Genomic DNA, 144,179 nt, shown 5'->3' on the forward strand with positions numbered 1-144,179 from the left:
TTATTATGCTGCCTTGTCAAAAGGATACAACATTATGCAAAAGGAATGATGTGGAACAAAAATTGCTTTCTTTTCCATGCACTCTCTCTCACTGGCATACAGATTTCAAACAATCTTCCTCTGCTTTGCCTGGTAGATTGGATTTCAGATAGCTGTGTCAATTAAATGGCAGGCACTTTGTGCACCTTGCTGTCTCAATCTTCGAGGAAGCAGCAATCAGTTTTCTGTTGCCCTCAAAATTTCCCAATTAATGATGCAGAAGGGTGGTGCTGTTTGTCTGTTTATAAATCTGTCTTAAATATGCATTTGATCTCTTCAGTGTTGGAGGAGTCTACGGTCTGGAATGAACAGTATTCCCTGGGAGTAAAGACTGGCACAGTGCTAAATCCATGGAGGGGCAAGTGCAGCACAGAGGCACTCAGTGATTTGCCTGAGGCCATGCCATGATTGCACTGAGATACAAAGTCCTGGGCTTCTGCTTTCCGTACCTTCAAACAATCAGACACAGAGGGAGTGTGTGATCTACCAAGAGAAAAGAGGACAGCCTGTTGCTTTTCTCTGCGGCTTCGCAGAACAGAACAGAGAGCACTGAGTTATGCCCCTCCTGAGTTGTGTTTCTAACAACATGTCCCTACCTCCCAGTTGCTTGCCTCACTGCAGCAGGATCATTTTATAGCCAATAAAGTGATTCTCCTCGTGTGTTTATCAGCTCTAAACGTGGAATCCCTCATGGCTGAGTGAGGCTTGCATGGAACGCTGTGGGAAACGCGTGGCAGGCTCCAGGAGAATTCCAATGTTGAATGTGATTAGTTTCCCTATACCTCTGAGGAATACCACCAGGAAATTGCTAACACTGTAAATTGTCTCAAATATGCACTTACTAAAGCCTTTAAAGAGCAATTACGGTATGTTAACTGAACACCAATCAACTGTAAAAACAGCAGTTATGTGGGTTTAATAGGTATATAAAGGAGAAAATCTCACCGCCCTGCAATTAATTCTAAATCACATAAAAAGTGTAACTTGTACACTTATTGCTTATTAATACATAAAACATGTACAGCATGTTAAAACATTTAATTAGCACTTACATAATAGGCTAAAAGTTAAGTATCAAATTATCACTAAAATACTGTTGAGCTCTTCATTAAACACATGAAACAACCCCCCAACACGCAGTGTTCAGGTCGTTCTAGCAATTAGGTTCTTTCAGCTACTGCTCAGTAATTTTATGTCAGCAAAGTGTCCCGTGCTGTGTCAGGAGTAGTGATATATTGTCTGGTTTCACTGTCCCCAGAAAGGACAGTGGGAAGAGATGCTCCTGAGCAAGATCTTCAGCTCTTGTCTCCTTGAAGCTGTGCTTAAAAATATGGCCAGTAGAAGATATATTAATGACAAATCCCAAGCTGGAGAACCTTGGAAAACCATGAGGAGAGAGGTCGGAGCCTATCAACAGTGGATGTCCCCACACAGCAGAGGAAGTGGTCAGTGGTGAAAGGCACAGACAGTGCAATCGGCAGGCGTGCTCATGGCAGAGGCCAGGGCAGAGGGGGCTGAAACCAGAGAGGCCTCCAGCATCACCAGGAGGGGGTGACTAGATACTGCAACAGGTGTTTGAAAATGTAGAAAAGAGGGGACACCTTAGACTTGACTTGGAATCTGGATGGGTGCTTGCTAGGGTTCTTGGAGAGAAGGAAAATAATAGCTGATATATGCCACTGGGAGCTCCAACCAACCACGCAGCCTGTTGACAGAAGGAAACCACAATGTAGGATTACCCTTTGTTTAGTCTAAATCAGCTGCCAGTATGCACATACACCACATGAAAGGAGAAACCTGAACACATTCCCAGAACGTCTTCCTGAAAAAGCCATCTGCTGCCCAAGCTAATGTTACCATCCTCCTCATCACAACGAGTTTTAAAAGGATAAATTCCATTTTCTGGGCAAGATAACATCCTCACCTCAACAACACAGCTCTGAGCTGCCAAGTGCAGTCAAGAGTCTGGTTTCTTCACAGAGGCTCTCAGTTATTGCATGCAAACTCACAAAAAAAGGCATGGGTGAGAAAGGGGTTTGCAAGCAACCAGCATGGTCCATCACTCCTGTGCAGAGGGCTGTGGGTTTACAACAGAGACTCAGAGAAGAGGAAGGATTGCTAAGAGTCAGCACCACTAGCACCAGATTAAGGCAAAGGAGGGGTTTACCACAAGGAGAGCTGTGCTGTCATGTTTCTGCACTTGCAGAAGAGGGTGGGAGAGAACAGACATCCAGTCAGTCCCCCTGACTTCTGCAGGGCTGGTGTGGAAGTGCCTTGTCAAGGTGAAGGTCCAACAAGCGAGGGCCTTCTCTCAGCCCCAGCCATATGGATGCATGGGGGCTTCTCACCAGAGGACAGTGTCCCTTTTTCCAGAAGCTCCATTAACAGACCCCATGCAGGTGGGTTTTCCCTCAGGAAAGAGGGAACTCGCTAATTTGGCCTAAGTTCTTTGACTATACTGTATTGCATTTTAACTCATCTTGAAAGTAAACCTGAACCCATGGCAGCACAGCAGCTTTGAAGATATGTTATACAAATAAAATAAAATCATGTCTTTCATGCACAAAATTTTAACTTAAAGCAAATATTTAACTTAGAGCTTTTTTTCCTCTTGATATAGCTGCATCCATACACTTACCAAGAGGACAGATTTAAATGTGAGCAGAGGTGGAACCAAGAGACAGATAGTTCATAACCCCTAGCATACCAACTCATGTCTCCAATAACCACCAGCAAAAGTACCAGCAGTCCTGATATCATCTAACCTGCAAAGTAACAAATGTGTGTCCTTATCAAGTGTTTGGACAACATGATGCCGCTCAAAGAAAACAAGTAGCTTGCCAAAGGAACATATTGTTCCTCTCCCCTGTAGCCGAATGTGTTTTGCAAGTCCTTGGAGTAAGCCGCTTCTTTTTACACTAAGAAATGGCATATTCGGGTCTATATTCTTTACCCAGGGGACTTATTCTTGATCTGGCATTTGTTGCCTAGCTCTGGGGTGGGTTTATTATCCTTCTGTGTACAGATGTGCACAGGAGCAGATGTTTAGTCTTTTTTTCAGGGCTGAACCAATTTTACGGTTAGTTCAGTTTGGCTGGACCCTTCTCCATGATGCAGACACTCCCTTCTGGGTTTACATGCTTGTTCTGGTTAAAAAGAGAAAAGAAGAAGAAGAAAAAATGGTAAGTGCTTCATCAAAAAGTGATGAACAAGGGCCCAACTCACAAGAGCTTATGTCCCAGTTATGATAGACTTCCCCAAGACAATATTATTTCCTATTCTTCCTGCACCAGTTCTCCATCTAGTAAACGGAGCTATTGAAACCTCTTTCTTCTCCAACACCAACACACAGCATATTTGTCCCTCTGGTTGTAAGATTTCTTTTAGATGAAGAGTTTGTGCTCTGTTCATACTACAGCAAGCACTACAAAAATACTTCTGTGGCATGACTTCTGTATGCTATTGTCATGTACAAAAAGAATAGTGTCTTGTTCCTTTTTTTATTCCATCCTCTAACTATAAATTACGGTGTCTGAGGGTGCACGAGTGGCAGAGGATACTAGCATGAAATACTAACTGGCTTTTGCTGAAATTATGACTACCATTGCTGAAAAGAAACATGAGAATTAAAATAATTGAAACATTTCATTAACAGCAGAAGCCTTCCCAGTGCTATGGATCCTTCATAAAGCAGACTTTGAAATGGTGATAGGAGACATTTATAAATAGGTTTAAGCCCTTGTCTGTCACTGGAGTATAAACAGGAATTAAGGTTTAGGAATTTTGAATGCAAGTTTGTACAACTCTTCCTGCTCAAATTCTTTGAGAGGACTCAAAGTCTAAATATTATATATTTCATGAATGTAATTCAGAACACATGAAAGCTAGTCAAGAGGGCAGTTTCACTACCTTTTAAAGACTGAAATCCCAGTATGAAATTGGACACAATATGGACTAACTAAAGCTGCACTGGAAACCTTCTGTTGGAGAAGCAAACAAGATTTATCACTCTTCACAGACAGCTAAAGATGTCTGGAAAGCTGTGAAGTCCAACAATGAAGCAGCTGCACAGAGAGATTATTTAGGAACCATCAATTTAGATGTTCAGATTAGAGATGGATTCAAAACACAGGACTTTGATCAGGATTCAGACATGCTGTAAGTTTTCAGTCTGACATGCCATAGGAACTGGGCAGTATTCAGCTCCTGATTTCTCCAAAGTTTATGCAGAATTTGGACCTGAGAGATAGATTGCACCCAACTGCAGCTCCTAGAGGTCAGGTGCCTCAGTGTTGAAAAGAAGTGCTTGCACCTTGAGTCACTTCATCAGTGGCTTTGAGGTCTGTAAGGAAAAGCACTGTGTCAGTATGGTTGACAGTCACAGGTAACAACAGCAATGGACTAAAATTGAGAAGCAAGCATGTGGCATGGCTCTGTGTGTTTACATTTTCTCTTTTCCATCATTAGCTTTCAGATGACACTAGACATCTGGAAAATATAAGCATAATGGCCAGGTTTGAGATACATAATCTATCATAAAAAGGCAAGCGACCTACAAATGCATAAGATCCAACCACGAAATGAAGTCCTTGTTTTTTGAAGAAAGTGTGACTAAAACTCAGAATCTGTCAGTAAAACTTGCATAAAGCAGAAACTCACCTGAGTGCTGGAGAACAGCTCATTTGTATTACATGGATACTGCTTCCTTACAGCCTTTGCTTGTGTTCTTATCAGCATGCAGCTCTCTGAGTATGATCATTTTAATTGAGAAAACTTGAGGGTTCATACTATTCAAGGAAAATCAAAATGAACTCCTCTTTCATGAAAAGATTAGCCACCTGTGAACACAACACTTTCCACTGCTGACAGGTGGCTGTATCTTATCAGGCTCCTACGTGCATGTGGAGCAAGTAATGATGGAGTTTGGTCTCATCAGTATTACACCAAGGAGGAAGTCTCTTATTCTTTAAGAGGCTGAAAGGTCTGCTGTAAGTGACTGAAGTCTTCTGCTCCAGTTGAATGGAGACACATAAGAAAAGTAGACACTTCCCTTCCTACAGTCAGAGATGTACTAGGAGGCCCTCTCAGTCACCATCACACCTATAATACAAACTCCCTTATTAACTCCTGAGCTGACATCTCCTGCAGTGGAAAGTAGGATTTTTGGATGTTTTTGAAACTACTCAGGTGCAAAAGGATTCCAACAGGCCCCTGGAAATAGAAGTTTCAAACTTCTAAAAATCTCAAGCTGACATTTCAGCTGTTGAAAGGCAAGGAGGCTGCCAAGGAAGTAGTGCATTTGCTTACTTTTGCCACCATGTGTGTCATTAGCATATTGTTTGGAGAGCCTTATCCCTTATTCCTCTTCTCCATCTCACTCTCAGGCTATCCCAGCTTGCGCAGTGTTCCTGTGAGAAGCCCACCCACTCAGGGTCAACACCCATTTGATTTAAGTTAATGGGAAAACAGCATTTCCTTTTCAACTTTCCAATTCCATTACATTGAAAGAAATCTAAGCTACAGCATGCCTGAGGGGATGAATGAGGTCCTAATTGCTAAACATGTATGTTAAATGGATTAAATAACAACATACATTTAATCCGATTATAAGAATATAATTACTCTTTTATTGCTCCTGTTAATTAATTACATAGGATATGTACAGCTATATGTAGAGCAGACCGCCTGTTCCTCCTGCTTTTGGTGGATAGGACAGTTGACCAGCCTGCTCCTGAGAGATGGATCAGGCGCATTTACATTCTTTCACCCCTCAAAATCTTTTTTCTGTGTGTGAGCTGAAACAGCAGACATCCTGTTTGCACCTCTGCTCCAGAGCTGATCAGAAGGACTGCTGAAGGCACGGACAACTGCTCTTTTGATTGCCATGTGCGTTGTGTCTGGTCCCAACTAGACATAGCCCAGCAGATAGCTCTGCTCGCTTGCCTTGCTGCACGCTCCACCCTTCCAGGTAGGGACAGTGCCTGCACAGTCTGTCATGCCCATACACAAGCATGGAATCCCTGTAGCACCAGGAACCACTTTGACTTTCTCACTCTCCTAAGGATAATAGCTGAACTCCTACCAGTTCTAGTGTGGCCAGGGTTTGTCATCTGATTACTAGGAGCAACCCTGCAAAGGAAAGTGGAATAGGTAATTATAGGAGCAGCTGGGGTAAGGGGGAGGCAAACCTCATTTTCTGACCGTTTTCCAGTAGGAGACTCCTATAACAATAGCAAGAAATACCTGGTAGCTGCAGCAAGATGGCTCAAAGACCTTACTTTTTTTTTTTTTTTCCTGCAGACAACATCCTTTTTAATGACACATATTTATTTACCTATGGGAAACCAACGCCTTTGTACTTCTGAGTTATTATCATTACCTAAATTGTGTGGTTTCAACAATCACATACCTGAGGTTCTGAAGAGCCTAAGCAGAGGAAAACTGTCTCTGGAAATAACACATAAAATGCTCATTGCTTTACAGAGCCTGCTGTCTAATTATCCACTGTTTCATACAGACCAAAACTACCACTTCTCTTACTGCAGCATCGCTGATAGAAGTCTTTGGTGACTCCAGTCTAAATGACTCCACAGACCCAAAGCATCATTTGGCTCAGGAGCTTAATATGATTTCCTTCCGCTGCAGAGAAAAGTTGAAATTTCAGTCCAACATTTTCAACACAAGCTAAATTAATTTGCGGCATAGCTGGTAAATATATTCCTCTCTTTAAACACTACTGAGAGCACAGCAGAACAGCTGCAAAGAGACACATTTTGCTTAGATTTGGAAGTCATGCATGTACAGTTGGCTAGACTAAGCTAAGCTCTTCATTAATAGAAGAGTAAACTCAATAGAGAATTCAAGAATCAAGCTGAGCCATATTTGCTTTTACACTAAACTATTCAAAGAGGCAAATTATTTGAGAAGAACAGAAGCACATCTCTTCTCATTCCAGTGGATGATTTCATTTTTTCCTAAGCATCCTAGCTGAAATGAATCAACTGGAATTCTTGACAGATTATTTTATAGACATAAAAAAATGCTTTCTATGGACAACATAAGAATAACAAGAGTTCACACAACTAACTTTCAGGATAACTAAAATTATTAAATTAATTTCAACACACAAAAATATTTTACTTGTCAATTCTCATCACAGAAACCAAGAGTTCAGTAAAATTTACAATGGAATTAGTAGTGAAACTACAACATATTATGGAAAATGAATGTGAAAGAGGCAGGGCTCCTTATGTTTCTGAACATAAAACTGTCTTCAGAATGGATTATGATGACATTTTCATTAGGGACACACTATTCTCTTCCTGTTCAGCAGTCAATATTCTGCTTTTTCCTTCAGGAGTCAAGACCCTGACCTAGTCAGACACATGATCTGATCAACTCTCCCATTCCTCTGTGGGACTTGATGAAATGCATTCCCAAGTTCTAAGGAAACCGGTGGATGTAGTGGTTAAGCCGGAGTCCATAACAGTTAAGAAACCATTGCAGAGCAGTAAAGTTCCTACTGACTGGAGAAGAAGAAATATAATACCCATTTTTAACAAGAGAAGGAAGGAGGAAGTACAGGCCAGTCAGTCTCACCTGTGCTCTTGGCAAGATCATGGAGCAGATCCTACTGGAAACTAGGCTAAGGCACATGGAAAAAAAGGTGACTGTTGACAGCCAACATGACTTCACTAAGGGCCTTTTTACTATGGGGTTACAGCATTGGTGGATAGGGGAAGAGCAACTGACATCATCTACTTGGACTTGTGCAAAGCATGTGTCATTGTCCCCCATGATGTCCTTGTCTTTAAATTGGAGAGGTGTGGATTTGATGGATGGACCACTCGGTGGGTAAGGAATTGGCTGGATGATCACAAAGAGTTTTGGCCAACGGCTCAACGTCCAGGTGGAGACCAGAAACAAGTGGTGTTCCTCAGAGGTTGGTACTGGGACCAGCGTTGTTTAACATCTTTGTAGATGTCATGGACAGTGTGATCGAGTGCACCCTCAGCACATTTGCTGATGACACTGAGCTGTGTGGGAAGGGATGACACACTGGAGGGAAGGGATGCCATCCAGAGGGACCTGGGCAGGTTTGAGAGGTGGGCCTGTGTGAACATCATGGGGTTCCACAAGACCAAGTGCAAGGTCCTGCATCTAGGCCGGGGCATTGCCAAGGATAAAGAGAGGTTGGGCAGAGCATGGATTGCAAACAGCCCTAAGGAGAAGGACCTGGGGGTGTCGGCTGATGAGAAGCCAGCACTGACCATGAGGCAGCACTGTGCGCTTGCAGCCCAGAAAGCCAACCGTATCCTGGCTGCACCAAAAGCAGCATGGCCAGCAGGGCTGATTGTCCCCCTCTGCTCTGCTCTCATGAGACCCCACCTGGAGTGCTGTGTTCTGCTCTGGGGCCCCCAGCACAAGGAAAACATGGACGTAAAGAAGTTCAGAGTTGGGTCATGAGGATAATCAAAGTGCTGCAGCAGCTCTCCTGTGAAGACAGGCTGAGGGAGTTGGGGTTGTTCAGCTGGAGAAGAGAAGGCTTCATGCAGCCTTCCAGTGCCTAAAGGGGGCATACGGGAAAGCTGAGGAGGAACATTTTGTCAGGAGGTGTAGAGATAGGACAAGGAGCAATGACTTTAAATTAAAAGAGAGTAGATTTAGATATAAGGAAGAAATTCTTCACTCTGGGGGTGGTGAGACACTGGCACAGGTTGCCCAGAGAAGCTGTGGATGACTTGTCCCTGGAAGTGTTCAAGGCCAGGATGGATGGGGTTTGAACAACCTGGTGTGGTGAGACGTGTTCCTGCCCATGGCAGAGTGTTGGAACTGGGTGATCTTGAAGGTCCCTTCCAACCCAAACCATTCTGTGATTCTATGATTCTGCTAGCAGAAAATAGTTCTCAAATGTAGAAGAATAGCCAATAATGCTACCTGACTCTTAGCTGTGCAGTCTATCTGTTGGTACACAATGGAGTACGTTGCATGAGAAGTTATTTGTTTATGCTTTTTTTTTTTTTCTTGATGTTTTCATTCATTCTATTCTAAAACATCATTCTTGATTTTTTTTTTTTTTTAAGTTGACAGAACTTTGGATGGGATTCTTCCAGTTGTAACAAGTGAGAATGCTGGCTCAATCACAAAAGCAAAGCAAAAACAAAACTAGTTTTTTTTTGTTTTTTTTTTTTGTTTTTTTTTTTTTAAATTATTATTTTATTTCACTTGATTTGTAGCATATTGCAGGAGTGCTGGAGAAAAGGAATTGTGAGATTCAAGGCTGAACTAATTAAACAGTTTGGGCCAAGAAGAAACCCAGAAGCACAGAGAGATATCTTCTACTATTTGATAGCTGTTTTCTATATCTAAGCACTGTTCAGTGCCGTCCTTAGCTAATGATGAAAATAAACCCACACAGAAAGTCTGCTAAAAATTTTCTTTGATCCTGCCATGAGATCTTTACCGTAGGAGCATTACATCACTGAGCATATATTTGTATTGGTTAAGAATGAGTCGACATAGGATAGACAGAAATGCTGAGTTCAGAGAAGAACTCATGAGTCAATGAGCACATCCTTAAAGTATTTCATACCAAAAACATGGACTTGCAAAAAGTCAGGGGAAATTTATCTTCAAATAGGAAATGGGTCTGTGAGGGATTTTTGGAGGTCTCTGGTCTAACCTCTTGCTAAGAGCAGAATTATTGACAACGCTAGACTAGATCAGTCATGGCTTTTATGCGTTTGATAAAACAAAGGTGAAGATTCCATATCCTCCCTGGATGACCTGCTCCATTGCTGTCCCACTCGGTTGTTCAGGAAGTTGTTCTGTTACTCTATCCAAATTCCTTCTCCCTTTCTATCCACACTCACACAACCTGCATGACTGATGAATCAGACTTCCTTCTCTTCCTGCACCCTTGCAAAAGGTGTACTGCATTTTCACATACAGGTAAGTAACTGCAGACAGAGCAAGAGGAATGATGCCTTCAGCTAGGTTCTCCAAACCTCTGTTGATCAAAACAGGCATCATCCTTCTTTACCAAAAATTTAACCAGGATGCTTGCTCTTTTACTTATGCTCCCCAGCCCTACCTTTGACTCATAGGGTTGTTTGACACCACCCGTTTATCTGAGGGCAGTCTGATAAGTGACAGACAAGACAACATCAAAAGGTCTATTTATTGTGTCCTGGGAGGACTGTAGCGTTCATGCTGAAGGTTGCACTCTAGACTGCTCAAACTGAAATCCTTTTTTCCAGTGGCAGTTGGTGTGGGGGCAGTGCAATTAACCACTCTGAAAACAAAGAGAGTTTTCTGTAACATCTTAAGCCTATCTTGGATTACACATTCCCTTTTTCCAAAATCTTCTTACCCAGAATCATTTCCTATTCAGTAATCTGGTTGCTTTGGAGCCGGACTGTTGGCTCACATGGTGGAAAAGTGCTGTGTTATCAGAAGAAGTATTGAACAAAACACACTTGAGGGTAGGGAGGAGAGGAGAAGCTTGGGGCAGTTTTCATTGAAATGTACCAAACATCTGTAATTGAGATATTTTCTTGAAGCCAGGAGACTGACTTTCACTGTTTAAGTTCACATGAAGTCTTCCATAAGGCACCAGTTTCCAAGATAACGTAGGTACAAGTACAGGTAGGTCACTGGCCCTTTTCTGCCTGGAGGAGGCTGAGGGGTGACCTCATCACGGTCTACAACTTCCTTATGAGAGGGAGTGGAGATGCAGGTGACCTAATCTCTGTAAACACCGGTGATAGGACCCATGGGAATGGTGTTTAAGCTGAGGCAGGGGAAGTTTAGGCTGGACACCAGGAAGAGGTTCTTCACTGAGAGGGTGGTTGCACACTGGAACAGGCTCCCCAGGGAAGTAGTCACTGCACCGAGCCTGTCTGAATTTAAAAAGCATTTGGACTGTGCACTTAGTCATGTGGTCTAAACTTTTGGGTAGACCTGGGTGGTGCCAGGAGTTTGACGGGATGATCCTTATAGGTCCCTTCCAACTCGGGATATTCTATGATCCTAAGTATCACATAGGTCCCACTCATTTTGCAAACGGTAGACTTTCCACTGAAAGCCCTGCAGTACTGGACTTATAATCTTTACTGTGACATTGACAATTCTCAGTTTTGGTCCCTAAGTCACTGGGTAACCTGTGGCCTACGCTGCTCAACCCAACTCTAGGGAGGCTGTGTGTTTGCAAGAGAGGGAGACCATCCTTCCCATAGCAACTCCAGCAAAGCCTTTGCACCAGTGTGAGCACCTCAAGGCCAAAAGAAAATGCCAGGAGTCAGCTAGCAATAAGGTAGTAAACATTTACCCAGACTTCTTAAGAAAAGGAAGGACAATGAGCCTGGGAACACTGTGTGCAGAGCACCAGTTGTCCAACAGCATGAATGCTTGTTGTGAAGCCCATGGCTCCCAGTTACGAAAAAAAAAAAAAGAAAGAAAAAAAAAAGGAATTGGGGAATTTCAAGTAAAGACTCATGATAGCAACTACTTCCTTTGCCTCTTCTTCCCCCAAAACCTTAAGTTGTATTTTAATTCAGAACAGGAATTTCAAGACAGGTGAGCCAGTCCTGTAAAGCCAGAAACCTGTAACTGGGAAGACAGCGCTTTATTTCAATTTCACTTACACCTGTCCCTGAGGTGAATGGGATAACAGAACTGTAATACTCTAGAAGTCATTGCAAGGTCTTTCATTATGTCAGTGATGTAATTCTTGTTAGTGGCTGATCACTGAGCAACCCTTTCTCTTTTCAAAGTGCAAGTTAGTTCTGGGGTAGAACATAGTGTGCAAATTATTTGTAGGCCTCCCTCATGGACAAAGGTTTCCAGAAATCACTGAAAAAAAGACAATGTCTAAAAGCCTAAAATGCTTTTTTTTTTTTTTTTTTTTTTTTTTTTTTTTTTTTTTTTTTGGTATAGATAGGCTAAAGAATTAGTTATTTTAAGACACATGGAAAATAAGGAGGTGATTGAGTGGGGGAGGGGGACACTTCTGACATCTTTTCAATGTGCTTTTAAAAACCTATACTTTGGAAAGAAAGATTCCAAGACAACACCACAAGCATCATTTAAAGTTTTCAACAGAGGAAAGGGCAAAAAAGTAACCCCCCTTGCTCCAGCCGACTGGACGTATATTCAAGTCTGATTAAGCACAGTCTCAGGTTATCAGATACTGGAGCAAACAGTATCTCAAATCATGAAGAGACTGAGTTGATAATCCAAATAGTGGCCTGTCTCTATCTATTTTGATCCTTCAAGACAGACTGCAAAATTTCTTCATTTCTATGTTTGGGTTCAGGCAGAGTCACCAGACTTTGGCAATATGCCCTTGTCCTCTAATGGATCTCTGGCTGGTGGATATCCAAGGCATTCCTCGGGGATGTGGCAGACCCCTCATCCTGTGTGAACTAGGTAAGAGCCACCCCACCCCACCTGTAAATCCAAAGTTCTGCATCCGTGAAATAGGGGGAGAAAGAATGAAGAGAGGAAAGAGATGCTCTGATCCCTCCCAGAGATATTAAATGCAGAACCAGTCACATAGATATTTCCATAGTCCCACCACGAGAGAAGCCAATACAGAACAACACACAGACAGGCAAACACTCTTAAAAAGTTTTTATTAATTTTCATTGTTTTGTTTTTTTTAAAAAAAAACAAACCCGTCAGTGCAACAGTTCAGTATCCCCTTCCTATCCCCCATCAGTAAGCAGTAATTTTAAAATCAGGAAATACCGAGTGCTGAAGCCAATGGGTTAGCATTTTGCTATTTAATTCCTTCTGTCAAACTCTGAAAAAGTCCTCTGTATAAATTAAACAATGAAAAAAATGTTATTTTCAATTCTATGTCATTACAGTCAACAGAATCATAATAATGCATCTAAAATGTGTGTCCACAATATATCAGGTATACATTTTTGGGAAAAGAAAGAAAAGGAAAACAATATGACATTCTAAGCTTGTTAAAAGGATAATGGTCCCGTATGTTTTATTAACAGGTTAGCAAAACAAAATCCAATGGATTACAATATTTACATGTTATTTGAAAAATAAAGTAGTGATAAAAGCATGTCACAATCATTTATTTCTTTTTTTTTTTTTTTTTTTCTTTTTTGGTAACCATTACAAACACCCAATCCAGGTATGGAACTGTTGAAATACATTTGAAATGAGGCCAATTAAAAACAAATACAGACACAAAATGTGTATTTATATTTGTCCCTCCAATGTGTTTTTCACATGACGTTCCCTCCCTACTTCAAAAAAAGGCAAAAAAGTTGGAAAAAAAAAATCAAAGGAATCCCCCTACCCCACAACTGATGAATCCTCAAACGCAAAACACCATGCTTCTCAAGTAGCACTTATTCTACAAATGCAACATTTTTGCCATCAATTTTATGTGAAGCTCTCTGGGACACCACTTTCCCAGCAGCTTCCTCTTTTCCCCCCTCCCCCTCCCATAGATCCCCCCCAAAACAAATGAAAAGAAAAAAAAAAAAAAAACAAAGACACATGCATTTCTAAAACTAGGTTTCAGTCAAGTACTTTCTACTTTTTGGAAAGAAACTCTTTTTTGTTCACAATCAGAACATACCATGGGCACCAGATCCTGTATTCCCTGTTCAAAATCCCCTTAAGTTTGGTAGGCTTTCCATTCCAGGAAAAGTGCAGGATCAGCCACTTAGGTATGCAGGTTCCTATTCATTCTACGCTGCTCCCCTCATGCTAAAAGCTAAGGAGGAGGGGAAAAACTCAGCAACTCCACCTTGAATCGAGTAAAGTAGTTCTCCAGGCTCAATGTCATATGTAACTATTACATCTCCACTTGCAAAAAGATGTGTTAACAAACACCCCTCCCCTCCCACCACACCAAAACAAAAAAGAAAGCACGCACACCACGGACAGAAGAAAACAAGGCAGCCAGTCTTAACAAAAAGTTACTGGTGTGAGACTGATAGATGTTAATATGACAAGCAACAGAACGGTTATGAGGACCTATGTGTTTGGCCCGCAAGCTGCATAGCTGTGCTGTAAGTTTGGTTCTTTAGTCTTAAAAAAAAAAAGTTAAAACATCTTTGTTATTTACGTATGTTTAAAATTAACAGCAACAACGACAACAGCAACAAAAAGTTCTATTCACAAGATCTAGTCTCCTTTCCCTGTCCCCCCTTGAAAAGAAATAATTCATTTTACATGACAAACTTAATTGTGCTGTATTTGTAACACCTCAGGCTGATAGAAAATAAATGTGGCAAACAAAACCGCACAATCAGTCACATGAAATCTATCAAATCCTAAAATTATAACTGAATACTAACAAACAGCTTACCTGGAATAAAGGATGACAATTCACAAACAGTTATCTAGGAATTAAAGTCTCTCTCTTTTTTTTTGTTTTTTTTTACTAAAATAATTAAAAAAATCACAGTATTTTAAGAAATAAAACCCACACTGGGATTTTAAGCACAATTTGTTTCTTTCTTTAAAACTTTTTTCTTCTTCCATTCACCACCTTGCCCAGCAGTCTCTCTACATTTAACCACAATGACAACAGGTAGTACTGACAAATGCAGAGATCTCCCTTGGTTAATTTTGAGGTACTAGGAAACAGGTGACTGTTTTAAGCAAAGCAGTTTCTGTTTTGTTTTTGTTTTCTTTTTTTTTTTTTTTTTTCTTTTCATTTCTAAAGCAGTTGCATTCAGTCTGGAAAAGCATTATGTATTAAAACTAGAAAAACGCACCAAAATTTGTGCGTTGAAAAGTTATCCCCCTTACTTCTTCCACGCTCACGATGCTTCCATTCACAAACAATCCAAGTCTCCACTGCAAAGCACGTTGTGTAATGTAGGAATATGGGGAGTTTCTTCATTAGTCCAAGATGAATGTAACTTCCCATTGTCAAGATCCAGAAGAAAAGATGCAGTGATGTAATGGAGCCACTTATTCCACCACTTAAATAACTTTAATACACACACACTCACACAGGTACCAGTGCTTTGAAAATAGATCATTCAGTCCTAAAAGCAGCTTTATTTCTTCCGTCTGCCCGCCCCACCCGCCCTCCCCATGCCACTCATCACTGTTCAAGTACGTTGGTTAAAATCACACCAAATGCTTATTCGTTTTTGGCCTCCGGGTTTTCTTGGAGAGGTTTGTCAGCAGCTACCACACTGACTACTGTTTCACTGTTGTGGGAATAGTCCAGCACCATTTTCTCAATGCTTTCTTTTTCTTCTGGCAGTGTGCTAACAGTCTCCTCTACGTCCTCCTTCGTCTGGCTGTCCTCGCTGGTCCCATGCTTACTTTCATTCAGTGCCCTGAAAGCCAAGCAGCAGAATACAGAAACACTTGCAGTCAATACAGAGAACAGCAAAGCCAATCCATGCATATCACAGAAGGGGGAAAAACAGACCTCTTCCTAAAAAAGTTGACACAAGCAGCCACACCTTTGCTACCTCATGCTTAAGAGGAGAGGTGGTGGAATGAAGCTGCCAGTGGGACCCATGACATTACAGCTCAAAAAAAGGCACGGGAAAAGAGTATTTTTCCCAAAGAGTTAAAGATCTGATAAAACTTCTTCTAGCTTTCAACATTTCAAATACTCTTATCTAGGTGGACAAGATTAAAGGTATTAAGATTAAAGTATTTTTCATCCTGCCACATTTAAGTTACAATATTGTATTTAAATGTCTTCTGCAGGACAGCAACCTTGAACAAGATCTGTTCTTTGAAGAAACTCTTGTCAGCAAAGACATCTCTACTACAGAACTGATCTTCATCAAGAGAAGGAAAATTAAGCGTTCCAGAGACAGCTATCTTATCTGTGATGCGTATCATCCCACGGTGTGCAAACTGCAGTAGAAAGACAAAGATCTTTGCTATGAACTTCACTATGCTCATTTTAAGAGGAGTTCATTACAATTTTAACCTCCCTTTAAGGTCTTACCATAATTTCTCTGCACATAATCCTTCGCATTGTTCTACATGTTTAACTGCAAGCATGCAAAAGAAACATAGTAAGAAAGAAAGGAGAAAAAAAATAAATGGTGCTTCCTAGAACATTCCTCGTGATTTTTTTGCCATTTTTAAGTTGCTCTACTGGCAGTTGAAGTCAACAGCACACTCTGATGAAGTTAATCCTGGGGCAACTATGTGGTATTCACTTAGGGACAGCCCTATAGTCTACAGCCACTCCAGGCTGTGCAGTTAAAAAAGGCTGAACTGGAAATTCTCATACAGAGACATCCAATAATTGCAGCAACACTTAAGATAGAATTCTTCCTTCATGTAAACATGTTTGCCTTCCTCATGGGACTTGCTGGCAGGTGAGAATACAGTGGGGGAATACACTACTACTGTTACCTCTGGCTCTTTGGTGAAGGAGTGTAAACCAACTTACATGCCATGTCTCAGCACATGTCGCTCCCACTCAGAGCCTTCTGTAAACGATCGGCCACAGAACTCACAAGGGAAGCGTTTCTCCGGAGGACCAGTGTCAGAAAACATCATGGGATCTGGAAAAGGTCAGCACAGCCTGTGAATTTTTATGTCCCAGGGCAAAAAGGGACCACTGCGATCCTACTCTGATCCCTTCTGCTGCTCCAAGAGAGAAAAAGTATCTCTAAGAAGCAAAAGGACATACCCATCAACTATTGTGTTTGTGAAAATGCAATTCCCCCAAAGCAAAATGACACTGCCAAGTAACATATTCCATCCTAAATCTTAGAACATCCCTGCAAAGAAACGTAACAGAGTTACTTATTACACCCTGTCCTTGTATTTCAATAAATGAAGGGACTGTGGAGTTTTAATTCAAAACTAACACTGAGATGAGCTTATGGTTAAAATGGCTTGAAAGAAAAATGAAAAAAAGGCCATCTACATTTGAATTTTTTGAATTGGTTGTACACAAACTCTGAGAGCAGCCCTGAGGAGGACTTGGGGGTGTTGGCTGATGAGAAGCTCAACACAAGCCAGCACTGTGCACTTACAGCTGAGAAAAGCCAGCTGTATCTTGGCTGCACCAAAAAGCAGCACGGCCAGCAGGGCTGGGGAGCTGATTGTCCCCCTCTGCTCTGCTCTCGTGAGACCCCACCTGGAGCGCTGTGTTCTGCTCTGGGGCACCCTTCACAGGACCTCTTAACATGGACCTGTTAAGGGTGAGCCAAGAGGAGGCCACAGAGGTGATGAAGGGTCTGGAGCACCAACCCAAACCATTCTATGATTCTGTGGCTAACATGTGATCCTCAGAAGAAATAGACTGTTCATTGTGAAGTCTTACAAGCTAGAGTATCTCTAAAAGTCTTGCATCATAACTGCATAGGTGTTTCATCCCATCCTAGCCTTTTTATATGAAGGCCTTGGGGCCTCATTTGCAGAAGTGTCTAGCACCTTGTAATACAAGTTAACTCAGTGGCAGCTGAGGGAGCAGTATTTCTGAAAGCAAAAACCCACGTGAACACAGCCGGCTTTAACAAAAGATGAAACATTTTCTCACAAATTAAGAAGATCACCACACAAGCCATTAAAAATAATTGCATGGACTATCTCACTTGATTCTTTTGCTGGATATGAGACAGCACCATCTGCTCAGAGCATTAATTCCTTAGCAGGGATTATCTTAAGCAAGGAATCAACAGAATGTCTTTCTGACTCCTCCCAAACTACATAATAAAAGGGATTTTGCTTCTTTCTAGTTCTGATCTCTGCTCACTTGATTTCTTCACTCACAGATTTACTCTGTTCAAGATCAGCCTATGATCCTAAAACTGTCCATGCAAGCACTACTATCCATATGTAAAGTTCAGTAAAGGTATTTTTGTGACACATATCCCACTTTACTAAAGTTCTATATGAAATTATTCTTAACACCATTTGTTGCTTCTTCCCCCTCAAAGAAACATCCTCCCTTCCTATTTTTTACTGTTGGTGATTTATTTTGCAGATAAACATCATAAAGCAAGGTGCTGTGTCAATAGGAACACCAGAAATTAAATCAATACCATTAATTCAGTTTACACAGAATCACAGAATGGTTCCAACCCCCCTGCCATGGGCTGGGACACCTCCCACCAGACCAGGTTGCCTAAAACCCTATCCAATTTGTCTCTGAGCTCTTCCAGGGATGGGGAAATCCATCTGGATCTTAATACCATGTATGTGGTACAAATTTGTAAGTACACTGCAACACACAGACATGGTACAGGGACAAATATTTGTAGAGGGCAGATGTTCTGGAAGCAGAAGTTGCTCTACTGTACAAGAAATATGCCTGCCATATAGTACACAATAGGAACTTCATTCTGGGCCTCTACAAATAAGAGATATGTACTACAGAGGATATTTTGCTGAAACAAATAGGGAGGATTTATATTGGCAATTCCCATTAAGATTTGCAAGTGCTACTCTAGTAAATCCACCTTCAGAATACACTCTATTGTTCACCCTACTTCCTGATCATTTTCATTTCTAGGGCTGTGAATTTGGACTGCTTCCCTGGAGGAGTATCAGAAGCTGCTCTTCTCTGGCGCCTGAGAATGAGAGGGATGAGAGGTAACAAACCGCACAGACACCTGACACGTTTTCATTTTTGGTGGTGTTTTGTTTGGTTGGTTGGTTGGTTGGTTGGTTTTTGTTTTGTTGTTGTTGTTGTTTTTGGTTGATTGGTTTGGTTTAGTTTGCTTGTTTGTGTTGTTTGTTTTTGTTTTTGCATAATATTATGTACAAGAACTTCTGGATCCTTCCCTGCCCCCCACCCCCCCCCCACCCCACCCTTCTACCATGGAAGTAGATTCTGGTGAGACAGAGGTCATCTGGGATGCAGTCTCTAGCAGGGGCAGTGTTTCCTTTTGTGGTGTATGACAAACACCCTCTTTTTCCTCTCCAGCCCCTGCCATCTTCTTCATCCCAGGTCATTATGTTTTCTGCTGTCCTTCACCAGAAGCAAAACATTGTTTTCCTTTCCCATCAAAGACAGCTGTTCAGCTCTGCTGAGGGGACATACCTATCTCTGTCTGCTCGCATGGGCACTAGTTCTTCTTTGGTACACTGCCCCAGTTGTCCATCTGGAGAAGCAACTTGCTCCTCTCTGCACCTTCAGTACTGTGCATTCCAGTCTCAAGTCAAAGCAGTGAATCTAGGCTTATTGTTTGACTCACAGAAAGAAACCTTGGTTCTGCCAAAGTCACAGACTTCAGAGGGTTCAGGCAGCATTTGCTTCCAGATACTCAGAGCACAGAGACACTCTCAGCAAATCCCACTTCCTGCTAACACCACAAAGGCTAGAATCATCAAAAGCACCCCCCAAGAGGAATATGAGACTACATAGTTTGATGTGGTTTGAAAGCTGTGACACCATTAGCCACTGTGACAGTCAATATTTAAAAGCATGGGTCTGGTCCTCTGCTAACACAGCAAACCATTTCTACGTTAGAAGTATCTTCTAAAAATCCATTGGGAGACGATGTCAACATGCAACTCTGCATCCAATCACACTTTTAGCTCCTGTCTCACTGGGACATTTTTCTAAAGTGTACTTTGGATCTTGCACCTTAAGGTAGTAAACTACTTTAACTTGGCAAGAAAAATACAGTAAATATGACTTCTGCAGTAGGCATAAATGTTTTCCTATTCAACCCTGTTCAATCTATCATAGTATAAAATATTACAAGTTGTAATAGATTAAAAGGAGAAAAATTAATAATGGCGAAAAATCACCCGTATGGTCCAGTCAGGAAAGAATGCCTGCAAAACAAGTCAGAAAATACGCGTGCTTTTTTAAAATTGGTCATCTAAACAATCATGCACAAGTCCCTTTTTAGCCAGCTGCTGATGAGAAATACACAGGTGGCAAAAGTACAGAATAAAACTTAGAAGTGTTCACACACTATCCCTTGCTTAACTATAGATCACATAAAGCACAGAGATAACACTTATCTATTTTCCCTGTAAGTTTAAATCTCCAGCATAGAAGGCGACATTTTTACATTTGCACAATGAATGTAACAAAATTAAGTATCCTAAAGCTAATCTAACCAATGAACTTCACCTTGGGCTGTCCCCCTCCCTACAGCACATTTACAGGGATTTGTAAGGCCTGGCAGACTGCATCTTCTTCCTCTTCGACTGGGTATCACAGTTTCCATGGTCACTTCAGTACCACTGCTTCTATGTAATGCTAAGGTAATCCTCACAAGGTCAGCATGACTTTACTAGCTGTGGGTCTATACAAAACATTAATCACTATGCTGTATCTGCAACTGGGGGGGAGGGGTGGTCCTGTAGGCAAAGTGTTCCAGCCACGAGCCTCTGAGGGTTGAAGCTCTGCCTGAACTGACACCTGAGCAGGCTTTCAACACAACTTAATAACCCTGAACTTTGAAATGCATATGGAGCTAATATCCCTTTAGCGGGTCCTCTGATTTTTCTACTGCTACTACCTAAGATCTTGTGAAGGATACTTTTCATTAAAATGTAAATGGCTTCCTATCCAACTAGCTTCCTTTCTCATTTAAATAAAAACTATCATTAACTACACTTGAAGTGAAGTGCTACTGATAAGCACAGACTGAATTTATGCTGCAGGAACACTAAACAAAAGCCAAGACACTGAGGCCTGGCTATTAAGACGTGAGAGAAATGAGCTACACCTCTCTTGTTCTGAAAACAATTTGTGAATCCAGAAACCTTAATTTTTCAAGGTCTATAATGATTCGGGGAGACACTTTTTCTTTTGTGAACAACTCCTGTATGAGTTGGAAATCAGTCTTCCACTGAAAGTTGAAAATTCAGGAGGAAAAAGATAAACATCATGGCATATCTTTACTTAAGTACATACAAACTTAGCTAACTGCAGTCATTGGCACCTGGAGGGTGAATGACCCCCAAGATCCCAACATCGAGGCATCACAGAGCTTATTAAAGAGTCATGAACATACTGTATTTGACCAATGAACCAAACACCAGAGCAAACTAAACAACACACAATTTAGACCAGATACTTGCAATAGGTTGGTTTTCAGACTGGGAAAGGGCAAGAACAACATACAGTTTGATTTATAAGGGTATTACTTTTTCCCTATTGACATAACTTTGACCAAAACAAATGCATTAGAGAGTACATGCCCTACCCTTGCTGAAATAAGTGGGATTATTCATAGAAATGCACTTATGCACATAAATACACAATGGTATATATTGGACATGGACCTACCCTAGCTCTAGAGTTGCCAACCGCAACAACTACAACAGGACTAGCTCTCTAACAAGGAAGGAATGCTGGGCACAGAGTTAGGAACAGCCCATAAAAAAAAAGTTTGGCCATGACTCCTTCGTCCCTTGCTTGATCACTGCCAACTGAGAAGCTAAAAACTGATTACCAACACAGAAAATCTGTCAGACCACTAAAGTACTCCCCGCTTGCATAGTTTTCCAAGACCTTATAGATGTTATCTGCATGGGCAGATAAAGTCAAAGATCCTATCTGCATTTTCTCATAGTACGTATTTTCTTAACAGACTGAAAACTTGCAATAAGGATTAGAAACATGAGATTCCCCCAGGAATGGTGTCTTCACAAAAGCTCCATTCTGTTCCTCCTGGCATGCCTACATGACTTTACTGGAATGTGCTGTAGAGTCAACAGCTGACCTTCCTTGTTGGGACTGGTGGGGCACATTGCTGTGTCTTAAAAGAAAAAGAAAAAAAAGCACTGTACTGACCTCTCTCTTCAGTCTTGGGGCTTAACTCTTCTTCCTTTTCTTCCTCATCACTGCTGGAGCTCTCTGTTTTTCCCTTCATTTGTTCCAACTGGTCCAAGTTAACCCGTCCAACCAGCTCAAAGTTACGACTCACCTTTGACAAAAACACTTTTGTCAGCAATCAGCACAACCATCAGCTACTCAGAAAAAACACCACATATGCAAAATGAAATCCAGTACACCCCAAAGCCTACTCAGCCACAGGTGACATACAGATCTAGTCAAATTAACACATTTATTTTCACCAACAACAATTCATTTTTCACTGTTTCATCTGTGTTTCTCATTTTGTGGTTTTCAAAAAGTAATGCCATTCAATAAATTATCCTAATTTCTTCCTGTTTTTGAGGCATTAAAACAAAAGAAGTCCAAGAACTGTAAAGCACTAAGTTGTATCCTACTTTTACAGGATCATTCAACTATGATGATCAAACATTGCCATTGCACAATTATATTGAAGGAAAATTGTTTGTGGCTGGTTCATTCAGCCTCACACATGAAAGGATGAGTCCTTTACTAAGCACGTGGCTGCTGCACACCATGTACACTTTCACTCATTAATAACAGATTAATTCTCACGAACAGCTTCAAAGTGCTTTGCAAACTGATATATAGACTATAATGTGAACACTTCACCCAGCAGTTAAACTCAGCAAACCCTAGGGTAAAATGCACCAGCACTTAATAGCTCAAGGCAGCAATATGTAAGCAGCAGCTTAGGGCACAGAAGTCAGGAACTCTACCACATTCACTAGAAACAGCAGAGGAACAGTCCAGATCTACAGTAGAGGCAGACAGTGGAAGCATGACCAGGAAACTATGGCTAATACTTGTTTGATGACGAGAGCCCTCTGAGCTCATTGATCACTGCTGGTAAGGATTTTGGATTCATCTTTCACACAAAAAGATAGCCCTCCAGCAGCACAGGCACTGAGCTACAGAGGCAGAGAGGATGGAGACAGGAATGAGTGCAGTAAAACACCTCCTGCAAGACGCTGAATGAAATACCAACCCCCACTATCTTTTATGCCTCTGCAGAAAAGGGAATCTGAATGAACCTAAGGGTCATATGAATTAGACTCTAGTATATGTCCAAATAGCAATCTATCCTAAACGCAGTGGTGTACAAGTAATCAGGTCCCTAGAACTACTACCTACAGACACCTGGGATGAGGTTCTCTGACTTGACATGTTACCCACTGAGACTTAAACAGACAAGACGATGTGCAAGGCATTTAATTCAACCCAGTTCACGCACAGGAACTCTTTAAGGTGCAACATATCATTTGGGTAACTGAGCCCAGAACTTGGACACAAATTAGTAAGATATGAATGAGTGAAGAGAGACATAGAAAAGATACTGTAAACTATTGGGATCATTATTGCAGGTCCAAACTGGAAGAAAAAAGGTGAGGAATAATATTCCCATTCTGATCCACTGTGAAATGAATGAGGATTAATGTCTCCTGGATATGCCAGAGCTTTTGCTGTGGTGATTGGAAAAGGAGGAGCATCTCATGTACCATATGAATTGCAGAAGACTCTGGTGGAGTTATAAAGAAGAAGACAAACAAAAATAAGCACATCAGGCCAACATTAGGTTTACAGAGTTTGTTTTTACAAGACAGCCAAACGTTTATGTGTTTGCCTTTGTGTTTTTTTGTTGTTGTTGTTGTTTGTTGTTTTTTGTTTTTTTTGTGCAAAGTTTTGCTGGGACTTCTGATCTGCTAATACTGTCAACATAAACATGTTTAGAGGTAAGGGAAGTGTTGTTCAGTTAATGAAGTGAGAGTGAGTTTTAATGAGGACTTGGGCAGCTCAGCTCCAATAGACGGAAGCAAATAGCTGCCTCCCCTGGAAATGTAACAAGAAAATACTTTGATAAATACTCCAAAATACAACTAAATCCTAGAACTTCAGTGTCTCCCAGATACACAGTTCACAGCTACAGAAATTCAAAGTTAACAGGAGTTTGTGGGAAGTCTTGTAACAGCTTCTTAAAGACTGGATTAGGTCTGTACTCATTGACTCCACAAAAACTCCAAAGCAGTTTTAAACTAGGACCTAATTACAGTTGCTGTTTATCTTTCCTGTGTTAAATGTAAACGGAAGGTATTGCCCACTTTGTTATTAAAATATGCATGGCACTTCATGCTGCTGAAGTTGCCAGACCAATCTTATGTTTGGAATCTCTATCTAACATTTTTTGGAATCAATCTAACAGTTTTAGAAACTCTCAGTTCTGACTTTCTAAAGAAAAAACAACAACAACAACAAGTGAAATACAATATGGGGTTAGTTTCCAGATTGTCATGGGGTGGGAGGAAGAGAAGGCAGGTTGGCTTAATCAGAGTTAACATGCAAGTAAACTAAATGCTTCCTTTTCAAGAGTAGACTGTTACAAATTAAAACTATTTTGTAATTACCTTGTGCTCATCTCGAAGGTGAGCATCCAGCTCTTCTGTGTGTTTGGTCTCATAGTAGCAGAGTTGGCATTTGTAAGGTTTCAGTTCATTGTGCTTCTCTATGTGCTGCTGCAAGCTCTCATCACTGGAGCAGGTAAAGGTACACTTATCACAGCGGAAAACAACTCCCTGCAAGTACTTTGACAGTTTGGAACGGCAGACTTCAATGGGGACGACCCGCTCTTCTGTAGAAACAGGACAACATTCACTTAACAAATTTTATGAAATACCTGGCCACATGTCAACAGCTTGGGAACTACCTCCCACACAAACAACAGAATTTTGTATAAGGCTATGCAAATCCACCTACATAGGAGTGGGACCCAAACTGGAGTAACACACCAAAAAAAAAAAATTCTCTGCAACAACAGGGTTAATCCTCTAAGGCTACAGATGCACACAAATGTAACCACTCATTGGGTAAAGAGGATGGGAATGGAGCTTTTGGAGCAAATGATATTCAAAGCTACTCACTGGTGACTGTGAGGGCAAGTAAGGCAGCACCTTTTTCTGGAAGAGACTGTGCAGTTCAGCCAGCACCAGAAACTCCCAACACATCCATAACTGCTAGAAAGCTCAGATTCAAAATCTACACACACATCATGTCACACCTCCCACAGTTCAGATCAAGGATACAAGCATGTACAGCAAATGCTCTTGCTGAGTTTTTAAACTCTCAGCTTCTCAAACAAAATACAGATGTTTAACAGAGCAGCAATTAGTTTCAGTCTTTCGACAGAACCAGAATCTGATGTAACACACATCCACTGTGTTCCCCAAACTGTGTGCACAAGGGAAATCCCAAATTTGACCCTTCAGCTGAGGGTCACCAGAAGGTCCTCATTATGGGATTTTGTTACTCAACTGGCCTTTTTTAATTAGAACACTGAAATTTAGTACTGTTTTCCCTTATGGACTGCAGATTAAAGGAGGAGTTTGATCCTCCTCATGCAGGTCATCCTTAACATATTAAAACAAATTATTAAAAAAAAAAAAAAAAAAAAAGCCTGAATATCTCAGGTGGTTGACAAGAAGGGTACAGGAATGAGATGTGGTAATCCACATACAAATCTGAGCAAATGGGCCCTTCTCTTTAGTGAGGAGGGTAACATCACAACACAAGACAACCAAAGAAATACAAAGTCCCCTATGGCTTCTGGAAGGTGGTAAAAGCTCCACTATTCTCTTATCTTCACCCTTCACCTAATCCATGTGCCCATGAAAATATTCCATCCTCCTCAGCTTCTCCCAGAATACAGAAGTTTTCCTACCTCATAACTACCACTTCGGCCACTTCAAAAAACCAAAACCTCTAAAAAACCTGTAGGACTTTTCTACACCAGTAACAGCTTCTCTAGCTATAGAACCGCTAAGTTTTGGCCATTTGGTGTGGGAAGCAGGGAAGGGAAAATACTGTCTAAGAGACAACAGAATTTAAAGCTGTGATTCTGTGGTCAAAGATTTTTTAGAAGCTTGTTTCTACTGTGTACTTTTGGACTTGCTGAATAAGTGAAGCAGCTGATTTCAAAAGTGAAAAGGCTAAGTTAAGCATCCAAAAAGAGAAATACCAACTAAAATATCTGAAAATTCTCTTATCCTATAGTACATGGCACACATTTAAAATATAAAACAAAACACTAAAACATCAGATAGTACAAAATGTTTTATCTACTACTCTGGAACTCAGCATTTCCTTGCTCACATCAGGAAACCCTATTTTCTCGCAATTACACATACACTCTTCATATGGAAAGCAACACAGTAACATGAGAAAAGCAAAATAAACATAAATTCTAGAATGAAGGATTTTACTTTTAGGGGATGATTTAAAACTTTTACTTGATGAGCTCATAGTGTGATACCTCCAAGAAATTACTTTGGAACTCTCAGGATGATTTGGACCCAGAACCTCACATTTTGTAAGGTGATGTTCTTATATCTGGCTTGCCCCTATATAAAGATTTCTGTATTTAATTACTCATTTAGAACGCACTTATATGTGAGCAACTAGTGAAATTACAGCAAACCATAAAGCCTCTAACAAAATTGAAAGATTTAGCTTCTTAAGTGTAGACTTCTTCAGACTTTAGCTGTGTCTAAACTAATCTAATTTGGTGGTGGCGTCACCATTCCTGGGGGTGTTCAAGGAAAGGTTGGACCTGGCTCTTAGGGACATGGTTTAGTGGGTGACATTGGTAGAAGGGTGATAGTTGGACCAGATGATCTTGAAGGTCCAACTTAATGATTCTATGAAACAAAGACTTCTATATATGCTTCACGGAAAAGATGTCATGAATTGTGGAGTAGTAACAAGAGGTCTAAGAAAAAACAAGAACAACAAAATAAACACCTAAGCAGCATCAACTTGGTTTAAGAAATTCAAGCATAAATTAGACTCAAACATTCAGCTTAATTCCAGTGCAGATCAGAGAACACACTGAAAGGCCATTGACACGCTAGTTATTTGCTACTTAAAGCAGACATACATTTTTTGTCTAGAGTCATAAAAAAGACCATGACTCTATCAGTCCTTAGTTAACAAGGAAAATTATTTACTCACCAACAGACCATAGTACACACAACTCATTTCCTTCCCTTAAATGTAACGCAAGTGCAAATAAAATAGTTCTACTATCTGCTGAGCCTACAGAAAAGTTATTCGGTACTGTTGGGTGTTTGCACATACGCATTTTTTGCCTGTAATGAATGTAAATACGAACTACAGTCACAGAACACACAGCATTTTGTGTTTCATTAGCCAAAAGCAAGTAGACTACAAGGGTTCTGCATGTATGAATGAAGCTGTGTGTACAAGGGATAACAGCAGAAACAACCATGTGTAAGGAACATGGCAGCAATGAAGTCTTTTGTGGGGTAGATTAAGTTGGAAATTTGCATTTTTTATCTTGAACTTACTATTTGAGAGAAATCAGTGCAGTTTCTATTAAATGGAAGAACAAAATCATCATTTCAACCAGCAAGAGAGTAAAATGATCACTAAAAGAAGAAAATATAATTCCCCAAGGACTTTAAAGAAGACCTAACACTGATCTTGGTAAGTTGCATTCAGCCCTGGAAAAATATCAATGTGTTCCAAAATGCTACTGGACAGGATAATGTAACCTAATTACACTGTCCAGACTAAGTTAAAGGCCAGTAGTTCTGCTGGCCATGGAATGAGATTTCTGTCTCCTCTGTAGAAGGTTCCCGTGCTTGCCTGCCAGAAAAGCTAGAAAGAACTCAAGAACCACACTCTGTCTCTTCACCTGCCCACATAGCTGAGGATCAAATCCTCTAGATGTGTCAGTCCCCAGATATGGCCCACCAAAAGGCAACGAATCTGTGCTCCACCTGTGCCTGCAAAAGGGATGGTGAACAGCTTTTAAACTGATACAGAATTGATTGAACAGAATAGGTTACACGTGCAAGAAGGCTCTTGAAGGCATCCTGCTTGCCCGTGTCCTCAAGGTGAAGCAAATTTGTTTTCTAATTATTTCTCACAAGCCATTCAGCCTTAGAGCTTATAATGCTTTAGGCCTGTAAAAGTCAACTTCCGCAGACCCTAATTAAGAGGTAAATATACTCTCTATTTCAAGTGCATGCTGTTTCATGAAGGACTACAGGTGCAACAATTTGGAAGTAAGGTAAGAGTTATGCATCTGTAAATGTGCCTTTTTACACAGGCGGAACATGAAATGGATCAAATCCTTCACTCTTGATTTTACGCACTGCACCACACCATCTACCTAAAAAATGATCTTCTTTGACCACAGATCACAACTGTACTCTTATTTTATCAGTGCAATGACTATAAAAGAAGAAGGCTATTCCAGACTGTATTCACCATCTCTCATTCTCTCTCGGTGCATGTTACTTCTTGTCAAAAATTGTAGGAGTGCCTTTTTTTCTTTTTTCTTGTTGTTCTGTTTTGTTTATTAAAACTTTTACTGTTTTACCTCTTCCAGTGCTCTAGCGGGTTGTTTTTTTGTTTTGTTTTGTTTTGTTTTGTTTTGTTTTTCCAGCAGCACTATGGCTCAAGGCTAGTTTGTGCATTTGAAACAACAGGAAAACAAAAGAACAGGTCCAGAGTGTCCCCTACTCAGGAGGTAACCACCTCCTTGAAATGGGTCAGAAATACCTCTGTAAAGGCAGCACAGCTACATGAAGTGCTCTTTCGCTACTGCAACTAGATACTCCTAGTGTAAAGTCTATGTTTGATGGAAACTTCCCTAACTAAACCCATCATGTTCTTTCCTCCGTCTGTCTATCTGTATTTTAAATGTTTGGTAGCGTTCACTGGTGCGCTGGCACAGCCACAAACAAGAGCACACCTTGGCATCACTTGGAACCACACAGTCTACTGTACAGGGGTTAACTAAACCTTCCTCTCTTCTGAAGAGAGATAATTGTGGAATATGCCCTGAAGCTGGGCAAAATCTGACACTGCAACACCTTCAAAGACAGGAAGTAAAAGCATCTGCCAAACTTTTACAACCAAATAAGGCAGCTTTGTGATGTGCTTTTTGAATCACTGACAGGTCATTTTTTCCCAGATGTTTCATCAGAATAGCTGTGCTAGGAGATAGAAATATGTATCAAGTCTGCCAACCTCACTCCTTTGGTACAAGAAGGACTTTAACCAACAGTGGTAAGTGCTATGTTATAAGGAATTATGATAGCGCTTGTCACACCAGGATCTTCTCCAGGAAAAAGATGGCATGCAAAACTTGTGTTTGCACACCACCAGTATCCTACTGTGAAACTCTGCCCAACCTGCAAGCAGGCAGAGTGCCATCCCAACACATGGGTTTGGATTTCGGCAGCCAACAGACCATCTACAAGCATCAAATGTGATAGCTATGGGCAGGAATCCCAGCCCAGAGAGCCCAAACAGCTGTCTCTTCTGAGCTAGCAAGCCTGCAGTTAATACAATATAGAAATCCCTAATCCCATTTTTAGCTGGGTTAAAAAAAGAAGGGAGAAGAGCAGAAAGAAATGAAGTCTTAAAGAAAAAAAAAATATGATCATTCTTGTTTTGATCCTAAGAACAGTGACACATACTGAAGAGAAAGATTTCAAGGAAGTAATCAAGAGATATTCTGGGTCCGCTACAGTAAGTTGGTATACTGTACCCCAGAGTTTTTGATAGCAAGGACTTTACAACAACAAGGACAAAAGCAGGATACAACTTTGGCCTAGATCAAAGCTGTAAAATAGTGCTACTCTTGGTAAATAGGTGCTTGAAGACTATTAAAATTGTTTTTAAGCTTTACTTTAGAGAGGTTGAATTTGTCCTGTTTCAACAGATTTGAATTTTACAGGAAACTATTAAGATGTATCATTTAGAAAAGAACAAAAAATACCGAAGGCTTGATGTCCTATTGGTATCCTAATGGCCTATTCAACATACTTGTGCTCAAGCACAGAGAGGTGAAAATTTAATGACGCCAGTCTGGAATACACGGATGTTGTTCAACATTTCCCTCATCAGACAGACACATAAAGGGATATCATTACCTCTGTGCAGAACTATGTGGTCAATCATGTTGCGTTTGTATTTGGTGTGATATAGGCAAAGAGGACAGCGAAGGTCTTTGGGTCCTTCCTCAGGAACTGCCGAATGCCCAGCTTCCACGTGCATAGTAAAAGCAGATCTGTGAAACAGGAGGGAGAGATGGAAGCAGTCAAAAGAGGTGTGCAGTGAACGATGAAGTGTCATGGCTCTATAAGGAAAGTGTCTTGTAAAATGGTACAGATACCACTCAGTCTTGTCTTCACAGTGCCACATGGCATTGCAGTAGGGCGACTCACATGAGTAACACATGAGCAAAAGTATTTGCAGGCTTGTATCCTCAAGTAACTGGCACACATTCTGACAATATATTCTGCATGGATTGCTCTATAGTCACATTGCTATAGTTAAGATAGCAAAAGAATTGCCATCTTCTATGTTCATTATTTGTCCTCAGGCTGAAATATTCTGTGTATTTTTTCTAACAAAAAATATTTGTTAGCAACTAACTGTTCTGGACTGCAGGGGTGAATACAGACGTATTTTTGGAGGCAAATAATACTCTTAACCACCTCTGTCTTTGTAAGACAAGACTATTGTGATATTACATTACAGGCATACTTAGAAGTTGTAAGAGACGTGCAACTCTTCCTCCATACAGAGGAAAGTAACTATATATCTACCTAATCACAAGCTCAACTACTGAAATGAGAGTTCTCTGTAAACTTGGAGGACTTAGTTGTTTTGTTGTTGTTGTTGTTGTTGTTGTTGTTTTTTCCTAAGGTAGTCTGCAAAAACTAGTGAGATTGACACACTGAACTTGAGTTAAAAGTCCTCACTTAAATTCTGCAAGACTGCTAGCTTGAACAACTTACTAACACAAGTGGCTCTGGGCACAACCAAGTGATCATCGAATTTTACAGGTGTATTTCTATCAACTTCAGTGAGTGCTTTCATGCATTTAAGTTTCTACAGTGATTTTAAGAGGGGGTTTGTATGGGCTTTTTTACCCCTTTTCTTTAAAGGGAGAAAACATAGTGTACTTCCACAAGAAAACTTAGTTCTTGAAAGTTTGAGACACCACATGAAGAAATACAACTCTTTTATGCAAGTATGTGTATCTTTAATTGCCATTTGATTTAAGATGATTTCAATTAATCTCAGTAAAAGGCACTAGGAAGATGTGAGCAGATTTAATGGATCTAATGATAACTGGTAATCTTTAAGACAGATAGCAATAAGGGTATAAAGCATAATTGTACCATAAAGGCAGGGGGGGTCTGAAGGTATAAATAAATAATAAATTAAAAAAGGTTGTTCTTGTGGAAATTTATAAGGTTTGTGCTCAACATTTCCTTTAACACAACATCTTTCCTGTACCCAATCATACTATTTACTGTCACCAGTCTCCTAAGTACTTAACACATTTCAGAACTCAAATGGCAGCTAGGGAACTTAGGCTTGAGGGTCCAGCATATCAGAGTGAAATGATGCACAGGTGCATAAGCCTTTTATCCTTAGGGAACAACAGCTAAAATACACACACAATGACAGCTGAGATTTTACATTCTGCAACATCTAATTGGATTTGCTGAAATGTCTCTGTGTGCTATCAGTTACTCTGGAGAACACACTCCAGCTAGATAAACAATGGGAGAAATAAAATTACATGAGAGAGGTTTCTTCAGAAAGGGATATAACTTTTCATCTCTCCTTAAAACACTTGTGTGTGTTGTGTTTTTTCTCTCATGCTTCATGCCAGTCTCACCGGGAAATGACCTTTTTTTTTAAGAGAACATTTTCACACCTGAGGATAAGGAAAACCCTCTACTTGCGTATGTTAAGGAAAAAGCACTACCTGTACCATCTCCCTCAGCAAGTAAAAGCTACTGCAAGGACTCACTGTGCTTTCGTCTGCAGCAGATGGTACCGGCTGTTGTAAGAGAGAGGAAAATGGATTACATGGATGCTGCTGTGATCTGGCATGGCATTTCCTATGTTCCTCTCTCTGGTCAGCAGTGGCCATGTTTCTGTTAGCTACAGCCAGCTCTCAAAGATCTCAGAAGTCTTTTCAAGTGCTAAAAAATCCTTGTGAGTTCAGTTTATCTGTTTTCCACAGTACTTACTTAAAGCCTGTATAAAAGGAACAATCTTTGCACTTGAAGAGTTTTTTCCCTCCATGCTTGTCACGGTAATGACGCCGAATGCTCTGTATGTAACCCGAGGAGAATTCACAAAATTCACAGTTAAGGATGGCTTCCGTTTTTTCCATTCCTGCAGCACTCCCTGAAAGTGGGATTGGACTGACATTGTTGTTGTTCCTGGCTAAAGCTGCAGACTGGTAGTGGTTCAACTGCTGTTGAACATCAGGAGGCTCTGAGTATGAAGAGTCTGTAGAGAAACAGAGAGAAGCTATTATTCCGTGTGGATCAGCAAACCTAAAAAGGTTCAAGACATGCTCCAGCACCTATTGGCTTTTAGAGAGGGTTGACCAGGGGAAAGACATCAGTTATGAAATCCGCTGACAGCATTCTGAAGGGCTTAAGAAGAAGAGGTATATCAATTCTATACCTAACATGCAATCTACAATATAAAAGTTGATCAGTATAAATTATGCTTTTTAAAATCTGATTTGGGGAGGGAAAAAAGAAGTGACAGGTTTAAGTTAAAAGTAGTTTAAAAAGAAGTCTTAAGACATTTTTAATTTATGAAGGTAAACCATATTAATCATACTGCTGAGCACTTATGCATTTGGCAAATCAGTCAGACCAGGTTCTTTCAAATTTTTTATGCCAATTCACGCCAGATAAAAATCTGGCATAGGATACATGTGAGTTGCCTGTGTAATAGGCGAAAAAATGGTAAAGAAAAAAGAAATGGATACTCTTCCCTAATCATTCATGGAATTATTTGAGAAACCCACACAGAAAGTTAACTAGCGAAAAGATGAAATTTTACTTTGTCACAGTTGAAGAGGTCTTCACAAAACATATTCAAGTACTCTGAGTTGAGGATGTTTGAAATCAAGTCATCATGGAAAAAAGATATTTACTCATAAATTTCAGTAAAGCAAACTTCTAAACCACATTTCCTTAGAAGTTACTAAGCTTTGATATACTGAGAAAAAGATAAATCTGTATAGCCACCTCCATTCTACAAGCCAGCAAAACTCTGCCACACCATTTTAATGGCATGTGGAAAAACACAGTCCAGAGGTATCTCAGTACTGACACTAAAAGCTGTAATACTTCTACTTGGACCCTGCAAAAAAGGGAGGTGTGGGTGTTGAACGTTTTCCGGCACACTGCTTATATGTGGAGGTTAGGAATTCATCTCTTTGTCCTGTGTAACCCACAGCTGCCCATGAATGGCACAAGTGAAAGCAAATGAATAAAGCACAGATGAATTTCAGTGTAACTTTCATGAAAAGAAGACAAAAGACTCTTTTCTTAAGCTTTTTGGAAGAAGGAAAAAAAGAAGAGAGAAAAAGAAAAGAAGTCGGGATACAAACTGTACCAGCCAGCTCCTGCTTTGATGGGTACTTCATTTTCCAAAGCTTAATTCCCTGAGGCTAGATATGCAGGAATTCTCTAACAGACATACTTGCGGGAACTTAATACCATCCATTCTAACCAATTAGTAAGGAGAAACAAAAGGCAAACAGGCCTATACAGCACTCAGCATGGGGACTTCTCCACCTGTCTTCAAAAGAGTAAAATGCTCACCCCTCATTTCTCATAAATACAAAAGAGGGTTATACATGCCTGAGAAATAAAAAAACAAACCAACACGAGAAAAAAAAAAAATACAAGCTGGAGATAAATGTCTCCAGGCTCCCCTGGCTTCATCTCCAGGTGTACAGCAAAGACAAAAGCAGAGACATGAAAGATTCTGGTTAAATTAAATACTTTTTGTTTTTCCTATCCAAGTCTCATGAACAGAGGCTGGATTACAATACAGCATTTATCAAGTCTTGTTTTCACCAATTCTACAGCAGGTTCCCTCACCATGGAGGACTCACAGTGAGCTCTACCAATTCAAATGTCAAGTCTTTCTTTTCCCTTTTGTTTGAAGCAGGCTTCCATTAGATTAAAGTTAGTAATTAGCAATTTAGTTAGTAATTTACTGTTCTCTTCCTCCAAAAGAAGGCATCAAAATTTTACAACACATCATGAAGATTCCCAGCCAAGGCCTCAGTGATGTCCACCACTAAGAAATCTGTGGGTTTAAAAAAGATGTCTGGTGTCTATTATTCCAGTTTTGGAACTTTCAGTTGGGTATTTATATACTTTTGTGGAATCTGGCACATGAAAATTGCAGAAGTAGATAGCTACATGATTATTCCCGCAGGAAGAAAAGTGTACAAGGTAGCTTTCCTTGTCATCAGGAACAGCCAAAACCAAATCCTACCTTTAAATATTTACACTGGTCACCTTATAATTTTTAGTCGATCATTCTGTTACAACTAAGAGTTATGATACAGGGGAAAAAAAAATCTGAAGAGCTTATATGAAGAGTCTTAAACAATGGTAACATGCCTGTTCCTAGCTCTGTCTGAATATTCTTCCATTTTTGCCTTGCCAAAAGCTATCATTATTTTACTACCCTTCTGAAGTGCAAGATTTAGTACTTCCTTAAGAAAAATACCCATCATTAACACGTGTATTTGGCTTCTGTCAGTTTCTGAGGATCAGCTTGCCAGACAGCTATCCTAGCATGCAGGTGCAACGCAGCTCCACCAGGAACACTTTGGATAAAGTTCAAAGCCAAATAAAGGCATGTGAGGTTTTCCATGAACTTTCAGTGAGCACCGAACCACACACTGCTCATGCCCACTCCGAAATGAGTGAAGGTAGAGGAAGGATGGAAACTGCCTTGAGTTCCTTCCAACCATGCCATTTAGCACACAGCACAGATGGGAATGCGAGAAAGTAAGAAACAAGTGATGGGGGCTGGAAGTTGGGATTTAAAAACAACAACAATCAAACAAACAAACAACAACACAGCAACTGAGGAAAGGACTAGTGAGACAAATCAAAAATTAAAAAATCAAAAAGTCACGGACAATGAGCAATGGTACAGTGACTTTTAAGGAACAGCACTGCCTCAAACTGGCAAAGCACTTCCATGTGTGCACCTACTCTACACCTGCTGAAAGAGCAGGCTGATGTTCCAAACTACTCTGCGTATGCCAAACTGACTTAGATGATAACAAAGTACAAAAAAAAAGTACTTTGCATTTACTCAGGTTTTGAGCTGGTGTGCATCAAAATGATGGACACCTTTTGCTGGTGTTGCTGCAACAACAAAATGCCCGGATGTTAAGACTGAAGAAGGAAGTTAAGACTGAAGAAGGAAGTAAGAAGAGAGAAGAGTTTTATCCTCAAAACTGCCCAACAACTGAGTAATGGCTACACACAACGTAAGTTCCACTTCAGTCTTCCTGCTTGTATACATGGCTAAAAGGGTTGGGATTACACAAGGAGATCATTAACAATCTTGGTCAGAAGCAGGAAGATGGTCCAGCCACTCGTGTGAAAAAAATAAAGTCGCCATAGAAGACTATATCAAAGTCAGAAAACAGAAGAAAGACATTAAAATAAGCAAAGGGAAGAGTTAATGAAATTATATGAAGCAATGTAAAACAAGAAGTAAAAAAAAAAAAAACATACAGAGGGAGAAAATGAAGAAAAATTAAACACTAGGAAGTACTGATTACATGTTAACAAAAAAAAAAAGATGTTTTCTTTTTCATAAAACAGCCTCAAAGTACCACAAGAAAATAAATGACAGAATACTTAGCCCTGGTAACTTAATAAAACACACACAGGGGATCCATTTTTAAAAACTATTTTATCCAAAGTGAAATAAGGACCTTACTGTGCAACTCCAAAAGCAAGCTAATGTCATCGGATGTTCTGAGGTAAAAGAAGGACTCCTATAGTCATGCCAAGAGGCAAAAATTAAAGGTAATTGATGCAGTCGAACACAGAAGAACAGTGGCAATGTTGCAAATCTTATGACTAGAATTTTGAACTAACATCTCTACCTACAGATTACCTGCACAGGAAGAATAACAACGTTAGCAGGCAGTTTAATCCATGCCAGCACATGTGGATCTAAAAGACCACAGCATTCACCCTTGCTATACAACACTCTTATATCCAAATGAGAAAATGACTAGCTGAAAGGAAAGCAGAAGAAAAGACTGCCTGCATGGTGTCCCATCAACACAGCCATATCTGAATTACTGCCATGTGCTGGTAACAATGCATTAGAAAGTCTCATAGTGGCTCCGCAAGGGGGGAAGAAAAACAGCATTTCCAGAAGTGTCTAAAACACTTCAGTGCCAGATCAGTGATTTTGCCATTCTGAAAACTTTACCCAGAGTGCAAACACAAAGTGGCATGAAGTGCCTGTCCTATCTACTGAAAATCACTACCTTGTTCAAAAAGGCATTCACAGTCTCCCCTGCAATGCAATGGTGAAAATGCAACTTGATACACACCTGCGTACTTTGAGACTATACACAGGTAAAGAATATACAGCAAAAACACACCACAAAAGCAAAATGAAAATTCAATTTTCAGGGATCCTGTGCAGCATATTACATGCATATAGCAAGTGTTTCAGATACCTGAAGAAGGAAAACTTAGGTATTTTCAGAAGAAAAAAGTAAATAAAGATTCTGATCCAGTTACACAAATTTGCTTGGAAGTTAAATGATGTTTTAGCCATTTGTAGGTGTTTTCAAAACTATCAATAACCATGGACACAAAAACAAAACAGACAAGAACATGGCACCTAAAAGAAACAAGAAAAACAGATCAGAGCAACACCTGGAAATGTTTAAGTAATGAACACTGAGCATCAGGTGAGAGATAGAAGGAAAATTCAAACCATTGCTTCATCTTTTCGTGGTAAGCAGAACTTGATACATCTAATGTGGCTATTTACATTTGCATAATCAGAGATATGGATGGAGGGAGAAATATTGTTCAAGAGAGAAACTGTTCATCTACACTGGAAAGCATCTTTATTGCATGCACATCTACAAATAATCAAATAGCTGAATGACCAGAAGAAGACAGATAAAAATGAGGACATCATTCTTTCCTGGTAAATCCATACGGCAGCATCAACCAAAGTCAAAAAAGAGTAGCAACTGTGAGACAAATGAAACTGCAGAAGGCAATGTTTGGCTCCTGAGATAAGAACACTCAGACAGAATGTATAAATAACTAAAATAACTCTATGGGGAAAAATATTACATAATACCAATACAAGTCTAAGACATAAGAAAAAGTCCCAAAGAGACCAAAAGAAAAAAATTGGAATGCTATTTAATTTATTCTGAGTTCATTCATACAAATAGATTTCTATGAAGAAGGCCATAGAAATTCCAAGGAATTAAGAAAAGCACTAGACAAATGGAAACACATTTATGAAACCAAATCAAGATGCAATACTAGTTTTTAAAAAAAAAATTAAAAAAATGCATGTTTAAAAGCAAAGAGTATTGAACTACTAGTAACAATTATTTTTAAATGAGGAAGTTATGGCTACTAAGTTCAGAGTAGAGATGAGAAGAGTTCAGAGGAACCTTACAGTGTCTTTCCAATACCTAAACAGAGCCTACAGGAAATCTCTTTACCAGGGAGTGTAGTGATAGGATAAGGGGTAACAGTTTTAAACTAAAAGAGGGTAGATTTAGATTAGGAAGAAATTTTTTACTCTGAGGGTGGTGAGGCACTGGAACAGGTTGCCCAGAGAAGCTGTGGATGCCCAGTCTCTGAACTGTTCAGAGGCCAGACCGGATGGGGCTGTGGGCAACCTGAGCTTAGCTGGAAGTAATCTTTAAGGTCCCATCCAACCTAAACCATCCTATGGTACTATGAAGGCTAAGAGTGGAGCTTATGAGATTTAAGCACAAAATCCCTTCTGAAATTCAATGGAAATCAAAATTACTAGCTCAACAAATGGCAGGAAAGCATACAGTCATGAATGGCAACAGCTTGAAAAGTGGGAAGGTGGCAAAGCAGAGTGTCATACAAAGACTGTCAAGACTACACACATTTGTTCACTTTATGCCATGCAGCACTGACCTGGAAGGAAGAATATGTGGGAGGGTGAAATGTTCTGGCAGTAAATTAACTGAGGGAAGAGGATGATAGAACAGTATAAAATTCAGAGGGATGCAACAAAACATACATGAAAATGCTTAAGAAACCACACTATATATGTTTTATTCAATGAGAGTTTAAAAACAGATTATGAACCTACTCCTTTGCTTCATTCTGTTTTTTACCAAAGAACGTTTACATTGCTAGGATGTTATGAATGAATTGGAAAGGAAATAAACTTTGTATCCTTGTTCACACACTCCAAAGAGTAATCACATGGGAAAGAAAATAAACCCTTTTAATTAAATAACTATTTAAAGGATTTCAAATAAATGAATAGAGAAATAAAACAAAGAGCCTTCTTAGAGGAATTTATTTCACCACTATCTGTAAATCTACTTTTGGATAACTTTGGACTAGCTTGTACGTTTAAGAGAAAGATATTACATATCTGTCCAAGGTTCAGAAGAAGGAAACCAGAAGGATACATGGGCTGTGCAGTCTTACTCAGAAGAGGTGATGTCCAGGGATCAGTAACAAATGGTGTTCCTCAGGGGTCGGTATTGGGAACAGCACTTTGTAACATCTTTGTCAGTGATGTGGGCAATGAAATCAAGTGCATTCAGCTCTGGGGCCCCCAGCACAAGAAGGACATGGACCTGTTAGAATGAGTCCAGAGGAGGCCACAAAGATGATGAAAAGTCTGGAGCAGTTCTCCTATGAAGACAGGCTGAGGGAGTTGGGGTTGTTCAGTCTGGAGAAGAGAAGGCCCTGGGCAGACTTTACAGTGGCCTTCCAGTACCTAAAAGGGGCCTAAGGGAAAGCTGAGAATGGACTCTTTGTCAGGGAGTGCAGTGACAGGACAAGGAGCAATGGCTTTGAACTAGAAGAAGTTAGGTTTAGATTAGACAATAGAAAGAAATTCTTATACTCTGAGGGTGGTGAGGCACTGGCACAAGTTGCCAGAGAAGCTGTGGATGCCCCATCCCTGGAAGTGTTCAAGGCCAGGCTGGATGGGGCTTTGAGCAACCTGATCTGGTGGGAGGTGTCCTGCCCATGGCAGCCGGGTTGGAATTAGATGATCTTTAAGGTCCCTTCCAAACCAACCCATTCTATGATTCCTTATAACTTCGACTTCTCTTTTATGTGCATACCTGTCTGAGAATGGAACTGAGACAGGATATATTCTATGCAGATTCTTGTGCTAATATCAAAATTGCACAGAAGGGATATAAATTGAATCTACTATGAAGAAAATAAATAATTTTATCTTATGAATTCCTCTACACTGCCAGGCCCACACTGCTGTCTAGTAAAGCATCTTGGAGTTTCATAATGGAGATCAAGGATAAAGCGATTATAAGATAAGATGCAAAGAAAAGCAGTAGAAATTATAAAAGGCCTGGTGAGGATTAACACAATCAATGAAATACATTGGACCATGTTCCTTCCCTCAGAAGAGAAGGACCAGTTCAAAATCTTCACATGTCCTCTCATTTTTGAGTTTCTAAAACTACAAGGTCCTATTAACATTGTCTTTAAAGACTTCCATCCATCCTTAGGCAAAGCATAACATGATCACGAACACTGCCCAATTCCTTACCATACTCTACCAATGCTGTGATTTGGAAGGATCTGTTTAGGGTGTCCATGAAACACTCCATCATATAGCCACTTAATTTCTAGTTATCCCTCTCCCACAGCAGTTTCTTACTTGGCTTCAACTCAGTTTAATTTTCCTTCAGTTCTTCAGGTGATTTGGTCACTTATTAATTTTTACACTGTACACAATCCTCCCTTTAAAATCTGGGCTTTTTAAGTAGCTACTCTACTGGCTTGCAATTGTTGCAACATCAGTGGCAAAGTCAGTATACCATTTTAACCCCACCAGTTGCTTTGTCTATTGCCATTTCCCCTACAATAGAGAGATGCTCCATGCAGTTTGCATTGTGTTTCCCTGCTGCATTTATGTTCTTCCATGTCTGTTTACCCACTGCCTTCTTTTAAAGTAAGAACATTGCAGGCTGAGAATCTACTGCTACCCACCTATACTGAGTGAATAGTTCAACCTGTTGGTCATGTTTCAATCGTGTGTTCTTATAATTTGTTATTGATAAAATAAAAATACGTTTCTGAATATAATGTGTCAGATAAAAACAAGCCTTCTGTCTACATGTCAAACATTCAGATTCATGTGCTTATCAATTTCCATACCATGCATACACTACAAGTTGTCTAGCTGTTTCTTACTCTGTTGAATTAAATTCAATCTCCTAATGAAATCACACTTACAGAATATAGGAACACAAGTAGATTTAGCGAGATGCTTATTTACCCAATCTGCCCACAGGTAAACAGTTCTTTTCTGAAATGACCCTTTACTCAGGCAATAATCTATCAAGTTTTATTGTTGTTTTGTTTTGTTTCATTTTTGTTTGGGCACTGGTAACCAAACAAGCCTTGTGATTTCCTTCTCATTTTTAAGGGCAACTCATCAGATTTTTTTTCAGGATCATTTCAGGTTTCCCTCTCTATTTTCCTGCCCCTTTTATCACAGAACCAGAAAGTATCATCAACTGGAAGGGAATCATGAGGATCACCAAGTCCAACTCCCGACTCCTCACAGTGCAACCTAAGTTAAACAGCATCTAAGGACATTGTTGAAAACATTCTGAAACAGTGACAGATTTGGGCCATGACCACTGCCCTGGGGAGCATGTCCCAGTGCCCGACCATCCTCTGGGTGCAGACCCTTTTCCTAACCCCCAGCCTGACCCTCCCCACCGTGCCGTTCCCTCGGGTCCTGTCGCTGTCCCCAGAGAGCAGAGCTCAGCGCCTGCCCCTCCGCTCCCCTCGTCAGGAAGCTGCAGGCTGCCATGAGGCCTCCCTCCCCTCAGTTTCTTCTCTGGGCTGACAGACCCAGGGACCTCAGCTGCTCCTCAGCTGCTCCCTCTAGACCCATTGCTATCTTTATAACCTCCTTGGGACACTCTCTAATAGTTTTATGTCCTTCTTACACTGTGGCACCCAAAACTGTTCACAGTACATCAAGTTAGTCTGCACCAGAGCAGAGTAAAGCAAGACAATCACTTCTTTTGACTAGATATCTCTAGTAACACTAGATGTGCTCAGTGGACCCCAACTGAGCACACTAGATGTGCTCAATGCACCCCAAGATACCGTTGGTCCTTTTGGCCGTCACAGCACATTGTTGACTTATACTGAGCTTGCCACCAACAACCCACCCCAGATCCCTCTCAGCAGGGTTGCACTCCAACACTTGTCCTCCAACCTATGCATAAGCCAGGATTGCCCCATCCCAGGTGCAGAATATGGCACTTGCTTTTGTTAAATTTGATATGGTTGGTGATGGCCTAGCACTGCAATCTATCAGGATCTCTCTGCAACGCGTTTCTACCTCAAGAGAGTCAACACCTCCTCCTAACTTAGCATCATGTGCAAACTTACTTATTGTGCACTCAACTTCTGTGTCCAGGTGATTGATAAAAAAAAAAAAAAACTTGAAGAAAACAGGCCCTTAAAATTGAGCTCTAGGGAACAGCCCCGGTTACTGGCTGTTATCCCATTTACCCTAGCTCTTTGAGTCAGACCCTTCAGCCAATTGTTCACCCGTTATATTTGTTCATGTCTTGCTATATGCTGGACATTTTGTCCGGAAGGATACTGTGCAAGACAGTATCAAAAGCTTTACTAAAAAAAAAAAAAAAAAAAAACAACTTCTACTGCATTCCCTTTTCCAGTAGGCAGGCAACCTTGTCATAAAAGGATATTAGGTTTGTATGGCATGACTTTCCCTTCAACAACACATGTTGGGTTTAGTATAAATATTAATACAAATACACAGAAACACACATGCTGCTGTCATCTAAATGCTTCACTTGTCTCTAAACTTGAGATGTAGAGGGAAAAGAAATTCAGCTCTATGACGTGCTACATTTTTGCATTCTACTTTAAAACTGGCCCTATTAATGCAGTGAAAATACAGGGGTGCTGAGGATCCATTCTACGTTTTAATGTTTTAGTCCTATGACAAAGTACCACCAGGTTCATGCTTCAATTCTACATAAAGCAAACATCTTAATTAACACCACGTAGTTAGAATAGAACAGTTATAGCTGGAAGGGACCTATAAGGATCTGTGAGTCCAACAGTAATTCTAATAATATTCTACAGAAAATAATATTATAATCATAGAGCTCAGCAACTTGTAATTTGTTCAGGAGACCTGAAGCATACGCCTTGGCATTATTATTGCTGCCAATGGAAAGACCTCATCTCTATCCCTAGATCTGAGTCATCTCAGATCACTGCAGGCAGCATTTTCAAACATTGGAGCTGAAACATAGTAACATTTCTTAAAGAAAAAATAAACCCAGCTATTTAAATGTCAAACCTCCAGCCGCCAACTATGTTGATGCTAAAACGTATGCCCATTTCAAAACAGCTAAAATGAGCAAAGGCGTTTTACCTCTCTGTCAAACATCAAACCCCTCTAGCAGGTTTTAGATCAATGGAAAGCAACTGGTGTCTCAGGAAACAGGGAGAATATCAGTTAGCTTACACATGAAGACTACTAACATGCCTGCAGAAACACTACCTTGCACAGCGTTGGTCAAGTCATATCACATACTTCTTCTGAGCAACAGCATCCTATTTACTTTGTAGAGAGTTTTCACAAATTCCAGGGACGACAGTAGAAGTGTTACTACCATTTTGTCTCCTACCCTAGGTATAACAACCAGTACCAAGAATGAGCAAAAACCTCAAGAAATAAATAAAGGGATCTCCATATGCTTCTTTCTTTTTCTTGTAGGTGCAATGAGGTCTATTTCTGGCTAACAGGAAGGAATCCAACAGATGTTTCTTCCTTTATTACTCAATCCATCCTCACAACTTGTTCTATCTTTTCTCCACTCTGGGCAAGTCTTTCAGTATCACTTCAACCCTATCACAGCAGGCTGGCCAAATCCATACAAAGACTGGCAGCAACATCCTTCTCCCAGCTGCCCAAGTTCCTGTCTCCATCCTGTTCAATCTCAATTTTGCCTCTGCACATTCAGTTCAAGCACAAAAAAGCTCAGGACCAGAAAGGAGCACAATGAACAGCAAGTTGACACCCCCACAGAGCACAACCAGTGACGGAATAAACATCTTCCTCTGTTCCACTGGCCACAAAACTTTTCTTAAAATGCTGCAGGAAAAGGCCAAAAGCCAAAAATCCATACACCAGTGGAAGAGAGCTGCAGAGAACAAGGGCATCATTAGTGCCCTAGGGCCTTGAAACAGTGGGAAGTTTGTTCAGTAAACTTTGAGGTGAACAAGCCCTGCACTTGTTCTGGCAGTCCTTGCCAATCTGATGCAGGAGAAAAGTTCCCATCTGATCCCACATCTGATAATTAGCTAAATGCTGACCACAAGAAATAAGACACACCAACAAGTACCTGAGAGTTTTAACAAGTATTGGCAAGCAGTGTGGCCACTGACAGCACTTCTGGGAAGCCAAACTCTTGGGAAAGCAACAACTAGCTCTACGTTAGGGAAACAAAGAACACAGCTGGGTAAGGAATGTGGCTCGGGAAGGGCTGCAAGGAAGAAGCATTAATCTGATACTTGAGATTTAGGAGGTGGGCATGCAGTATTACTCCTACAGGGCACAAAGCCAGGGAAAAAGGCAGAACAGGGAGGCATCCCTGTGAACCCTGACTATAACTACAAAAGCAGAGGCATCTTCTGTTCAGCAGTATGCAGACCACAATCTTGCATCCTTAACATGGACGCTACTCTTCCAATTCACCTTGCAATTGAAGAGTTTATGCATTAAAGCATCACCTAAATTTGCCCTGTAGTCACTGCTGGCTGGCTGGCTGCCCAGTCAAACAACAGTCAAAGGAAAGGGTATCATATTCCAAAAGAGTGGGGTCCAAACTCCCTCACCTCAACAAACAAACAAACAACACAAACAAACAAACAAACAACACAAATCCCAACTTAAAACACAACAGAAAGGCTATTCTGCTCCAAGATGAGGCTTCCAGGATTCTGACATTCCCTGGTTTTCCCTAAAAATGGTAGCCATAAAACACTAAGACGCAATAGCAACGAGACAGAAACAGCAACAAAGGTGAAGATTGATACTCTTAGGGATTGTGCTTCTGCCATGGTTGGAAGGCTGGAAAAACATACTTTATGAATTGCTTTTTTTGCTATTCATACTTTTTACTTTGTTACAAACTAAGAAATGGATTTAAAAAAAAACAAACAAACAGGGGTAGCATGTCTAAGCATATGTAAAGCATGCCTCTTCCCTAAAGTAGAAGAGGGAGCCGAGTGTTTCTAGGGCTTACTGGATCACAGTAACAATCCTGTGTCACTGGCACCAGCTGAGAGAATTTTACTTAAAAGCCTCCTTGCTTCCACACAGGTCTCCTCTTATTCTGGCAGTATGTGAAATTGCTGCAGCAAACCTGCTAAAGATCCTCTGCACCCTTCAAGATTTCCTCTGACAAGCAGCATAGAAGAAACACACCCTGATTTTGTGTTACATATTTTGAAAAAGTGTACAGGAATAGGAAGGGATTTACAGTTCTTAAACAACAGTCCCAGAGACACTACTTAGTCAACCCCTTTTGTACCCTACTTAGCTCTGGCAAAGCATGCAGGTGTATTTAAATTCCAGTTTCTAGATGAGACAAAGTTCTTTTCCACTGGCAAAGGCTAAAGTTCAGAAAAAGCTGGAACAGGGTAATGGGTGTTTCACTTAGCAGTTCATGCAGTCAGTGCTCCATTTAATTAAATGTAATGAAGATGTTGACATAGCATGCACTGGGAAATTTTAAAAAATCTTCTAACTCTGACTCTGCATGTGTTTTGTGATGTGTGCTGTTATTAATGATAGATACTGTTTGGTTTGCATAATAGTGAAAACTGTGACTATTGAGCTTCAAGGGCAGACATGAACGGTGCTGCTTTCTACATTTCAAGAGCTGCTTACCACTAAAAAGGAATGATCTTGTGCAATGGCAGCATGACTGAGAAGACACTGGAAGCCACATCCAGATCTGTTTAGTTTATCACTTGCACTTAGTACTGTGTTATTCCTGCAATTCATTATCCTTAATCAGTAAAATTAAAAAACTATTATTTTTGAATTACTGCACACAGTTGTGATACAAATAAATTTATGAGGCTCCAAGTCTGCTAGCCATATGAATATAGAGTGGTACTCTGCTCTACAACACAGTTAGGCCAGAGGGTTTTGTTTTGTTGCTTTTTAAAGAGCTACTCAAAAAAGCAACAGTATTAGCCAGGGCAATTTAGAGCAAGTATTTTATAAATTCCCAACAAGCTTTTGCTTAAGGGTGAAGTAATAATGTGAAACCATTTATCCATCTTTTGAGTCGTATTGCTTTATGGCTTTAAGACAATTGGCTACATTCATGGATTTCTCCAGTTTATACAAGGAAGGCAGTCCACCACCTCCACAGCTCTTGAATACAAGCAAACATGCATAACCTCGGTGCTTATACAAGCAGTGCCTCTCCACGTATGCTTTCTCCTTAGCTGATGATCACATTGCAGGTAATACTTGTTCCTCTGTTTTCTTGTGTTCAGTCACACGATTTTTGTGCTTGACTTGCTTTCAACTCTTTCTTACTGAAAGTGACAGTGGTCTTTTAATATTATGACTTGAACATACAGACCCTGGGAATCCATTGCCCCACACCCAAGTCAACAGAGCTAACTCTTCACACTGCAGTACTGGAAACCCTTATCTTTGATACATATTGCCACAACATGATAGTACCATTAATAAAGCCATACAATCCTTCTGGACTGAGAGTAATACAAATTTAAGTTCTGCTTCTCAAAAGGACTGTGAAAGAACACACAAATCTTGGTAGGTAATTCATCCACTACTCCTACTAACAGTTTGAAGTCTTTCAATATACACTTTTAATTTTTACTGTGTAAGACAGCAAAACTGTTAAGCCACAGTGTAACTGCTAAGTCAGTGTAAAGAGTAAATAAGGAAGAAAAAAGAATAACCACACAACAGCAAATAGTCGCAACACCACTATCCCTATTTTTGCAAGAAGACAAATACTTGTAAATTATCAGGAGTGCAAAAGAACAATTTACCACAACAGCAATCTTATCATTTTAAGAAGAGTTGGACACCACAAACTACTCAATGCCCTTATGTTATGCAAAATAGAGAGAAGTTGCAGAGGTGATCAACACTTGTTGATCTTTTGTGTCTCTCATTTGAAAAAAAAAATGTTTTACATCTAGTTAGATTAGGATACAATAAAAACCGGTTCCTTACATATCTAAAAATCACACAACATGCAAGTAGGGTACAAAGAACAGCATTAAAAACAAAACAAAACCACCAATGACTATAAGAAAGCCTGCACTGCTGACTCTTTGCTGAGATGGACGCAAACACCTTCTTACACTACTGCCCTGAGAGAAGCATACAAGCATTAAAGTGGCTGTTATGCTTTCTAAGGACAATGTAGTTGCCAGTGATGACCTGCCTCAACCTTTCAGTATCTACCCTCCTTAAACTTCACTTCCGCAGAAAGTACATCAAGCACCCAAAACACATCCAGGATATACAGTTGAACACTTCGGATATGCTTGCTGCTACCCACATAGAACTGAGTCACACAAATTCAAATATATTTGCAACTTTTAATGAATGGATCAATCTAGCAGAACAAAAGAAATGTTCTAAGAAAGGCCCCTTAGGGAGCAATTTCTGCACAAAAAAAAAAAAAAAAGTATCAGCAGAAGATCCACTGTGCTCTTGTCCCAGAACAGTTCTATTCAGACATGCACTCTGCTATTACAATTTAGGTACCCTTTTTCCTTTTCTCCATTTTTATAATGCTCAGCAATGGACGAGAGGAATTCTGTTATACCCTCAAATCTCCACAAGCCATCCAGCTCCCTACCTTCTTCCAACTATGATATTAATCCAAAGACAAAAACAAAACTTTTCTGCAGCCATTTCAATTATACTGTATGCTGTATGCCTTCCAGCCTACAAAACAAGTCCATAACAATATGAGGCAGCATTTTGACAGTCACTCACCCCATCCCTAATTCAATTTTGTATCCCAAGTGAATTAACTTGATCAGAGCCCACGTGTAGATTATTTATACACAGAAAAACAATCAAAATCCAACTACGCCTTGTATGAGCCCCTCTTATTGGCTCCAACAGGACATAACAGAACCTCTGACATAGACATGCATTTCCAATTATTGGGACCAGTCTTTTATGTAGCTTTATGTATCACCTGCAATTTGCAGGCCTAGGTCACAGACAACTTGTTTTATTCCCTTTTAAAAACCAAAAATAAATGATGTCATAAGAGCCTTTGCCATTACCTTGATCTACAGCCAACTTCCTAATGAAAAAAAAAAAAAATAATTAAATCAGGTTATTCCTTCCTCAAACAATGCTGAAAATGTTAACACTATTATTATAACACCTGTACTCATATGACTAGCTCCCCAGTGGGTGGCTTCTATTATTGTCAAAGTGACTTAACCACTAACCCTGTTTAAAGATGATCAAGCTAATTGGGACAAATTCTGCCTTGGTCTCTGGCTGCAATACAAATCTAGGTAACTGAGTCAACCTCATAAGGTGTTTTTGTTAACAGATTCATCTTCTTTTATTTACTTTAGGAAGAATTTATATTAAAGATTATAAAATCATATTCTTTACTTGAATTTTTGACTTCTGCACTTGAAATTTTTAACTTCACTAATCATGACTTTGAGCTATGGGATAAGCAAAAAAGGTGTAAGTGTACCATTTTTCCCAAATTCAAATACTGTCCTTCTGTATGTCTCAACACCATTATTACTATTAAAAGATTGCTAATACACAGTGAAGAGTAGGACAGCCACTAAAAATTATTCCCTACTTCTTGAAAGTCAGCAGCTGATTTTTTTTTTTTTTTTTTAGCAATTAAAAAGCAGAATACAATCACAAGATGTACTCTGCTTGTTGGATTAGCTTAAGCTAGCATTAGCAAAAATAAAAGCTCAGTTAGTAAGTCTCCATCATACTGTTCCAGACAACCCTTTTACAAAAGGCAGTCTGAGAGCAGCTGGTCAAAATCGTTTGATAAAGATTCTGATTCTGACCCCAGAAGTGACTTGCTTAACCACAAAAATATTATTCACTTCTCTCTTTTTCTTCAACTAAGTGTTTCTATGCCAATTATTTTTTTTCTTTAAATTCCTTTCTGCCGTTTTCTGAACTTTCTTCTTATCTTTCGATTTATCATTTCACACTTTTTTTTTTTTCAGGAGAGAAATGAAAGAAAGGAAGATGGGAGACCAGAAATGCTACAAAATGACTACTGATAGTATTCAGAACATCCCCCCCCATTTTGCCAGTAATGAAGGAAAAAAGGAAAAAAAAAAAAAAAAGGTTTTTACCAAGAAACAAAACAAACACAAACAAATCCATCAAGAACCTGGCAAACTTCTGGATTTTTCCCTCCTTTTCTAATACCTCTCATGCCAGTTCCCTGAACATCTGCAGATCTCAAACTTTTCTTTATATTCACCTACATTCTCTACCCATTTAACGCAACTCATGTAGGAATCAACATTTTTTTTGCCCAAAGACCAATTCTCTTGATTGCAAGGAAGTGACACCCAAAACTTGCCTCTTAAGCTACCCATTAAAAAGTCTTAACACTTTCTATGATACCACACAACATTTTTTTTTCTAGAAGCCTCTTTTCTCTGTTCACAGCGCCCTTCCTCTCCTTCTTTCTAAATATCTTCTATGTACTTCCCTAGCACTAGGTGATCAACAGGTTTGAAGAAAAGTGTAGGAAAGAAACAGTTTCTCACTCTTGCAGATGCAGCCTAGTATCCGGAGGTACTGTTTGTGTCCTCTGTAGCAAGAGCAAGAATAATAGCTTTTATTATCGCTACAGGTCTGCATTTTAAGCTTAATCATATGGTTTCATTGAAGTTCTCCAACAGGACAAAGGGCTGTTTTTCAGGTGCATGGATGGAATTAGATGATTCCTTTCCCACTGGTTATCAATAGGAGTTCTACATTTGAAAATTTTCTGCAACTTAAATCTTTCCTAAGAAGTAAAGCCAGCACTGACATATTCCAAAGTCAACTGGTGACAGGACAAGTTAATGAGGTATGCACTGGTGAAGGTCATGACCCAAAACACCACGTTTATTCTTGGTTTTGATGCAACTTCAGATTTTTATTAATAATCAAATGAAGTTGCTTTTGGACAAGCTGCCTGCTGGTTTTCTTTCTTTTTTTTTCCTTTTTTTTTTTCTTTTTTGTAATCAATATATTAAGTGGCACCTTAGAAAATTAAATTCTTGCTCTGAGGCACCTCTTACCATTAGAGTCCTCCACTTCTTCAGCAGGAGTGTGGTTCTTGGAGGTGTGGTGGGCGTGTGAGGCTGCAAGGTTGACAATGCGGGGTCTTGGTAGTGTCAGTGCTTTCCCATGCACTTTCAAGGAGTGCTCTTTCAGCTGGCTGATTGTCATGGTGGAAAATGAGCAGGAGGAACATTTGTAGGCATGTTCACCTGGGTGAGCGAAATACAGGCAAGTCATCAGCTCACAAAAGAAACAAAATGGGGTCCCCATACTTCTCCTATTGAACTTGGAAGTAAAGTTCCCATGGATTCCTTCAGCACTAGATTGATCCCAAAGAGAACAAGCTACGTGCACCTCCTCGTTGGAACAGCCTGAAGTCTGTGGGTACAGACACCTGCTTTGGAACAAAGTATTGCTTTTGGACAACTGCAGATCCTTGTAAAGTGACTGATGTCAAAAAAACAGAGACCAGACTATTAGCATGCCTGTGTTGCATGGTATGAGAAGAAAACAGACTCTGAGATGAAAATGGAGTCACTTAACTATAGCTTTCCAAACTTCTTTGGGAGCACAGCAGCTATAGAGAGTGAAATCACTTGTTTCTGCATGCAGCACGTTCAGCATCATTATTAAAGAAGAAAGAAGGATACTACAAAATGATATCAAAGGTTCCTCAGAAAACCAAAGACAAACAAACAAATGAACAAAGCAAAACAAAAAAAAAAAAAATTACATTTTCTCCTTATCAAAAATTTCCCATTAGGCAGGAATAATCTCCACAGAACTGGTAACAAAGTCAAAGTTGTTTTACAACAAGAAGTGAACATGGCAATACCAAGAACAGCGCATATCTGTAGGGCTATGTGTGTTATGAGAAAGCACTAAAAGAAGTGAAAGAAAAGAAGTAATGAACAGTAGTGAACTTAATTTTGAATACATTCCAAGCTACAGAGACAGCAAACAAGGGGAAACAAATCTTGATATAAGATTTGTTTTGCATTAAGCATGGAGGCAATTGGAACACAAAGTGAAACTCTCCCAACACAAACAATGTGATAGTAACAGTGCCAAGTTGTTGTTTTGGAAGTACCACTTCCATGTACACTGGCCACATATGAGCTGTATATAAAGAGCCACAACTCATATTGGAGTAAAATATTCATGAACAGTACAGCAGACCAAGGGCTCTGGTAATGAACAAGGCAGAAAATGTTTTCCATCTCTCAAATTTAGCAAATAGGATTCTCAAATAGCATCATTTCCAACACCACAAATACATGAACCAAAACAGCATGTGTAAACATGCATATTACAACAAGTCAGAATAAGCACACCTGAAAAAATCAGCAACCATCTTACAAAAAAAAATAACTCCCAACCCTCTCCTTCTGAAAAACTATGCTAATCATGGGGACAAAACATAAACTTAAAAAGACTCTTTTGGTACATCTGAAAATAGATCACGGACTCTGAAGAAGTAAAACAAGAAATTGTCCCATTTCTTCAAATGGTATTTCTCACCTGCATATTACATCAGTTATGTATTACCTTTATACAAGCAGAAATAAAGCACTTTTTGGATAGCATGTACAACAAGCTGCTTAATGGAACACAAGAATGCAATGCCACAAGAAACTCCCAAAGTATAAGATACCAGCAAGATTCAGATATAAACCTTCACAGTTTAAGAAATTGCCGGACAATGGTAGGCACCAACCATGAATTTATAAGCATCACAAGACATTCAAGGAAAGACGACGATTACATATTAAGAAGGCTGGACACAACTAACAAATATATGCGCTATCCATCAATAAGAGTTCAGGTAGACTTCAACATGAAAGGATGTAGTAGCTTCTAGAGGCAAGACTACAGTTTGACTCAACATAAAACTTTGCATGTTTTCAACTGCCAGTTTTGCATTTCATAAAAAAGATTGTATAAATATACATACAAATACATACATCTAAAATTTTCAGGGGGCAGTAGGGGAGAGTACTCTCAGCACTTGATATATACTTGGAGCATTACGTTTCAGATTATGTAGAATGTAAACAGGGCCAATACTCTTCCACTTCAGGATCTGGGATTTTAGTGAATTTTAAAAGATCTCCAGGAGACTAGATAAATGAATAAAGGGGCACGAAATTTCTACTTCTAAACAAACTGATAATGAGAAGATTGACAACAGAGAAAAAATGTTAACAAAAGAGGTTCAGAGAACCACTGTGTCACTGAAAAACTGGGGGAGTCTGAGGAGAAGTCTTCATAGAATGTTTATTCACTATCATATATTTCTGAAGGACTGACTCAATACACAACAAAGCAAATCTCTGACTGAAAAACATCTGAGCAATTTTCTGTGATGTGAAAATTTGGTAGAAATGGACTGAGGCAGAAACAGATCATAAGCCTCTGAAAACCCTATTACACAAATCATTGTGCAAAACACTATCTAGGCAACCATGAAATTGTGTTCTTGTATGATGCAAAACATGGCCCTTCGAGGAGTGTCCACTAATCAAGTTCAATAGCATGAATTCATACTAAGTAAATCAATAACCTACATGAAGAGGAGTGTGAAGTAAATATCAGTTGCATGCAAACTTCAGATCTAAAAATCTGGCAGGTTTGAACACGGTAACACAAAGAAGCCCAGCTTTACAATAGCGTAGAGAAAACATTTTATGGTTGGGGAAGATGAAGAAATATGTCATCTCTGTACAGGATGTGGGATTCTATAAACTGAAACTGCTGCATGTAGTTGGACTGCCTTGGAAGCAGAGAATGCCATAGTCATATACAGCATGAGGTTGGCAACAGACAAGCTAATCCACAACACCCATCCAAGTACAGAGAAGGGTCCTGGCAGAAGCTCTGTGAGATCTGAAACCAGTGTAGGAAATGGAGTACAAGAAAGACCAACAATCCCTCCTACATTTTGTAGACAAAAAGTGTCTTGGATCAAGGGTGAAAATTACCTTTATTAAAAATTATCAGACAGTTATGAATTCCTCTTATCTCTTCTCCCCATTTTCACATCTTCCTCCTCCATACCATCTTGAATATAACATGATGTGAACAAATAATAAAGAAATGTACTTCTAGACCCTTGTTATCTGTGCCAGTAGCTTCTGCATGTGAGTTGGAAACAACTTATCTACTTTGCAGTCTTTTAGATCAGCCAATAGTATGTCATATGTATCAGAGTGGATGTCTGGACAGTGGTTTGGGGTTCATTTTTTTGTCTGTCATCCAGGAAGATGCAACAATTGCAGACAGAAACAGCGGTTCTTGCCTCCAGTTTTCTGATAACTTTTCAATGCATGATGCATGACACTGCCAAGAATCTAGGGCCATGGAGTGAAGACAAGACACCTACCAGGATATTTTGAGGATCAAGTTTTTTAAAAATCCCATGTGCAATACTCTGTGGTGACCTATCCTGTATGATATATCACCTTCCCAGTTCTTGTTTAATAGAAGCACGTTTGCATGCTCACTTGTACGGATTCTGTACTGCAATACAGAGAACTCCAAGATAAATTTCCATGTGCAATAATGGAATGATGATGTTCTCAATCTGCTGAACACAGACTTGAATCCCAAAACTTCCAGTGTTTGGCTTTACCATGAAAGCCAGCTTAAGAATCCACCAAAACCAAGATTCAGTTCACAACTGTTTTCCCACTTAAAACACAAACATAAATACAAACATAATAGAGCAAAGTTGAGACAGTGGTATAAGCTGACTAGATTTTCCTGGAAACAAGCAGGCATAATAAGAACAAATCATTTACTAAAATGAAACCAGAAGAAAAGGAAAAATTTCTAGAAGTACTCATCACAGTTTTATAATTTTTTTCTTTCTGAAAATGTTATCCAAATTTCTACTGATTCCAATAGGTGCACAGGTTGGCCAATCCTGACTTGCTGTTGAAATCTTACCCAAATCTGGTGACAAAACACGTGACTCGAACCAGCATTTCTCATCAGCAACAAGAATACATGGGCCATTTCTGCTGCTGCACTGCAAAACTGGGAGAGAAAACTTACCAGCATGAGCCTTGAGTATATGGGTTTTCAGGCGGCTATTATATGAGGACTTGAATGGGCACAACTTGCAACGGAACGGCTTATGATGTCCATGATGGGTCTGCATGTGACGATCCAGACTTGAAAAGAGAAAGGCAAAAAAGGGAAACACAAAAAGGTAAATAATTTCAACTATTCCTTCAGATGCAAGGCAAAACAGTTACAGCAATAATTAAATAAGAGCCAAACCAGGCTCAATTACAGTTTCTCATACAATCTCTTTAAATTCAACAGGTCTACCTACAGATAAAGTAGAATCTAATTTGAGGAAAAGGAGCAGAGCTGACACCAATTCTGTTATGCAGAAAGCAAGCCTCTTAAATAACTTCTAGTGCAAAATTAGTATAAATTAAATTATACCTGATTTAGACTTCAAGGACCAGTTGAAAGAAACAAGTAGCAGATTAAAACAGTAGAATTATCATTACAGAATATTTTTCCTTGGAAACATTTTTCTGGAAGTACGCCCCCCTTTGTCCTCTTGAAAAAAAAAAAAAAAAAAGAAAAAAAAAAGAAAAAAAAAAAGAGAGAGAAAAAAAAGAAAAAAAAAAGATATTTTTGACCAGCTTTAATGAGGAAGCCTTTTGGTTACAGCAGCAAAAGCAGATTAGAGATCCTGCTCTGGGGAGGGTGCCAGCAGGCTGCAGTTGATGAGTTCCAGGATTAAAAGGCAACAGAGTTTCAGGCAGAACAGAGTGGGATATGCTGCACAAAGCTCAACAAGAGAAGAAGGGGTGGCTAAGACCAGCCTCTACTTTCTTCAGGGAAACTGGAAGCTACTGACAGCTTGATAACCAGGGTGTGATCAGAACCTGCTCACCTGCTCTCTCTCCACAGCTTCTTTTAACAGTTCAGTAAAATTTAGATGGGGGGAAAAAAAAAAGAAAGAAAGAAAGAAAGAAAAAGGACATTTCCACAGTCTTTAACAAAAGATCAAATTCATTCTAAAGTCCTGCAGAGCTCTGCAGTTTCTATGCTGTGTCTCACAGTCAAGAGTTCACAGTCTCCAGGTGGTAGGCAAGTAGCTTCAGCTTGTGTTGTAAACATTTCTAGTACAGCCTCTTCCCTGGAAACATTAATGTTTTGTGATCTAGTTTTCGCTTGAGTCTCCTTACACATGGCAATGGAACAACAAGGTAGTTAGAGAGAGCTGTAGGAGTAGTAATTTGACAGAACTGTCCCCCACTTGCCACCTTATTCTAAACATATTTTAGGCTTATTTCTTTGTTTTACCTAAATCATCACGTTCTGCTTTACTGAACATCAACATGGAATCAAGCGCAGGCTGTTCCAGCCCTCTTTCACTACACAGATTGTCATGGGATCTTGAGTCCCACACTGACAGAGCTTAAACCAGAACATCCCTGTTTACAAGACCTAACACTAAAGTCTGTGTCTTCAAAAATCTGATGGTTGGAAAAAAAAAATTAGAAATAAACTTATGTCCCTCTCAGGGCCACTTCAAATAAAAAAAAATAAAACAAACCCAGGATGAAGTTTGCAGCATGACAAACTGTACAGCTTTTCCAGGGAAATAGGAAAAAATGTCTCAATATGCAGACTGGACCCACTTCTTAGGGACATCTGCTGCTTCATTGGGACCCCAATTAAAGATGTGAAGACAAAGCTTCCTACTCTGTCTGATGCAGCCCTCAGGTTATTATCCATTATTGATTTTTCAGGCTAGTAGCACTGAAGTTTCAAAGTCTAAGGGCAATCAAGAGAGACTTCAGAGCCTTGTGCCAACTGGTTAAGGGATCAGGAGCACAAGTAGCATTCTCCCCTACCCCTCCAGTTGCAGGGAATGATGAGGGGAGAAACAGGAAGAATCAGCAGGTCAATACCTGGCTATGAGCCTCGTATCACTGGCAGGACTTTGGATCATGGGTTGTTGTACAGGATACCAGGTCTGCTGGCAACAGATGGGGTACACCCATCTCAAAGGGGGAAAAGAATTTTTGCACAGGAGTTACCAAAGTTCACTGAGGGAGATTTAAAGTAGATTTGAAGGGGGAAATGGATAAAACCAGGCTCACTAGAGACAAGTCTGAGGTCAACATACCAGTGGTTGTGGGACAGTGTGCTAGCAAGGTCCTATGGTCTGCCATCCCAGCAATGTTAGGGGATGGAGAGCCATGTGACAGAAAAGGCACAAGAGATATTGTTGATGGGTGACATCACTGAAGTGCCTGAGAATGGTCATGTAGTAATTAAAACTTCTTCCCCCCAAAAGGTGACAGAATCAGTAGCCCAATTGAAGTGCATCTACACCAATGAACACAACATGAGCAACAAACAGGAAGAACTGGAAGCCACTGTGCAGCAGGAAAACGAATATAGTTGCCATCACAGAAATATGGTGGGATGACTGGAGTGCTGCAAAGAATGGCTATAAATTCTTCTGATGCTAAAAGGAGAGTCAGTGGTGAGCCCTGTATGTTAGGGAGTGGTTTGACTGTCTTGAGCTTCATGATGGTGAAAACAGAGTTGAGTGCTTATGGGTAAAAATCAGGGGGAAGGCCAACAAGGCAGATGTCATGGTGGATTTCTGTTAAAGACCATCCAACCAGGCTGACGAAGCTCCTGGAGTGCATGGAAGATAACTTCCTGACTCAGCTGATGAGTGAGCCAACAAGGGACGGCGCCCTACTGTACAATTTGCTTGTGCACAAAGAAGGACTTGAGGGTGATGTGAAGGCTGGAGGCTGTCTTGGGCATAGTGATCACAAAATGATAGTTTTCAATTCTTGGAAAAGTAAAGAAGGAGGTTAGTGGAACTGCCACCCTGGACTTCCAGAGTGCAGACTTTAGCCTGCTTAGAAGAGTGGTCGGTGAAGTCCCTTGGGAGGCAGTCCTGAAGGGCAAAGGTGTCCAGGAAGGCTGGACACTCTTGAAAATGTAAGTCTTAAGTGCAAAGGGGTTCCCATACCCCTGAGCTGGAAGATAGGGATAGGAAGCAGAATGAAGCCCCCGTAATCCAAGACAAAATGGTTAGTGACCTGCTACACATCTTAGACACATACAAGTCTATGGGGCCAAATGGCATCACCCGAGGGTAATGAGGGAGCTGGAAAAAGTGTTCACCCAGCCACTTTCCATCATTTATCAGCAGTCCTGGCTAGCCTGGGAGATGCCAGTTGGATGGAGGAAGCAAGTGTGATGCAAAACTCCAGGAAAGGCTCGAAGGAGAATCCAGTGAATGTACTGGTCTGTCAGTCTGACCTCAGTGCCAGCAAAGATTATGGAGTAGATCATCCTGACTGCCATCATATGGCACACACAGGATAACCAGGTGATCAGGCCCAGTCAGCAGTGGTTTATGAAACTGTGGCTAACCTGATCTCGTTCTGTCACAAGGTGACCTGCTTAGTAAATGAGAGAAATGCTGTGGATGTTGTCTACATAGACCTCAGGAAAGCTTTTGACCCTGTTTCCCACAGCATTCTCCCGGAGAAACTGGCTGCTCATGGCTTGGATAGGCATATGCTCTGCTGAGTGAAAAACTGGCTGGGTCCAAAGAGTTGTAAGTGGAGTTAAATCCAGTTGGCAGCTGGTCACAAGTGGTGTCCGCCAAGGCTCAGTACTGGGGCCAGTTCTTTTTAATATGTTTATCAATGATCTAGACAAATGGATCAAGTGCACCCTTTGTAATTTCACAGATGACACCAAGTTAGGAGGGAGTGTTAAACAGCTTGAGGGTAGGAAGGCTCTACAGAGGGATCTGGATAGGCTGGATCAATGGGCCAAGGCCAACTGTATGAAGTTCAACAAGGCCAAGTGCCAGGTCATGTATTTGGGGCACAACAACCCCATCCGACACCACAGGCTGGGTGAAGAGTGGCTGGAAAGCTGGCCAGTGGAAAAGGGTCTGGAGCTATCGGTTGATAGCCAGCTGAATACAAGCCAGCTCTGGTGGCCAAGGCCAGCAGCATCCTGGCTTGTGTCAGAAGTAGCATGGCCAGAAGGACTAGGTAAGTGATTGTTCCTCTGTACTTGGCTTTGGTGAGGCTGCAGCTTGAATAGTGCATTCAGTTTTGGGTCCCTCACTACAAGAAAGACATTGAGGTGCTGGAGCATGTCCAACGAAGGGCAACAAAGCTGATGAAGGGTCTAGAGAACATGCCTTATGAGAACTGGGGTTACTCAACCTAAAGAAAAGAAGGCTCAGGGGAGACCTTATCACTCTCTACAACTACCTTAAAGGAGGCTGTAGTGAGGTGGGGGTTGGTCTCTTCTCCCAAGCAACAAGCAGTAGGACAAGAAGAAATGGCCTCAGAGTTGTCAGGGAAGATTTGGGTTGGATATTAGGAAAAGTTTCTTCACTGAAAGGGTTGTGAAGCATTCAAACAGGCTGCCAGGGAAGTGGTTGAGTCACCATCCCTGGAGGCATTTAAAAGTCACGCAGATGTGGTGCTTAGGGACATGGTTTAATTGCAGACTTGACAGTGCTAGGTTAAAGGTTGGACTTGATCTTAGAGGTCTTTTCCAACCTAAATGATTCCATGAAATCTCTCAAATAGTAAGATACTGAATGCTTGCAGTAAATACTTGTAGCAAATATTAAAACATGTTTTAAACAGCTGATAGGCAATGAGCTTGCTGAACAATTAAAGCACACTGTCAAAGATGTGTATAACACATGTCTAAGCTATTCTAAAATACATACCTTAAGATGTTCAACATTATAATACTTAAAACTGTATTCATGACCACATATGTTGCCAGCACAATTCTTCCAAGGGCAGGTTTTTAAGTTTTGGTAAGATTCAGGAGAACAGTGTGTCAATTAAACACTGGTTGGGTTTCTTTCATAAACTTAATCTCTCAAGACAACAGTTGCATCAGGATCAAAAATAAAAGATAAAGCAGACCACCTCAACAATAGCAACAGCACCTATTATCAAACTAGGTGGTAACTGTAGTGTTCTTTGCTGCTATTCACTACTTTCTGACTTACCAATCCTTCTACTTGTAGGATAATACTTTATTCATTTCCTAGGTAGAAAACAGAGTAACCAGAGACAAAACTCAACACAAGTCTGATCTTGGAAGCAAACCAATTTACTAGGCAAACAGCAGGCTTGGCTTTGTGAGCCAAGAGAGGTCAGGACATCCCCATTGTCGGCCTTAACAAAGATGGGTGGTGTAGTATCCATGCTTCCACAGTAGTATCCATGCTTCCTCCACCCTATGGATCTTTCTAACATGGCACACCAAACTGTAGCATCAGTTTGTCATGACACTAGTAGAAAACTTGGTTTCCAATGTAAGGAGTATAAAAACATTTTGTATTGTGCTTGTCTCCCACATACATTTAAAGGCAAAACAGCAACACATTCAACAAATTTGAGAGTGCTATTGATAGTGCTACAAAATGTCTATGTTGAATGAGCATGTGAATCATCTCTTCTTTTGTTAAAATGGTAAAGGAGCAGCTCTTTACCAAGAAACTAGAAAAATGTGTGTCACATATGATACATGTCACACAGAAAACTGTGTGTGTCAGTCCAACATGCTCCATTTTTGGGGGAAGGTTTATATATACATATATTTGTTGTGTGTGTGTATATATATGTACGTGTGTATATGATGGTAAGAATTTTAAAAACTACCCATCTAATGGCGAACTCAACCTGTAGGAACAAAATCGTAAGAATTCCGACTATTTTTGATGACAAATTTTTCACATGCTGCATGAGACAAGAAAACAACTGATGGAATCATAAGTGTACCATGCTGGTGTGAAACTGAAATATTTTAGAGTGAAATTGCACACCATGATTAAGGAAAAAAAATCTATTTTTAAGGAATCTTATGATAGCTATTTAACATTAGATATGAAAACACAATGATCAAGGATTTGTAGTAGTTACAAACGTGTAATTGTGTGCAGCAGAAGTTCACGGCGTATTAACAATTAAAAAGAAAAATACTTCTCTCCTCTTCTTGACCTGTTAGGTCTCATACATTTGACATGGCTTCATAAGTGGTAAGCTTCAATGTTTACCTACTGAAAAGAGTCATATTATTTGGATTGCATGCTTTTTCCCCTACATGCAACAAAAAGGGGCTTAAATAAATTCAAGAAGATATAAAGATGTGACGTTTTAGAAGCAGTTACAAATAATGATGGCTAAAGGGTTTGCAGCACATAAGATACCTAAATGCTGAGAAAATGGTTGCTCAAAATCAAGTTAAGTGTACTCCTCTTCACTGTCAACCTATAGAACAGTAGTGCTAATCTGTGCTTCTTTTGAAAACAAAAATAAAAGCCAGAACTTACTTGTGCCTGAAAGCAGAGACAAAGGAGCAATACTGGCAGCTGTACTTGTCTTCCCGGGTAAACATGGCCAGAGCCAAGTGACTCCTCTCGTGAGATCGCAGACCCTGCATAGACATCAAAACCCGGTCACACTGGCTGCAGTGGTAGCCCCCAGGCCTGGTTTCATCTTCCAAGGATGCTCCAGATTCAGCTTCTGTAAATTCCACAATGCCAGGGTCTTTGGCTCCCTCACAACCCTCCAAAGTTGTGTTTGAAGAATCTTCAGCTTCCTGCTAAAAAACACATACCCCCCCAAAGCCATCAATTCTCTCTCCCTTCTGCCCTTCAGGCTTTCCCACGTGTTCATCTTAATTCCTAGGTTTCCCACTACGTTGTTTTTCTAAATATATCCCTACATAAGCTCCATATTAATGGCTTTCTGAAAAAAGAGCCTATTCTCGGGAGGGGAAGAGGTAATTGTATGTATACATACATGTTTAAAAAAATCTCTCTGCACAATAAAATAATGAATGCAAAGAGATAAGAAACTGAATCAACTCCCTCTCAATAGCATTTATATGAATCTTCTAGACTTTATCAGTGAAACCTTGGTATGGTATAGAGCAAGTTCATTTTAATTTATATTGCTCTAGCTTATAGTGTAGCTACTTTACAGACTGATAGAGTAGTCCGTCTTACCACATAGACTTTGCCCATCAGCGTCAAATTCATAAGAAGCAGGTGCTCTAATATCCCAGAATCCTTCTTAAAACCAAAAGGCAAACAGAAAAGGTCTTTTCTTATTCCCTTTCTTAACTGATCTGTCTTTTCTCTCTTCTAACCAAAGCATGTGTATTTGCAGCAACTTTAAAAACCTGTAAGAATATCTGCATCATGTTCTTTCAGCCTTGGATTTCAACTTTTGTTCCCTGCTGCATAACATCTATTTATTCAAAAGATGGCATTGACCCCACATTAATTTCATGTGAGAAGCTGGGAGGAGAGGAAATGGTCTGATAGGAGGGAAACATCACTGTCTTATTAGCAGTAAGGTAAGGTTAAAAAAAAGGCACATGGGAGGGCAATTAAATCTCTCTGAGGTTGCATGAGTTTCCTCAAAACACACAGCTAGTGTCACAAAAGAGGCACCCTAAGTCAGGCACTGAAACCTGCAGCAGGAGCACAAGGAAAAGGAATACAGACCTAGCTCCTGCAGCCTTATTGCACCTGCACTGCCCCTGACAATACCGTGGAAATCAGTCTGTGGAGCATGGTCTATCTATCCTTGGAGATGTCCTAGAAGATGTTCTCTTTCAAAGGGAGAAAGGAACAACATTTACAACTAATCATCTGAATGGTACCACCCTCTCAGCTGGCCATTTAAATGTTTTGTCTGGAGCCAGTAAGGAAATCAGAGAACCATATAACAGCTCGGGTTGGAAGGGACCTTAAAGGTCATCTAGTTCCTACCCCCCCCCCCCCCCAGGAGTAGGGACACCTCCCACTAGATCAGGTTGCCCAGGGCCTCATCCAACCTGGTCTTGAACACTTTGAGGGATGGGACAACCACAGTTTCTCTAAGCAACCGGGTCCACTGCCTCACCACTTACAGAGTGAAGAATTTCCTCCTAACATCTAATCTAAATCTACCATCTTTTAATTTAAAGCCATTCTCCCTCGTCCTGTCATTCTCTGCCCAAGCAAAGAGTTGTTCTCCATCTTTTTTATAAGCCCCCTTTAGCTATTGAAAAGCTGCAATGAGGTCTCCCCGGAGCCTTCTCTTCTTCAGGCTGAACATCCCCAGGTCTCTCAGCCTGTCTTCATAGGAGAGGTGCTCCAGCCCACTGATCATCTTCGTGGCCCTCCTCTGGACCCAAAATTTCATGTGCAAAGGTATACCATAAGCAAGTTCACAATTCACCCATTTGAATGCACACTTACTCTTCTTAAAAGAAGAAACAAAAACAAACAAAACAGGACAGCAGGTCTTTTATGTTTTAACTAAGCAGAAATGTATCCCAGAATAGCTGAGAGAAAGCCTCCTGCTCATAAACCAAGTCTTTCGGTCATCAACGACATCAATTCCTTTGTGGCTGAGAAGAAATGAGAATTAAATAGTCTTCGTGCCCCTAGATCAAGAGTGGAAAAAAGTTAAAACATCTTAAAATAAACCAAATACACTGCAGAAACTTAATGTTTAGATGACTGAAACATTACACTGAACTGGAACACCCAGATCAAAATCCATTCAACTTCACAAGAGCAGGTTTTCAATGAGTCCTTCATTTTAAACAATGTTAAAAGGTTTAATTACAGTTTTAAAATTCTCACCTTTACTGTAGCTGACACAGAAGAGACATTTCCATACTGGACATGCTTGCGGAGGTGATTACAGATGGCTCGAAGCGTTGGATGGACTTCCACACAGAATTTACATTTGTAGCCAACCACTTTCCGCTCCTTAAGTTTTGAAACATCTTCCAAGTGCCCAAAAGCCTATGAGTACACAAGCATAAATCAATTCGTATGCTAAATTGGGCTTTGATATCTCATTTTTAGAAATGCAGGCCAGATTTTGCAGCTGAAGGGAAATTATGTTTGATAGGCACATGTCCTGTTTTGCAGGACTGTAAGACCAATTTTTGTTGATGTCCATCACTGCCTCTAGAACAAGTGGGCAAGACATCTGTGCAGGAGAAACCTTCAAGTCTTGCATAACAGTGGTTCTCCAGAAGACTATTCAATCTGGCCTGAAACTGCTCTTTCACGACCCCACCACATCCCCAACAGCTGTCAGGGGCTTTTCTGCAGCAACTATATTCCAAATCAAAGCAGAATGAAGGGAGTGAGCGAGCAGGAAAAAGAACACAATTTGGTCTTCCAGTTATGGTGCACTAGTCCAAAGCTTCAGTCATCAGATAGATTCATGTCATGTTAATATTGAGCACTTTATCAGTGAACACACTGGAAGAGACGAGCTTGAGAAGCAAACTGATGCGTTACTCAGAGGTACTCTTAAAAAGGAGATTGGACATTTTGTGAAGAGTATGCAACAAAGTACATGGCAGCCTTGCAACACAAGAACTAGAAACTGTCAGATACAGATGGCCTTCCAGAAGGGTGGGAGGAAGGGAAGGAGATACAGAAAATAGCAGTAGGAAAGGATAGGGCTTCCTACGGAACCTAGGGAGGGGTGGAGGATGAAGGAAAGGATGAGGAAATTAAAGCAGAATGTATAATTTACTTATGGAGCTCACTGACACACTGAGTCATTCATTAGCCTGTGGTCATTTGGCTGTCAAAGAGAACATGCAAGTGGGCATTAGTAATAGGCAGCCTCTTGGGGTGCAGAAGGGTAGTGTTTTTGTTTCTTTCCCCTGGCAGGGCAGGGAGAAGAGGGAAAGAGACCAGACACACAGATCCTTACCCTCTCTTGTTTGAAATCTGCAAAAGCACCATCTGCATATTTCTGCTTGCTCAGAAGCTGCTTCCTCCTCTCCTGACGTTTGGCACGCTTCTGGAATTCCTCGTTGTGACCATTCAAGTGTGCAGTCAGCTCTGCCGTGCTATGCAATTTCATATCACAGTGCTTGCACTGGTAGACAGCATTCTGAGAGCGGGTGCCACTTCCCAGTATGGTAAAGTCTCTCTTCAAATCCTTGCTGTGGTGGTCAGTGTAATGCATGCACAGCAGCTCTGCTGTGCTGAAGGACAGCTTGAAACATTTTATGCACCTGAAGGGAAGCCACTCAATTTCCTGAGCCTCACTCTCCACCTCAGGCTTCTCAAATTCATTCTTCTCTTCAGTTGGAGTTGGCTTTTCATGCTCATCGGCATATACGGCAGTGAAGTAACCCCCTAGCTTGCTTGCATGCTGCTTCTTCGGGAAAACACCAGGGTGACGCTTCATGTAGTGGGACACAATACCCTTTTTGCTGAAGGACTGGAAGGAACAAAGCGAGCATTTCTTCTTCTCTACAGCCCTTCTCAGCTCCTCACTCAACTGAGGAGTGTCATCTTTGGGAGGAGATGGAATGATCACTTTATTGGGTTTGTCGCTTACTGTCCTGGAGGCTGCTAAGCAGTGAGTGTAGTAAGCATCAATGTCATGTCTTTTCTGGTAGTGTGCCGCAAGCCCTTTGCGGATAGGGTTGGTGTAAGAACATAAAGCACATTTGAAGAGGTTGTTCTTACCCTCTGGCTGTGCCCGTACATTGTTATGTTTGATGCGGTAGTGCCTCGCTATCCCCTTCCGGGTAGAGCAGAAATATTTGCAGAGCTGACACCGGAAAACTGTGTGAGACACTAAATGAGAACTGGAGAAATGAGGTGCTGCAACAGAGATTTCTCCAACATCCTCAGCAGCAATTTCTGGAGAGGCCTTGATTTCAGTCACCATGTCTGGCTCCAGTGAGGCAGACACCTTTGGTGGTGACTGGGCAAAAACATCAAATTCAGGTTGATTGTGGTATTTCTCATAGTGAATTTTGAGCTTCTCCAGTGTACCATGGGTATAAGGGCACAGCTTGCACCTGTAAGCACCATAGCCTTGCTTGAAAATCCTGCTTGTCTCTTCCACATCATTCTGAGCAATATCATTTGACTGCTCCACATCATGCACAAAGTCTTCAGCAGTGACCTTTATTGATGGGTGCCGCTTCTGGTAGTGTGTGAGAACGCCATGAATGCGTGTGTTAATGTATGGGCAATGTCTACACTTATACACAGCCCCTGGGTTAATGTCTATATCCTGAGCAAAATCTGCAGCTTTCACTTTCATGCCAGGATGCTTTTTGCCATAATGTGTCAGAAGGCCATGCAAGTTGTTGTATTCAGACTGGCAAACTGTACACTGATATGGAGTAGAGGAGATGGCAGGGTTTGCAGAAGACAGCTGCACCGTTTTCTCCTGGGAAAGGCTGGGATCCTCTGAACACTCTGTATCCTGGTCCATCTGTGACGTTGTTATCTGGTCTTCAGAATCCATCCTGATCCCAGATTCATCAGGCTGTGTGCCAGACTTCTCAGCAGCATCTTTCTCCTTAATGATATCTAACAGCACAGATTCATCCCCATTCATGGCCCAAGGGTGAAAAGCTTGGTAGTGATTAGTAATATCCCAAATGGAAGATGCTTCAAAAATGCAATCTCTGCATTTATAGGACTTTGCCTCTGTTGGCATCACAAGGGCAGGAGGGGAAGGATCAGGACCTGCCCAGAGTTTAGTTGCCATGTAAGTATAATCAACGTAATGCTCAGGATGCCTCCTTTGGTAATGCACAAGCAAACCACTTGGCTCTGTGTGTGAATAAATGCACCATTCACAGTGATAACCAGCCTCTATCAAGCCATCCAAAAATGCCCATCTGAGAATGGATGTGACTGTAGCTTTCAGGGTTGGGTGATCTTTCTTGATATGCTTCCTCAATGCATAGAAGTAAGGTGAAGTATAGCTACACTGCCTGCACTTGAGGGCTCTCAGCTTTGACTTGTCCCGTTCAGTGCTAGAGGTGTGAGCAGGCACGTTGCCAGTCGACTTCTTCTGGCTGCGATCACAAAGGCTTCTAATGGTGGCTGTATGCTGTCTAATCACATCTGCATTAGCTTTGAAGTCACGATGCTTCTTTTGATAATGAATGAGCACACCTTTCACGGTCCTGTTTCCATAATCACAGTGCTGGCAGAAAAACATTTCATTCTCAGGAGGATTCACAGAGGTCTCAGAACCACCTCGGCTCAACTGCTGCATTGACACTGGTGGCCTCTGAATACCAGGTGGCAGCTCACCAGCCCTCATCATTGCTGCAGTGGGAGGTGCCTGTCTGATATATTTGGCCGTGACCTTTATCTCTGGGTGCCTCTTCTGGTAGTGGACAAGCACTCCAACAACTGAGCGGTTGCTGTATGAACAGTGTTTGCAGTAGTAGAGTTCAGTAGCAAGGTCTGGGGGTGGTGGTGGGGGAGGTGGAGGCTGAGAAGCCAAGTTGGACAGTTTTGGGGAGACAGGTGTCCCCATCTCAAAAGACATCTGAGCCAGGGCAGAGCCCCTATCAACAGAGACGACACGCATGGTCTTCTGAATTCTGAAATATGATGCTTTTTCTTCGGGGTGCTTTTTCTGGTAATGAACCAAAACTGAATGCATGTTAGGGCTTGCAAATGAACACACGTCACAGTCATAAACAACCACAGTATTGACGGAAGGATCCTTCTGATTTTCACATTCAGGGCTAAAACTCTTGGCGGCACTTTTGTTAAAGCCAGCTGGCACACCAGCCCCGCGAGCCACGGGGGTGGAGGTTGCCATAGTTTTTGGAGCAGAATTCAAGATCTCTCTCAGTGTCTGAGACTCTGTGTTCAGCCCTTCTTGCTGCTCAACAACATAGCTTGAAAATATCATTGCATTGTTAATTTTCACGGTGGGATGCATTCTTTGGTAATGTGGCATTAGACTTCTAACATTCGGGCTTGTGTAAGAGCAGAAGCGACAGCGGTAGATCAGATCAGAATGATCAAAGTTCAGTACATTCATAGCTTCAGGATGATGCTCTCCATAATGCTGCTGCAGGTCTTCAAAGTTTGTATAGTCAATATAGCACTCAAGACACCGGTATACTGCACTGTGATCATTGGGATCCAGGATATATCTAAAGCTGAATTTAATATAGGGGTGCATTCGCTGGTAGTGGGTGCTAACGCTCCGGGCAGATTTGTTGCTGAAATCACAGTGTTTACAATAGTAAAGCCTGCCAGAGTCATTAAACTCTGCATTTTCATTGTTCTGATCAGTACCATACATGTTTGACTGGCCCCCCAGAACAGAGGCATTAGGGCTCTGATGTTCTTTCATGCTGACAGAAGAATAATAGTCTTCCTCATCTTCTGATAAAGTGAGCTCAATCTCTGCTCCATTGGCAGAATTGTAATCATGCTGCAAGCTTCTGAAGTTTGCCTCCTTCTGGGAATCATTAGCCTCTCTTCCCCACATTTGCTGTGGTGCATAAGAACTGGAAACATCTATCATTGGTTCTGTTTGCTCTTCTTCTCTGTCTAACTCAACTTCTATCTCCACCTCATTGTCTTCCTCCTCTTCCTCATCATCCTCTACATTAATCACAGCATCTTCTTGCTGTTTGTTTTGGTTGATTTTGCTCTGCAGGTTGCTCGCTATTTCGTCAATCCTAGTTCTCTTTTTCACTGGTGACAGATCTAAAGGGAAATCATTTGACACCTTCCGAGGGGCCTTTGCAACAAAGTTATTTTTAGATGACAGCCCAAGGATCGAGGTCTGGCTCTTCTTCACTGTGCTGGCAGAAGTGTGAGCATCTGCCTCGCTCTCTTGTGGTGTGTTGGATGGTGGTCCATCATATTTCGGCAGGTTGTCACAGAATGAGTGCTTGTGCTGCTGATGAACTCTGAGGCCTTTCAAAGTTGTGGTGGAATAGTTGCACATTGTGCACTTATATGGATGCTGTGAATGGGGCTGGGGTGATTGCTGCTGTTGTTGTTGTTGCTGCTGCTGCTGCTGCTGCTGCACTGGCTCCATCATCCCAGCTGACTTCCTGCCATTTATATTTCCACTCTCATAAGACACAGCACTGTCGTTCAAAGAAGAGGCGATGCTTTCAGTCTGAGAGTTCACAGTGTCCCAGTCTGATGTTGTACCTGTATGACATTGCTTGTGGGCGCCAAGCTTTAATGAACTCTTGCAAGTGAAAGGGCATTCGTCACACTTGTACACAGCCGTCTTTCCAGACAGGTGGATGTTCTCAATGTGACGGGAAATGCTTCGGCGGTGCATAGTCAGGAAAGGACAAAAAGGACACTGGAACCTGTTCATATATCTTCTAAAGGGGATCCCCTTTGTTTCCAGGAGCTTGTTGCCATCAGATCCCATCAGCTGCTCTGCAGACATTCCTGTGGTCTGGTGATCCATGGAGTTCAAGCCATTCTCGCTGTCCATTTCATTTAGCTCTTCATCTGAGCTGGAGTCATTTAGCATACTGTTTGTTTCCAGGTCAGCAGAAGAATTTGTCATATCAGCAATTCCATAGCGGGATCTGTCAGACAAATTAACCATGCCCGAGTTGTGAGGTGACTTAGGCTTCATTTGAGGATAAGACACGGAAGAAAACTTGGAAGATGTAGAAGAGTTGGGCCTGATAAGGGAATTGCCCATAGAGCTTCTAAAGTTTGAGACATTAGCGTTCGACATCTCACGTCCTGTTGTATTCATGGACATATAGTTAGAGTTTGGGGAGGCATTCTGGGCACTCTTGTTCTGTACATCAGTTGCACTGGTTCCTTCTTGTTGCTGCCTCAGGCTTGACAGTATTTTTACCATACTGCGGTGCTTTTTCATCATGTGGTCACACCAGCGCTCCCTTCGAGGTGTCTGGTAGCTGCACCATTCACAGCAAAAGTTGCCCCTCGACTTTGTCAGGGGCTTGACCATGGACTCCAAAATGCTCCGCTCCACCACCTCTGCAGGCAGCTCCTTGCAGGGTTCCTGCACTGGCACAGAAGCAGATGTTGATTCAGATATAGCAGTGGCAGCTGTAGGGGGAGTTGAACTCTCTTTCAGGTTGTTTTTGTGATACATTTTCTGGTGCTTAATAATCCTTGCACGCCTGGGTGACTTGTAGGTGCAGAACTGGCAACTGAAAACTTTGCCAAACCCTTCATGCATCATGATGTTGTAATTTAAGGAACTAGCGGTTGGTGGCCCCACTGAGCTCCCCCCAGCCTGTGTTCCATGAACTTTGCGTGTGTGCTCTATGAGGAGGTTTTTGGAACGGAAGTAGCGCACACAGAACTTGCACTGGAAAAATTTGTTGGTTGGTTTAGGATTTGGAGCCATATGCTGACCATAGAAAGTCTGGCTCTGGCTATAGTAACTTCCAGTCCCCATCTGACTTGTTGCATTTTGCCCTAAAATGAGAATTAAGGTGAATATATAAATAAATAAAATCAAATATTGAGGCTTTTTCTCCACCCACCCTATATGCATAAGAACACAACTGCATCTTGAACAACTATCAATCACAGCAGGGTTCTCTCACTTACTTATGACTTAAGTACACTCTCTGTAGAGAGTACACTCTCTACACGTATCTATATATCTGGCGACTTTCAGAAAAATGGCCATCGTCCATAACATAGACATATACATGCTATGGTGTAAACTTTCGGATGGACCATTTCCAAAATAATCTTCTTTGGGGAAAAAGAAAGCTAGTACACTAATAAGGTTGAACATATTGAGGTGGTTCACAGTGGTGAAGAACCATGAAAATCTGACAAACAAAAAGCATTATGAAGAAATACACTAAAAGCGGCTAATAAAACCACCCTCCACATTTCTATTTACAGGAAGAGCTGTGGTCAGAATCAATATGGCTGAAGCTAGATATCTGCTTTGGTGTCACAGCAGTAAGGATAATTGAGTTTTTACAATCACATTAAAAGTATTAACTAATATGTACTAAAATAAGCCACATGTGAAATTGGTGGTTAGAGCTGAGATTTACCTGCTATTTCATCTGCAATCGTAAATTCATCCTTTACAGAAGAAAACTCAACCTCAGTCTGGTTGCTAGCATTCATGGAACCAGATCTTGGCTGGCTAGGGCTTTCCTCTGAGACATCGGTTGGCTGCAGGAAAGCAGTGTGAACATCCTGAATATGAGCTTTAAGGTCTTCATACGATGGAGCTCGAAAATCGCAGCCATCACACTGCAACACCTCCATGGTTCAAGAACGATCTTTCACATGAGAAAATTCTGCAAGAAAAAGAGAGGGAGAAGAAGAGAGAGGTTTTAGAGCAATGCCATTTTAACAAATTCTGAAACAGGTAATATCACGCTTATAAAGACAGTCATTTCCAGATACTCCATTTACTGCAGTGTAAAACTCAACCTGTGCTTGCTATATGAAGATGCCTCAGTTTGGATTCACATGAATTCCTACCTAGGTAGCTCACAAGTTGCTGACTCAACTCTACAGTCAACGTTCTGACAGATGACTACTGACTCTGTGGACTTTGTCCTCTTGACTTTTCCATTATATAGGACAAGGCTGTTGTTCAGAAGTTTGTCTTGTTCAAAGACCACAAACAGTATTCTAGAGAAATAGCACATTACTCCCAAACAGCTGTGTACTCTAATTTACGATCAGAAGACAATGGCTTCTGCCTCTGTGAATCTCACTAACATTTCTTGGAAGTTGAAAAGTATTGCCTGTTTTATCCGCCACAGATTAAAAGCCTCTACAGGAAAAAAAAATCTGCCTTTCTTCTCAATATCCTCTCAGTTGTGAGGTTGATGAAAAACCTAGACAACACTGCAAGTTGAGATGCAGCCACATGCACTCAAAGTAGTATGGTTTGTTCTACCTTAATTCCACCATGCCTTGCAAGGGCATCTCCATCCTTTGTTAAAATGTTTACTGCTTAATTTGAGTCTGTTCTGGGGACACAGCCTTTGCAAGATAGCAGTCTTTTGGGAAGGCAAGAACTGGAGGATGGGAAAGACAGCAAAGGAAATAGGAATTTTGCAAAAGTACAACAGAAGTATGAGTAACAAAGACTTTCCTCAGAAACATCATGGCTTCTTTGATTTATCCAAATGCTCTACATATCTTGAAGTACCAAATAACACAAAATACGGCAATGTGAATTATGGAAGTTTGGTTTGTGACCAACTAACCCTGCTTCAGAGGTTGTATATTTATACATTGCCATGAAAGAGAGGAGACACAAAACACAAGCAAGACAAAAGCCTTAGACTGTCCTACTTCATGCAGTATTTAGACACAAGAGCAACTTTTCTATATTAATGACAGAATTACTTCTTTAAGTTTCCACATGCTGTGCTGGTACAGGGATAATCTGGGCAGTCCAGAGGTCCAGTATACAAGGGCTGCCTCGAAAACTGAAAATTCCATGTTTTTTGCACATAAAGTACAAAGCTCCTTCTGCAGTGAGGAGAATGCTCCAAAACATTAGTGCAATGAAATTAGAGAGGACACTACATCAGGATTTTACATAAAAGAATGCTTCTTCTGATAGCCTGCTAAAATTAACTTCTAGCAAGTCAAATTCTGGACTGTCTGAGCACACAGGCTCTCCACATATTTACCTACATTATTTTGCAGGCTGCACTGTGTCCTTTCTCTTCCAACCCCCCTCTCTCCCTCCCACCACCAATAAAGAAAATGAACGCTGTACCAGCTTCTTTTCGGCTAACAAAGTTACAATAATCGAGATACTCAAGCTTTTATGTGCAAGCACCAGACCAAATTGTGTGGAAGAGGTTGCTATCTGCTCTGGATCAAATTACAGCAGTGAGTGAAGCCCCACCCCACGTCTCCTTTAGCACAGTCCATTAGACCTGAAAACAAATTTTTCCATGGAGCAGACGACTCCTGCATTTAGAGCACTTCACAGAAAAGCAGATCATCCAGTTTTCACTACCCATCCCCCAAGCTTAGTCCTTTCATCTCAGCCAAACAAGCCACAGCTCTGCTGAATGTGTTTATCACACTTTCAAGAGATATGAGCCCCTGCGTCACTGAAGCTTTAAGACTCACTAAGCTGCCCTAGTCCTCTGAGCTTTGGGAGCAGCCATTTTAGCTCAGACAACTCCTGCACTGAGAGGCTCAGAGCTTCTCGCCCGTGCACAACATGGCCTCACTTATCTCAGCTTCATCTCCAGCACACCAGGGTTTTTCCTTTTTTTTTTTTTTTTTTTTTTTTTCCCTTTCTTTTTTCTTTCCTCCTCCTTCTTGGGTCACGCTTGAAAAATCAGCATCCCCAGAACACACCTCCCCTTCTCCTGCGTGACTTGCACCCCAAACCATGTCACTGGTGTCCCCCTGCACTGCCCAAGCAGCACCTTCTCTCCCTGAGCAGATCGCCGGCAAGCATCTCCTAGGGTTGGTTCCCCTGTCCCATGGATGACAAATGTGATGATTCAATCCAGAAACACAGCATTACAGCATCAAGACACTGGTCCAAGCTGTCCTACAGACAGAGGAGGCAACACAGAGCCGAGCCTCCCAGGAGGAGGCGGGGTTGGGGGGAGGCAGGCGGGGGGCCTCCAGCCTGCCCTGTCCCTGGGGAGCCCTCCTGCTCAGCGCAGAAGACACACCACCCCACTCCCCTGCCAGATTCCAAAGTCTAATGACCTTTGTTAATCACCAGCCAGCCTGTCTGCATCAGCAAACCCTGCCAGCAGACACACCCTTCAACACAAAGGCTGTAGCTATGCCTTTTAAGAGAGGTTCTCTGAAAGCTCCATTGTGTAGAAGAGAGGAAAAACAACACACACACCACACACACACATGCACAAATCCACCCCCTCTGCCCCCCAGCCCCCGAAATCTTCGGACCCTTTAGAAAAGGCCACCACGAAACGCTTTCAGCTGTCTCTTTCAGGAACTTCGGGACAGCTTACAAAGCAGAAAAAAACAGGGAGGGCAAACCTGAAGTTCTGAAAAAATTGTAATTCTGGCAGCTTCAAGAGGTTAAAAACACCACCACCCCCACCTCCAGCAGTCACAGTTCTTTCATGAGCTGACAACCAGAGAAGGCATCCTCAAGGATGCTTGCTGTTGTCTAGACGATCTTAGATCAACAACAGCATCTTTCTGCTACAAAGCAGAAGGATGAGTTGGAAGATCATGACCAACTGCTGATTACAAAACCTGATGGGGTCTTTCTCATGGGTTCTAGCTTTAATAACTGCAGGATCTCTATCATAAAGGTAGTACCAAGTGATAGAAGAGGTTAATGTTACTGCAGCTGAGAGGAACAAACATCAGGTACAGCTGCATGGACTTCAATTTTACGTTTTCACCAAGCATCAGGCTGAAAGCAGGATGAAGCATTTTATAAGGAATTCTGCCCTGCTATTTCCACGTTTTTCCTTAAAATTCAGGCATTTCACAAAGGCAAGTAAAACACAGTGCTAGTTTGAGATCATATATCAAAAGAAACTGAAACACAATGTGTGTCTTTCTCTCTTCTTTATTGTCTGCATGGAATACAGAAGAGAGATCCACCTAGCTACCAGTGAAGCGCATTTTAACCGTAACACTTTCCATGCATACAAACAATACTACTTTCTACATTTAACTTTCTTTTTTTTTAAAAAAAAAAAAAAAAAAAAAAAAAACTACAGTCCATAATCCCTAAATTTTTGAACAGCACAATAAAAAACTGTAAGGGGGAACAGAGGTGGATTGTGAAGGGAATTAGCAAATCCGTTAACTCAAAAGCAGAACAGGAAGCCTGGAAAGAAAACAAACAAACAAACCGACCAACAAAACAAACAAAAATAAGCAAACAACCACCATGAAATGAATCCATAAATCCCACAAGCCCTCTAACATATTCACAACCAATCTCTTGAGACCACATTGCCCACAGATAATGTGACTTCTAAAATACTCTTACTAATGTGATGCTAACCTCACCAGATTATTAAAATGCCATTGTCTGACTAATTTTCATTTACAACCTCTTCTTAAAATACATGGTTTTAATGCTGAATATGGAGAAGAGGTATTCTTATTTCCTTTTGTGAGTGAAAAGCTTCCAAAACATTGAGCTCAAGAGATTCTCAAAGTTTTCATAGTTTTAAAGACCCAAGCTAAGTTTTCAAATTGTCTTTGACATACTCTCTACGCTCCTGAACATGCAAGGAGAACATCAGAGAGACAGTTGCATTAGATTTCTAAGTTTTTAAAAATCCAAAACAAAAGATAATTGTGCTTGTTGAACAACAGTCATTACAGAATTTGGCAGCAGCCAAAGTAGTACAAATCATTATGTTTAAGTTTGGTTTTAAAGCTTCAAAATACAAAATTAATTGTGAAGCCCAAGGCACTGACCTCAAAATTGAGCTTCTGTGGTTGACTACCCATCCGTTATATTTTGAGATGGAGTCAGCGCTGCTTCTAGAAGTTAAGAATATGCACATGCACAACCACAGCTGAAAAGGTCACTCAGACCACACACACTATATCTGAACTTCCACCTCAATATTTTTAACATCGCAGTTAAAATAAAGAAATCTCCAGTTTTCCAAGCCTTGCCACACTCTGATGATCAGACGTGTCTTCATCCCTACCTCACACATGCAGGTTGCACTCAGCGGTTTTCACTTTACTCATTGCCAAAGGCGAAGCTGAAACGGAGCAATCCTGGCGTTACGCTCATGGCGCCAGAGGCAACAACACCGTCCAGGCCTGTTTCCACTTTACAAAGCTCCCCTGGAGGCACAGACTCTGTCAGGGCACCGAGGGCACCCACAAGCTTTGATGTCCCTGCCTGGTCCCCTGGGCCTCCCTCTAACGCCCACAGCCTAAGACCCCATCTCAGCCCCACTCAGGTCTTCACCACCTTGCCCATGGCCTAGGATCCCCCCACGGCCCTCATGCCTGCCCAGTGAGAGCAAGGCGGGTCCCCGGCTGCCCCCAAATCTGCCCTGAGATCAGCTCCGTCCCCAGGGAGGCGCCTGATGCCCAGGCACTGGGACAGGCCTGGCTGCCAGGCCCTACACTGCGGTTCCGGTTCCGGTGGGGGTGTCTCCGTGGCGCCTGCCCATATTAAAGTGTATCAGCGTAAACAAAACATTCTCACAGAGGCTGGAGTCATGCATCAGGGTGATCTTTTTCCTTTAAAACATTCAGGAAGCTTCAGCATTGGTCTACTGTTCCGTCACCACCATTTTTTTTGTTTGTTTGTTTCCTATTGGAGATTGGTCCACCAGAAATGAACTATCAGACACTAAAACAATGTGATTAGCACGTAACTAACCATAGACACATTTTTCAAGAATCCCATGGATAACACCACAAGCCAGGCAATTTTCCCTGCTGCACAAACTGGTATTTCATGAGAAGCTAGTGCCTACAGGCTTGGTGGGTTCTCAGAGGCACTGCTTGGGCTCCTGACAGTACTTGCTTCAGATGACCTCAGGTTTAGGGCTTTTTTCTTCTTTAAAAGCAACAAACAAAACCAACAAAAACACAACCTCTTTTTATAAGACAAGATCGCAATAGGGAAAATGGGCAAAACAAGTAAAATTACAGGAACGGTGAAAAATCTGAGGAACTGGAAACCTGAAGACTGTTGTAAGAGAAGGAAGACATCCTCGTTTTTCATTTATGAGAAAACATAATTAGTGAGGAACTCCATGAGTAAACTCAACTCTCAACTAAAGTCAGACAAGCCTACTCAACTCATGGGTCTTTTTTGATGACTATATTCCATTCAAACTATAGCAGTTCTTGGTCCTCCAAGGGTTGTCTTTGGAGCCACTCATCCATAATAAATGAATATAATAATATATAATAATTATAAATTATTATATAATTTAATAAATATATTTTTAATAATAAACTGAATTGAAACACTGGTTCTTTTCCACTTTTTTTTTCCTTGAGGGGATGAGGGGAGATAGGAGACTTGATAGAAATGGACATTGATAGGACTCTATGAGTTGAGTTGCAACTGTCCACTCACATAAGGTTAATTCATGGTTCCTATTGTCATGTAAAGCATTTATGGTAAAATATTATCAAGAGATATAGGCTTTACTGTCAAAATTTCCATTCTGATATCCAGTTTGGGACCATTTATGACATTTTGAAACTCAACAGTTATACCTTTGAGAGTAATATGTTGCCTGAGATATGTGATCCTTATTTATGTTGCCCATTTCTTCCAGTAAATATTTTACCATTTTATTCTGGTTTATTGACCAACAAGGAAATTTATAGCATATTACAATATAAGATGTTGTCAAAGTTTTTGGAAAGAAACTTCTATAAGAGATGCATTACAACTCAACAATAAAAATGATCTAAACTGAGAAGAGACAGACCCACCCACCTTTTTTTTTTTTTTTTTTTCCCCTCCTCTGAAATGTCCACCTGGAAGACTGCTTGAACTTCAGGTGAGTTCCAGGTTAGATTCCTTCTTTGCACAATATACATCAAACTTGTCAAAAGTCTCCCTGTCACAGAAAACAGGATGACCAACTTGTTCATCGCTATGAAGTCACCATTTGCTTCAGTTGCATCTCTGTACTTCAATGCAAGCATTCATTTAACATACAAGATACCATACTATGGGTCACTGTAAAGCTACAGCATAGCTTGCAAAATCTTCAACACTAGAGGAAATATAAACCACATTACTCTTAAAACTTGGGAAAGAGCAGCTACACAGGAGCAGCTACGCTGGTAGCTGCCCAGCAACATGGATGGCTTTTTTAGTTCTAGAGAACAATGATTCACAGAACTTCTGGTTATTTTTCCTGGAGAACTCAATAGGTAAACATATAAACGATCTGAAGCAGGTCCATCAGTATCAGTTCAACCAGTTCCCCAAGACTATGACTTTTCAAAAAAGGAACATGATGTCAGTTTTAGCAATGTATCAATAAAAAAGACTGCAGTCCCTAGCCTCAAGCAGACACAGCAACTGATAATTATCTCACTGCAGAAAAAAAAAACCCTCAAACTTCCCCAGCAGGGAAGACAAAATTCAAGGATCATAGAATCATACAATAATTAAGGTTGGAAAAGACCTCCAAGATCATCTGGTCCAACCATCACCCTACTACCAATGTCACCCACTAAACCATGTCTCTAAGCACCAAGTCCAATCATTACTTAAACATCCCCAATGACGGTGACTCCACCACTTCCTTGAACAACCCTTCTGAGAAGGAAACGTCTGAGAAGAAACGTCTCCTAATTTCTAACCTGAACTTCTCCTGGCACAACTCTAGTCCTATCACTAGTTACCTGCGAGAAGAGGCAGACCCCCAGCTCCCCACACCTTCCTTTCAGGTAGCTGTGGAGAGCAATAAAGTCTTCCCTGAGCCTCCTCTTCTCCAGACTAAACAACCCCAGTTCCCTCAGCCTCTCCTCATAGGACTTGTGTTCCAGGCCCTTCACCAGCTCCATAGCCCTTCTCTGGACATGCTCCAGGGCCTCGATGTCCTTGTAGTGAGGGGCCCCAAACTGCACACAGTACTCGAGGTGTGGCCTCACCAGAGCTGAAAACAGGGGGGCAGTCACCTCCCTGGTCCTGCTGGCTGCACTATTCCTGATACAAGTCAGGATGCTGTGGGCCTTCTTGGCCACCTGGGCACACTGCTGGCTCATGTTCAGGTGAGCATTGATCAGCACCCCCAGATCCTTTTCCTCTGCAAAGCTTTCCAGCCACTCTGCCCCAAGCCTGTAGCATTGCATGGGGTTGTTGTGGTCAAAGTGCAGGACCTGGCAGTTAGCCATGTTGAACCTCATCCCACTGGCCTCTGCCCATCCACCCATCCTGTCCAGGTCCCTCTGCAGGCCCTTCCTGCCCTCTGACATATCGACTCTTCCCCGCAACTTGGTGGATGGAACACTTCATCCTAAACCCAGGTGTTCCTTACAAGAAAATCAAAAATCAAATCAATGAAGACAATTTAGATATACGTAACTTAAAAGAGCCATGAGTTGGGGACTTTTTTTTTTAGCCATGAGGTTCATTCAAGTTACCTAAATGCTGATCAATCAATTTGAAGTTCTCACAAATAACTTCTTTAACTTTTTCTTTGGTATCCTATTTGGTATAAATATATGTTTGTTCTTTTTAAGAGAAAAAAAAAAAAAAAGTGCCTGAAAAGCAGATTGTAAATATGATGGCACTACTTAATTAAAATCAAGAAAGCATCTTCCAAATGTACATCCTCCCTGCCTGACAGTTAGCTGTCAAGCATTATGTGATACAGAGCATGGATAACTGAGATGTAGGATGAAAAACTTCAGGACTATGAGAATGCTCTCAAATATTAAATTATTTTGCTCCAAACAAGACTAAGATGTACTTTTCTCATTTTCTAAATTACCTTCTTGGAAAGTTATTAGTCTGTACAGAAATCATGGCTCTAAATATATGTTCAAGGCTTAACAACTAATGGTCAGAGTAGAACTTTTTCTTTATTACATATGTCAGTTACTCCATTTACTGTACAAAAGTAGTTGTGGAGGTTCAAGTATAGACACAGTTTTGTCAGCTTTTCCTTTGGTTCACAGATTCAATAAACAGTATACTGCCCTGGCTACATGTTTCCTGAAGATGCAACAACTATGCTAAGGAAGGAGGTCATTCTGATCATCTATGCTCCTTTTCCACAGAATGAATTTAGTTTCCTTTCTGACCAGGAAGAGAAGAAGAAAACAAAACACACACACAAAATGCAGTAAACCATTTTCTCAGTCAAAACCTTCAAAGAAAATATGTATTTCAAACCTGAAGTTAATCTAATACAAATTTAAAATAAATAAATAAATAAATAAATAAAGGAATATGGAAAAGCACAGAGCAATACTGTAGAGCACAAATGAGCTGTGCTACTTGGTTCCTATACTAAATGATCACAGGAAATGAGCTGCCACCCACCTCAGAAAAACTCACCTCATTGACACTACCAAAACTCTCAACACACTGTTCTGCAGAGACATGGTGAAAAGGCAAATGGGCTGCCCCCCTCTACCCCCCAGGAGAACAGGTAGCAGAGTAAATCAATTTTGCATTTGTACCCTGCTCCTTGTTGCTCACACAAGGCATAGTAGAAGTTGAAAGCAGTGAGTCTGGAGTTTCTTATTTTGAGCCAAGAGTATATTGTTAATTACTGCAAGAAATCCAGTTCCTGTGATGTGAGCAGTGGACTCTCCTGTGTACATGGACTTGGGAGAGAAAGATGTCAGTAGGTGGTGCTGAAGAACACGGCAGTGCTTTGCCTGGGTACTCCAGAGACAACCCAATTCCTTCTCATGCATTGCAAATAACATCTTCCAGCAGCTCTTTACACAAAGGGTGCATTACCAGCCTCACCCTCATAGGAGCAGGGGGAGGAGCAGACTCCTCAGCCTGGCATAACCCCAGCAAAGATCTCTTTCTTGCCAAGGAAAGTCAGACCTGTTATAAATGGTGTCCTGACAGTAGCAAATCAGATATGACAAATTCAACCACATACCCTGCTGCACCATGAACTGAAGAGGGAAAGAGCAGAGCTGTGGCTGAAGACAAAAAAGATTATCTCCTGATGGCCATCTGCCCTTAAATGAACCCTTAAACAGCCTTGCATAGTCTGTACTGCCTTTAAAAGCAATCTTGCCATTCACCCAAAGTACATACTCCACTGCATGGTCTGATCACTTACAGTGCTGTGGCTGATGAGTTGCAAGCATGCTATAAAGAGAACTGATCTTAGTTTGCAAAGAGCATGGTGTTTTTACAAAGGCTAAATACAGCTTAAAAACTGGTGACAGAGATAAACTATGGGAACACATGAACTGCTGGTTTATTTAGAGGCCACAGAATTTTAATCCTGGAGATCTGAGATTAGACTGGCCAACACAGTTGGCTTAAAACATGAGCAGGTACTCTCAGTGAAGTCACAGAGGTAGACACCAAGTCACTAGCACTCATAAAGTACCAACTACAAGAGTAAAGCAATGTTGAAACTGATACAGAAGTTGTCAAGAAGGCAAAATTAAGAGAGATCATCTTGTAAGGCATATTTGAAAAACTGCTTTTCTGGACACATGTTCCTCCTTGAAGTGCAGAGACCGGTCCTATGTCACAGCAGGGCTGACAGAAACTAAATTGGCCTTTTGGGAAGACTAAGCTTTCAGCCACAGGTTCAAACACCACATATCGTTTCCAAAATACAGTGTCCACTTTGGTAGAAATACGGGACTCCCTAAATAAGAGAAATTCACAGGACAGTTGGGAACTGATCCAAGAAAGCAAAAGGCCACTGCCTGCTTTCATCGCCAACATGGGTTCAGCTTAGTAAGGACCCTGGGGACGGCACAGTCCTCTCCCTCAGTCTGTCCTGAGATCCTACATGTTCCAGATGTAATGCATCTCATCAGTCCTCTTTCAAAGGGTACATGCAGACAGCATATGGACAGGATGAAAAAGGGCGTTCAGAATAACAGTTTTAACCCTGTAAAACCAAACATCAGAAGTCATGTTCTGTACCAACAAACAAAGTTGAGTAGAATAGCACCATCATCTCATGCAAACCCAAACCCATCTCATGCATGAATATGATCCTATAAAGCAGGATCTGTGGCTGAAATCCTACTGGAGAACAAGAACACACTGATTAGCAAAGTCTAAATATTGCTCTGTGTTCCCAGTACACTCCTCAGAAAATCTTATTTGTTTGAGGAGCTAGCTCCATTGACAACCTGGCTGCTTTACCACTCCCTGCATCTCCAGCTATCCATCCTCTTCCCCCAAGCTTCTTGCTATATCTGACATTTGCTGGGCAGCCAGCAGAAGCCTTTTTGTCAGCCAGTTCATTTCCTCAGGTAATACAAATCCATCACTGACCCATTTTTAATGCCAGACAGAATTCATGGTTTTATTTGCCCACTGACTCACTCACAGTATGGCAGCCAGCATCTTTGCCCCAGGTAGAAGAACATATATTTTTCCAGTATTTGACAGATCTCAGACTAGTGATTACCACTAGTCTGCCACCCTTCATTCACCCTGCCACCCCTCCAAGAAGATCTTTTCCACCTGTGCAAGTGAAGATCCTCTGTTTGGAACGGCAGCAGCAAGATGCTGGTACCATCATTGACTTTGCTGAAAATTGATACCACTATAAAAAAAAGGAACTGCAGCTAACATTTACATGTTGTTCAAAATATGTTGTCCCAAAAACTGTATATATACTTCACTGGATTACTCGCTGGGATGCAATATATAAACACTGAAATGCAATATCCTGCATCCAAATGAGAACCTTGTTTCTTTTACTCCCCCTTCAACCTCCATCTCCACCCACTTGGTTCTTCCAGGAAAAAACTTTTTGCAGTTGGTGTAATATATAAGGCCCAAGTACAAACCATTTTAAATAAGGGAAGAATGCTGACTAGATCATCATTTTTGTGATCTGCAGGTATCAGTATCTAAAAGGAACTACATGGAACATCTACAATGCACTTCAAGGACAAGAAGAAAAAAAAAAATAGAGAATTTGGAGTGCTCCCAGCATTTTGCTTCACAGTATCTATGAATTAACCAAGGTTAATGTAAGGTCTCCAGCTAGAAGGTGTCTAGATCAAAGAGATGTTAGAAAAAAACTGCATCAAAAATAGGGAAAAGCTGCTATTCCCTATGAAAGAAGTATACTTTGTAACTCAGATAATAATTAAGAATAATCTACCTCACAAAACAAAACAGAGCCAAAACAAACAAAGAAAACCACCTCATCTTTCCAATAATAAGCAGCCCTTTCCTCTAACTGTTCTGGACATATTCAAATTAAAGAGTATTATTAAAGCTGAATTATATCAAAGGTTGAAGCTTCTAATGAAGGTTTGTCCCAGCCTATTCCTTTTTCCCCTGAAATAACCTATCTGAGGGTCAACCACTAAAATCCAATTTCTTTTGCTTCCTCCTAAGGAATACCCAAACAGGAAATGAACTACAAAGAAAAATAACTAAGACTTTATTTGTAATATGGCCCACAGCTAAGGAGGGCTGAGATAATAACCAACTTCATCCTTCAAAAGCTACACTCCTTGAAAGCATGTAGACATTAAAGAACTATTGTGGCTTGTTTTCTCTTTGCACACTTTTTTTTTCTTCCCCTACTATGATAAATGATTCACATTTAGCAATAAAAAGCTGCAATTTTTTTCTAGAATTTTAAGTACTAAGGTTACAAAATGTAATTTTAGACTAAAAAATCAGTTCCTATTAACATTAGATTACCTTCATTTTGAAGAAAGTGGGACCATTCTGCCTTTATACTAAAGATACAGGGTGAAAGCTGACAAAAGAGAAACTAGTATCCAAAACTTTATTCCAGAATATGCATAACAACACCAAACTACATAAAAAGAAAATTATCTTTATTGTCATGAGTTCAGGTCAAGACTAGTTTATCAATAGAAAAAGTGTCCCTTTGAAAAGAAATTAAAGGGACACCATGAACACCTTGATGGTATATTTTCCAGACACCTACTCTTCCCATTTAATGTACTGAATTAAACTAACAGCTTCACATAATTTACAAATAGATCATTAAGGATTTTAGCTACCTCAGGCCATCAACAATTTGAAACGTGGCTGTCATGTTTTATTCAAACACTCTAAAAGAGGATAGTGTATCTTCATTATGCAAAAAGAAAAGCATAGGACAATCCACTTCAGAGAAAGGCTCCAGATAATTTAGATTCCATAACCTTTGGAAATCTGTATAACTTGTAATCTGAATCCAAATGCTTGATTATTTTTTTTAATTAATTAATTATTTTTTTTCAAGAGGCAGGATGTAGAAAACTCAGCACAGGTCCCTAGAGAGCACCGTCTAAGTTAAGGTGAAGCACAGAAAAAATCTTGCTTCCCTGGCTTAAGAAAAGAGACTTCTTGGGCAACTTTAAGGCATGATTTTTTTTTTTTTTTTTTTTTTTTGGAAAGCTCTCATAATTGTGCCTAGTGAATGAGGAAAAAATACCAATACAAAATAAATAGATAAAATTTAAAAATAAAAATAAACACAACCAAGATACTTGGACAAATTCAAGAAAAGGCAGAGATCGCAACAGCAGAAAAAACCTAGATTTCACCATGATTTTGGGTTTGCACAAAAATACTAAGCAAGAAAAAGCAGTCTGAAGAGAAACATTAGATAAACTGCCAAGAAATTTAATTAATCTGAAACCAGTTCACTAATGTTCTGAAAGTAAGGAAAGGGTAATCTGGCTCATAATGTTTTCAACAAAGAGAAAGAATATTCACATATGGTACTGACAAAAACATGATGCAGTGCACTGCAGTTCCAAAGCAAAGGGGCACATTATTGACAATGCTTTTATTGATGGTTATGCAGCCACCTAAAGGAAGGAGCTAAAGTCTGACTTAAGGGGAAGAAACTTACAAAATTCCCAACTTACTGATTTCCCAAGAGGTATACATAAATAGTTTAGGTAGACCAAAGGTCATTAAAAACTCCAGCTCAAGAGGAGGATACAAAATGAACTAGGTTTACTTCAAAGCAGAACCATATATAAAAATTCTCTTTTGTACTTGTCACTTCTCACTAAAGTAACTAAGGAAGAAACAAGCAAGCAATAATTAAAAAGAAAAAAAAAAAGTAATTAAGAAAAAGAAAAAAGAAAAAGAAAAAATACTCAACAAGAAAGACTGTAGATTGAACAGTTACAAAATTACATGTCCTCGGATCTATGCTGGTCAAAAGGGACAGATGCATCTTTTCAATTACACATGGAAAGGAGACGTGGACAATCACAAAGATAAATATGTCTCTTTCCAGTAAAAGTCCAGCTAAGTGAACAGTCCTTCAGGTGCTTCATTCAACCACACTACTTGCCAATCAGGTGAATCTCCTAGCTGCTTTTTCATCCCAAAAGAGACATATATAAACCATATGACACTAAAATATAATGAATTTTTGAAACTTCCTTTATGTTAGCCAGTATCCTTTAAGAAAAAAAAAAAAAAAAAGTTTTGTAGTCTATTCTGGACATTTTTTTCTTTAAAACTCATTTGATTAAAAGCCACTTGTAGTCTTTTATTTGTTTCTTGCAACAAGCATTCATTCAAGCGTGGGCTCTTGTTAGCAAGAATGTATGCAGAGTTTCACATTCATTTAGGACTTCATTGACAAAAGAGTCTATGCCAAAAGTATACAATCAGTCCTGCAGAAATTTCATTTTTCCTTCTGCTGTTCATGGAACACCAAAGTGACACAAGACAGTATCATATGTCTCTGGTTTCCATTCATTTGTCATAAACAAGTCATTTAAACCAGCAGAAGTGACTTGCTCTCAGAGACAGTAAGCCAGAAGTAGTCCTGTGGTTTTCAGACAGATACAGATTATTGAACATTAGCTGTGGACTTGCAACTTGTAAATAATACATAAAGAAAAAAAAATGTAGAATTAAATATATCAAGCAGCAATACTGATACTGATACACTGTTCCATACAGTTGCTACCTATTTGTTGGAACCATGTAACTTCAGGCCACACTGTGGTAGGTCTCACTGTGTGAAAAGCAAGAGGAGCAAGTCTTCACCATGAAGAGCCTTCTTCCTTTACCTGATGATAGGGAAGCACAAGGAGGTGAAGTGGCCTGGCTACAGGTTGCACAAGTAGCCTAAAAGAAAGTGGGCTTCCAAATTCCAACCCTTCCTCATTATGCCATGCTATCTTTCTATGCCATTGGCTGTAAAATCCCAGTGCTAACTTTCCACAACAACTATAAATGCAAAGTTCTCCAGCACAATGGAAGTAAAAATTTTGGTAGCAGGGGTAAATCATACACCACCCACAGGTATATAACCAATGTTCTTTATCAATCATCTTTGTGTTTACTTTTTAACTGGAGTTGCCGTTTCTAGCTTTCTGCACAGAATCCAAGTCTTTTGCTGAAGAATTTAGGTCAACTCAGCAAAATGCCTGCAGAGCTGAAGAAAAGAATACCAGGGGAGGCAGAGGTTAGGGATGGTGATCATGGTCTAACCCTCATATTACTTGAGATCACAGGAGTTCAAGAGGGAGAAAGGAGATGGAAAAAAGGGAGGCAGTTCAAAAAAGGACCTTTATAGTGGGGTGGGAAAGGAGATCTGTTTCCAAGGACTGACACTGGGTAAAATTCAAGTTACTGTGAGGTCTGAGGGGCACTTCTCTTGAGACAACTTTACCGAAACTGCTGAATCCTTATGCTCTTACCAAACTCTTCTAAATATTGGACAGTGTATTCATAATACCTTTGTTCTGGTAAATGTCCAGGAGAGGGAAAAAGAAATAATAACAATAATAATAATAGAAGAGGATATTATTTTCTTTATAGCACCTTTATAAAAATATCTGTATGAGGAACACTCTAGATCTTCCTCAATGTCTTCTGTAAGCAGGAGATATTCATGACCAAAGAAGAGGAAGTCTGATTTAATCAGACCTCTCTTTTACACATGCTAGCTGGAGCCACAAAGCTTGTGCACACTTCCACTCCACCCTGGCTAACAAAATTTATGAGAACAACCCAGGCAATTAGTTTTCACATGTTGACAATTGCATTTACCCTTCATTGTTAGGACAACACCACAAAAAGAACAAAAAAAAAAAAAAAAGATATTTAGATATTTTATGGATTATTTTTTTTAAAAAGTTCAGATTGCAAGTGAATCAAGTCTTAGAAAACCTCTAGTCTACAGCACCACCTTCACTGTATGTTCAGCTAGTACATTTTTCCTGAAAAACTTCAGTAAAATAAATATCCTATCTTGACAGTCTGGATGTCAAACACGTTTTTCCAAAAATGGCAATTAGCCTCTGCTGAGAGCCATATACAACCTGCCAATGACTCCTGATCCTGTTTAATGTGAACCCAAATTCTGCAGGAGCTTACAGACACAAAACATTCTCTGTAGTAATCCAAGATACTGCTGGCATTCCAGCTGAAGGAAGCATACTGATCGTGCTTCATCCTACTTCTGCAGAGCACAACCAGCCTAAGCTCTGCCAAAAGCCAAGTGTGTCATGGGCAGCTCTAACTTACTTGGCCTGGGCAAAGATATGAAGTGGTAACACCTCTTCTTTGTTTTTGTTTTTTTTGTTCCCCTATAGCTGTCAACCCACATACACAAACATGCTTGCTGCAGCTGGAAAAAGCCTAGCTAAAAATCAATTTTGAGTTTTTTATGAGGGACATCTTGGAATCAGGGATTTTTCTAGAAACAGCATCTGCCAAATCTCTGCAGTCAAAAAAAAAGTAGTCTTCAATATTTTAGCACTCTAGCTTAAGGCAGCATACAGGCAGATGGACTGTGCACATCATATCTACAGACAGCTTTCTTGTTGTGTCACCTGAAAGAAACAGACCCCCTGCAACCTCACAGCAAGCCACTGGAAGAATCTTTACTTCCCACCTCTGCCAATCCAGCTCACAATTTTCTGGAGAAGTCTGGAAGTAGATATGACATCAGCCTTTTGAGGAAGTAGGTAAAGAGTTCTTTTCTTTTTTAAGAACATTCCTTTCTAACAAAAACTATCTCACCTTCCAAGCTGTATTCCTGCCATAAAAATATGGCTTTTCTGCCATATTTTTTCCTGGTCTACCTACTCCTTGTTCTGTGGGCCACTCCTTCTCCAGGTCTTTAGGAAAGATGCAAACTGGTCATCTGCTATTGTTATTTCCACAGCCTAGCAAAGAATGATGCTGGTGACATACAACTTCAGTGTAGCTCTGAAGTCAAAGGAACTGGTCTTTCATTTCTTCTGTGTATGTTTGGTGTGCTGGTCCCAAAGTACACAGGATGAAATAAAAGCTACTGCTTTCATTTCCTAAGAAAGGCACATAGTAGGGCAGAAAAAATAAGGGAGAGAAAAGGGAGGGTTGGGAATGCACTACAGCAGACACCACCAGGAATGACCAGAAGTCATCTGGTTTGACTGTCTCTCAGCCCTGCTGGTGAGGAAGGGCCTCCCTTGCACTCCACAATCTGGTATCTGAGCCTGCAACAGTCTTATATTTCTTCCTCTTTCTTTTTGAGGAACAAGACTCCCTTTTTGGTTCTTATTGTCTGTTGCTCTGAACTCAGTAACTGATATAACTGTGGTCAGTCAAGATATTGCATATGTGTGTGTGTGCGTGTACGCTATGTCTGGATCCTCAGGAAGGCAGCCTGGTATTTTATTTTTAAACTTTGGCTCCTGTTGCACAGCCCCACATATAATGGCTTCACTCCTGAAGGTTGGATACTCTTCTGATATCAGTTTTCAAAGAAAAACAAAGCCATGCAAGCCAATACTACCAAGAGAACAGGAGCAAAGTTCTCTCCTAAAGATTTTCTTTCCCTCGTGAAAAAACAAGAGACCACAGAAAGATTAAGCCATCAGTGTCATTCCAACTTCCTGCTCCTGTATTATTATGAGCTGCAGAATATTGTACAAACTCCAGTACCTACTGTGCTTTTTGAGATTTCTCCATTTTTATTTATTTATTTATTTTTTATTTCTTGCTGGAATTCTGCCAATTTTCCCCAGCTGAGGAACAGACCCATATGTGGATCAGTACTTACTGATTGGCTTTTATTATAAAATAGAAGGTCAAAATGGGAATCTGTTTCTCCTTACCTGAAAGCAGAACTTGAAATGGATCTTCAAGGTCTTGGAAGCTAAAGGAGACAGAACCAGACTTGGCTAATCATAGGATTGGTGCTACAGCTTACCCTTCCTTCACCCTTCCTGAAGAGTCTGCCCTTCAAACGTGTTCCAAAGTTGACAAACTAACTTGTATCATATACCTCTAGCCACCTGCAGTCCAAGATCATTTTGGCAGTGAAGTTTCACTGTCAAAAAAAAAAAAAAAGTGGTTTCCTTTTCAGCTGAGCATACAGGGGCTATATCTGTAGGCTTGATTAGAAGAAGAAAGGAAATGTTCAAGTTAAAGACAAGAAGGTTCCTTTGCAACCATGCAAAAAGAAGAAAAAATTTGAAACTGAATATAGAAGATAAATGGATTGGGAACAGTTGGAAGAGAGGAAGTCACCTTCTATCTTAACTTCACTTGCATTTCATGATGGAAGACAGCTGTTATGAGTTAAAATAATCACACATTCCCAAGGAAATACAGAAAAAACAGCTCAGACCTCTTCTCCCTTCTTCGAGAAATGCTTTGTTCTGCCATTGTCTTCTCACTCCTCCAATTAGACTACTGTAATAGTGTTCTGAATCTTAAAAGCCTTCCAAAACTAAAACTACAGATTAAAAACTGCAAATATTTTGACAATTAAGGAGTCAAAACTCTCCTTCATCCTGTTGTAATAACTGTTTTACAAAAAAAAAAAAATAATAATAATAAAGAAAAGCATTTATAGTGAGGACTTTACTGCAGCATGACCTTCAAAAGAAGCTAATATACTATTTTTCCCAGATATTGACTCATTTGTGTATCGGTTATCAAGAAACCCAGAAGATCTAATGACAGTGCTAATTTTTAAAGTGCTTTGATAAGCACAGAAGACAAGAGAGTTAATCTCTAAGTTTTCTAGATGTATCATCCTTATCAGAATAAATATGGTTTTGAAAGGTGCCTAACAAAAAACTGATAGATTACTATAGAAAGATATTATGAATTGGTTATTGTGAAATTATGACTATTATGAAAACTGGTTATTATGAAATCACAAGATAATTGGTGGGGTATTTTTAATAGAAAGTTAGGTTGCTCTAGGAAATCAACATGTTTACAAACAGATTTTTTTATGCCACAACCACCTCTGTGGTAACTGCAGGACCAAAGTCTGTAGTTCCTGTCTGTAAAACCAGGACTTAAGTTCTGGGTGACTAAAGTGCTGGTCTGTAGAGTCCAGAGGAAACCAGAGGTCTTCTGTTTGGGGGATTTACTGTCCTTTAGAAACCACAATGTGCAAGTCTGTAGCAGCTCAGCTCTGTCAAGACTGTATAAAAACTCTGTTCCATTTCTTCCGTTCCTCTAAGACAAAAGGAAAACGCACCTACTTTGTAAGAGGAAGGCAGCTTCCACCAACCTTGTACATAGATTCCATGTTGAGAATTAAGTGCAAATTGTTTATCCTTAGTTCTAAGCCTAAGATGGGGAAGTGGAAGAAAACCCGGGAGAGAGATAATCAAACATCAACTGATACTACAAACCTGCAGTGTGCCTTATTATTTCATTTAACTGGTTATTTGCTTCACTCTGATATGCCTGGGAGAAAAGATTCTCAGCGCGTGTTCCAGTAAAACTCGAGTACCTCTTTAGATTTCCTACATTTCAAAGCTCCAGCATTCTCATCAGCTATTCTTTAAGACAACTTACCCCTGACCTGGCATGAGATAAGTACAGTCACCTTGCTCAAAGTTCACCATCTACAACTAGGCAGTTGTCCTCATCCAACTCATTGATAGTACTTTAAAGCCTGTCTCTCAGCATGGCTTCTAGAGAGAGCCTACAGGCTTCATGCCTTAGGACTTTCTACTCAGTCCATTAGTTATTCCGATAGCTCCTAATCTTTTTCCACTATTAAATTAGAAATAAATAACTATTTATATAGCAAACATTTTCTAGTCTTAGATTCCAGCCACTGCATCTTGTTACAGCTTGGTACAGATTCCAGATTCCTATAATATCGGGCATAGCCTGGCAAATTAACTGCTTTTAGCCTCCTAAATGTCACTTCTGAAATCCTCTGAAAGCGGAGAATGGACTATCTGTAAGTTCTCGCTGTGAAGCACAATTTTCCAGAGTTCAAATCATTGCTATCCTCAGCATTTCTACCCTTATTTTTAAAGACATGCCAACTTCAGGAATGGATTTAATATTCCAAGAGTAGTACTTGCACAGATCAGCAGAGAAATGACAGTATCCTCTGTATTTATATATCTGAGTGCTGTAGTAGTCCGTTTAGCTGTTCTAACCATTTTGAATGATATCTACTCCTTTACAGTATTTCTGTTTTCTAATTCAAGAGAAAGATGGGACTCTTGAAGTCAACATTGGCCATCAAGCCAAGGCATTACTCAAGTGATTCACAGAGCATTTTCTATTCCATATTTTCTGTTCATTAGAGATAAAAACTGAATGAGGAGATTTTAGGTCTGTTTTATTTCTAAATATAAATTACTGGTGTGGAGAACAAAAGGAAAAAGGAAAAGTCTCTTTAAATCCTATCAGATACCCCTCTTTTCTGACCTGTGGGATGCTTTTGTTTGCAGTGGAACAAGTCCAAAAGAAAAAGGAAGACCCTTGCTTTTCTCTTTGGGATCAAGGGCTCTCAAAGGCACAGTGCTGGTTTTATCTGTTTGATCTATTAAAGCAAGGTCAGTATTTACTTTGGTCATGGAAAGCCCCCAAAGTATTTTCTGATATACTAGAAAGTGAGTATCCAATAAGACCTGTGATTCTTCTGTGCTCTCTGCATGAGGTTTTCTTATCCCAGAATCCTCCTCTTCTAGAGATGCAAAAGCAGGTACCTCCATCTGCATAACCCCAAGGAAATGACTCAATTTTCCATCCCTTTTAATGGAAGAAAAATAAATAAATAAATGTTAGACTGAGATTTAAAGATTGTACAAATACATGTTTTGATAACTCCTCTTCAGCTTGGCTCCTTTGTGAATATTTGAGGACAGCCCTCTCACCCTTTTCCCCCAAATGACTATTGCCTTGTAAGGATACTGGATACATTCCAAAAATCAGCATTTACCCACAAGAACTTCAAATATCTACCTTCCTTAGCCTGGATAGATGAATGACTGAGAAACACAGTGCTCTTGCTTATTGCACAGTTCAAAGTTTCATACAAGCCAACCCTTCTTGGTTTCTCTGTTATCTAAGCCATAATATACTCTGTATTTTGTGAAAACATTACCATAATTATAATTGGTAGTGTTCTGACTTTCTAGAAAACAGTGATGGGTCCAACTGTCTTGTATCTTAAGGAGTTCTATTGTTAGGAACACACTAAAATAAAATCCCACAAAGCAAAGATGAGATCTGCTTAATATAAGGTTGGCATATGTAACATATTCAATGGATCTCTCAAACTAGCCAACATCCTCTGCTGTGCCTCCTGTTTCCTGAATAGGCAAGCAGAACACAATAAGAAATGTTATTGCAGCCTTCGTTGATAGACAATTGACTTTTTGTCTCTGCTTAGCATCAAGCTGATCGTGTTCTTTTCAGAAAGTGCTCCTTCTCAGAACCACTTGGAAGAATGCTTCATGATTTATGTGTGAGATTTATGTCCACCCAGGAGATTTTTCATCCTGTCCTCACACCCAGGTATTATTTGAAACTTAACTCTTTTCCAACAGACTATATATGTAGCTTTGGTCACCCTGCCCAAAGCTGATTTAGTTTAGACATGGTGCAACCACAATTGAATAATGGAGGCAAAGAAGCCACAAAAGCTCAGCCATGGAGCAACCAGTATCATCATTTCCTCTCCCAGCAGTATTTCCTCTAGGTCAAGACAGCTGGAAACCCATACTGAAGGATATTTTGGGTCAAATCCAGCATGGCACATCCTCTGGGGCTGCATTTAACTCCTTCCTAGGCAAAAGAAGACGGAACTTTCACAATTGCTTTTGGATACTAAACAAGGTGATTATGATGGCCTAGACATCACTTATTTAAAAGTTTCAACATAAGGTTCCTCTCAAGGGGTCTGATGACTTTCTGATGTGCTTTTCTAAGCAGGCTCCTAAAGAAGCATCTTCATCCCCACTGCAAGGTAGCGATGGACTGTGTCCATATCTTGTGGAACTAATTACATCTCTGCAGAATTCATATTATCTTCTAGATAGTTTGTTGGAGAACAAAGAATGGAAGAGATCTCATGGATAACCAAGATTCATTCTCTTGTTATTAGACATACAAATCCCAAATCAATTAACTTAAAGAAAAAAACCAGCATGCTTACTAAAGAAATGAGGCTATGGGTCCCTGAACCAAGGAAAGCCTGGTTTTAAAGAGATGGAATTATATATTATAGTCTTCTAATAACCAGAAATTTAACTGATAGCAACTGGTAGTCCCAGTGACCACACAAAAAGGTAACACACAGAGATCTAACCAATTATGATGCTGAGGTAAGTCCTACACCCCTCCCTATAAAGGATTCACTTCTCAGCTGTAATCCCCCTTGAGGGTGGAAGTCAAATCTTACAGCTCTGGAACATGATGTAACCCTCAGTTCTACTCAGCTTATCAAAAATTCCTGTTCTGCTCCCTCTCTTCTCACATTTCCTTGGCCTCCTTATGGCTTTAAAAAGGAAGCTTGCTACTAAAATCCCACTTGGGCTAATTTGCCTATGACAGCTTGACAGCTGTAGCAAGAGAAACAGAGGGATTCTTCCAAGCAGATGATGATTCTGACTGTCCCATTAATTTGATCAGCCCAGCTCTTCCTATATAAAAATCCCACCAGGAACACAACTGAGAGGTATCCCAGAACACGTGGACAGATTATTCAGAAGAGACAAAGGAAAAGGGAAGAAGGAAAAAAGAGAATGAGAAAGGGGAGGGAGGGAGGAAGGGAGGAAAAACCTCTGAAATTTTGTTCATGCAAAGAAAGTCTTAAGTCATTCTTTACTGGCAGGTAAATTGGTCTTCTGCATGCACTGAGCTCCCTTCAAGGTAGGTTTGGTCCCATATTGCAAGCATGGTATATTTCTTCTGCCTCCTAATAACAGTTAGGACTTTCTAAGCAAGCTACAGAAGAGAAAGTACTTGTTCAATACCAGTAGCCCATTGCCACACTTTCCTATTACAAGCTTGTCAGCCTGCCAACACAGAGAACTTCCAGAAATCCTGCTTGCTCTCTTCCCACAGAACACAAAGCAGCATATTCCTTCAGAAGCTCTATTCAACCTCCCTTTCTTCCCTGTAAGCTTGCATCTTTGAGACAATGGATAAGAGGAGCCCTTCCTCCATTCATTTGCTCAGCCTGCTGAAGCATCAGATCTGTCTGATCTTGCAGCAGAAGCATTATCCTTTGTTCTGATCAGGTTGCACAAATAGCTGTGCTTGTGTCAGTCCCCAGAGCAGATATTTTTTTCATGACCAATATGATTACATCTCACACACCACATTGTGTCCACCTAAAAATGTTGTGGTTTGTTTTCCCCAAGATCCAGGAGATCTACAAAAATACCACTCAGTGTTATGCACAAAGAAAGAAGGAGAATCTGTGCAACACTGTCACTACATGTATCCTAAACAAATAAGGACACAAATAAGCCAAAATACTCATATGCCTACCAAATAAGTACAAAGTCATAAGGCTCACATGAAGGGTCTCAACAAGTTGAAAGATTTATAGGGGTAAAAGTTGATTACAAAACCCAAGACATCTCAATACTTCTCTGCAGATTACATACTCCCCATGCTGATAAACAACAGCTGCTTTTACAGGTTCTGACACTTTATTTCTTCCCACACAGACATATTGGGCTGGTCCCAGCAACCTCACCACTGTCGTGACATACCTTCACCTAGAATTCACACCTGGACCACTTGCAAGCTATCTTTAACTGAAGAGACATGTGTTAGCTACTGCCAAGTTAGATGAATATTCAAAGCAGTATGGCTGGTAAGCAGTTCAGTTTCCCACACTGACAAAGAATAATAAATCACCGCATCTATTGATATAGTCATGAGCTCTCAAAAGGTTACAAAGCATGGCTTTAATTTTCCCTTCCCCCTATTTTACCATAATGCATGCTACTTATAAAACTGTTGCTATCACACAGTCTTTTTTTCCCTAGGTCAGAAAATCATATTAACCAGAAAACACAGCCTGTAGGTTCTTCAGAACTTCAGTCTGTCAGAAAGCACTCATTCAAGTTGGAGGTTTAACTTTATCTAGTACCTGCAAATCTCTTGTATTTTTTGCCTACATGCAACTATGTATGATGTGTGGTGTCTGAGGCCAGGTAAAAGCTTGAATACCCCTTTCTAGCTTCTAGCCAGGATTTAAACATGGGGGGAGAAAAAATGCTAATCCATGGTTTGCAATGAACAAAACAAAACAAAACCCTACCACAGGGGAAAAAGTCATCCTGCCTTTAACCAAATCTAATCTAATCTTTCCTCACAGCTATAACATCACTCTGAGTGCTTCACTCCTGATCTTCAGCTTCACACACAGAGCACAGAGAATTACTGATACAAGCCTTCTGTACAAGGCCAGACTCAAAAAAATACATAAATGGGTCTGATTAACACTGCTGAGTTTGCAATCAGAATCAATACAGTTCCATGAAGATATTGCCATTTTTAGTAAGTACAATATCCTCCAAAATCCAACAGCATTATATGATTTCTGTTTCATAAAGGGTTTGACTTTCCTTTTATTATCCCAGTCTTGCTTTAACACATATTTTATATTAGAATGCGTTCCAGGAAGCATATGGCAATAGAACTAGGTCAACCATTAACCAAATAACAGGAAGCTGCTCTGCAGAGCACACCCTTCAGAGCTTGCTTAATGAGCTAGCTCTTCAGAATGTGTCCTTCAGTAAGGTTGCAACTAACTGTTCCACAGGATTTTCTTTAAAGCCACAAGGTCACCCAAGTTAGGCAGCTCCTAGACATGACACATTCAGAACAGCCATCAGTAAGTACAAAGGCATCTATCTAGGTCAGATGTTGAGATGAAGAACACTCTTTAAGCATACATGGGTCACTGGACATCAGGAACCAGTTCCAATGCTTTCTTCATCTTATCAGTGAGCAGAACCCATCCCACCATTAATCTACTCCCACAATTTCAGGAAAGAACAGATGAATTTGCCTTTGTAGAGCTTGTGGAGTGGGATACCATGAGTAGATAAAGAACCTTACATCTCTCTGCCTTCTTCCATGCTTTCCTATCAGAGGAGGGCAAATTACTTCCCAGATGAGAGTCACTTGTCTGGCTTGCAAAAAAGGACTGTTATTAAGGCTTGCAACTCAGTGTCTCACTAAATATTTCATGTTCTGGTTTTCCCTTGTTCTTTTAGAGATACAAACAGTATTTAACATGGTCTGTCAAATCAGAGAGAAAAAAAATTATTATGGTTAGTACCTTCATTTGTTCCATCTCAACCTTACCAATTGCTTCAACTGAAGATCACTTTCTATATTTTTAAACAATCAAAGACACATAGGCTTGAAGTGTAAGTTTTTAGGTCTCTGAAAAGCATTGGGCGTCAAGGAATAAAATCCATAAATAATTCAGAGATTAGACAAAGTTCTGATTCATGCTGTACTGTTAACAGAGCAGTAGAGGTGGCCCAATCAAATTGTTTCTAAACAAATAAAACACAAAATTTGCCATCACTCTACTTGTTTTGCATAGAACAGTCAACGATATCCATCAAATAACTGTTGCAACAACTTAAGTCAACAGCGACGTACCACAAAGTATCAATTTTTAAAATAAAAATAAGCCACCATCAAGCTGTGTGACTACAATCAAATCTTGACACTGAACCTATAAAGATATTATTATTATTATTATGATACTCTCGGAAAATAATAGATAGTCTCTTATGTCTTCTTACTGTAGTCCTTCATTTGAATATTTACAAATAAAAATTCCAAGATCTCAAAGTCATTACTTACCCCCAATAAATCAACCACCAACAACAAAAAAACTATCTCTACGTGTTCATTGCTAGTTGTAGGCATGTTTCACCACCACTTCTAATAGGAAAATGTGTTGTGAACTTCTACAAAACAAGAGTTTGGTGTCTACACTTGTGGCAACAACAACAAAAAAAAAGCCATGTCCTACAAATGTTCTCATACCAGTGTTTTCAAAACTGAGAACTTCTCTGTCACCTGACATTTGAGATGGGAACTCAAGTTCATCTTTCTGGTACTAGAGCTTGGTAGAACCAGATAACAATTCCAGTTCCTAGTTATCAGACACAGGAAATGATGAGGCATCCATGATGACAGAGAAAACAGTCAGTGTGTGTGATCATATGTCCCTGCAGATTGCTTTGTATCTTAAGCGACAGCTCCTTGCTGAAACAGGCTAACTCAATGGAAGACTGCCAAGCATGCTGTGGTGAGATTATCATCTTAGTAGTTATTTATAATAAACTATCTTCAGCAAGTAGCACCTTTTTGGGTATGAAAAAGTGAAGGACCCTGTATTTTCTTTGCAGTATAGAGATGTTCTAGTTTGAACGAGAAAAGGTGCAGACAAAATTTAGAAGCATTATTCATTTGCATATGAAGAAACACTTCTGATGAACATTCTCTCCAGTGTACACTAGAAACTGTTCAACACACTGAAAAAGCCATAACATTTCCACTTCTAGAAAATAAAATCTGCAAGAGAAATTATATGTACACAGCAACTATACCTTAGAAGAAGAAGCCTATTGATTAGACTGTATCCTTGATACTTCTGATGCTCAAACAGCTACCACACATGAAGTTATCTATGTAACCAAGAAACAGTTCTGCCTGAAATGGCGTTCAAGTTTCACGTCATTTTTCAGTGATATTTATTTCCAAGTATACTATGGAGAAGTGCTACTCCTCCATAGTTTTAACCCAAAATTCTGCTGAATAGGGCCAATGGAGCAAGGAGGACTGTGTAAGGATGAAGTTATTGCAGAACAGAACAAACAGTCTTCACATACAGACATGTTTTATATGCATCCCCTCCTCCCATCACCAAATTACAACTGGGAAAACATACCTGTGGGTTGACTACTACCACACTCCCACTCCAGTTCTTAGGAACATATGAAGAAAGTCATACCTTTGCAGGGCTACCACAGAGCAGCATCTAAGACAAGGATTCATTCAAGAGAAGCTGTAAAATCATTCTTTGAAAATCCTGCTGAACAAGCAAGAGAAATCATAAGAGCTCTGATTATGAAGTAGAGCTCTGCCATGCCCATCAGGAAGCAAGTTCTGCTATTCTAGAGCTTCCCAGGCTGCAGTTACGAGATGTCTCCAAACACTGGGAACATTAAAATGACAACAACAAAAACAAACAAGAACAAACAAAAACAGGAGACCCATCCATGACTGAGCTCACAGAAGACAAATCACTAAATTTTTTAAGTTTCATAAGTTCACAGAATGTCTGATAAGCTTATTTAGAATATTTTTGTTGCTGTTTGTTTGTTTTTGTTGTTGTTTGTTTGTTTTGTTTTGTTTTTCCCCAGAGATTTAGATTCATGTAACGGTATTTGGTACTTTAAAAAAAAAATGGTGTCAAAGTAATTTGGCACTAGCTTTAACCAAATAGGAAAAAAAAAATCTAATAGGACATTCCTGCTTAAAAAAAGCAGAAACAATTACAATAGCTTTCTATAGTTTCTTAGTAATTACAGTTTCAAAGACTATACAGTATCACTTGCAGTATTTTGTACCTTTCTGCATTTCACAGCTGCAGTACAATGTTCTTAAATGGTTACAGCTTTTGAACAAACTGTCTCTGCACTAAAGCCAAAAGGATCTACAATGAAACTTCAGCTGAAGCTCAGAACTTTCACATGACTGAACTCTTCTCTTTCTCCAGATCTGCTTAGCCCTTCAGCCTCCCCCCAACCCCTTTTAAAATCTATCAGACATGCTTTTGGAGGGCACTTCACTTGTAAAGAAAAAAAAATAAAGTAATAATAATAATTAAAAAAAAAAAAAAGAAAAGAAAAGAAGAAAAAAAAAGAATTTCAAAAAGAAATGAAATCCTGCTGGGCTGAAGTTTTCAGATGACAAAGCAGAAGGTAATTGTTTAATACCAAGTATGAAAGCAGCATAAAAGGACAAGATGCAGAGGGAAAAAATCTATTTAGGCTTCCTGCGCTGGCATGAAATGGCTGCTTTCCTTCTTACTGCCAGCTCCCATGCTTCATGTTGACATTACACATCCTGTACTGTAGATCCACCCCCATGCTGATGCTTGCCCAACAGAATTATCTCCTGCGTCACAGCAGTGGTAACAGAACTGCTGGCTCTGCAGATCTGAAAGCACCATTTCAGTGCTTAATACATGCAGCAACTGGACACGTTACCAGATATTCTGGGTTGGTTTGTGGTACTCTCAGCACTGTATTACTTGGCTGAACCTTCTGTTAACCAGATGGTCTGTTCTCCCCTTGGGACCAAACCATTAAACTTTATTTTATTAATTTCTACCAAAACGCGGGGACAGTTTATAGCACTTGTGTCTGGTTTATCTCCAACAGGGTTGCTAAGATGAAAATGACCTAAAAATAACTGGAAGTGCTGCTTCACACCAACAGAGAACAAGATCTTTTGGAGTAAATATTTAAATGATCTGCCAGATGAAGTACCATAGTAGCACGAACACATGGATAGCAACTTCTATTATATACAAATATGCAAATTTACACACTCCTATCATTGTAAAAGGGTCTATGTTACATTTCCCTGATCCAAAGCACCTCTGTCTTGAGAAGGCAGTTACCATGCTAGTGTCTATTCAAACCATTCTCTTAATGGCAAAAAAGTGTGAAAAGTCATGGCTTCCAAAAACACCAGTTTGTGATGTGGCTCCAAAATGCTTGAAGATCATCTAGAGGCAACAGAGAAACATGAATGTTCCCAGTTGAACATCCCCAAACTCAAATAAAATCATACTTAAGGGACATGCCAGCATTAGTTGAAGTCAAACTTGAGTATTTGTAACACACATGCTCCCCCTGTCAAAATACAAAGAGTGAGAATGAAAGAAAAGGAGCACATGAATGAAAGTGAAAGAGTTATCTACAGCATTAGTTCCCATTGGTTGTTGCAAACCAGCTACAACCATGCCATCACATGCAACCACAAATGAACATCTCGTGTATGTAGGTGGTAGCTGTTGAAAGCTGAGGGCATCTTCTATTTAAGATGCAATTTCCAAACACCTCCCTGAAAACTCCAAAAGAATTAGTCCATGTAGCTAAGGATTTGATCTTCAAATGCGTACTCAACAGGAGTAGCTGCAATCAAACTCAAAATCAGATCACAGGGACTATTCAAATGAATAAGCTTTTACAGGATAAGGGCTTCAGCCCTCATCTTGTATTATCTGCCAAATGCACTGCAGTAACAACAAAATACAATGGGAGATGAGGTCTGACCTATTAAAAAAAGCTTTTGTTAATGTTCATAACAGTGGTAGTGAGGATTTATTAAATAAGTAAGACATACATGTCTGCACACAAAACAAAATCCCAGGAACGTAAGAAGAATCTTGTAGAAGTTGCAGTTTTAGTGCCTTCAAATAGGAAGCCAAACTTAAAATCTAACAATAATAAATCATTAAAATAGGTTCTCCAGGGCTACCACTACAGTGCAGTGCTTCCAAAGCAAGGCTGGAGTCACTATTCAGATTGCTGCAAGCAGACATTTTTAAGAGGCAGATTTCTCAACCTAGAGTTCCAGTCTCTGTAAGGCTGGGATCTCAAATATGTGTAAATAGGACAGCACTACTAGTGTCCAGCTTCCCACATGTGGCTAACTTCTGATGTGGAAGGAGCTCATCAGCCATCTTCTTTGCACCACTTGGGCAACTAAACAGTCTTTTGGTCATTCGTTATTAAAATTCGTACTTAGACACGAATAACCCTCCAATATGGATGTCAACAGATCAGCAGGTATTGCCTTCAGCTCATAAGCAGACTGCTTATTTCACCTGTAAAGAGGATTAGATATCTTCAGCGTATCAAGAAAACAAGCATAAGAATAGACTGTATAGCATTTTAGCTCCATCTATCTTTAAAATTTCCCCAATGAGCAGGATTTTTTTTATGTCCCATTTAAGTTACTACCTCATCATCATATGACTGCCCTCCACTGCCATGTCATACAAAACTTCAGTGTATGGTAACAGGCCCCCCAGAAAGTCATTCCACAACCTGAAACATCATCTACCCTTCAAACACACTAAAAATAGATTGCTCACCCTCTTGAGGTCTCAGCAGCCCATCTGATATTACAGTACAGTATTAACAAACCTATGTAGACATGAATTCTTAAAATAAATATCTTCAGAGATAAGACCATAACACCAGCAAGCAAATTATATTCCTATACACCACTGAAGTAGCATGGGTGAACCTGTGGAAGCAGTGAAGCAACATGGAGGGCAATGAGGATTTCATGTTAGTTTTGCAAGAGAACACCACATGCAACCTTTGGTCAACCTGCCTGTCATCCTGCCAAGCAACTTCTGACTCAAGGCTTTTGGTCTCAAAGACATTTTCTGAGAGGGACCTTAGCAGTTTTATGTGGTTCCTTGGGAGCACAACACACTGAAAATCTTGTATTCCCTCCTGCTCCACCGTGGAAGGAGAACAGTGCATTTGTGGAGAGGGGGTTGAATGGAAAAATCTTTGTAGTTTATCAGCTCTGTAATCTGATCATTTTAAAATAATTCAGATTTACTCATTTATTCATGCAGCTGGGAGACCCAGAATATATTGACGCATTTTTTTCAGCAGCTTCAGTTAATAATACAGTTATGCCCTTGGAGCCAGGGGTTTCAGAAGTCTCTTATGTGCACATATCACCTTGGCAGGAGAAATCTGCATGCTCTTGAGAAGCAGCAGCTTCTTCTCAACCTAGCAGAATGGAAACACGCCAGGAGCCAGAACCACCAAAGGGTTAAAAACATGACTCCTGCAACTCCTGAGTGAAGATCCATCATACATGCTGATTCACACAATGGCCTTCGGTCATATTTACCTCCTGAAGGCCTGATAATGTCCTCCTCTCCCCAGGCCCTGGTGCTATCATGCTCAGGGCTGTTTTACACCATATGCTTGATCACAGACAAGAGAACTTGACCTCTATATGACCTAACATAGTTGAAAGCTGATATGCTTTCTCCCCACTGCCCTCCCCCACCAAAGATAAAAGGTCATTTAGACCAAAAAGAACCAGTCCAGACTGACTTCAAGTTACATGAATTCAACTTTCAGGATGCGCTCCTGGCCAGGAACCCAAACCCTTTCTTGCAAGGCTGCAAGCTACAGCCATGTGAGAAGGCAGAGAAAATTCAGCAGTAAGGAAGTTAATTAACAAGGTTGAGAGCTGCCTGGCTATGCTCAGTTTTCCATCATCCATTTGTTAACATTTTTACACTCGACAAGTTATTCAGCTGGGCATGCTAGAAGCACAGTTTCAGGGCCTATCAGTGCTGGAGGTCCTGTATCTTGCAGCCAAAGCCACCTAGATGCAGCCAAGGAAGATAAAAACTGAAATGTATGACCAGAGCTTCCAATCAAATAAAGAGATATGAACAAATTTGAAATGATTTATTGACATTTATTTATGTTTCTGACAGTACCGTTTGTCACACAACATAGGAAACATGATGAGTCCTCATGGCCATTCCTTCCCAGATTTTAATGCATTAATAACTAAAGCTAAGTAGATGCTGTATACATAGTTAGCCTCTTCCATACTCACCAGAAGTAGTAACATACCTGAGAAAAAATGATCAGTCAGAATGAGAGCAATGACATAGAAGAAAAGTCTCAGATATCTCCAGTTGCCATCTCCAAGTGTTTGCAAACAGAAGAGATCTGGTCCAATCTCACACGACAGAACCACTCCCAAAAGGAACTTTTTATTTTCCTACATACACACAGTTTTGTTTCAACTAACTGCAAAAAATCTAGTACCAAGGTCTTAATTTCCAATATCTCCATTTTATTCTATTTATGGCTATTTCACTGAAAAGAGGAATGGATGGTTTAAGGAATTCAAATAATTAAGACCAAGATTTAGAGAGTTGGCCATGGGAAGGGAAGGGAAGGGAAGGGAAGGGAAGGGAAGGGAAGGGAAGGGAAGGGAAGGGAAGGGAAGGGAAGGGAAGGGAAGGGAAGGGAAGGGAAGGGAAGGGAAGGGAAGGGAAGGGAAGGGAAGGGAAGGGAAGGGAAGGGAAGGGAAGGGAAGGGAAGGGAAGGGAAGGGAAGGGAAGGGAAGGGAAGGGAAGGGAAGGGAAGGGAAGGGAAGGGAAGGGAAGGGAAGGGAAGGGAAGGGAAGGGAAGGGAAGGGAAGGGAAGGGAAGGGAAGGGAAGGGAAGGGAAGGGAAGGGAAGGGAAGGGAAGGGAAGGGAAGGGAAGGGAAGGGAAGGGAAGGGAAGGGAAGGGAAGGGAAGGGAAGGGAAACTACCTATGTCAAAAACCACCTACACCAATCCGTCTAAAATTTCTGCAAAACCTGACATAGGAAATATGGAACAATGTGAACTGTCAATTTAACATCATTAAGAGGGAAGAAGACAGGAAAAAGAATATTATCATCACACAGCTGAATTCTGGCCTTTAGACCACATTCTGGCATTCAGACCCTTTATTAATGATCCCTTTCTCAGCTAGACATTTATTTAAATCTTCACCAAGTCAACCAAGTTGGTGAAGAATGCACCTCCCAGAATATCAAACTCATGCTGTACGCATATTTTCCAGCACATGTAGTCTTACCTTGGCTACTCTGTTTATCTGATAAATCAGGAGAAACTCAAAGTATGGGCTGCTGGAATACAGGTCGTGGGTGTCACATTCACCCATTCTGCTCTTTTCTTTGACAGCAATGAAAGATGTAGGGATAATGTGTGAGAGGGATGAATTTGCCTGGCTCTTGTGATAAGTAGCTATCAGATTTTGAAATATTTGCATGACAACAGACCAATACAGTATGACCCATCTTCTTCCCAAAAAGAATATCCTGTGATGCCTTCTTTCCACAACTACTGCTACCACCCTGAAGCAGCACTATTTGAACCTTAAGAGCTGCAAGCGGGAAGGAAGAGTTTGCTCATTCGGGCAGTGCAAAGAAGCCCCTATTGTCCTACAAGGCCACGGAAACAGTGACCACATGTACATCAGAAGATTCCATTTTTAGCATCTTTCAAAACAAAGTCTTCTCTTTCACATTATCACGAGCACACTGAATCCTCAGTCTTCCTATATCATTCTCTGCAATGTCTGCTTTGTTTTGTCTTGAAAAATCATTCTCCTGCCTCTCTACCCCACGCAATTGCTCTATTAGCAGCAAGTTTCCACTACACATAATTATGGCATGCCTTAGCCTACTTTTCTGTTTGCTGAATAGCTATGCCTATTTTCTACTTGTGCTGATGCTACCATTTACTTTTCCTGACACTCTAATCCTTGTATCCTTTGAAGGCCTGACTTCCTCCACCACAACAGCAGCTGGGGTTCTCAGGCCCCTTTCCAGAGCTTTTTAATAGCAACAGTAATGCCAGTGCTGAACATCCCCCTTCTTAATCTTCAGGTCATCACAGAGGCTATACCTGTAAAAAAAAGTGCTTCAAATACACTGTCCAGTGCTGCTAACCACCCGTTATGTAAATGAACAGCAAGTTATTAATCGCATCTTCCTGGCATACAGTACAAGCATCTAGCTTCTTCTCTCCCACAGGTGTAAAATAATGTCAATTTTCTGCACATTCCCAATTAGATTTTTTTTTTTATCTTCCACCACACAAAACAAGCTACACACTTCAACTAAATTCTTAATTTAACTAGTGAAAAACTAACCATAGTCCAGTGTTCTCTCAGAATTATTTGTCCTCAACACAGTGGCCTTGCAATGATTGCTGCCCTGATAAGCTCTCAGTAAGTCCTTCCTAATCACTCATGACATTGACGCTGTGCCTACAGCTCCTTATGCTGACATTATTAAATGTATTCTTAAAGAGACTGTGTTTGACTCCACTCAAGAACAATGACTGCACATCCTCAGATGTCTCGTTTCCATCTTCTTTAAATTACCAAACTGATTGTTTTTCTTGAGAGATCCTACGATCTTCTACCCACTAAACGGTTTCTAGCCCCAGCCAAAAACCCACTGTATTCCCTACGGACAGCAGCTATGGACGTCTATCATTATATACAAAATAATAATAATAATAAATAATAATAAAAAACAACACCTAGCCAAAAACAAAGAGGTGAAGATCAAGAGAAAATGAAAGGTATAGTAGTACGGCTAAATCTGGGACTGATGTTCTGATAATCATTATGTCTCAAAAAATGACTACAAACCAATCACAACCAATAGTGGAGGAAAGTTTTTTTTCCAAACACTGTTTAAAGGAAAGCTCCTTTAATCAGTGGTTAAGCAAGGATATTTTGAGATGACTGCTGTAACAGATACTGACTCAAGCTGAACAAAGCAACTGTACCATGACATTCAACCAGTAAGAGATGAAGAGAACACAGAGAAAAAAAATAAAAATAAAACACAAAGTTGTACATAAGCCTGTGTATTTCAAATATCAGACACCAGAAATTAAAGATTTCCCTAAATAAAGATTTCCCTTTCCCCATCTCATCCCCTCTTTCAAAACTCTCCAGACTTGCGTTTGTACTGCAACATCTGGCACAGCTTCATAAAACTCTAGAGATAAGTGTCAGACTTTAGATCTTTGGTATTGTTTCCAAAGTTAAAAGAACAAAATGGAACAAACCCCAAAACAATCTCATATGACTTTTTATTTACGCATGTGTTCAACTTCCCAAACACATGCTGAAAGTAGACTAATACTTCCAGAACTCAGGACATAAATTAAGATTGCATTAAATCTAGTCCCCTCATTTGGAAACTTCTGCTAGAGCCTTTTCACTACAACCAACAAGATAATTATCATAAGTTGAGCTATCTCCCTTCCTCCCCCCTTTTCTTCTTTCAGCACTGGCATACAAGCCATGCTATTTTAACTTCTTTCCTGTTCTCCCAGTTCTTCTGGAACATTTTATTTTCAACAGTCAACTCATTTGGAGAAGTGCCATGCTGAAGTTCAACCGTTTACATGTTAACTGTGTCTCTGCCAGCAGCTGAAGACTTACACCACACCACCTTCTCCAGGACCTCTTTCATTAAAAATTTTAAGTTCCTCTCTCTGAGGAACTTAAGTTTCTGCAGGTTAGCAGATATTTACGCAACTTTAATTCTTATCATTCTCCTTCCTTCTCTTCTAAATTGCCCTCGCTTTCACTCCCTGAAGAGCAAGGTGGCAGTTCTCCTCATCCCCTCCTCAATTAATACTTCATTAACAGCTGCTCATGTGCTGTGGACCCATATTATATCTTAATGCTACCTGAACGATTTCCATTAAACAAGCCCTTTCAGAGAGACTTCTTGATTAGTTAGCACTCTAGATGGAAGCAACTCTTTGAAAAGATAGCAAGCATTTAGCTTGATGAAGTTAAAACATTTTACTAAAGCCAGCAATTAGAACTTCATACTTGATCACATCCTTCAAGTGTTAAGCAAATCATACAGCTGATAGTAACAGCAGACCTTTTTCCTCTGGAACAAGTTCATGAAAGACATGATTTCAGTTCAAAACAAAGATTAAGGAAAAAAGAAAAAAGAGCATTTATATTATTTTCTGCTACAGTACATTGAAAATATACCAAAGTACAAACTATAGGGAAACATAGTACCTGAAATGATTCAAAGATGATATGGGTCTTCATGGACCTTTCCTGATCTGTCAGAAGAGTATCTCTCTTCCTCTACCATTGTGCTTCTTTCAAACATTCTTTTCAGTATTTCAGTTCATTTTTTGTTGTGGTGTTTTTTTGTTAGGATTTTTTCTTTTCTGATAATTATTGTTCTACAGGTTTTGTTGCTAGGTTTGGTTATTGTTAGTTTCATAATAGGGTAATGTGAGTAAATGAATACTACATAGCTTTTCAATAATTTTGCAGATATAAGTCCTTTTTCTGCAGTTTCCTACTTCATTTACTCACACTGCCCTATTATGAAGCTCAAAGTAGTGTTCTTCTGCTCAGTTTAAGTAATTATCCACAACAACATACAGAGAAAGTGTTATAGCAAAAATAGAGCAATCTCAATTTATACTGTAACTCCACATGTTGTTTGGAATCATAGGAAACTCACAGAAAAAAACTCATTTACACTTGTTTCTTGGAATTCCAAATTTCAGGAGGCATCTTGGGGCTTTTCTGAAGTAACCTTCCTCAAACGGTAACCTATACTATTATAAGATTTTAGTTCTTCACATTTCCTTTCTAAGACTAAAATTAAACTTGTCCATTCTTTGGGGCCCAGTGTAACACCTGCCAGCTGTCCAGACATCTATGTTGAAAGCAGTTCTTCTCCAATACTTATCAACTCTTTAATTACTCATGTCTTCATAAGAGACAATTCTCCTTTAAATCAAAGTTCACAACACTATAAAATTTGTTATAAATTTTACTAAATTAAAATGACCATCTTTTTTCCACTTGTCTTTGCAGTTATACTACTTTCCATTTCTAGTATCCAACTGTGTACTCATATTCCTCACTGCCTGGGCATATACAACACATTTTTAGTTTTCCTCCTGTATCGAAATTATTTTTAAAACCAATGGAAAGAAATTCTAAACATGATGTTTTAAGTTTCTCCAGTTCATTTTTAACCTAACAAAAATGTATAAGGAAATCAACTATTTGTTGAAATATTTTTAAAGCAGTGGTCCTTAGGTTTTGTTTGGCGGGGTTGAGAAAAGTGATTAAGAAAAGCTAGTTTATATACTGAACAATAAGCTATGAATGCAGTTTCTGATAGATCTTGCACCATGGACAAACTGTGGGTGCTCATAAGTCAAAAGCAATTGAAGCCCAATATATGAATGAAGAAATTTGTGTCTGATGACAAGAAACATACTGGTCATCACTATCTCTTGAATTAAAATTATTATTCTAGATCCCTTGAAAGCCTTTTGTTTCATTTTTTGCTATTTTGTTTTGAAAAATAAAAGTCACTCAGCTAGTCTTCTAACAGTAAGGTGAAATTCAGTCTGGGCAGACTAAAATAAGGATCATCATTAATGAGAATATTCTTCTCTAAAGATAATTTCAGTCTCATAGTAAAGAAAACACCCATAAATAACACCACTCTCCAATACAAACCAATGCAAAAATGTTCTTTTTCCTAGGGTGTCTGTCACCACAGGAGAGGGGCAAGATGCCCTCCCATCAAGATCCACAGCTTAAATCTCAACCTTGTTCTTGTATTGCACGTGCCACATTTATGAACAGTGTATCTGCAGGTCACATTGTAGTGTAAACAGAGTTGACTTCTCAAGAAGTAAGAGGAAATTCATGATTTTGAACTATGAAACACGTTCAGATACCTATGGAGACAATATACTGAATAGAGAGAATGGATACTTAGGATCTGACCCAACCAGCAGAGGTCAGTGAGGACTTTGCTATTATCTTCAGCGGCTGCTGATTTAGACCTGTACAGAAATTGTAAAGTGCATCAATGAACATCACATCAAGGAAAAAAGAAAAAAAGAGAAAAAAAAAAAAAAAAAAACAGTTAACCTCCCTTCTTATTTTGTCAAAGTGTAAGGTGAAGCATACATGAAATGGTATGTTGCATAGTCCACCTCTGAAAGTGCTTCATTTCAGAAGGGTGGAGATAACCACAGTATCTCAGTACTTTGTGTGACATTATCAGCAACCAGAACTAACAAAATGCACAGCTGATAATGCAGTATACTTTCCAATAATATTAGAGTATATACTACACAATTTATTCCACAGGAAAAATGAAACAAGGACATTGATTTTAACCTTGCAGTAGCTGGATCCCAAGTTCATCTTTAGTGATTACAGTCATCACATCTTTCTATTCTTGGTGCCCATGTGGGAGTGTGTTTTGATTCAGATTCACTGGTCTCCTATTCTATAGCATATACCTCCCATATATAACACATTCCTTCTTAAATGCTTCAAAATAATCTACATATGAATGCTACCTTTCTATGGAGCTGTGCGTTCAAACTCAGTAGTACTGCATCCTGGTATCCACCTCATGCGTTTCAGCATGTAGTTTGAATTTTTTGAGGAACTGCATCTACTACGCATCTGATGTGCAAATCAAGATTGGTGGGAAAAGAGTGAGGCCTGGTTTGAGACTACTAAAACTGATTTCAGATTAAAAGGTGGGCTAAAAAAAAATCACACAAATTCCTTTTCAACTGCTATATCTCTTTAAAGATCTTAGGTTTCCATAATTACATTAAAATCATAACAACAATGTTGCCATAAGTTTTCAGAAAAAAAAAAAAAAAAAAGTTTAAAGACACCAAAAAAGACAGCTGTGAAAACTGCTTCATTTTTTCCAAGAGAAATTGTGTATTTTATGATGCTCTGAGGAACCTACTAAAAGCTTGCCAGTATCGTTTTAATGCAACCTAGTGAGTGGGGAGAAATATTCCATCTTAATATAAAATAAATCCAAAAGAAGGAACGCTCTTGAAAATCAGAAGTTAAAAATCCCATAAATCAGGCATCAACAGCATCACCTAGAAAAAAAAATGACATTTCATGACATTCTCTGGAAGAACCTGAGCAGCCTCAATCTCTGCGCACTTACCTCCAAACGCTTTCAAAAATCTATAAATATAAGCATATATACACAATTCTTTGGTCAACTGATCAACCTCCTAAATTCTGTGGTCTTTAACCAAAGAAAAATGTCTAGAAAGGTGACCTCCACATGAAAGCATGAGAGCAAAAAAGCCTGAGGATGTGTTTCTCTGTGTGAAGGAGAATCTGAGCAATTTCCTCCAATCCTCATTTCCTGATAGCATGAAGTCAGAGAGAAGACCCATCACAATGTTGTACATTGAAAAAACTGAAGAAACCCTAGGGGAAAAAATCATGATTAAGCCAGCTTCTGCCAGCAAAGCTTCAAAACATGGAGACACATCCACGATGTTAGGAGCACTTCCCATCTCAGCTTTGTCTACTCTCTCTCTCCTCCATTTTCTGGTGGAGCTAGAGAACATGACATGGCTTACCTGACTCAGATCACAGCTCTCTGCCAAACTAGTCACTTCCTCTTAGACATGCAAGCAGCTTCATGAGACAAACAGACCCCCACAGACACACACACAAAAGCAGCAGCAGAAAGCACTCAAACTTGAAGGTCTTTCTCCTTCCAAACACCAGAAAAACGAATGAAACTTTTCCCTTTTCTCTCCCAAAAGAGGGATGTGAGGCGGGGAGAAATCCTATCAGATCACAACTACATGAAGCTCCAGGAGGATCTCTCTGTGTGGAGAATAGAAACCACAATGCTAAGAGGACGCGGGGGGGGGAGAGAAGAAGGTTACTCCAGAAGACATAAAGAGCCTGTAGACTGTGTGTGTGCATGTGTGCGAGAGCGAGGAGAAGCTTTGTGTTGTGGAGCCTGGACTGGAACCAAAGCAGACAGCTTGCAAATGGAGGACAGGGAGATAAAGAAAGGGAAAGAGGGGGAGAGATAGGGAGAAAGCTGCTCCGGGTGGTGGAGAAAGGGGCAGGGGAGAAAGCTCCTTCTCCCTTGCCTGGTTTAAAGGTAGGGACATCGGAGAAGTGAGCAAGAAGAAGTGGGCTCCTTCCCTTTCCTTTCTTCCCTTCTCGCTCTCTTTCTCTCAAAGGAGAGCAGAAGCGTGTGTAATGGCTCCTGCTCTCCAGCTGAACGCTGTCCTCCTCCAAGCAACCTCCTGCGGGCACCACCAGCCCCCCAGCCCCGGCGCCGCCGGGGACCCCCGCATCCCAAGTGGAGGAGCGCGGCGGCGGGGGCACCAGCGGCGGGGTGAGGGACCAGCCTCGCCAGCGGCGAGAGAGAGGGCAGCGAGAGGGGACGAGGAGAAAGAGCAGGAGAGGAAGAGGGGGAGAGAGAGAGGGAGAGAGAGAAAGAAAGAAAGGAAGGAAGAAAGAGAGAGAGAGAGAAAGAAAGAAAGAAAGGAAGAAAGAGGTCACCCGATTGCCTGGGTCGTGCCAGCACGGAGCTTTTCTCTCCTCCGTGTCTCTCCCGTCTCTGATCCAAGTCCACACGCACAGCACCATCCAGACCTCGCACACACACACATATCCACACGGGCACCCCCACCCCGAAAGCTCGACTGATATCTCACTTATCTCCCCATACCCCCCCCCCCCTTTAATGCAACAACAAAAAATTAATTAACCGCCTTCCTCCTCCTCCCACCACCACCACCACCACCACCACCAGCACCTCCTCCTCTTCTCCTCCTCCATGCAAGAGACTTCTCTCAAACAAAACACCCCGCTCTCGCTCCCTCTCTTCTCTTTTTTTTTTTTTTTCTTCCTTTCTTTCTTCCTCCTTCCTCCGTTGGCCGAATGAATGGATTTCAGAGGAAGGTGGTGGAAAGAAAGAAAGACAGAGAAGACCAAACAAAAAGATATATATATACACATGAGAGATGATCTCTCCAATGCCAAACCGGAGATGGGTTTTAATTGCAAGAACTTACAGGAGCGTCCCGGCACTGCTGCTCTTGCTGCTGTCTCCTCTCCTCTTCCTCTCTGCCTAGCTCTTCTTCTTGTTATTGTTGTGGAAGTTGTTTTGTGAGTCTCATGTGCTCCTTGCCAGGTCTCAGCAATGGAGGATCGCCATCTTTCCCTGCTTTTCCCCCCCTCTCTCTCTCTCCCTCTCTCTCTCTCCTTCACTGGTTTGCTGCAGCTGCAGATGACCTGAGATATCCGTCTCTCTCTCTCTCTCTCACTCACCCTCTGTGTCTCTCTCTGAATAATGAGCAACCAGAGGGAGAGAGAGAAAGAAGACAATCTCCTCTCCTACCACACAAAACGCAAGAGCACCAGGGGGTGCAAGAATCCTTTCTAACAACAACAACAACGTGTAGGGGAAGAGGAGGAAAAAGAGAAAGAAAAGAGAAGAAAAGAGAGGAGGAAAAGGCAAGAAGAAAGAGAAGGAGGGAGGTGGAAGAGGAGGGGGGAAAGCAAGCAAACAAGAGAGAGATCCAGGAGGCAGACAGATGGAGGAGAAGATGGTAGTGATAGAGGAGGAGGTGTTGAAGATGAAGGAGATTAAGAGGAGGAAGGTGGTAACAAAAAGTTAAGGTTTGGGACACTGAATCACTCACGGGCCAGGGAGGAGGAGAAGAAGGGGGAAAGATCTGAAGAGCTTCCCCTTCCAAGCTGTTGCCTTCACAAAGCTTCCTGCACAGGAGCTCTCAGCAGCTCCTGCGATGCTGGGGGAGCCGCTCAGATGGAGCACTCTGCTAGGTCATAGCTCTCTTCCAGCCATGGCAAAAACCGGTTTCTGCATGCAGATCTGCCCCTGAGGTGATCCCTCAGACACATCCATCTAGAGGCTAATCTTCCCTGAGCAGGGTAAAGAACATAAATGGAGCTGGAGGTTGCAAAGTATAAAACCAGATCTACCACGTGGTTGGTTTTTAATCCCCCTTCCAGCTCGCATTTGATGTGGAGAAAGGAGACTCAAATTGTCCATTTCTGGCACGTATTTTGAAGTCTACTCCCGGAAATAAAGACAGTCATCTCCAGGTTTTTTATTTCTCACAAGCATTTAGGAGAAAAGAGAGCTTGTACTACCGAGCACCAAAATCACTTCCTACATTGGTGAAACGTTTTTGGCTGCAAAATAAAATAAATAATCCTACTTAAAATAACTTTTATGCCTTCCAACACCTAGTTGTCTGCTCTTTTGTGACTGATTATTTAAACCGAGGAAAGAAACGATCAAGGCTCACAAAGAAAGGTATCTTGGTGATGAAGGCAAGCAAGGAAAGACAAAGCTGCTGTAGTCTGCATTTATATTTAGCCTCGTTCTATTAAGCATTGTGCTTAGCTACTTCTTTTGCTCGACCCCCCTCCCCCCCAGCCCTCTACTCTTTCTACAACAACAGGTCAGATTCTTTCTAGGGTTATGCCTAACACTGGGGGTGGGGGGAGTGGGGGGATTAGGGGTTATGTGCAGACTCATAAAATCAATGCACGGGAGTGAGGGAAAATCAATTTGAGCACAAGGGCATGGCTGGTATTGGAACATCACTGGGATTTCTCGAGCCCTCAAGCGCTGCAATTTGCATGGGTGGAAGAGAGACTAGAACCACAGAGCTCCGGTTCGGGTGAAGGGGGAGATCTCTCCCCGGCTCCGAGGAAGTTTTGTGTGAGTGGTGAAGCTGAGATGATCTTCTTAAAGGAGTCCAGATTTTACTGGCTCTGGGAGAGGTCAGGCATGCTAGGACTTCATTGTCTGAACTCTCCCAGCTTAGCTGAAGACCAAATGCAGAAACCCTAACGATAGCAGTAAAATAAAATAACAAAAATCGGTCGCCCAGGTACTGGTCAAACATTAAACCCATGCACTCTCCGGTCTTCCCATCCGCAAGAGTGCCGTAAGTACAAAGCACACAGGCAGGATCTCTCCTATTAAATCTTCTCTTTCTTTGAGCCGTGCAAGTTAATCACTAAACAGGAGAAAGATCTTCTCCCTCCTCCTCTCTCCTCTTTCCGCTCCCCCCCGCTCTCCCCCTCACCCCAAACAAGTGCTGTGAGAAATAGGAGGAAGGATAATATCTGGGCAGAAGGAGCACTGTTGGATTTAGAGAATCCTTCTTAAGGAAAAGGGGAAAAAACATCAGAACTGGGGATTCCTACTAAGACTACTGGTTTCATGCAGACAAATGAAGCGGACACCTCCTAAGAAGCTGATAAAAGAACATTAAGGAAAAGGGAGGGACTGTCTTTAAGGCTGCCAGAATGTGCATGTGTTCTGCCTGCAATTTTCTATAAATCATCCTCTTCGCAGGAAGAGAGCGCCTGGGCTTTGCAATCTTTGACGTACCATCAACGCCGAGGCAGATAATTTACCTCTTTGTCTCTCAGCATTGTATTTTAAATTAAAAAAAAAGAAAAAAAGAAAAAAAGGAAAACAGAACAACCCCACAACCACAAACCCCAAAACACCTGACTTCTGACCAGCCACCCTCCAGGGAAGCAACAATTCCGTTTCAAAATGAAGGTTCTTGGGAACAGTGGGCATCACACCTGGGAGAATAAAAATAAAATAAAATAAAATAATAAATTAAAAATAAAAATATAACAAAATTAAATAATAAAATAAAATAAAATAAAATAAAATAAAATAAAATAAAATAAAATAACATAAAATAAAATAGTATCTTCACGGATGTAGACATGGAGCAGTACCCTGCACTCTCCCCCGCAGCATGGGTCTGGGCACCCACGCGGGGCCACCTGCGCGGGTGGGGATCTCGGGGGGATGAAGGTCAGGGCTGCCGGAGAAACCCCGGCGCTGGAGGGCAGTGCCGGGGTGCCCGGGGCGGGGGGCTTCTCGCCAGGGGTCTGGTGGTCCATAACTTCGTCCCGCAGACTTTTTGCCTTCCCCTCCGGGCTGCGAGCGCTGACGGGGGAAGCGGGCGGCGAGGTGGACACGCTGGGCTGCGGGAGCCACCCAAAAGGCGGCCGCCGGAGAAAGGAGAGGGGGGAGCCCCCCCGTGTCCACGCACGACTGGTTTCACACGGGGACGGGCTGCCGGCTCCCGTGGAGGTGGGGAGGGCAAGTCCGGGGGGGCGCAGGACCCCCGCGGGGAGAGGAGGGGGCGTGCAGGGGAGGCTCGAGCAGCGGGGCAGCCCCCCCGAGTCGTCCCGGTGCCGTGCCCAGCGATAAAGAGGTTAACCGCGCTGACACCCCCCTGGCCCTAATTACCCCGGCGAGTTAACAGTCCCATTAAGGGGAATGCAGATAGTTTGCACCTCCGCCGGTGCTGGCATCTGGGGACGCCGGAGGAGATGAGGGTGCAGACAAAGGCGCCGGTGCCTCCCGTGCCGGGCAGCGCGGCAGCGGGGAGGGGACGGGGGAAAAGCCGGCACCGACCCCGGGCGGGGGGGCTGAGCAGGAATGTCAGCCTGCCTCCGGCTTCACAGAGCTCGTGTCCCACCGCCGCCTTGGCAGAGGTCACAGGAAGAGGTGTTCTGGGCTAAAAAATAAATAAATAAATGAATAGAAATAAAACAAGTAGGTCCCCCTGTCCTCCCCCGACCTGAGGTTGGCAGATGATGCTCCACCATGAGGCCAGGGGAAAGAAAGGAGAAAACCGTTTCCAGCCTCTTGGACTGTGTACACCTTTCCTGACCCAGAAAAGCTGACCAGCCTGGGCCCAGATCTTTATCCCCAGGCCAGGTCTTCACTGGTGTGCAATTCAGAGTTGCATTGCCCCATTGCTCTGCCAGAAATCCATGTCCCACTTCTGCAGCCACTGGAAGTCCGTGGAGGCTGCAGAGTGAGCCCCGCAGATGGAAGGCCACAAGCAGAGGGGTGAGCAGACCACAAGAAGCTCAAGATGGTGCTGTTCTGCCTTCCCATTTTTATTTATCTTTATCTTTTCTTTTTTTATTTTTATTTATTTATTTTTTTTTAACATTTCCCCATAGGCTTTAATTAACTCCTCAGGTCGGAAAAACTCTGATACATTTAGCATGGACAGTGAGCATGGCCTTAGTGAGCTGGAGACACTAGGAAAGCAATGTGGAAAATAAGACTCTGAAAGGACACTTCTCTATACATAATCAACAGTGAAGCACTGTTGTTCATGTCCACTCACAGAACTGAAAGTGACCTTTTTTTTTTTCTCCCTAGATTTGGAAGATTTTCTTCCTTTTCCTGCAACAAGTTTGAGTGAACTTCCTATTTATTCTTCACTTCTTCATGGCTATTTTATCCTACCAGAGCAAGGTTTCTCAGTCTTTATGCAAGAGGTAAGCATTGTATCAGCTCACTAGAGAACTGAATATCACTCTCTCTAGAATATTATGTTCTGCAGCTATTGAGAGAATTTCACTCTCCTATCTAAGAAGATTAGAAATGTGCTGTTCTGACCTTTACCCTGGCAACTTACTTATTTCTTTAGCCTCCAAGGGTTTCGTTATTGTGAAGGACTTTGAGGAGAAACTGGTTGGTTGGAAGCAGAGAAATCCTACTCTGATCTATGAAAGACAAGAGATATCTACTCATCAAATTTTCTTTTAGCAAACAATCTTTGTGAGGACAGTGCATTCAAGAGGGTTTACATGCAAATAATCCAAATCCAAGCTCTCAAGAACCCTTCAGAAGATTCTTTTATTAAAACCTAAACTTTCAGCCTGCTAATAAAATTTGAAGCATTTTATTTCTGGCAGTGCTCAGACTGAAATCTCCAGAAGCAAGCTCTCCATTATAAGATCACTATTATCTGCAGGGCCAAATCAGAATATAGTACACATTGCAGACCTATAGAAAGGTAGACCTTTATGTTGGTGGGAAGCTTAAGGGAAGAATGCTCATGAGGTCTTGTATCAGCTGGGTATTGGAAGTCACTTTATTATTGGACAGATGTATAGCTTGAAATTGCTAGAAATAAAATTTTTGCTCCCCCGAGGAAACTGAATCTTCAGTTGTCAGATGTTTTGGATAAACTCATGGTTATTTTTTATAACTTCAAGTTTCCTCAGAAACTCTATACCAAGACCAGGTGCCAATAAGTCAGTTCATGAAGAGAACAAATCCTGCTTCAGAACCTTTTAATTTAGGCATGAGTCAAGAGTAGTGGGCATGCAGTGCTGGAAGGCTAAAGTAAACTTCAGAGTGGATTTGGTAAGTACTACATATCATCGATTCCCCAACCTCAGAACATGTTTGAAAAGTGCAGGCAGCAGAAAACCTTGTGTTTAGAGCCCAGTCAAATTCCCAGTAGATTTAATGAAAAAATTCCATAAGCGTTAAAATTAACTGGGTTGGAACCAAACAGAGCACATCCTTAGTAACTGAAACATGAACTACAAATGGCCCCAGACCTCTACTAAGTACTATGTCAGTGTGTATTCTCCTTTAAATGATAAACTTGAATTAATAGATGGATAAAATACAGTCAATCAAAAGGGTGTTTTAGCTGTCACCAGAATGCAGGCAACAAACTGATTTTGGGAGAAATCCATAATTACTGTGACAAGGGTTTTCTGAGTAACTAAAGACACATCCTGACTTCATTTCTTACTCTCTAAACAATGACCATGAAGTTTAGTTCATTTCACTTGGCACATTTGAAATGTTTAGATGCAAAATATTCTTCACTATAAATGCAAATTAACTTTTAAGAATTCAGTTATTCCAATCACACAGCTGGATTTCACTTAACTTCTGCATAGTTTTAGATGGAATCAATGAGATTGAAACCACAGTCACTTTACAACATCAGACCTTCCGGATTGTGATGACCACTTGGTGATTAGTATAGCAATGTCATATCCCAACATGATATTACACTTGCTGGTAAGAAGTCTTCAAGAGAGAAACAGCTTGATTTTGTCTTCAGAAGAGATAGATACTGAGAGATCTGTGAAATAGTTTGAGTTTATTGGTCAGATATAAATGGTCTCTGGCTATGTTTACTGGTCATTTTTCAATCCACCTCACCCTGTATATTTTACTAGGTGTCTGCAATTCAATACAAAGCTATTCTTACTTGCATATGCTGGAAAAATGCCTGTTTTTCCTTTCTCTTTTTTTAAGATCTAAATGCAACACTTCCATCTCTTGATCTCTCTTTCTAGCACTCCAGTATTTTTAAAACTTAAGCTCTCAAATGCCAGTCAAACAATTTTTATTCCATATGTCCTATTCAACCTGTATAATATATAACCTTCAATAGATTTGAGTTCCACTTCCTAGACAGTATTTCTGATATCTAATTTTTCTAGACCCACCATAAAATTGAGCAAGGCCATCTCTGGCTTTGTGGGGAAGTGCCTGGTACTGCTGAATAATCTGTCTGGTATATGCAGTTTGATGACATTTTTATTGATACATTACAAATTTAGCCCAAGCTTCATTTTTTGAAGCAAGTCCAGTAGGTATTTTCATTTCCCATGGAAGCATTACAGGCATAGATGATTTCCCATCTTGCATGTCTTTGAAGATATAAAAAGGAAACAATGCATTTTATCTCCTACTTTTGAATTGCTTCAGCTTACAGTTTATTTGTTAACGAAGTTGTTTCTTCCTCTGCTTTTGCTGAAGTCCCAATTGTACATATGGGTCAATTCCAATTCATTTTCCCTATGAGCATTGGGATGCACATTGCAGAAAATTGAACACTGCTGAAGTGCATGCCAAAATTCTACCTTATTCTACTAATCACATCATTTGTTTTGGGCACACCATTCCTATCTGAGATCTTGTCACTGCTACTGTAAAACTGGAGATGTTTTAGGAAAAAAAAAAAAAAAAGACAGACTTCTTTCACGATCTAAAGTTAGGAACTAACAGAAAATGAAAGTCTTCCTCATCCATCTGCTGTCCATTTCTCTCTGTTATAAGATTTAATTTGTTCTACCCCCGTGTATTTACGGCACTTTTTTTTTTTTTTTTCCCCATTCCATGTCTCCACATGGTCAGCCAAATCCTCAACTGATGTAATTTGGCTGGCTTCATTGACTCCAGTGGATATACTGCTAATTCAAACCTTTTGCCTGGCTCATTCTTACATCTAATTGGGTTAATAATCTTTACCAATTACTTTCAATACTTTGTAGGTGCCATTTCTTGAAATCAGATGTTCTTCTCCATTGATGCTTTCACTATGATACTTCTGATACTACGATGTCTCATAGGGTAATATTCTGTTCTTTAAATTCATATTTCTTGTGTTCTATTCCTTTGATCTTCCTAGAGTTACCCAGTTTCCTAATGCCCATCTTGACTTCCTACATTTTAAGGTATAGTCTTTTGCTGAGTTTCTCTCTGCATTCATTTATTTCAACATGCTGTATTTCAAAGCAGCAGTTCTTTTCCTGTAATATTGCACCTGTACTAGTATGCTTCATTTATTAAGTAGATATTGTTTCCAGTTTTCTTCTTTCCAGCCAGGTGTTGTGTTCTCTAGAATTGAAGAGACACCATTTGTAATATGAATTCATGTTTACAATGTTGCACACTAATCATAGAATCACAGAATGATTTGGGTTGGAAGGGACCTTAAAGATCATCTAATTCTGCCATGGGCAGGGATGCCACTCACTAAATTAAATACTGGTCTGGTCAGAGGTGGGCAGTCATTATGAAAGTTAACTGCATATGTAGGAAAATGTGCTATAGTGTAGACTTCAAAATAGATTTCACAACCCACAGCCATTTTAATTTGTCTTGAATCTTCCAATATTAAAGTTTCTACATTAATGTGTGGAAATGGCTGGGTATGTTTTGCTTCCTTTTTGGCAGCACCATTTCAGTATCAAAATTTTCAAACTTCTTTATGGAAACCCAGTCTACATTTCAGTCTTGAAGGTGACTGGGTGGATCCTGTGAATAGGGAGAATGTAGGACACACACACAGATTTAAAAAAAAAAAAAAAAAAAGTGAAAAGAAAAAGAAAAAAAGAACACAAAAGGAAGTCCATAAATAGTATCAGTACACTTGGAAAAAAATCCCCACCTATAATTACAAAAACATTTCGGCAACCTATTCTATCTTCAGAAAGGTAACAATTATTTATACATATCAGTCTCTATGTAAATGTCACCTGTCCAATCAATATATTAATATTTGAATTAATTTCAAAAGAAGATGGCAGAAAAAAAAAAAAAAAGCCATCATTTCCTCAGTAATGAACTAATTTATCTGAAAATCTGACAACTGCAAGTGGGTGGTACTCTTTCCTGTATAGTCTTACAAAAGATATTACTGCAATCAAGCTGGTACTTACTATTTTAATAGTAAAACATGCCGAGCATCAAAACTTGACATGGAATGTAATGAGAAGCGATATGATTGAGCAGAGATTTAACAGATATGTTAGTTATATTATGTTAGCATGATTTTTGATGTCATTTTTGAAATCTTCACATACAAACACACACACAAAAATACGTAACAAGAGAAAAATTCTTGTGGATGGTGTAGTTTAATGAAAGCCTTGGAAGAGAAAACAAAAGAAATATCACCAGTGAAGCAAGAATGCTCTGATTTTAAATGGGCAAATACAAGAGGTTGTTATGACATATGTATAGTGCCTAATTCAACAGTATTTTTGCATAGAGATTGCCCCATCCCAGATGTAGAATCTTGCCATTGGCCTTGTTGAACCTCATGAGGTTCACACAGGCCCACCTCTCAAGCCTGTCCAGGTTCCTCTGGAAGGCATCCCTTTTTCCAGATTGTTGACCACACCACAGATTTCAGTGTCATTGGTAAACTTGCTGCACTCAATCCCACCGTCCATGTCACTGACAAAGATGTTAAATAGATGTTCCTTAAAAAGAAAATAGAAGTTTTGACATGATTGTAAGTAACAAGCAGTGAAGGAGATTTAGAAGAGCTTTGAGGTGTAGATGGAATGACAAGCTGAAGTATTTGGGACAGGTAGAAGTGGACATGGAGGGTATCAAGGGAAAGCAATGCAGTGACTGTAGCAAAAGTAATCACGCAAAAGGTGTGACAAAATAAAAAAATAAAAATGAAGCCATAAGTAAATTAACATCTTCAGGGAAAACAGTCAGAATTCATGTGTTGTATACAAAAAGTTGAGGGCAACAGCAAGTTTGTAGCTGTTCAGAGAGAAAAGTAGGTGGATTATGCATATAGGGATCATAAACAGCCTGTGCTGCAGTTAGTTAGGTATAATTCAGTCAAATTTGCATTGAAAATTGCTCCCTGACTTTAGACTGGCTTATCATTATTGTGGCTGCTTGTCTGTACTGTTCTCAGATTGTTATTTGTGCTGCAGGTGCTGTTGCCTGTGGAAGGCCTGATGCCCAGTTGTGCTCCAAGGCCAAAGTCTGCATGTTGCGTAACTTGTTCCTAATTTTTGTGGCTGCAAAGGAAATTCTGATAAATGTAACTCAAACACCAGCTGATTCAGGTACTTCTTCTGAGCCTGCAAAGAGCCTGGAGCAATAGCTCCAAGAGGCTTGAACCTTCTCATTCATCTCAATATGTTCTTAAATTGTCATTCTTCACCTTCTAACTTAATCATCAGCTTTAGAGCTGTCCCCACATTTTGAACTGTTTCTCTTTTGATCATTTCAGTAGAAACACTCTGAAGTTTTTATTCCCTAATTTCAAAGTGTTTCTTGTGCCCTCCAGGTGAGAAAGTCTAGAGCTGTGATGATATCTGTTTTCCCTCTTGACAACTTCCAAGCTTCAGATGGGAATTGCCAGTGCAAGAACCCATGGCATACTAGAAAAAAAAAAAAAAAGAAAAAGAAAAAAAAAAGGGGACTCCAATAAATTAATTGGTTTGCCTACCTACTTAATTGTCCCTAAGATTAATGTACTGAATAATTAATTGCCTTCATAGCTAGCTAATCACAGATTTCAGAAACTTTAATGTAAAAATCAAGCTGCCATGTAATTTCATGGCAACAAGGGTCCTTTGGTGTACCAACTCAGGTGTGGTTTGCTGGTGAGGAGTCATGGAGGTCTAAATATCTTTCTCACACCTGGTCTTACACTTCCTAGATTAGAGGGCTGATGTGAATCAGGTTTTTATTCCATCAAACATTACATAATTGCCCTGACCAAATGCCAATTCACAATGCTTCAGTATTCTACAAGTTTATTCAAACATCTTCCTCTTCCCTTATGTTAAACTCTTCATTTGTTCTTTGTCTCTTGTATGTGAGGATTTAAGAATGCAGCCAAGGCAAGTGTGAGTTGTAGGAGATGGCCACTGCCATTTCTGTGAAATGTGCAGCTCTTGCCTCAGTGTTCACTGGCCAGAAGGGCTCTAGTTTCCTAGCTAACATGTCTATCTGTCAGATGTTGTTTACCTTGGTCTACCCTAACAAGCAGGACTGAAAGCCATCTTTGGAATAACCAGCTCAATGTCAGCCATACTCTATTCTGATTGATAAGACCAGACAAACTTGTGTCTTCCTGTCTCATAATGATTTCTTTGCCTTACTAAGGACTTGTTTACACTGGGAAACTAACCAGCCAAGCTATAGCAGTATCATTATTTCAATATAACCAGTCCATTTCCCGTGTAGACAAGACGTTAGTCTAATCTTCTTGTCTGACCCACGGCCCCTGTTGCAGAAACCTTGGAACATATTTCTGAGTCTTATTCCACTCCTAGATTATGAAGCATGCCAAACGTTTTCATTCCATTCAAGGCTTTCTGCCATTTCAGCCCTGGAACCCATCTGATTCCAGATCTTTTGCCAATCAGCCAAGACTCTCCAGCCAAGCCACACACATCCTACCACCAGGATGCTTCTGTTTTTGCCAAGCTCAAAATCCTCCTCTGTTCTTCTGTCCATGGATATCTAACCTTGTTCAAATGTGAACAAACCAAGCAATGGGCAGCTTGAGGCCAGAATGCATGCCTGTAGTCAAATGGGTCTATTCTTTTTCATCCTTGTTAGCTTTCACATAGATGGATGTAGCAGTCCCTGCTCCTGAGATACAAAAGCACCAATACACTCCAGTGTCTCTAATGTTTCCTAATGAAATCAATAAATTCCATCATTCGTCTTCAATCCTTTTCATAGTGTAAGCGCCAGACACTGATTTCATCAACTTACCTCTTTAAAAAAGACAGGCAAATATGCCATTCTTCCTTCTGAACACTTTATTTCATGGCTTTCTGCCTCTCACTGTTTTTGCTTTTAGTTATTTTCCACATCAAGTTATTAAATTATATGAAGAAAATGCCAAAATACTAATGGATTTGCTGTAATACAGACCAATGTGTCCTATGAAGACCACCTAAATGCAAGTACACATCACAAGGTAGGTGGATACTCCTTTTTATTGGCTTAGTGTAATTTTCAGTATTAGTTAGCCTCACACCATATTCCTTTTGTTCCCTTTGTTTCTTTCTTTCTTTGTTTTCTTGGAGTCCCAGCCAGAATAACATTAGTAAGCATAATGGAGAATTTTTTTGCATTGTAGTCATGTGTTATAAAAAGAAGACTGCAATAGACATACGAGTTCTACTGCATAACAGTTGTTCTTCCTCTTGCTATGTAAAATTCATCAGCACAAAAGAAAACCACTGCTCAAATGGTCTCAGGTAGTATGTGCAGTAACTCATAGCCTGCAAGCTTGCCCCATCACTGAGAAAAAAAAAATAAAAATCAACACCTCATAAAGATCACAATCCAGGCTATTTTCCTCATAATTTCACGCTTATTTCTATGAAGTAATGCAAAGCTATGTTATTGTTAGGGTATATGCTTCATATCCAAGGCCTCCTAAAATCCACCACTGAGTGCCATCAGGCTCAAGCTTGCCACCTACGTCTTTCCCCTCTCATTTGTATCTGTCCTTTGGGGACCACACACCAGCAGCCTTCACTTGTCCTTCATAAGGATCTGTTTTATACAGGTCTGACTAGCCCATAACCTATCAGGGACCCACTTACTCTCCTTTGAATTCAAGGAAGGAATATATCCCTACTTCCGACTGTCTCTTTCATCCTGCATTACCAACCTTCTTTGGCAGCTCATTTTTCTCCAGTGAGTATTCAAGGTTGAGATCGGGGTGGGAAAGGCCTTGCAAATGAAAGAACTGACCTGGAACAAAGGGTTGAAACCAAATGCTATAAAGATGAGGAACGGTATGTCTAGAGGTCAATCTAACCTTTTCCTATCTCAAAAGTGTATATGAAAGGTAGAAAAAGCTTAAACTTGAATGCTGTTAATTACTTTCTTTGGCTTATTAAGTAGTATTCTTGCAGGTGAGGATAGAAGTCCAATTAGTCCCATTCCCTACTACTGGCAGAATGGTTCTCTTCTTTGTGGTCTTGGGAACATAAATCATTCTGTATTTTCTCCTTTCCTCAGAAAGAACAAGACGCAATGGCTTTCAATTGATCTTCCTGAGAACAATAAGTATATTGGGTCACTTCAGCCATGCAATGAAACCCAATTAAGCCTATTCTAAAGGCGTAAAAAGCACACCACGAAAGGCCACCAGTGAATTTGGGCACTTCTCATTTTAGATTTCCTTTCATAAATGGGTGTGTTTAATAAATGTTAAATAAAGTTGGCTGGGAAATACACTTTTGACTTCATGAAAGTTTGGATATTTTGAAACTAGATTTTGTTTGATTCAGAACAGGCAGTCAAAAATTCTTCTGAATAGTTCAACACATTTAATTTCAATGATTCATTTTCTGATTAAAAATAACCAAAATCATATTATGGCATTTTGGTAAAACTGTGTTTTCCAACAGAAACTGTTAACTCAGAAGTCATCTAACTAATTATTGTATGCATCTATGTGTGTATCTAGCAGTAGGTAATAAAATAATTCCAGGTGATCCAATTTAAATATATATATATAAAAATATATATTTTTATTAATGATTTCCTCCAACAAAGGTTTGATTAGAAGAACTGCTGCACTGAAACATCGTCATTTTTAATAGAAATTCAGTGAATACAGAGATGGGATTTAAAGAGTGTAAAATATGGAATGGATATTTTCACACCACTTTTGTCATAGTATTTTAAAAGTTATTAACATTTGGGTTTATCAAATATTCATTCACTAGTGTATGAATTTGGGAAAACTACAACCTCAGTAATTAAGCTTTACAGAATAATTCAAGTGAAATTTGTATTTCATTTATCATGGTAAATTTGATAGAAGTATTTGTATTGCAAATATGTAAACAATTTCAGTATAAAATTGAAGTGAGCATCTTTAAAATGTGTGTAGGCATAGCAGATACCGAAGACTAATACTTACTGGGCTAACATTTCTCAAGTGTTTTCAAACCTAGGTTGCTTACCAGTATATTCAAAATAATTAGAGGAGTAAAACAGGAAGGTGAGCAAATCGAAGTTTGAATGACCACAGTTAAGTAGACTTGTAATAAGGGTGCAACAACACAAAAGCTGAACTGAACCTTTCAATGCCAATGTTGCCTGAGGAAACATGCAGTTAGCAGGAAAACAGTGTCTGTACCCAATTTAAGGCATAGGTGGAGTTGGCTGGGTAAATGAATGAAGAAGGAAAGGAATAATCACTAATTATGCTACCTCTGACAGCTGTAAGCACTTTACTTTTACTACGTGTAGCAATGAGAGGCACAAACCATCCTTGCTCTGCTAATGCAGTTGCATTGTTTTCTGCTCAGGTCTGCAAAGAATCAGTATTTGTTGCTACATCTGACATACAAGAGGTCCTGATGAATCCCACACGTGCAAGTACCTACACGTCTGTCTTTTAGCTGTTTGTTGGATTGGTTACAGGATGCTTTCTGGGTATTGAATTGCCCAATATAGAGGGGAAAAATGGAAAAATGAATCCTAGGCCCATCTGATTATTCCAGAAGCCAGGGGAGCAATGTTTCATAAATGAAATAGTGTCCTGACCTGTGCTTCTGTCCTCCTTCCACCCAGCTTTTTTCAGCCCCGCTATTTTGTTGGTCTCATTTTGTTGCTCAAGTGAAACCAACATAATAACAGAGACTAGAGTTTGCAGGGTACATATCTGCTGGATTGTGCATGTACTCAACATTGCTGAAGGCAGGGTAATATTTATCTTGAAGATCAAAGGCTTCCTGTTGTGTGAACTGTATCTAAAAAAGACTTCATATACATTATGAGCCTTCACCTTTCTAATTCATTCCTGTCTTAGGGAACTGCTCACTCACTATCACCTAAACAATGTATGTCATGAATCATTCATTTATTCCACTCACATGAATGGAAAGCTTTCCATCAACCTCAATGGGGTTTGACTCAAACCTTGAGGGCTGATGCATCTACTCTTTCTCACACTGAGTGATGTTTTACTTTGGATGTAGCCCCACAGCCCCATCATCCTTAGCAGCATCTGCCTCCTCCTCCCCAGTACAGCCACTGGCTTGCTCTTTCAGCTACAAGGGCTGCCACAAGCAGAGGCAGGCTGCTTCCCCTCTCTCCTCCTACATGATGCTGTTTCTTGTCTCATCTGCTGAGACAAGCCATCAAACACTTCAGAACAGAAGGCAGCAGGATAAGGAAAGCTTATGGGCTGCCTGTCACATTCACTTGTTGGAGTTCTGTTTGTATTTTCAGATGGTTCTTTCCAGAAGATTAGCTCCTTCTTGCCATCCTTCTAAACCATTTGAGAAAGACCTGCATTTCTTACTAGAAGCACTTGTACTTCACTCTTTTATAGAAGAATCCATCAATGCTTCAGTTTAGAAAGGTTCCCTCTTTGTTTGTCTGGAGAACAATGTCCTGTGGGGTGCCAATCTGCTTTTCCAATGCTTTCCAAGGTTACAAATGTCCCTCATTCCATCTGCAAACTGGATCTTCACACCACAACACTTGCTGAAAAGAACACAGCACCTCTTCTGGGCTTGCACCCATGCTAAGAAATGGCCTTATTAGGACAATTGCAAACGACAATGCTGTTTAAAAAGGAAACTGTATTTCTTTGAAATATCTTTGTCTCATGGAAATAGATAGCCACAAGCATACGTGTATGTGAAAGTTATATGCATGCAAACACGTACAACGGTGCAAGCAGTGTACCTGCTATCCCAAATAACCCATTGAAAGAGGATATGAGAACAGACATGCAATAGACCTACTGGAAACACGCAGAGGCCCAAGTGATGAGTGTGCTATATGAACCCCAAGCAGAAAAGAACAGAAAGCTCTTCAACTAGTTAAAGTAAGTTGATTTTGGCTGGGCTACTAAAGAACATTTGATAAAGTCAAAGTTTTGGCAGGCTCCAGGCTCCTCAATCCAAGCTCAATATAGTGTGGATTGTTCTACAGAAATGAAGGGATTGCCTGTTCTATTTTGGCCAAATAGTTTACAGGGTTGAGTATTAGTAACACTCGGGTTTAAGAGTGACTATCATCCTCACAGTGTTAACTCCCCCAGAGGCCCTCAGATTCCTCTGTGTTTAAATCTTCCACAGCACAGTGAGTAGCCTGATCCTATGTGGTTTTTGCTTCTGTTGCTAGTATGTATGTTTTATCTCATTCCCAACCAAGTTTATTTGGGAGGGGTGGAGTGGTGGGGTGTTGTTCAGTCTTTCTGAGATCAATAAAATCAGCCTGGGCAAGGCTGCAAATCTGAGCTGTGTTCAAGTAAAACTGAACGACTTGACTAGGTGTTATTCTCTGACACCATATTCAAAGACTTTGGCTTGAAAGATCTGTTCTGGGGTACAGCAGGTCAGATATGTTTTGTTGGATTTACTGTCCTGTAAGCCAGCTGTTGTTCAAAGTGTGAGGCTGGAATAAATTGACTGGAAGCCCCTCCTAGACAATCATGCATGACACTATGTATGTGGACACAGACAACTATACAACTTAATTCTCTCAGTATATAGTAGTATATACAGTTTTGTAGAGGCTTATCCATTATTATTATTATTATTATTATTATTATTATTATTATTATTATTATTATTATTATTATTATTCAGAGTCTGCTTATCTGTACCAGAGAAAGATGTCGCTGGAGCTGTTCTGGCATCATATTCATTCCTCAAGAATCTACTATTGGCTACTGGAAGAGACAGGATTACCCTGACCTAATGTGACAAATCTTACATACCTTACCCTAGGTAATTGTGTATTTATTTTTTTCTTGAATGTTGTGGTGAATGGTCAAACAAGATGGAGTCTTATTCATGCCTGATGCTGTTAAAATAAATAGTATTAATAAAGAAAAGAAAAAGGAAATGGATTAAATTCCAGAATCTCGTCACTGCAGCATCTCCACAGAATAATTTTCTCTGTTAGGTATAAAACTGACATTCAAAACTCATCAGTACATTAAGCTAAGCCAAAGTAGGCCGCAGGTTTTCCACAGACGTTAAACAGATTTTCTGATGTCTTGCTATTTATTTGTCAGGGAGCATGTCAAGTTTTTAGATGAAATTTCTCTTTTGTAAACTCTTAAAATTGAAGAAGATGTCATTTTGTACTTCTGGTTAAGGCCGAGATACTGTTTATCAGGAAGAACCTCATGTTTCTATTTTACCAGGCAGCTAATAAAGCAGGCATCCTTTCAGAGGAGGAATTTGAGGTATTCTTATGATGGAAAAATGATCCACTTACGTTTGTTGTGGGCACATGAACAGTACTGCTGTTAATAGGGGTGCACAGATTTTATGTTCGCACATCCTTGGTCAGCATGCATCGTGTGGCAACATTTTCTTCAGCAGAACTGTGTTAATTGCAGTGGTTGATGGAGTGCATTGTCCACTGCAGGTATCTAGACATTTATGTCAGCATATATGATAATTTGCAATTCCAGAAATTCTGTGTAACAAACGCTGTATTTGCATACCTTCCCTACTGGTTGGGCAGTAAGCTCTAGATGTTGAGGACCAAGGATCTAGCTACTTTGCATCTCTCTCAGAAACCCCAGGAGAGGGCCATTAGGTCCTTATTCATTCATTTTTGATAAATATATTGTCAGATATTAATTTACTAGACCATCATTTTCTCCTATACCTTTTTAATTAAAAAAAAATAAAAATTGGAAATTGTACAGGAAGAAATTCTTCATGTGAAGTAATCACTTCAGTCTAAACTTGTCAGTCTTTGTTAGCTCTCTTTTTTTTTTTAATGTAAAGTTAACATTTTACAAAACAAGCACAATATATTGTGTATGATTTTATTTTTCATGAGTAAAAAAGAAAATTATGAACAGTTATATTATAGACATGTTAAACTTTTGGAATGTAAACATTTAGAATAAGAGAGATTTTGTCTTTTCATTGACATGAATGCTATTGAACTAAAGAAGTATATCCCTGTGCTTCCTGCTTGATTTAATCTCCTATTACCTAGTTTTATAGTCAAGTATAAAAATGTGAGCAATGTATTTTGTAAATCACGTATAAATAGAGGCATCTCACGTATTGTAGAAGTTCTGTATATCTTTAAAAGAATCATTCCTGGAGAGGTTTAAGTTGGTGAGAGGTAGAATGGAAAGACCAAAAAATGTTTTGTAAATGATTTGTAAATTTGTAAGTGGAGACATAGTTGGATGGAATGGTAAAAGAATATAAGAGCAGAAGTCTGAGCCAGAGGAAAAGGATGTTAAAGCTCTCTTGTGTCTTCAAGATACTTGCATTAATGAAGAAAAAAAGTCCTCCGTTAGTGGCAGAAATACTGAATTTTGTTTTTTAGCATCTCTTTTCTGTGCTTTTCCCATATCTAATAAAGGGTGAGGTTATTATCCGTTCTCAGGGATAGAGGAGGGAAACATCATACAGACACTCAACTATATAAATGTCTTCTTGTTAGAAAATGGGTTGAACTTATTGTAAAGCCTGTGGAAGCAGAGTAGAGCCAAAGCTACAAACACCCCAGAAATGAATAAAATATCTGAGGTAAAATTATGGTATGCTGATCTCAGTGACGAAGATTTCATTGACTTTACAATACTGGGCTTTCATCCCAGTTTTCAGTTGTCTTTTAAAGGAAAAAGCTCTGTCTCTTTTCCATAAAGGTAATATATGAAACGTTTAGTAGCCTTTTTGTTCTTGATTAGCCAAGATTTCCCAGCTATCTGGGGATGAATTAATATAATCTAAAATTAAAAAGTGCCCCAGCCATGAAGCTGGTCAAAGACACTGTCATCTCGGGCTAAAATATCAGAAGGCTGCAATGCTGGAGGAGAGGCTTAGCACATCGACTTTTTTGTTAAAAAAAATAGTACTTCTGATGATGCAGTGATAAAGCTAACATGGTTATGAAGGCAAGTGACTACAGACTTTCCAAGCTTAAGGATTAAGGTTTTAGGTTAAGCAGTCCTTCTGGACAGAAAGGAGGAAGGATTAAAAATCAGAAGCAAGATCAACTGTCTCTTTTCATAACATGGGTGATAGGTAAATTGGAAAAGCACTATTAAAATATTTTCCAGTTATAACATTAGGGTGAATGGACATGCAGGGCCACATGGGAGAAGGGGTAGTCCTTGTATGTTAAACCCCAGCTGTGTGACAAGGAGTTTTCACATGACATGGGCTAATCTGTTTACAGCAGCGATGCAGATGATCTCATGTTTTTTGTTGTTGTTATTGTTGTTGTTTTGTTTTATTTTTCTTTAGGGTAATATACTGGCATAATCCATAGATCTGAATCTGCAGAACAAAAATTAAAAATCTTCTGCTTCTCAATTCTACAGGTTTATTCAGAGTCATCTCTGAGCTCTTAGCAAGAAAGGAATGCTCTTCCAAAGAGAAAGTGAGGCAGATCTGCCTCTGAATTTTACAATGGCCAAAAAGCAGACAATGCAAGAGTCTTTGTGGTGTGGGTGATTAGCCATTCTTCTTTGTTCAGATGCAGACACAAATCCAACTTCTTCTTTCTCCTCTTAATCTTGGTTTGTGGAAACTTGAATTTAAAAAAAAAAAAAAAAAAAAAAAAGGTTTTATCTTTGCTTGAACTTTAGAAGTATGCAAAGTATTTTTATACTTGGTGTACAAAAGGTGTTACAGAATTTGTTTGGTGGTGGGGCAACGTAGGAAATCTATCCCATCATCTCAAATATTTACAGAGCTAGAAAAATAAATATTAATTTGCATAGTGTTTTAGAAAAAAAAAAAAAAAGAAAAAAAAAAAGACCATTTAAATTTCTGATGCAAAACACGTTGAATAAACTATGACTTTTGGGGAAAAACAGAGTGCTACAAAGGCTGAGTTATAATCAGCTCAGCAAAGGTCATAGCAGGTTGATCCAACAGCCATCCTCACTGAGGTCTCAGTTCCATGCAGCATTTAAATGCATGCTTAATTTTAATCACATACATAAGTCCTGCATGACCTTAATGTTAAGCACACGCTTGAGTGCATTGCTGAAGTGCGGATGGAGAAGCGGTTTCATGAATGCTGGAGACCGGAAGAAGACAGAGCCCCTTACTGTAGGTCTCACTTGCAGGGCTCATTTCAGGATCAAAGGCTGCAGTATTAGTTATGAAGCAGGAAATGTCCATATAATACTGTGAAGCAGAGAACAAGAGTAAATAATTTGTAATGGAAGGTGCACTAGGAACTGCAAAACTTGTCCCACAGATTGACAATGTACCTTTTTATTTTTTTTCTGTGTGGGCTACATTCAACCCTATGGTCCTCATTCTGCAAAGATTTCAGCAAATGCTTGCAGTTAGTAACTGATGACTTCCCTGGGAAAGTTAATCACAGATCAAAATTGAACCCATAGTCTGCTTTTGCAGAATATAAATTTACACACTAGTCATTGATACAGGGTTGAATTTTGCCACCAACTTTCTTTAAGAATTTGCTGTCATTCATTTGATTTGACTGAAGTTTTCCTTCTTACATAGGTGAAAAAGGGAGAGGTTTCCTGTTAAGACCTCCAGAATGAAATTGCAATAGTATTCATATCTCTCATTTGTATTTTCTTGTTGGTGGTGCTAGACTACTAAAAGTATCTTGATGTTTATATGTGGATACCAGACTGGCACCCAGGAGGACAGTTTTGCCTCTCTGAAATTCATGAGTCTCCTGCAGAAACATTTCTGCTTCTCCATCCACACCAGGGGAAAACATGACACTGCTTGCCTTACTCATAAAAGCCATCCCGGAAAGGACTAAGGCAAGCCCCATAACACCATTTTTTTTTTTTTTTTATCTAATGCTGATTTGAGTGTGAGGGAGGAGCTAGTGTGGCTCATTGTTCACCACCCATTTTGCTGTGATTCCAGCCAGAGCGGCTGGCAGCACATGGACTTCTTTAGCAATCCCACTGTTTGGCCTCAGCCAGAAAGTGTGTTCATGACTTGAGCAGATGTTTCTGCTTTTAGGAATCAGTCGTTTCCTCTTTTCCAGAAGCACATGCCAGCACAGTCAATATCTGGAAACCTGCTGCTTCACAGTAGGTCCAGAGTCTAAACTGGTACTTTACTAGAAAATGGTAATAAAGCAGTTTGAATTGCTTTTCATCCTTCGTGCTCTTAATGGTTTTCAGGTTCATATGAGACCAATCAATTAATCCTGCTTCAGACCTAGAGAAATGGGATGTTTCCTACCCTCTGAACAGGAGAGAAGCCCATAACAGAGATTACCAATCTACTTATTAAGACTTATGTCAGTAGCATAGTCTAACAGAGCCTCCAGCTGGGGTTGGGACTACAGATTTGCAATCTTGCATAAGCCTAATGTTCACTAGTCATATGCTAATTAATTGCTAAATCACAAAAGGCAAATCATAATTATTGTTTCAGGTTAGCAATTTTCCCTGACCTGATTGCATGCTTGCTGTTTCAAAGAATTAAGAAATGAGGCTCATTTAGGATCATTTACCTGTATAACCTATGTTTCTAGTTCTGTTTGTTCTTGTGTACAGGTGTTGAAAATTTCTATTTAATTTTAACAATTCTTGGACAGATTCTGCTACTCTTAGTGACTCTATGAGATCAGTCAAGAAGTAGGATATTAATGATGAGAGAGAGTCAGATCACATAACATTGAACAGATTATGTCTCTGGTCCAGCAGATTTCATGCAATGTCATCTTCAGCTGAATTTGTGCAGACAAGGGGAACTTCCTGTGCTGCTTCTTTCTGAAGGCAACTGGACCGTTGTACAGCAAACTCATGCTTTTCTATCTTCTCTATTTCTCTTCGGTAGTGTTAGAACTTTGTTAAAAGTTTCTGCTGCAGTTGTAATTGGTGGATGGAGCACAGAAATTTTAAATGCTCTTTCAAAAAGCCCACTGAGATTAGAAGCAAAGCTCCTCCTGATTTGAGGTATAAAGTCAAGCTCTTGTTTAATAATTGGTAAAGTCATATTTGAAAACAATAGACCAAAGGAAACATCTCCAGGCTTTTTTGTCACCTGGTCCTGTGCACCCATAATTTCCAGTGAAGTCAATGGGACACAAGGAAGCCTTCTGGCTTCCAGTCAGGCATTCACACATTAGGGATGGCCATCAAACATATCACATCTCTTCCAGTCATTATCTTTTTGTAGTGTGGTGAGAAGGCTGAGCTGGCAGCTTTGGAATGACAATATAGAAATTGGAGTAATTTCCTAGCTACAATTAAGGTAGTTCTGGAAATCCTGAGAGTGACTAGTGAACAGAGCCAGATCTGCTGCATAAATACCTACTCTGAGGAACAAACAGACACTGATCTGTCCATTACTTGTTGTAGTCATATGTAAAAGATTTTGATGGCTGCACTGAATTAGCCAATAGTCAGGACAGTTTATCCCTGCTGATCTGTGTTTTCTGGTTTTAAACAGGGACTGCAGAAGAACAACCCCTGGCAAAGGACACCTGCATGAGTTCTTGGAAAAAATAAAAAATAAAACCAAGAGAAAAAGAGAGTCACAGCTCCTGGACAGTAGGCGATTCAGGAACACTGATGGAATTTTCTAGCAAGTGAGAAGCTTCTGCAGATGAAGGGACATTTGCGTTCGGTTCCCTCCACCCTGCTGTAACTCTAGCCTGCCAGTGAATCAACACAGCAGACATTCAGTGGTACTGGCCCCAGCCCAAGTCTCCGTGCCAGACTCCTAGCACACCTGTTAAACAGATTCCTTTCACCCAGCTTCCAGCTAACATTTCAGCTGTAGCTGGTGATATGCTCAGCCTGCTGCAGTCTTATGGCTGCAAGCTGCATTCATCATCTATCACACTTCAGCTCCCACCAAGACGTTGGGATGTGAAAACCAGGCAAAGAGCATGGTTGACCTGTACTGCATAGGACAACCCACCTGACTGGTGTAATACTAAGAACACAGGGAAGATGTCGTCATGTTGGTGTTAGCCAGCACTACAGAAGGGTGATGGTGAGCTCCCCAGCACGTTGACATACAACCTCTCCCAAAGGTCTTGCCTTCTGTCCTTAGCACTCCAGTTGTCTGACTCATTTGTCCTGCAGGATCATGCCCTGTCAGTCCCACCTGAGTACAGTGAGAGCTTCATGGCCTGGTTGTTGGCTGGAGACGGTGCAGTTCTTCCCTTCTGGATGCTCAGGGGGACTCTAGGAAGGGTCTTCAAGGGCTTACAGCAGTGTCACAAGAGCTTTACCCAGATGGTGTAGAGCAGTGGGAACTGCAAGTACTAGGGGCAAGGTTTGAAAGGGAAACTGAGGCTTCTCTGCCCTCCCTCACTGCTGAGCCCTGTTGTTTTGAAGTTTACGTCTGAAGTCTGGAAATTGGAGTTGATTTAAACTTATAATTTGATTTAAGATTGTAATGAATTTCTTAAGAAAGAAAGAGGGGAAAGGAGCTGCAGGGAGACTAGGAGAAGCAGCAGCAGATTCTTTGAAGGACAAGGTGGGCTTCAACTGCCTTTTGAGTCATCCATAACATTTGAATAGGGTACATATTCAGCCACATAGGGATAACAGGGAGTAGACAATGAGCTCCTCCTCCTCCCTATTTTCCTTGTCTCTCCCCTGTCTATAAACATGGATGGAAGGTTTTTGACTTAGCTTTTGATGAGCAAGTTCCAGGTTTTCCCTAATTAGTGTTGATCCAGTATTGTGATACCAAGAGAATTAATCTGGTTTCTTACATAACCTCGGGGTGGTGGCTGTCCACAGCTTGGAAGTCCATTGGGGAGTTTCTGTAGCAAGTTCTTAGAGAAACAGCAGCAAATATTTTCACCTGACCTTCTGGGTTAGAATCAAGACTTTTAGAAACCTCAACAAGGAAGAAAAATAGAGGTGCAGACAGCAGGACTCCATGCAAAAGGGTAGGATGATTTATTCCACCTCAATTTGCAGCTACATATGCCACCTTGTATGTAGTGGGTTTTTGTTGTTGTTGTTGTTTTTGTTTTAAGTACTGCTGCTGAATCCAAAGTTGGCCTTCATTTTTATAAACCTAGAGATAAAGCCATAATACTTGCAATATAACACAATTCACACACAGTGATGGATGGAATTCACAGCTATTTAATTTCAGGCATCCCCATCTGACAACACCCTGAGGGTGGGGAAGAGTCACAGAGGTTTGGTCTCTTCCTAGCAGGCTACAGAGAAGGTATTATGTAAACTAATTATAGAGGAGCCTTAGACTTCTCTGCTGATCTTGGTCTGAGTTCTTGCTCCTGCTCCAAGTTACCAGGGCTAGAACTGGCTTAAAAAATTTGGTTTGAATACTCCTTTCTTGAGTTATGACCTTTTCTCTTTCTCTGGTTGTTTAGCACAATGGCTTTTCTCTCACACGGAGAATGCATTGCTTGTGTAGACTTCACCGTGATGAAATGAAGGTCTGATTCTTTTAGTTAGCAAAGTCACATGTGAGATGTTCACTCAGCAGTGCTCAAGGGTAGTGTTAATTTATTTTTGTGAGTCTTTTTCAGAAAGAGGAGTTGGTGACAGCCATAATTTATTCATGGTGCTATGCAGCTTTGCATAGCATGTCACACTGGTCTGCAGCAACTGGAAGTACTTATTTTCCTAGGAAAGTGTAGAGACCAAAACTGATAACGCATAGTGACGCACAGGAATCTGCTTATGTTTGGGGAAGATAATGCACATCAGCAATGGGAACTGCAGATGGTTAAGAGTTCTTGTTTTCCTCATGGCTTGTCCTCTTTCACAGCTTTTCTGATGTGGGTGTGTTTGACTTCATAAAAAGATGTTCGCAGCAAGCAGAAATTATTATTTGCATGCATTCGTATTGGTGTTCACAGCTAATACAATCAGAGAGTTGTGTTTAAGGGCTTTCTCCACAATTCCTCAGAAAAGACATGATGATATAACCAGGTCTGTTCTTTAGAGATGAAAGCTCAAAGTCACATCTGCTCTCATTAGGTTCAAATTTGACTATGCTGAACACATGCCATCATCACTATCATTTCCATGGTAACACATTGCATATACTACACTATTCAAGTCATGTGACAGAAGGTCAGGCTGAAAAGAAACCTGGGCTGGGAGAAATGAAGCACTTGTGTCTTTGGTGGTATTAATAAACAAAACAGATACCAGCAAAGTAAATTGGTTTTTGTATAAAAATTCCTTCCTCTAGCTTGCTTGAATGAAAAAGCTGTTCTCCAGGGATCTGTTCAGCAATTTGGTCTGTCTGGGGCTATAGCCTGCTTATTCTTCTTCTATGAACTCTCTACAGCTATACTACTGTCTTTCCGTGGAATTGTTGGGAGGAATCTAGTTTCATTTTGCACAGTTCCAATCAAATTATAAAAGAAGATATCTCAGGAAACCAGGTGGTCAGCTTCATGCAGTTTATGAATGTTAACCTCCCTGTTCCTCTGATGGAATGCCATACATTTCTTACTTTTTTTTTTTTTTCTTTCTGATTGATGAAGTTGTCTGTTCTTCTGCTCAAAGAGAGGTGTAAAAACAAATCTTTAAGACTGAAGCAACATTTGAATAGTTTATTCATATTGACTTTCAGGAAATTCTGGATTAAAAGGAAATTAAACACAAAGATAAGAAATTCAAAACTAGCATTGTTGTTCTTTCTCAAGAAGCCCTCAGGTCAGTCAGTGTCCTTCCTCTGATTTCCACAAGCTTTAACAAGATCTCCAATAGCCATAATATCCCAGTTCTTTCCCATTAAAGACAAAAAAATCATGACTAGAAAGTTTGCAGCATCCAAAACAATTTCACAGTGTATACAAGTTGAGGGCTTGTTATGCCACAATTTGGAAAAAAAAAAAAAGTTTTGGAAAATTATCTAACAATGTCATCCTGTGAAAATTCAATTTCATCATGAAAATCCAAAAACATCATTTAGTATTTTGTCGTTGTAAATACAGGAAGAATCATTTTCAAAGACAATGACGGCTCAGTTTCTATTTCAAGAATTAAAGCATAAAGTTAATTAATTAGCATATTTCATATCTTTGAAGTACAGGTTATATGAAAATTAACCAGAGAGAGCAAAATCAGCAAAGACATAAAAGGGAAGATAGCAGACGTGTTCTGTGTCTTTAAAACCCTGCACTACCCCATCATTTCAGGGACAATCTTCCATTTACACTATCTTTTCCAAGTGAAAGACAGGCACAAGAAAAATTATGGCAAAATTCTAATTTACTGTGGACATTTCTATTCTGAATACATTTTAAGAAAGCGAGGCAAAAAAATAAAAATAAAAAATTCAAAGATGTCCAACAGCCACTGAGGAACAGCAACCAAGAAGATTTAATTTGCAAACCACAGATGTCAAGAAAAAGGGCTCTCTTTGGTTTAATGGTTGGACTGGCTTCATAGTGTTCTATTATGAAACTTGATGCTAATCAAGTTAAAAAGAACGAATACCTCTACATTTCTAATTGGAAAAAAATGAAATTGTGGAAGAGCTATCCTAGATATGCTGGTAGAAAAATTATACTTAGTCTTATCAGACTGCATTTTTTAGAAAATCAGGTTGGAATAATTCAGCCTTAGAAGAAACTTCATTAATGTTAATATAGCAAAAAAAGGCTGTTTATTTATTCATTTGTACAGTCTGTTTTCATTTTTATATATATATATCATTACATTCTATAACATTTTAACAGCCTAAATATGTTAGTTAATAATTAGACATGGAATGATAGAATAATTTGTGTTGGAAGAGGTCATCTGGTGATTCAATACCCTGCTCAAACCATGGCTAAATAGGTCAATTTGCTCCAGAACTTCACAGAATCATGGAATAGCTTGGATTGGAAGGGACCTTAAAGATCATGCAGTTCCAACACCCTGAGGTCAGGAAGGACACCTCTCACTAGACCAGTTTTCTCAAAGCCCCATCCTTCTTGGCCTTGAACAGTTTCTTGACATCCACAACTTCTCTGGGCAACCTGTTACAGTGCTTCACCACCCTCATAGTAAAGAATTTCCTCCTAACATCCATTCTAAATCTCTTCTCTTGACCAGCTGAATTTTTAATATCAAGTGTAGAGGCACACCAATTCTGTGTCTCTGTTGCAGTGCTTGATTACGCTTAAGATTTCAGAACATCACTTGGAGTTTGCACCCATTGCCTTTCACCTTATTGCTGTCTAATTTAAAGAAGAGATTGACTCTGTCCTCTCTACGCACCCTCTGGAGGGCTGAAAACTGTAATAATGTCCTTCTTTAGCACTCTCTTCCAAAGACGGTACAAAAATGAGCCTGAACAAAGTAACTCATGGAAGAGTTCTGGAAAGAAAAGTATATGCAAAACATATCTGTTATGAAATCTACTCAGCATTATTTGCATAGGAGAGGAGCCTAGAAACATCAGTTAAGAACAGAGAGTCTCTTTGCTGGGCACTGAGGAGGAACTATACCTGCCTGCACACAAATATTTTGCAGCAATGGACCAAAAATAAACAGATGGGAGGGAAAATAAGGTACAAGGAAGTGAAGCTGTGATCTCATTAACATACTGTGAATTCACTGAGAAAAGCAAGATGATGGCAGATGATCATAGAATCACGGAACTGTTTGGATTGGAAGGGACCTTAAAGATCATCCAGTTCCAACCTCCTGACATCAGGAGGGATACCTCCCACCAGACCAGGTTGCTCAGAGCTCCATCCAGCCTGGCCTTGAGCACCTCCAGGTTTGGGGCTTCCACAACTTGTCTGAGCAACCTGTGCCAGTGCCTCTCCACCCTCAGAGTAAAGAATTTCTTCCTTATGGCTAATCCAAATCTACCCTCTTTTCTAGCCATCTTTTTAAAAAACATTATTTCGTCCTATTATTACACTCTCTGATAAAGAAGGATCTTTACCATCTTACTTGTAGGTCCCCTTTTATTACTGGAAGACCACTATATGGCCTTCTCTTGAACTCTAAATACATTCTTGTTTTACGTATGGACTTTTCAGTTGGGTCATCAGTACTTTAAGAACTGTATTGAAGGAAAGAATAGAGGGCTTCCCTATACACCCAGGTATCAACTGAGCCTCCTACACATGTACAAAAGGTATTACTTACATCATACTTTACCAATATGTGTTCATTTAAGTGTAATTAAATATCTCTGGGTAACCCTCCATTCTCAGAGCAAGAGAATCTGGATAGACTTCTATGTGAATTGGGCTGTCCACAGCAAAAACTCTTGTAATGAACCGTCAGTGTAACTGGAATTATTTAAATTATCAGTTGTTTTTTTCTTTTACCTCTCACATTAGGAAGAATCTAAGAAAATTAATGTCTGGTGTCCACAGTCAGACACATCAAACAATTAAACCTACATGAAAGATGGAGGACAACACCTTGAATTGAGACAATGAGGGTAGAGTCTCTGTCAGAACTTGAGTCCTATTTGCTATAGCAGTCTTTGCCATAGTTTAAGAAACATCTCCAGTCAGCAATATCCAGGAGAATAGCTGCTGTCAGTATAACATGCAGTATTACACATTCTGTAGATATGTGCTTCACTGCTAGCTACTGAGAGATCTGAGTTCATTAGTAGTAAATGCAAGTTACCTACTTGAATACAGTTTCTCCATGTGTGCAAATTCTTTTTTGGAGCTGACTCCAAACCTGAGATGAAAATATGTGCTTCAGAGGTTAACAAACAAAATTCTGTTAGCTGAAGGGCAGCCAGGAGGTGAGAAGTACTTTTTCTTCTGGATGTGTTCACACATCTATTTTTTGCAACATTAAATGCTAAGAGGGGTTGCCTTGAAGGGAATTACTGAGTCTAAACTATGAAAAATTCCAAAAGAGAATTTCTGTCTTCCTGGAATTAAGGAAAGGAAAAGCATTAAACAAAAACAAACAAACAAAACCTCATACTACTGTTTTTTCTCACCCCCAGCCAAAAGTTTCTTCTCCATCAACTCAAGGTTTTTCCTTTAAGCTCATTTTTTTCTAGAGAATTTTTTAAAAGTTATAGTTACCTCAGTGATTTTTTTTTCTTGGAATACATCGATGGGGTGAACAAAACATTTCCCTCCACATTGTTTCTACCCCTGCAAAGAAGTTTCCACATATACTTAAAGTAGATTATTTCCTACTTTGGTCCTGTTTCCAAACACTACTAGTACCAGAAATCCAATCCACTGAAAGAAATAGGGCCATAATACACCAAAGTAATGAGAAGCCTGTTAACCTTAATAACTTTTGGATACATCTGAAGGAACATGGAAAGGAAGATATTTTATGAACCTCAGTTCATTTTGATGTTAATCAGTACTGATTCAGAGAAAGTAGTTCATTGAATAGACATGGAAGAGTTGATTTAGATATCAAAAAATAAAAAAATAGAAAAAAATAAAATCGAAAGAAGCCTACACAGCCCTCTTGGACTCTCCAGGGCTGGATACCTTATTAAGCTGCTTGCCTGGGGCTCACAGAATTTGGTCTCATGAAATTCTTCAACATCCTCCTCTAGCCCCTGTGGCACAATGCTGAAGCTCTCCATATGCCACCTCTCCATAAGAATAGGAGATACAATCCAGCCAACCTGGAGCCCTGGAGCAATGCTGGCCACCCTGGCTTCTCAGCACTTTGCACTGTTTAGAACCTGAGATAACTGAGGGCAAAGAGATACACCTGCTTTCTGGAAGCCATGAACCACTATTCCAACACTTTAGCTCATACAAGGAAAACACAGCTTCAGGCCAAATCAAACACTGTTCTGCTTGGTTGCTTCACCATTCTTCCTTTTTGGCTTTAGGCATCCATTAAAGAGTTCAGGATGTTCCTTCCTCCACTAAAGTCCTCCTCTGAATCATGCAGCTGATTCTCTGCAGCCCAGCCAGCTTCCTTCTGTCTTGGCTGTTCTTACAAGTTAACAAAAAACACCTGCCAATTAAGGATGTCCTGCTCAGGGGTCCTCAACTTGGAGCCTTTTCTCCAGCTTCTCATACCTCATACATTTTAGAAGACTGCATTGATATCTGACTTCTTTGTTTTGGCTCCAGGAAAATTCCACTGCCTGGAGCCTGCTCTGAGCATGGACTCATGTCCTCAGCCATCCCATTGCATTACTGATGCTTTCACATAAATGGAAGATGTATAAATGAATGATCTCCCATTGTTAACCATGTGTCATCCCTCCTGTGCAATTTCAGTTCAAAATGGTGGTAAAAACATGGCCAGGAGGGATAACTGTCTGCTTTCAAAGCTGGGTTTTCAGTCTGCCAAAGAAAGTCCTGCAATATCAAGAAGAATTAATAACTTCAATCTATTTCCAAATATACAAGTCTGCCAGTAGTCTCTGTTTCACATTTGATTTTAGAGAAGGCTTTCTAAATTGACCACAGGCCATATAATTAAGTTAATAGCTAATAATCTATATATATAGTTTAAAAGAGATATTTAACAAATACTTAGATGAAGTTGATAAAGCATCTTGAAGAAAGTTCATTGGCTCACTGTCTTCAAAGCTGATTTTTTTAGTATGCTGGTGTAACATGACTGGAAACTAACTTGGAGTGCCCTTCAAATCTTCCATAGTTAAATAAATACTGGGGCTTTCAAGCCTATTAGAGACTGAGATAACTAAGCTGCATTTGGAGAGCACCTTGGAATTTACTTATTAAATTTCATCAAGTTCACTTCACTTCACTGTGCTCAGTTCCTCCCTCCACCTCTTTTTTTTTTTTTTCTTTTCTTTGTCTCACTTTTTTTTTTTTTTTTTTTCCCTAAATTAATCTTTTGGATAAACTCAGGCCATAAATTTTAGAGCAAATAATTCAAAATCTCCATGGTGAGTTTTTCAAAATTGCATAGCACTGGCCAAATGATGTTCTCACTGAAGTCAGTGGTAAAGTATCCAGCAACTTCAAAGGAAGCAAAGTTAAACCAACCCAGAGTCCTTATTAAAACCCCACCTTCAGTATTTTAAAAAGAAGGGGAAGTTTAAAAGGACTAACTGAGGAAATTCAATGCCCAAGTTCCATTGTAATTCAATAGGGATGGGGCGCCAAATTCCCTTAGGCTGTTTTGCAAATCTTCTCCTACAATGGATGTCAAACTGGCTCCCATAATGAGCCAGTCATTCTTCAGTATCAGACGGTCAAGGTGATTGCTAGGTGGTGATATCTGGCCTTAGTTGAAATAAAGAAGTACTCTGCAAGTACTATGTTTACATCATTGTGAGTCTGTGAAAGAAAATAATCCGGATGAGTTTAGAATGGGTTAAGAATGACCCAGCTTGAAGCAGGAGAGGATGGGGCTTGTTGCTGACTTTAAGAGGGCCATTTAGTGCCTCCAGGATGCTTCACCTCCACCTCTAGGACCTCTTGAGTCCTAGACAGAGTGATAGGGCAAGTAAATTACAGGCAAGATCACAAAGGCATGAAATGTAGGTTTGAGAAATCGCCCAAAAGATCAAAGACTGTTCTTTATGGTTGTCTCTCCAAATCAATTAAAGGCAGTTGCTGGTGATTCTTCATTTTGAGCTAAGTCCATTGAACCCACAGGCAAGGTGTTGACTCTTCCTCTCCACTTGTCATTGTGCTACATAAAGCATATCTTCTGCTGCAGCAGAAACTTGGAAAGCTACAGCCAGCAATGGCAGAGCCTCCACCCCGTACTCAGACCTTCCACACCACCACCAGCCATGATATTGTTCCTCCAGTGTTTGCAGCAGGAAGAGGAACCAGTGACTCTTCTCATTTGCAGCCTTGTGTGCCAGCTACCTTTGTACCTAACAATATTCACCTGTAAGATCATGTGAGTATAAAAGTGACTTTAGGGAAAAGAAGTTCAAATGACTTCACATGCCAAGTCAGAATTTCTTCAGAAGTCATTTATACTGAGGTCTATTTAATGCTTCCTTCATCTTCAAAACAAGAACCATCTCAAAAAAAAATAAAATACAGGCATCCTCCTCCTCACCCCCTACTGTTAAGACTGGTGATCTTCGTGGGCTGAACAAAGTGATATATATGATTTCTTTCATTTGGTTTGATTAACTCCACATGGGCTTGGATTCCTAGAGATTTTTTAATATACAAGATTAAAGAAGTACATTGTTTTGATAACTCAACATTTTAAATAACTAGATCAATTTTTGCATTAGATGAACTCCCTTCTTTTTACCCCAAAGCTACTTACCAGAGACCAGGGGAAAGAACCCAACAGTGCCTTAAGAATGTGTTTGTTTCAAGTGGACTCAAAGGGGTCCCTTCAGAGTTGTGTTCCTCATGGCTCTCATGATGTTGTTTTTAGGAGGCAAATTCTTTGATTATGCATGATTTGGCTTTGTTAATCGAATTAGTCTGTTTACAAACACTGTTTCATTAACAATTCTCAACAACAGAGATTTCCACTTTGTTGATATTATTTAAAACAGAGTAGGTTAACATCACATATTAGGAAGACAACATTGTGTATCATAGGGATATGGTTTCCCTTAGCAATGGTGTATTTTTTCAGAGGGATTTAAAGCAAAGCCCTTGGAAGTCTACAGAAACATGCCATTTGCTTGGTTGGGTAGCTTAACATCAGCAAAAAGCTCAGAGCTGACAACACCCCGTCCTGAGTGCAGAACTATTATTCATATTTTTTTCCAATTGTTTTCAGTTCAGCTTCTCCAAAAGTAATATATATAGAGAGAGATCTACATCAACAGCTACCTCCTATCCTTGTATATAACAAATCAGTTATGCTGTCAATACTTCCTGCAATGGATTTTATAGAGGACTGGATTTGAAGCATTCCTCATGCTCACTATGAAGTTACTGAAGTGTGCAGGAAATGGCTGATGAAGCTGGCTAGAGGGTAAGCTTTGGGGTTGCAATGGAGATAGGAAACAATTCTGACACACAGTCAACTATCTGTTTTTAGGTGCATACATCATGGTTTGAAGCAGAAACCCATATTTGGAGTAATTTAATCTTTCACAGGAGGACAGCCATGGACAGCCATATTGTTTTTTTCTGTAAAAACTACTTCCAAAAAGTATTTCAGGTTCATTCTTCCTCAGAGCAGTGAGGGCTAGTGGTTATGAGGTAGACAGGAAGTCAAGATTCCTCAGAATTCTCTTTGATGTGGGTGCAAGAACAGCTTTTGAGTGAATAAGACCACCTCTCATTATCTGTTTTCCTCATTCTTCTCAGCTTATTATGAGCTTCTGTGAATGCAACTATTCCAAGTGACTGCTTGTAGGGACATTTTTATTCAGATAAGCACTCTCTTTTAGAGTTTGCTTTAATCCACTTTAGAGCAATAAGACATTCCTAACAGTGAAACCAAAGAAGCTGCCAAATGGTGGTTTTGCTTAGCTCCATGAAGTGTGGTACTCAGATTCCTGGTCCTCTGTGATCTTAATGGGGAGAGAAAATGTTAATGTCACTCAGCTACTCTCCTTCTAGAGTCCTCCTGCCCGCAGCCCAACACCAAAGTTGTGTTGTTTCACAACATCGCAACGAATCAGTCAAAATTCCCGGTCTAATGCTTCAGTTGTCATGCATTAGGACCTTGACAAATTACATTGATTAAGTTTTCCCCTTCAGGTGGTTGTTGCAGGTACAGTCTCCTGCAGTGCAGCTGGGAAAGACCACAAGGCACAAAGGCCTCACAGGCAGGGTGCCTTCTCCCCCAGCTTATGCATAGGCTTCCCTGAAAATTCTGTGATTATGCAAAAGGAGTTTTGCCTAAAATGCAGCTATTTAAGTTATGCAGGCATCAGAAACAAAATATCCCACATGGACAGGCCTTGCAGTTGGTCTCTCTCTTTACCTATATATACTTCTGCCTGCTCTTCTGGACACTGTAGACATTTTATATTAATTCCCACAGTTATCATAGGGAGCCACAGAATCTTACTGATGTGACCATGTAACTAAAAATTAGTTATTATCTTAAACCATTTTATCAGTCATTTTGGATTTTCCATTGTTAAGTTTTCTCTTACAGTGCCAACAGAATACATACAGTTTTATGTTATGCTTCACATTTATGTTATTCACCAGAAATGCCAAAGAGAATATAAAAATATGCTTCAAGTATTTCAAAACTGAAACTAGGTCTCTCCGTTCATCTATCTGTGCCATTTGAGGACGAGCAAACAAATTCTTAGATGAGAGTGAAATGTACGCTTGTCAATGTATTATTTTTTGGGGGGTGGGGGGGGAAAGTACTTGCTCACAAATGAATCCCTGGTGATACACAAAGGCAGCTTCTTTTATTTGTTTTTGCATTTGATATGTGTAGATGCTTAAAACATTATCCTTGCAATGTTGCATTCTGATCAAGGACCACTAAAATAAGACATTTTGTATCAGTGCTATCACCAAGCTTATATAAATTGTCATATGTTTTAAAATATAACTCACCCACACTGGCTTTGTCTAGTTCTGTTTTCTAGCCTCAGTAATCGTCTTTGAAGGGCTTTTCATGCTGTTCCCCTAAAAACTCTGTTAAGTAGACATATCCAGTAATTCTCCTGTGGACTTTCTGAGTAACTCACCTCTCATGAGTCCCTGCTGCAATGTTTCCTTGTCCCCCTCAGTCCTCCCCTACCACTCAAACACTCAGAAAAAACAAACTTCCTTCTGGGGTTTCAGCAATATTGCTCATGTCAGTGCTACTGAGAGGGGGTGGAACTGCAACGTGGAACAATGTGGGAACAAAGGGGTCCAAAGGGGTCCAAGCTTATGTCCAATACCTTGGACATAAGCTTGTCTGTGAGTTTCCACTGCTGTTATCAAGCAAAAGCAGAAAATGTGTGTAATCAGAGCTCTGAGTGAAAACATTGCCAAAACAGGAAGACGTTCTTCATCATCTCTTTCTGTCAATTTCTGATTTGTTTATTTGTGGAGTTTTTCATGAATGTTACAGCATATAAGGACAAGCATAGTCGCCTCTTTTGTTTCTTTTCTCAAAAGGTGATTCAAGGAATTTACCCCAGCAGAATTTCTCCATTAAATACGTAACTTGAACCGTAGCTGACACTTTTGGAAAGAAGAAATTAGTGAATTTCTAAAACAGTCATTCCATTAACGTCCTTCCCTGTATATCTCATCTAATATTGTCAAGCATCATGTCCCACACACTCATTGTTGCTGTTTACCTTCACTATCATGTAAAAGAAAGTATCAGAAGCCAGTGGATAGTGTCAGACTTCCAGGCTCGCCTACCTCCCTTGGGCATGGCTGAACCTGTCATGATGCTGCCTTTCTTCTGTGCCTCCATACCCCTACCTTTATCAGTAGATTTATTTTGCTGCTCATGGCAAATTTCCCTCTTTCTTGGGCACAAGGAAGAGGGGAAGGAACCC

At 40.2% G+C, this 144,179-nt stretch overlaps 1 protein-coding gene across 10 annotated transcripts; it reads right to left on the reverse strand.

Moving 5' to 3' along the window:
• Positions 1–12,657: 12,657 nt before the first annotated feature.
• Positions 12,658–110,147, reverse strand: ZNF462 (zinc finger protein 462). Of its 10 annotated transcripts, XM_072031728.1 has the most exons (14): positions 109,026–109,178; positions 108,080–108,332; positions 69,209–69,460; positions 63,106–68,609; positions 62,010–62,174; positions 59,700–59,971; positions 53,378–53,496; positions 49,339–49,530; positions 31,915–32,179; positions 29,794–29,930; positions 24,238–24,461; positions 21,773–21,905; positions 16,454–16,568; positions 12,658–15,371 (listed from the first exon to the last, which is right to left on the reverse strand). In XM_072031728.1, the coding sequence occupies exons 3-14, from the start codon at positions 69,426–69,428 to the stop codon at positions 15,170–15,172; spliced, it is 7,548 nt and encodes a 2,515-aa protein (XP_071887829.1). In that variant the 5' UTR covers positions 69,429–69,460; positions 108,080–108,332; positions 109,026–109,178; the 3' UTR covers positions 12,658–15,169. The 10 variants fall into 10 exon arrangements, with proteins under 10 accessions (XP_071887829.1, XP_071887826.1, XP_038025899.2 ...); XM_072031725.1 differs by lacking the exons at positions 108,080–108,332; positions 109,026–109,178 and adding an exon at positions 109,541–110,141; XM_038169971.2 differs by lacking the exons at positions 108,080–108,332; positions 109,026–109,178 and adding an exon at positions 109,541–110,139 and having other exon boundaries at positions 59,700–59,803; positions 63,106–68,192.
• Between the last annotated feature and the right edge of the window lie 34,032 nt (positions 110,148–144,179).

This window comes from Anas platyrhynchos, chromosome Z (assembly GCF_047663525.1).
Source record: "Anas platyrhynchos isolate ZD024472 breed Pekin duck chromosome Z, IASCAAS_PekinDuck_T2T, whole genome shotgun sequence".
In the NCBI taxonomy this organism is placed as follows: domain Eukaryota; kingdom Metazoa; phylum Chordata; class Aves; order Anseriformes; family Anatidae; genus Anas; species Anas platyrhynchos.

Bases quoted from the DNA above. Each gene is read 5' to 3' on its own strand.
- ZNF462 (XM_072031725.1), bottom strand. From the start codon at position 69,428: ATGGAGGTGTTGCAGTGTGATGGCTGCGATTTTCGAGCTCCATCGTAT. The intron at 59,972-62,009 runs GTGAGAATTTTA...TGTGTTTTTTAG, and splicing joins CTGTGTCAGCTACAGTAAAG to CAGGAAGCTGAAGATTCTTC. The intron at 49,531-53,377 runs GTAAGTTTTCTC...TCGCTCACCCAG, and splicing joins TATACTCAAGGCTCATGCTG to GTGAACATGCCTACAAATGT.